Raw genomic sequence first — 118,869 nt, 5'->3', positions numbered from 1 at the left:
TTTTCATCTCTATTCAGACTTCTCCACAGCGGGCAGAAGAGAGCACAGGGACACAAAGAAGCAAAAGAGCGAGCACCATCATTCAGATCTTTTCCCATGAATACATGAATAAAAAAAGGGGTTTCTTTCAGTTTTTTCTGGCCTCCCGTTGACTTAATGTGTCTCCAGCAGTCGGGCCCACACAGCAGAGCTTCGCTCCTGGTTATTCAAGTGAAGCTCCGATCGCTTTGATCCGAGCGGCTAAGCAGGAATTCGTGGGTAGCGGCTCTTAAGAGCAATTAATTAACGGCCAAAAGATTAGACATGTTTTCCACCTGTTCTCCATTCCCTTTTGATCAGGTCATCGTTTTTAATTTTAAATGGCACCTTAGCACGGGTGTCAGCACCTCGCACCACCAATTGACAACTGGGGGCTGCAGTATGTGGACAGGGCTCAGGTGCAGATCGTTCAGACTCAGATTTAATTAAAACAGCCAAAGAAAAAAGGAGTCTGGACTGAGATGAAGGATGCAGTGCAAGGTAATTTACATTTCATGCTTTGGTGTTTTTCTTTAATGATTGGGAGATGATTTGTTAAACCCTCCAATCTGCATTCAGCAACATGGGTAGGGAACTTGTTCCCTACACCCACAACCCTTTGGGTAAATTCTTGTCTCCTTTTCTCAGATTTATTTAAAATGCACTTTCATAACAATAAATAATTGCATTTTTCTTTTGTACACTTAGATATTATTGTTTGTTGCTGTTTATATTATTTATTATGTTTTCTTAATTGCCACAAATGTTCTGCAAATGATTGCCATGCCAGGGAAGCATGTTGCTCAGTCTTGCTGGGCAGCCTCTAACCCCAAAAGGTGAGAGGTCACCTGGGCAGCCAGCAGAGGGAGTGAGAAATTAACACGCACAGCGCAAGAACACAGAGGGACGGGAGGGAGGAGAGGAGGCGAGAGGGAGAGCAAAGAGGAGGAATGAAGGGGGCAGAGGGGAGAGGAGCGACAGAGCAAGGAAGGAGAGGGGATTATGTCTGGAACAAAGCCAGCAAGAGAAGAGAGGGATGGGATAACATTGGGCACAGCAGGAGCAGTGAAAGGGTGTGTCGTGTCCTGGGGAAAGAGCTTTGTCTTTAAGGTAAGTGGATGCCTCTTCTGCTGATGGATGCAGTAAGACAGCCTCCTTTTGCAGACCTTCAAAAAACATAACTCATACAGATGAAGCTGCACCTGCCCCTCCCCCTGTACACAATCACGCCAGGGAAGGCACAGGTGCTCTTTGATGGAGTTAATTAACAAGCGGCACTCTGATCAAAATTCAGAACCAGACTCTGATGAGGTTCCAGGCCAGCCCCCCTCCCTCCTCACCCTCTCTCATCAACAACTGCCTCTTCACAAGGAGAGCGACAACAAACTAATGCACAAGTAGGAGAGAAAGAAGAAAGACACACAGGATGAATGGTCAGGCAATTCTCTTGCCCCTGGGTCCTGGGTTTGATACCAACCTCAGCTGCCTGTCTATGTGGAGCCTGCATGTTCTGTCACTGTTCATGTGGGGTTTTAACCAGGTGCTCTAGTCCGCACACGGAACACAAGCTACATCATCACTCCCTAGTCACACCCTCCCTCCTCAGAGCCACACCCCTCTTCCCTGAGCCACGCCCAAATTTACCTGAGCCACGCCCTCCCCCTATGGGCATAACACACACTCTCGATAGCCACACCCTCCCTCCTCAGAGCCACACCCTCTCTTCCCTGGGCCACACCCTCCCTCCTATGGGCATAACACACACTCTTGATGGCCACACCTTCCCATCTCAGAGCCACACCTTCCTAAACCCCAACAATCCTAAAATTGCAGTTGTTTGCAGTTTGTGTTCCAGGGTCGTATATAATGGAAAACATCGGCTTCCTTCAACCACCGGCACAACAAGGGCCCCCAGGAGCCCTCTGGGGTCACTGCAGCATGTCCAGGGGCACTCCCTACATTTGGCAACCCTTACTTTCATCCCAGAGATGCAAACAGGCTTAAAGATGCTCAAGTTGGCTGAAAACAGGACTGCATGCCCCAGATATATCTGCAAAACACTTACTGCTTTTTTACAAATAAACATATTGTCATTAATAAGAATATTATGACTACATCTACAGAGAGTAAATCCAAAATTTATTTCACATATTAAAATCTGTTATAAAGTGTATTTTAAACACACACACAAATTATTCAGCAAACACAACTCCTAGAAACACAACATTCCTGCCAATCACTAGGGACATCTGAACATCACCTGGTGAGCTCTGCTTTGCATAGTATTTCAGTAAGCTCAATCAGTCTAAGCTGAGCAACTGTTCCCTGCATTTCTCAAGTCTCAGAGCAGCATGAAACATCCTGTACAGATTTTGTTAAATTCAGTGTTACAGAAAAACAACTTGCAACTAAAATCTAATTCTCTCCTATTAGGAAACTAATAAGTTCAGTTAACAGTCACATGTGACAGAATAGGAGCCTGCAGTTCTAGTCCTCAACAACCAGAGAACCTTCATTGTAGTGCAAGGTCCAGGCTGTCTCCAGCGAGGCTGAGGGCACACTCCGAGGAGTGCTAAGACACTGCTGTCCTCATCCTGTCTCAGTCCTGGAGCTCCTGCTAGTGAGGGGTGTCTCCTTGAGGTACAGAGGGGTGGGCTGACATGCAGACAGAACTGATCTCCTGCGTCTCTAAGTGGACTCTTGGGGCCGACTGTGCAGCTGCAGTGTAGAGCTGTCAGTCCAATTTGCCCATCATCTCAGGGGAAGGTGCTCCTTGCTGCTCTGAAGTCCATTTCCATGCACCTGTGTGGGAGATGGCACAGGTCCTTCCTGCGCAGCCTGGGGCTTTCTCTGTGCAGCTTGAGGCTACCTGCGCAACCACAGCCAACCATTGACCATACAGGCGGAGAGCAGCAGGGAGAAGAGCAGCAGTTCGGTGCGTCTGTGCTCCACATTCTGCCTCTCCAGGCCAGCCAGACGGTGGCTTATCTTACTGATCTGCAAAACATAAAGAGACAGGACTACTGCCCACTGCCCCACAATACAGAGACAAGACTACAGCACACTGCTCCCACACACACTGCCCCACAATACAGAGACAGGACTGCACCACACTGCCCCACAATACAGAGACAGGACTACAACACACTGCTCACCCACATACAGTATAGACACAGCCCTACATCGCAGACATAGACACCAAGAATGTTCCCTGCTTCTGCTCACTTGTCTCCGCAGCACAATGACTTCTACCGCCACGCCCTCCTCTGCGTCAGGGCTGAGCCAGGACTCCGGGACCCCACTGAGACAGAGAGAGCCTGAGGTCAGACCACAGCAATGCCCACACACAGACACCACGGGCACCAGCCAGTGAGTACAGAAAGGCCCCGCCTGGTGCAAGGGCTGCGTCCGGAGTTTCCCTCCTGCTTTTAAAAACGGCAGACCCAGGCAAGGCTGATGAAACAGTCCTTTTCCACAGAATAACAAGCGCAATGAGACTGGGCAGCTATCCAAATCATGTTTCCATCAATACTGATGGTGCAGAGACCTCGTGGCTCTGTGTATACATACACAAGCTCCAAAAGGTTTTGTTTTTAACACCATACTCAACATACAGCTGAATTATCACATCATCCAGTTAGGCTTTTACATTTTAACTACTTTGGAAACACTACTGATCAAATCTGCATGCATGAGAAATCAGTGTTTGTTTTTATAGATAGATGCATCTATACGTATAGATGGATCACAGGTGTACAGCACAGGCTCTTTGTTCTTGTGAAACATTCATTCACTCATTCATGAAAATATAACCAAACTTAAAAAAGAGCATTACCTTCTATGGTCGCCCACAGGATTAAAACTGGCGCTGTTGGTCGGAGAGCTATCCAGGCAACTGTAACTGCAGAAAGAAGAAAAGAAAAAGAGTTCCACTTCCAAAACACAGATGGATAGAGATTGCTGGTCCAAAAAAACTAGAATTAATCATTGTCAGTTCCACTGCAAAAAAAAACCATCAAATCAGAAAGGGATCAAAGGAAAAAATGGAACTGTTTTGTTTTGCTTCACATGCGATCGATCAAGCAGGACCCCGGAAGGGAGAAGCTGATCCAGATGTTGCACACATTTCCTCCAGCTGCGGAGACAGTGCCACCCGTGCCGGTACTGTACAGCAGGGCTGCCCAGTTCTGCACCTGGAGGGCTGAGACAAGCTGTTAAACTGGTCTAATTAAGCCAGTAACAGGTTCAGGTCATTAAGACCTAGGTTGAAATGACAACCTGCAGACACACCAGCCCTCTAGGATTAGGAACGGACAGCTCAGAGTTAGAGAACTCACCCCCTATGTGCTGTGCACAGCCACACACAGACAGACTGGGAAGACAGAGTGCAGATCTGGCTTTTTTTGCCCTGGATACGTTGGCATTTCAAGTCCATTAAGAAAAAGGACAGAGCGTATTTATAATTGAAATTTTCACAGAATCCCGGGAAGGAATAATCGTGTTTTTCTGCTGATCACAATTGAAATGTTTTAAATGCAATAATGTTTTGCATTTGTGGGGTGGCAAGATACTGCACACCACTGCACGTTGTTCAGCACGCACTGACTTCTGGGAAGGTGCCTGCCAGCGTATCTGGGGAGGGGTGTGAACACTCAAGCCCGTGGATCATAAGCAGAGGGCAGGACGAGAGGGGCAGCTCTGTCACCTGGGGCTGTATTTCTGAGTGATTGTCTGCAGGAGCTGCTGAGTGGCCTGCTGTCCCAGCTCCCGCGCAGTCCTCAGCATGTTTTGAGGGGACAGCAGGCTGGGGAGAGGCTCCAGGGGTGAGGAGGGTGAATCGGGGTGCTGGGGGTGTCCCACACTCTGGCTAAGGGGGGGGGTGTTCACAGACAGGCACATAGACAGGTTACAAACACACAGATAGCGTCTGCATGAACGAGCATAAGGGCAGTCCGATACAGTAGGTGGAGTATATTGAGAAATAAACTGAATGGGATCTAGATGCTCTATTAACTTAATTGTTATTTGTCTGTATTTTACCTTAAAGTTGGGTGTTCACACAATGGGGTAACAGGAACACTCACCTTCCTCCACATCTACTGAACACCTTCCTAGGTTCTGAAAAGTACTGGAATATATTTAAGCTTCCTAGCTGGAGCACAGGAGGATTTGAGAGACTTAGCTAAAACTCCACCTGGGGCACTACAAACAGCACAAGGCAATTCCACTGTTGCAGGCAAGACAGTGCGGGGCTACCAAACTAGCTGAGGACTTGGGTGCCTCTGCATTGTCGATGAAACTTCAAGTGACACAGAGACCCTGAAAATCATGGGCCAAGGTCATTGTGGGAATGCAGCTGAAGGCTGATGGGAATTGTAGTTGGAGAAGCTAGGGAGGACAGTACTCACAGAGGCTGCAGGGGCTGCTGGGGTCGTGAGCCACTGGAGGGTGCCGCAGAGCTCCTGATGAACGTGCAGTCACTGAATGACCTGCGGAGGGAGGCCTTTCACAAGGAGGAGAGGAGGAAGAATAGGAAGCAGAAAAAGTAGAACACAGTGATAACAAGAAGCAGTCATCAGTGTTCCTTTAACAACAACAACCACCTGCTCACAACCTCTAGCTCAGTTCTGCTGAACTCGTGTTCTCCTCCATTTTGTGTGCCAGAGGCAAGTTAAAAGACGTACTAGGGGTTACAATTACGCCCAGAATGAAGTCCACATTCTCTACCCAAAAAGACCAATCACGCTAACTGGCCTCAACACATGCATTATCTGCTCAGTGAACCCGTTGAGACCCCCTCCCACCCCAATCAAGCAGCATCCTGCGTTGGGGTGTAGAGTAAGCACTGCCACACAGAAGAAACCGGGTGCACTTGATGCCACCCTGCCATTATTTATATTGCCGAAACTGAAACTCTGACAGCAGGTGTGAGATCACTTTCAGTGCTCACACTCACTTTCTCACAAAGAAAACCTGCATAGGTGGGGCGCCAGCGATGCAGGCTTGTGTGGAAGCAGGGTACGGCCTCTCACGTTGGGGCGCTCTTTATGGGCCCCTTTATGAGCCCAGACCTGAAGGAACGTACCTGCTCCTCTTGACGATGTGTCCCCCTGTCCCACCCTGCTGCCAGAGACTCAGAGAGCACCCCTGAGTAGCCAGCACGGCGCAGAGCAGCTGGGGGCTGGGGGGTCCACCCCTGGCTCAGCCGAGGGAAGAATGGGGGCCGGGGACTCACATCTGGAACATCTGCACCATCAAAGACAAAAGGCACAGATGACACCAGGACACGCCAGGCCAGTGCCGGTCAACTCATGGTTTGTGTTCCAACCCCAGCTGTTAGTGACTTCGTTGAAACAGTTGCTGTCTTAAACACCATCGTCTCACTGCTTTATCCAAAACAGGGTCGTGGGGGGTCAGAGCAACAGATCCCAGGCAAGCAACAGGCGCAAAGCACATACCCCTGGACAGGACACTAGTCCATCTCAGGGCACACAGACACAGACACACACACGCTCACACCAGGGCCGGTTTTACCCAGAAGCCAATTATTACCTACCAGTTTGTCTTTGGACTGTCAGAGCACCCAGGGGATACCACACGAACATGGAGAGAACATACAAGCTCCACACAGACAGCACCCCAGGGCTGGAATTCAACCCAGGACCCCCAGCAACGCGAGGAAGCAAGGCTCAGCCCTGAGCCTCCTGGCTTAAATATTACAAACCAAATCGGATTTCCGGGCTCTGCCCAGATGCTAATCTCCAAAGACCTGAACATCCCCTGCTGGTGGACTTTCCAACACACTCTTCCCCAGACCTTGAGATTCCCGCTGGATCTGGGCCCAGGTTACTCCCCTCTTCTCATCCCATCAGCACCCTTCCCCCTGGCTGGGCTGTGCTACCCCAGGGAGCTCCAGGAAGAGCCCCTTGACTTTGCCCCGCCAGGCCTGTGTGGTTCCGGCCTGCTTGCGCAGGAGGTCCACACCCACCCGCCAGCGATATCCGGTCAGGGACGTGCATGCTGAAGGAAGGCGGCGGCTCCCGGCCCGGCCCCTCCTGCTCCTCCGAGGGCATGGCGGCCACCCTCAGGTGCTCGGGGACGCACATCCGCTGGCTGATGACCTCCGTGAAGCCCAGGTCGGGGCAGCGCCCCCCGGACTGCTCCTCGTCCAGGAAACCCCGAGACGCCATCACAGCTGGAACACAGGGGGCGGTCAGCACGTCCTGCCGGGAGATCACTTCGCCGGTTCTTTTATTCTCAGCTTGGCACCTGACTCACTCTTATCTTATCTCCTGTTCCGCCTTGCCAGCTGTGTATTTCTGCCCTCCTCAGATCTAAAAAAGATCTCCAGTCGTTAACTGAACTGAATCAGTCTCTTAGCTGGTCCAAATTGTTCTCATCCCAGCACTTCACTCACTGAGGAGTTGATCTGGCCTTCAGCAGCTGCAGCCCTGAATCTCGACTACTTGAAGTAGATCAGATCACTTTATTGGCCCTATGCAATTTCTTGCATTAGGAATTCGTCTTTTCGCAGACCCCAGCTTGCTCTCCATGAGACACACAGACAGGGAGAGAGAAGCTGGGGGTCGGAGCGCAGGGTCAGCCACTTATACGACACTCCTGGAGCAGTTGGGGTCAAGGGCCCAACGGAGTAGGATTCCTCTGCCGGCTGTGGGATTTGAACCGGCAACCTTCCAGTCACAGGCGCAGATCCTGAGCCACAGAGCCACCACTCCGCCTGTACTAGAAGCCCTTGTGAGCTGTAGCCCCTGTGATCACAGCAGTTTTGCACCTGGGATCTCACATGCTGGGGCATGAAGTATAACATAAATGTAACAGGTCAGTGCTAACAAAATGTTGCTATATATACGATCAACCGCTTCTAAACATTTAATTCAAGCTTCACTGTCCCACTGAGGAAATGTGCTGTCCTGTCATTTCACTTGTTTAATCTGTCTATCAAAACTGATCCAGCACAGGTGCGTAAGCAGTTTAAGAAAATCAATGTGAGAAAGAGGGCAGGTCCAGATAATGAGCGCAGAAGAGGTTTTTCCAAATGTCTTTAAATCTACAAATCATCCCTTCTCTGTGGAAGAAATCCATCATTGCCCCTATTCCCAAAACCAGATCTTAACAGCTACAGGCCAGTTGCCTTTTCATCTCTCCCAGTGAAAAGCCTGAGAGAATCTTAAAACATTACATTACAAAGAGCATACAGGGCCTTACTGACCCCCTGCAGTTTGCATATAGAGAAAGGAGGGTTGTAGACGACGCAGTGCTCACATTGTTAAATCTGCTCTATCAACATCTTGATCAAGCAAGGTCATTCATAAGGATATTATTTGTTTCTCAAAGAAATGAATAAGAAAAGACAGCTGGACTGCAAATAGTGTTTTAAAACCCGTGCGACCAATGTAGCCACACCCCACGTTATGGGACAGACACGGAATAGTTTAAAAAAAATACATTTCAGGTCCTGCAAGTTGAAGACCTGGGAATTTAAATCGATATAAAAGAACCGAATTCGCCAAACTACCAAACTCAGTTTTGTACCCATATGCGTTAGCCACGCGATCTCTGTCACATCACAGCATCACAACTTTAATCTGGTTTTCCGTTCCGTCAATAGACCAACTTCCAGATCGGAAACTCTGAAATCGATCAGACTGCCGAGCACTGGGAGTCACAATCTTAATCTTTAAACCGCGACAGACTGCGGCCCGACACGACCTGCTCCCTGCTCGAGTCAAAAACCAGATGACGAGACCGTTTAAGGGGATTAAAAACTAATGCATGTTGGGTACTGTGAGAAAACAGCCCCTTCACACAAGAAACAAATTTTTTATACAAATAAAAATGTTATAAGAATTAATTGAAATTGTTTTTTTACCCATATGACTCGTACTTGTAATTACAAAACAGCATACCGGCTGCTAAAAGGAGGTAATTCTGTATTTCTGTATTTAACAAACCGAGGGTTTTGTATGTTAATCTAAGAACTAGATTGAAATACCGAAGTATTGTGCAGCGCAGTTGTGTCCCAATCAACACACTCAGGGATCACCCGGTAAATTCGCATTTCAGCTTTAATGACAGTAGCTGCAAAAGTCCGAATACGTTACAAAGTTTAATAGGCGTTAGCCTGACTAGTTGGACTTTGCGCAAAAGTATCTAAATCCGCTGAAGCTCAAGTCTCGCAATAGAAAAGCAGTTTTTCACTAACCTGTTGCAAAACCTCTTCTCGACTCCTGTTTATGACGTAACCGGTGCAAAAACCTCCCCCTCTGCCTTGCGTCACGGCTCCGTACCCATATGGCCTATAGAATCGACCGGCGGCAGGTTTAGTCCCGCCTCCAGGAGTCAGGTGTAAACACCGAGAGACTCAGTCACATGGTGAGGTTGTGTATTCCCGACGCAAATTGTTGTAACATTAAATAAAAAAAAATAGACAGGAAGTGTAACTCTTTAAACATAAATAATCAATTAACATTAAAGGAATCAACGAGCAACTGAACTCTTCAGTTTTGATCCCAGTCTAGATGCAGATGAAGTGGAGACCAAGAAATTACTTCACCAATTGAATCAAGGGGACAGAGGGGGCTACAGGCAGGCCAGACTGCAAGAGGAACCTACCAGAACAGCAGAGGTGTGACCAAACTCGATGAGTTGAAAAGGAGCCTTAATGAGCTCGTAGTCACGTCCCTTGCCGAAGGTCTCCTCTGGAGAATGACACTTGCTGTAGCCCAGTGTCTCTCACCGTCACGGCTTATTCACCAGAACAAAGGAGAAGGAGCCCAGGAAAGTTTGTATAAAAAAACACTGTTTAATATGTGCACAGAGTAGTTGGTGCGTCACACACACACAGAGAGAGAGATTTGGCACTTAGCGTGGCTGAAGGGAAACCAGGGTGAGGCCAGCAGTGTGTCTGTCTCGCGGCACAGACTAATACTACCTTAAGAAACACAAGAGAGACCCGCCCCGTACCACTGTTCCCAACTCTGCTACCCGGAATGACTTGCCCCGTATTTTCTATGAATGTCGCAAAGCGCTGGCCCTGCAACCTCAGATGTATTTACGGTAGTCTGGAGAGGTTTCGCCTAATTCTTAAAAATGGACATAAAGCCAAATTCGGAAACACTGATGCCCACGTGACGACGTAGTGTGTCATATTATTTGTGTCCTATACATCATACAAAAACAGCTCAGGTACACATACTCGAAAAAGCAATTTGGTGAAGGAGAAAGATATTTTCTCTTATTCGGATATCGGAGGAAATCAACCCGTGTCCTGGTAGTGCAGCGAGTTCACATTCTCTGGCCGCAGGACGGTCCCGGTCAGAGACGACAGAAAAAAGGACCACGTCACGCGTTTGATTAGAAGGGTTCAAGTCAACTCCACGCTGAGACCCAGACACAAGCCTTCACCCCGAAATCACCATCATGAGAACGAAATACTAACACGTACACAAAATTTCCCCCAATGCCCCCTCCCCAGCTACATTTCAATTTGGTTAACAACACTTAAAAAGAGAGTGAAACGCTGCCGATAAAGCACTTTACATCAGAGGAGAGGGAGTTCTGTACATTGTTTTTAATGCACGTCACTTGCATTACCACGGAAAGGCCGGTAGATGTCAGTGTTGTACTCACATACTGACTACACATCGAGAGTACAAGTTCGTTCTGAAAGGTGTGCTGTATACAAGGCGAATATTTTCTATAAATTGTGCCTTTAGAAATTCAACAACGTCACGATTTGTTGCAGAGGACTCCAGTCCTTTGTGTCATCCATGCAGTGAAGTTCTGTAAACCGTGAAGGAGACACTTCTCTCCTTAATCTGCTAGTACTGGAAGCTCATTTGTACAAAAAGGGGAGCGAACATCTGGAAATAAATACTAGACAATTAACTGCAGGGGCAGGCAGCCTGGACTCCACCACTCCTTCCCTTTACAAATAATTGTGTTTAAACGAGAGAGGGGCAAAAGGCGAGTGCAGTTATTCAGGACAAATTAAGTCCTAGACCAAACCCCAGCACAGATTGGAGAAGCCTCAGCTGTCTACCCCTGATCTACTGGCAATACACTTTAGTACAAATCTATCAACTTGAGCTAGAGAAAGAAAACAAAATTATAATAATATAAAAATATGCATCCATGCAATAATCAATTATAAAAATGTACCATATTATTTATCATACAGATATAAATATAAAAGGAGGTGGCCCACTTTGGCTAAATGGGACAAATACGAGACTATGACAGGGAAAACAAGGCCAGATCCCTAGGCAGTTGTGAAAGTGTGTGTATACATATTTACATAAAAACGTGGGTGAACTCAGAAGTGAATTTATAAGGAAAATATCGCCAAACAATGGGAAACCTAAATGTGGTGATACAGAGCAGTTTGAAATGGGATGAAAAGGTTTTTCAGCAATACAAAAGCATTACACGTACGTACGGTATGTTTACCAATGTGCTTTTTGACGTTTAGTGACTAAACTCTCCTGCTGTTGTTTGCACGCAGACTGTAAAGACACACTATTCCCCACTCAAGAGATACTGATGTACTGATGTCTTCTTCAGTATTACAAGCAACTCGCAGTACCCAGGAGGGTGAACAGCAGGGGACACCCTTTGCTTTCTTTCTCAATATTTTTTCAGTTTGCAATATTTATTTATCCAACAGCAGGGAAAGATGATACCGTGCCAAGTGACAGAAAGTGGAAGCACTTTTTTTGGACAGCTCTGACACACTGGTCTGAGCAGGCTGGCTCCTGGGCCAGCAAACGCAGAACAAAGCAAAAACGCCCTCCTTCCAAAGAGCAAAGAGCACTGGAAATCGTACAGTTTCCACAAAATCAAACCTTACCGAGCTGTGAAAAGGGCTGATGAGCTCTGAGGGAGTGTGGTCAATTTTAACTCATTAGGAAGGCAAAAAAAGGAGAACATGAAAGAGGACAAGACACTACAGCTGGGCAGTTAATGATTAAAAATTCCTATTAATTGGGGTATAAATAGTCAAATATGATTCAAGTAACAGGGAGCTCTTCTGAAACTGAAGACAGTGAAGCTACGACTTCCAGAGTTGGAAATCTCTATGTTAGAGGTTGTCTATTTCAGGGTCGACTATGTCTATGATGATGAGACATTATATATGCTATACACTATACTGCAGGCATTTCCTATGACAGAGTGAGGGAAAAAGCTATACGTTCATCAGGAGCAAATATGTGCATTCTATTTTGCAAAGAAAAAAAGTGTCTCCTTTGTTTAGAATTTGCAAACTACACAGGGTTTCAATACTAGAACAATCTGAGTTATTGTCCCCTCCATAACACCAGCCACCAGCACAGATTCTCAACTAGGCCAGAACAATGGCATTGCAACACTCTCCCAGTGCAGACGACGACTTCCACACCGAGGGAGACCTCCTGTCACAGAGCACAGTAGAGGCACGAGCATTTACGTGTGACGATAAGGCGCAGATGGATGAAAATCCACGTTGATAAGCAAGAATAGGGAAAAGGAGAAAATGGGTTTGTCTCTGAAGCTCAGCCGCGCCCTGTACAGGAGAATGGTGCAACCCAGCAGGAAACGGAGCGCTTTGTGTGCTGTAACATCAAAGCAAGCAGGAACACAACCCCGAGGGGGACCCAGCACAGTACACTAGGAGCTTGTCAGCATGCCTCTGGCTCTTCCACACTTTCCCATTTTCATTCGGATACAAACAGGATGAACAGAATCAGAAAATGAAGGGATCTCTCCTTCCGATTTTCCCAGAAAGGGATTCAACTGAGCTACTGACAAGTCTTCTTTTTTTAACTCAGAATTAAATAATAAAAATAACTATAAGAAAATGTAGGAATGGAACGGCGCCACCATTTCTGATTAAGCCTGGGCAGAGAAGAATGCCCTCCCTCACGAGACACTGGTGTCTGAGAAAGGGGGTACACCTCCGCTAGCCTGCTTAAGGGGACCTTCCGCCAGTAGCCCTAAGTGTAGGCCTCATAGCCAATAAAAACAACAGCTTCTTCATAGCGTTGACAGCTCTGTAATACTTGTGCAGCGCCCTCTAGTGGACAGCTGCACAGAAAGCTTCAAATGTATGGACACAGTGGACATGAACAAATAGCAACACTGCAGACAGCACACAGCTAGGTGCTGTAAATTGCATCAACCACCACATTTAGGGGCAAAAAGGGGGTTTATGGAGCTCAATGTACTCAGTCCATTTGGAGTGCAATGGAGTCTGAGTGAAGAATAGTGTTGTCGTAAGTGGACACCGCACGACTGCAGTAAGAGGCCAACCCACTATGCTATGGGACCCACAGAAAGACACCGTCACCCCCTGAATCAGGGGCGCACAGCTCCAGGCCTGCAGGGCTACAGGCCACATCTTACAGGTTTCTTTCGCTCTTCGGGACCTGAAGTACTTGCAAACGGTTTTGAACTGGGATAATTAACTGGAGCAATAATTTGATGGAAACTGGGTGGTACGGAGACCCGCAGGCAGCAGGACTGGAGTTGGGCTCCACTACTCTAACACAACTGACAGGGCTGGAAGTTTGTTAGGAACAGCAGGCTCTCCGTCTGTACAATTTAAAATTAAACTCCAGCTTGTAAAAACCTCCAATTTGATCAAATGACAGGAAAAGGAAGCCTTCCTACCCTGCAGCAGCAGCAGAGCGAGGATCTCCCACCCGGCTTCTGGAGAGCCCCAATTAAAACACCAATTTCTGAAAGCCTGGGACAATTCGGTTGTAACGTTATAATGTAGAATTCATTTTGTAATTTTGCCACCTTCAGCCAGTGACCAGAACTCATAACTGGAAATAAGCTGCCCAGTCATGCTGGCTGTTGATACCCTGGCGTCTTTCGGGAAACAGCTGGACGAGATCCTCAGGTCAATTAACTACCCGCTACCAAAAGGGCTCAATTGGCCAAATTGCCTCCTCTTTGTTCATATCCTTTCTTTTGTACAGATCACTTTTTCATACTTAATAGCTTAACAAGTGTCTCTTTAGACACAGGTGACCTGCAAGACTAAGTGGATCAGGGCTCTCCAGGGTTGCATGCATGGAGCCCCCATGATTACATGATCACATATATTCAGCAGAGGGTGCACCCACCTCGGGGTCTCTTTTTACTAATTCTCAGGATGGCAGGTATCTGACAAAGGCATTGAAGGCTGGCAGTGCGGAGGGACCAGCCCCTTTGGGCCCACATGAGGTTCCCCTCCTCCTGGCCCTGCGTGGTGACCCACCACAGCAAAGCTCCATCACCTGCCGCTATCGCCACGACAGCGGTCGCAGTTGGCACAGCAGCGGCCCAGGCCGCGTTAGACATTCGACGCTGGGGAAACAAAAAGGCAACGCCAATGGGAATTCGCACCACACACCCCGGAGCATCCAGTCCCCTTTCCCCCCAGGGAGTTACAGCGCCCCCCGCAGGACCGGGTGCTGAACTGGCCCAACGCCACTGAGCGGTCTCCCCAGGGGCGACCTGCCGCCTGTTTCCAGGACAGAGTTTTAGGGCTTTATCTTCAGTGATCCAACTCTTGGGGCCACAGCCAAGCCCCGAGCCCTCCCAGCGCAGCAGGAGAGAGCTGCACGAGGTCTGGGGTGACCAGCTGGCACCATCCCTCATGTTCTGGAATCTGATTAAACTCGTTTGGCACTTTGATCCCAGTCAGCCTCCCTCCCTTCTCCCATCAGTCCCTCTCTGCCGAGGACGGGAAGGAGCCAGGAGCTTGTGTCCCTTGTGACTGGCGGTGTAAACCTGTCGATGCCTTTGCGTTGCCGTCTTTCACCTGGGGGGGAGCCTGGGGAAGGTATAGCTATGAGGTCAACGGCTGGGGATGAAACCCCTGACTCCTTCCCAACGCCCAGCGATTTCATCCATTTCGGGCTCTGCAGACGCTGGCTTCTGCGGAAACTCGTATCAGTGTAAAAAAGTGCAAAACAAACTTGTAACGCGCGGTCACTTTTCGAATACTGTCGTGTGTCAATGCAAATTCCCTTCGGGTAAGGCGCCCACGCATTAGAAACGTGTGCTTCCGAACAAGAGCTGGCAACTGGTAAAACCTGAAATGGCTCACACTGCTGGGGCTGGTCCCTGCCGAGCCTCGCATGTCTGGCTGCTGGGGAGCATCACTTCTGCTTGATGATCTCTTCGTACTTGGGTGGCGGGTCGCTGTAGGGGGCGCTGTTCTCATCGCTGCTGCTCTCCACGTGGCCCGTCACCTCCTCGTAGGAGGGCGGCGGGGTGGCGCTGGAGAGCCGCGATGCCACGGACACGGAGGAGTCCTGCACGTACAGAGCCCGGCCGGAGTGGGGGTGGCAGGGCCCGCCGTCGCTGACCGCCAACGCCGCCGGGCCGGTGCAGCGGGGGGCGGGCTCGGCGCTGGCGGCGGCCTCGCTGGGCGCGTGCGCGGGCTCCCGGTGGACCAGGATGCGCGGCAGGCTGCGGGAGGTCCGGTTGGCCAGGTAGCGGTTCTGGGAGTAGGCGGGCCGGCGCCGCGTGGCCTTCTGCAGCTGACACCTCCAGATGATGAAGAGCGCGATGATGATGAGCAGCGCCACGCCCAGCAGCGGCACCACCATGAAGACGGCGTCCGAGCGCTCAGTCCGAGCCTCCGAGTTGCTGCTCACGGTGTAGATGTAGTTCTTCCAGAACTCCATCTGAGAGGCCCACACGGACAGAGAGACAGAGAGACAAGGAGACAGAGCTGTGACAGGAGTTTGCACACTTTCATGCGCTGTGCAGATCCCCCCAAATCTTCTTGCTCAAGTGCAAAATTCTCTCCCAGTTTTACAAAAATCGCAGCAAAAAACTAAAAGCAATCGCTTACTAAGATACAATGCTGTTATGAAGCAGAGACACTGCTCTACTTTTTTTGGCCTCAAAAAACAAATCCCTCTGTAACATGACCTGCTGGGATGCACAACATTAAGAAAAACTTGAGCAAATTCTGCAGTGGAGGATAACATCTTGACCATTTTGTGCATATGAGTGCACCAGCCATAAAAATATTGTGTGTGCGCATTTTTTTTAGGGAGCAAGTCTCAGTAGTGTGTGTCTCACTACAACATATCAGTGCAGAGTGCATCACTGCCCTCAGATGTAGGTCTATACGTGTGAGTGACGTGTGCGCATCAATGCAAAGTGCCTGTCTGGAGTGTGAAAGCAGTGTGTGTCTCTGGGTGTCTCTGGGTGTCTCTGGGTGCAGCCTCAGTGTGATGACACAGCTCTGTTCGAGTGAAGCAGTAAATTGCTCCTGGGTACCGTGCGCTCCTTGTTCTCAAACACCTCCTTGGCCTCCTCGAAGCTGCAGCTCTCCTCCACACACTCCCGCTCGATGCTGCCCTGCCGGAACTCCTCGAGAAACCCGTTGGCTCGCCGCAGTCGCCGGAGGAGAGAGTGAGCATCCTTCTCCCCTAGGAACGCTGGCGGAGGGGGACAGAAAGGGGGAAAGTCCCTCAGACAGTCTGCCAGGCCGAGACAGGCTCGCTGCTGCACATACCGAGCTAAAAAACCTGTGTTTCAACAAGAGCCAGTTCAGTCACAGAGACAAGGAATGCGGACATTTGGCTTGAAAAAAAAAACCTGTTCTAGAAAACTAATAGAAACTTCACGGGTGTGAGAACAAGCCGAGCACGTTTAGAGATGCTTTAAGCTTCCACGTCCATCGAGTTTTCCCGTAAGGAGATCATAGATTCTGCAGAAAACCAGGGACGGATAGCTTTGGCCAGGAATTCCCTGGGGGTGAACGATACCGGAGGGCTGCACCTCTGGGACAGCTGACATCCTAAAGCAGATCCCCTGAAGCTGCCTGGATAGGTTCCTTAAAAAGAGTAATGATACTCTCATGTCTCAGTGCTCCCCACTACAGTCTCTGCAGATTTCCCAGCACTCGGAGGCAAAAAGGACAGACAGAGGTATTCTTAGTGCCTGTTTTCTGCTTCTTCTTTACTCCAACCCTGCACACAACACAGGACTCACTCTCGCAGCTCTCAGATCGCTCCTGTGCGAACAGCAACAGCCTGCCGGTGAGAGCAAGCAGGCACCAGGGGACCTCATTAGTGTGAAAGTACTTGCCTGCATTTTTTTACATTAAAAATGAAGAACGAACTTGAAGCCGTCTCCGACAGTGAGGTGTAGCTGCCGTTCGGTTCCAACTCTGTCCTGGAGGAGTTGAGTCACAGGCAGAAAGGCTGCGTTTTAATTTTTTTTTCTAAGCCTTTGTTTGCTATTGGTGTTCCAGCTTCCAGTTGAACAACCCCCTCCCCTCTCTCTATGTATCTCTCCAGATGCCCTGTTGGTGTAACATGCGGTGTGTCAGGGTAATACTCCACTACCTCTGATTAATAATTGTATAACAATCATTCTTACAATTCTATAGTGCTTTTCTGGACACTCCACTCACAGTGCTTTACAGGTAATGGGGATCCCCTCCACCACCACCAGTGTGCAGCCCCACCTGGATGATGTGACAGTAGCCATAGTGCACCAGTACACTTATCACACACCAGCTCTCAGTGGGGAGGAGAGCAGAGTGATGAAGCCAGTTCAGAGATGGGGATTATTAGGAGGCCATGATGGGTAAAGGCCAGGGGGAGATTTGGCCAGGACACTGGGGTAACACCTCTACTCTTTTAGAGAAACATCCTGGGGTTTTTAATAACCACAGAGAGTCAGGGCCTCGGTTTTATGTCTCCTCTGAAGGATGGGGCCTTTTTTACAGTATAGTGTCCCCATCACTATACTGGGGCATTAAGACTCACACAGTTTTCAGGTTGAGCGCCCCTACTGGTCCCACTAAAACCTCTTCCAGCAGCGTCCTTAGTTTTCCCCAGGAGGTCTCCCATCCAGGTACTGACCAGGCTCACACCTGCTGAGCTTCAGACTGGCAGTCCAGTTGTGAGTTGCAGAGTGACATAGCTGCTAGATGATTGTGTGGTTAACTCACACATGATCCCTGCAATGTGCTTTGGATAAGATAAGATAGATAAAATAAGATCACTATTGGCCATATACAATTTCTTGTATTAGGAATTCGTCTTTTCACATACCCCAGCTTGCTCTCCATGAGACACACAGACAGGGAGAGAAGCTTGGGGTCAGAGCACAGGGTCAGCTATTGTACGGTGCCTCTGGAGCAGTTGGGGTCAAGGGCCTCGCTCAGGGGCCCAACAGAGTAGGATTCCTCTGCTGGCCGGGGGATACGAACCGGCAACCTTCCAGCCACAGGCGCAGATCCTGAGCCACAGAGCCACCACACCTCACTTTGAATGAGCAACCCCTGCGCCAGTGGTTCTCAGTGCTGGGCCCGGTGACCCACACACACACACCTGCTGGTTTCTGCTCCAGCCGAGCCCTCAGTGGCACAATCAAACCCTCCCCTGACTTAATAATAATAATCAGATCAATTGGAACTCCTTGTTCCCAGCTCTTGAACATGTTGGAGCTTTAACCACTGTGTTTTGCAATTGAAATAAACCCCAAACTGGGGACTAGAAAGAAACAAACGTAAATCTTCCAAAGACGCAGCCTCTTAGATCGAGAAAGGCTTTGTTGATCTAATGAAGGTGGGTCAGAATGGAACCACACAGACGTGGGGATCATCAGGACCAGGATTGGGAACCCCTGCCTGGGAACACCCCCAGAAATGGGAAGGCCAAACTGCCCCCCCCCCGGGGTAACACTTATCAGTAACGGCCAACTCAGTTGGCACACAAGGCACCCTCCGCCGGAACACAGGGGCAGATAGCCACCCTCGTCTGCTCCACCTTGGGTGCTACCAGGATGCTTTCAGGAGATCCGGGAAGAGCCGGAGATATCTCCAGGCTTCGCCCCCACCCCACCCCCGCCATGCCGCTCGTACGGAGGACTTGCCTTCGGCCATGCTGCCGGTCCGCAGCGGAGAGTGGAACAGCACGACCTGCGAACGCAGAGGAAGACTGTGAAAGGAGGAAGGTTGTGAAGATGGAGGAGAACAGGAAACGGGGAACAAACGCTTGTTGGGCTGCCAGGAACTAACGGACCCCCCAGCCCGGCTATCAGCTTCAACAGCCCGCTCCAGACCCCCACTGCTCTTGGTGTAAGGGCACTGCCTGAAAGCCCTCCCCACTCCCAGTGAAACAGCTCACCCCGTAGACGTCAGATGGATTTGCTTTGTCAATATCTTCGCGAGGGGAAAACATCCTCTTTCTCCCCTTACGGACTAAAACGAAGGATTTTTAAATTGAATCAAAACGCAAGACGAATTCTAAAAAGAATTCCCTCGGAAATCGACGGGGCATTACTGTGGAGCAACGCAAGAGGTGACGCTAGTGCTCAGCCCGAGAGCGGCGGGAGACGGAGCAGCCGGGAGTCAATGGACACAGGGAGACACCGCTACTGGCTGTACTACGAGCTGTTCTGACGGCGATCCCGGCAACAGCATCCCTCCCTCCTGCTTTCCTGACGGCCGGTTCATTGAGCCGGTCTGTGGGCAATCCCCGCGCGGTGGCACTGCGGTGCGCGGGCCGGCGCGTCCCACCCGCGTTCACGCGGCGGCCGTCTCCCCGGAGGAGGGCAGGGATCGCCATGGCAACAGCAAGGAGGGCGAGAGCGAGCGAAAGGGAGACACGCCGTCAGCTGCGGGGGTCCCCCCCCACGCACCGCGTTGACACAATTAAACCGCAACAACAGCACGCATCTCGGCGAGAATAGGTAGAACAGGAACGGCGCTGTCTGGAGCCGCGGAGCCGGGAGAAGGGGGGTTTTGTTTTCGGTTGTGGCGTACCCTACACATCAACACTGGGCTACAGCTGGTATCCATCAGGTGCTATTTACAGAAAGGGCGCTAGTTACTCTGTGGCGCGGCGGTGCTGCCTGCCTACTACTTTGTAATTGACACATTCTGACAACCACATCTTCCTGCCTGAAGGGATGCCGAGAAGATTAAACCGTGGAAAATTAGCTGCTACGCGCTGTTCTTGGATAGCTAAATCTTACTTAACGTGACTAATAAATTACATACGCATGCATTTTAACCACTGGCAAAAAAAAAAGGCAACACGTTTGTTTTTTTTTCCATTTGTGTGAAACGTGGATGATAATGAATATCAGGCTCGTTTTCTACTAACACGAACCAACCAGGGGAGGTCGAGAAACGGTTTCTGTATGAATCAAATATTTATTAACAGTCGTGCTGAGTTTTTTTTTTCATTGAGGTTTTTGAAAGCACTACCCTGATGAGGTACTTGCGATAAAACGAAGATTATAACCGAACATTTCACGCACCCTTTTCGATCACGCCATTACAACGTCCCCCGAATAAACAATGGGTGCTTTTTATCTTTCTGATTTATAAACTTGCAACTCTGAAATAGAGCAATAATACAAGCCTACCTTCCCCCGTTAGAGTCGAATCCCTTCCATTCCATTGCTATTTCCAGCAACAGAGCGTCTACACACGAATTACTCTCGAAGTGTGAATGAAAAGCGTCTTAGCCAATCGGAAACGTGGAATCCCAGTTTCAACCAATCAGAGCCCTCACGGTCCGGGTTTGATACACTAAGCCTCTGCCTTTGTTTTGACGGTGCATGCTGGTAGTTGGAGTTCCTTCGCAGAGCCTCGCGCCTTTAATTAACTAGCACTTAAATCGCCACTGAACGCAGGGGGAGAAAGCAAAACTCTTCCTTGGAATGAGCACGTCAGCCGTGTACCCATCCCGAAGCTGTAGCTCTTGAGGAAGGATCTCAATCCCAAAGCTGAGAAGACCATCCCGTTTTTACTTGCCACACCTTTTGCTAAAAGACTACATTTCCCGGATTTCTAGAGCCACATGGTCGATTACTATTGAGGTGTGCGTTGGGAAGAAAATACACACGAGAGAGCCCGTCCAGCTGACGAAAGGGGTCTCGATCAAAGGGAGGGGGTTGTTTTCTTCTGCGGGATTAATAACGAGGGGGGAAATCTATTCAAGTAAAACACAGTACGTTTCGCGAGCTGTCTCAGTTCATTAGATATTCTGTATTATCCGGCGGTGAAACACCGTTATCATTTCGCGGAATTGCAAGGGTAGATTTACGCCTGTGCGACCCGTCACTGGCATTTGTAGGCTGGCGTGCTCGCAGAAATGCGTGGGTGTAAGAAACGAGGACCGGGGGGGGGGGGAGGCGGAGTGGGCTTATTCACGACTGGCTGACGCCCCCGCAGTTTTGTGCAGTTGTGATTTATTCACGCATGTGGGAAAAAAAAATAATAAACGCCTTTTGCGTTTGTCACGACAAGGCAGCGTGGGGGCTGCAGTCACGCAAGGCGTGCTACCCCAGCTGTCGTGGCCTCCGAGTGATGTTGGGCGAGGGACTGTAGCTACAGATACAGCTCCGCCGAGCACACCGCCCCGCCTTCCCCCGATGCTGGAGTTGTGACACAAAACAAACAGCGCGTCGTGAGGGACCTGAAATCTGAAGCAAACTTAGCGGGGGTAGTGGAATCGCTGCTCCCACCTCGCAAGCGAACGCATCACGTAGCGTTGTGTTACCGTCTGCCGTCATACCGTGCAGTATGACTGTCGTGTTCAGGCGAAAAGCCCCGGCGCGGACGTCATTGTGTCCCTCGAGCATCATTGCTTAGTTCAGTGCGCCAGTTACAATGAGAGAACAAGTGGCTGGAAAGTCGGGAATTTTGCTCTTTTAATGTGTTTGTGTGCGTTGTTTCCCTCACCCCCCCCCCCCTCTGGATTTTAAATTACCTAAAAGAAATCTCCTCTGTTAACAATGGCCCTCAGGGGCAGATGGGTATTGTGTGACACGGAGTTCAACGCTTCAAGTCCCACAACTGACAGTGACAGGAGTGCTCAGTGACCTCTGACCCGACAGAGCCCAACCTTTGACTCTGCCTGCAAGCGTATTCCCAGACCGGATGACTCAGGACAGGCAGTGCCTTGAAACGGGGAGTCAGGCAGCTGTGGGTTTGTTTGTGTGTGTGCGTGTGGAGGGGGTATTCTTGACCCAGCAAGGAGTCACAATGGGACAGGAAAGATCAAAGGAGGGGGGGGGTCTTGGCTCTGAGGCATCAGCTTTCTGTGCGGGGAAGATGGAGAGACTGCTCTCTGATGACACATTAACCTACAAAGAGATCATGGCCTGCACTACCATGTGGCCCCGGTGTAGAGCGGGCATTTAAAACTGGGAACAGGAGACGCTTCTTTACGCAAAGGGAGGTGGGGGTGTGGAACAAGCTGCCGGTTTCTTTTGAGAAACTGCTGGATGAAATCCTGGGATTAGTTAAACTACCAACTAGCAAACCGGCCATTTGGATGGCTGGATGGCTCCTCTCATTTGTGACTGGTCTGGTTTCCCTGGAATGGACACACCGGATTGAGCCGGGAAAAGGAGACTTCTGTAACAAACAACTGAACCTCATCGCTTTGTCGTACACACATTCAAACTGGAGATGGTCTTTTTCACGGTATAAGCTTTATTTCCATGAATTCCTTATATTAAAGAATTTAATAAAATAGTAAAAAAAAACATATAAAAATACAAAAATAGCGCTTTTCAAATTTGACTTTGTACAATATAAGTTAAATTTACAAATATTATTAGAAATCTGAATAGTTTTACACCCAAAATACAAAGTTTCGACCCGGGATAAGAGGAGTCTCTTAGCAAAGCCTCTGTCCCAATATGGGACAATATTCCACATCTTCAGTCTCGGACTCTCTAGCCTGCAATGAGCTCAGAGTTTCTGTCTGTTGTGTCAAATAAAATGGCCACTGACAGCTCTGGCACAGGACACCGAGAGGTGAGAATGGAGGGACAGGAGATAACCTGGGCCCAGCCCATGTCAATGCACGAGGGGGCTAAGAGCACCTTTCCTTAAAAGGGTAATAAATACAATCTAAACTTACTGATAGGAATCTCCCCCCCCACCTCGTCACTGCAACTCCCCGCTCAGCTTAAAACCTGACAAGTGTCGGTCTTCCATATTGAAATGCCCCCTCCCACATTTCCAGTTCCCCCTGGAGTCTTTCCCGGGATTCATCACAGGAGTTGATGTTCCATCAGCGCAGAGGCACCAGCTCCAGAGCTCCTGCCAGCCGGGACAGCCTGGAGCCCGACTGGGATAGACGCGGCATGACCCGCTCTCTGCAGACGTTGCACAACCGGCGCTGTGTTTCGGATCAGTGCCGGGGCTCAGTTGTAGCAGGAGATGCCGGACGGAGGTTGGCGCGGGCTCGTCCGAGATGGGTGGCACCCCGACTCGCTTTCCTCCTCCTCCTCCGTCTCACACCCCTCGTCGTCGTCGTCATCCTCCTCCTCCTCCTCCTCCTCGCTGTCAGACTCTTCATAGAAGTTGATGGTAGCCTGGGCTGGAAAGTTCTTCAGGAGAGCCTGTCCGTCACTGTACAGGTAGTCATAGGACTTGGACTTCGGCCAGAACAGTCTGGAAGGGGGAAATGAGAAGGACAGGTGAGCTCAGACTCGGTAGGAAAAGTGTTTTTGTCAATGGACCTCAAATACTGTGTAGTGTGATATCAATTTTTCACCTCTCATAAAATAATCATCGTTCTGTATCCCCTAATGGATGACGTGTGAAGCCATGACACCACATACAGTTTGGGTTCCCAGAGTTTTGCTGTAATCTTACTGCGCGAAAACGGAAACAGAACGTTTTCAGTCTCTAGCGGCACTCTGAATGCAATCGACTGGAGCTGCACTGGAATCATCTTCGGCATAATGGCTGCGGTAATGAAGACTGATGCCACCACAGATGGTGAGGACAGTGTCAAACTGTCAGGCCTGAATGAGGAACAGAGCTTGCCACTCTCCAAGAACAAATAATCTACAGAGTCTCCGGGTATCTTTTGAATTAAAAAAAACCCATCAGGCCCTTTAGTACTTGAAAACTTGTGTTTAAAAACATGTATTCTACAGCTCACACGTGCACCCGCACTGGAGCACACTGTCGGAGCACTGGCCAGCCATGTGGTCGCCCACACACTGCTAACTCAGAGGTCGGGACAGGGTGAAGGCCGTAGCGAGTTCAGTGGAGCAGCAGCTCACCTGACAGGGTGCTGGAAGAAGGACTGCGTCTTTCCATCGCTCACACAGCTGTGCGATTCTGCCGCTCTGGAGTAGGGCTGCACAGGAGAGAACAGGTCGTCAGGTCAGAAACCGCCCGGATCAGACCGCTGCTAAAACCGAGCAGCCTTGCCAGTCAAACCACTGTGCTCATCTAGTTGCCCGCTGACCCAGAATCCTGACACTCCAGACTCTTCCTGAGCTCCCCTGCTCACTCAGAATTCAGCATGTGATCATTAGCCCCAGCTCTTGGTGGAAAGGAGCCTTTCTTGATGGCCACCTCCTGAGTTTAGTCGGACTGTGTTTTCAGATCTCTGCCCCTGGGGCTGGATCCCGCACAGCGATTGTTTTCCTTTTAAAGTAAGGAATAAAGGAGCGAACGCCATCCTGCCACGGGCGGCTCTGTGAGTGCGGGAAGCCCGACAGGCTTCAGAGCAGTGCCAATGGGAAACAGGCCCCAGGTCTGCCCCGGTCTGGCGCCCCCAAACGCACAGGGGCTGTGGGACTGACAGCAAGAGGGGCTGTGTTTGCACATCTCACCTCAGGCGTCAGCTCCGGGCTCAGTGCCTGAGCCTCTCTGCCCATATGGCATCGTGTCTCGGTGCTAAAATCCCTTTCTCTCCTTTCCCCACTCCGCCCTCTCTCAGGCCTGTCTGTCCAGGTGTCAGAAATCTGCCACACTTCTCCGGCACACCCCAGACACCCCCCCCCTCCTTGTTAACCCTGCCCCCTCTCCCCCTTCCTCCTCCTGCCATGCCTGGACAAGCCAGTGCAAAACGGCACTGGATGAGTTGTTTCACCTCTTAAAAAAAAAAATCTCATCTTCATATTGCAACGACAGATCGGGCAAACTAGGCCCGCCGATGTTTTCTTACAGTTCCTGCACAGGCAGAAACAACGAACAGCGTGCACGGGAAACGTGCTGTAGCTGCTGGGGAGGACTACAGATGGGAATGTGTACAATACGAATTGTGCAGAAAGGGGGAGTTACGTCTGTCCCGTGTATTGTAAAAGGTTTGCGGCTGGACTGCACAGACAGTTACGAAGAGAGAATAGAGACCGTGCGTGTAAATGCCTCTCACACATTGCACAACAAAGGCACAGACCGACGGGAACTTACACAGGTCAGCTGCCGTCTCCGAGCTGCTCTCCGCGCATCCTCGGCCGTCGCGAGCCAGGGTCTCCACAGGGCTGCCGGGCTGCGGGCAGGGCACGAGCGCACGGGGTTAGCGTCAATCAGCGCTGAGCGCGCGCGCACTTCATTCTAAACACCATCCGCGCGGCTGTAGGAGTCACCGTCGTGCAACTGTGATTCTGATCTTAGCCGTGTCGGCATGCAGCAGCAGAGCGAGGATTTGGTTTAAACTGCACGGATCCTCCAAAACCTTCCCATATCACGCGTATTTTTTTAAACAACAGACATGACATTATTTTTGCAACGCACACGGTGCTCCATGCCGTTTTATTATTATTTCTTAATCTTAAGCACCGGTTAACTTCCCCCATTGCTCTAATGCTGTCGCGCAAAGAAGAGTACCTCTTGCAAATCCACAGCAGAATGTCCTAAACCGGGAAGGCATTCGCCACTGATCGCGAGCGGGCACGAAGTCTATCGTCACCAGCCTCTCGGCGACAGGGGGAGATGCTGACTGCTGGCCTGGCGTGCGAGGGCTCACCTGCAGCCGAGGGGGGGCCCGCTGGTGCTCAGGGCACACCGGAACGACACCGGAGGCGTCCCGAGAGACGCCTGTTTGCTGGCGACGCAGGCGGCTTCCATTGTCTGTGGTCGCGGGGTCTTCTCCTGCAGCGCAGCGCGAGCCGTGTCTCCCTCTCTTCCTGCTCTGGACGCGTCTGCTCTCGCCCTGTCTCTCTCGTGGCCCCGGGACGGTCAGCTTCGCCTCGACAGAGAGGAGTCTGCTCTCGGTGCGTGTGATGGCTGCGGTTGTGCCTCTGTCCCGGCTTTTTAAAGACCTCGGCAAAGGTGGGGGGGGTGGTTGGGTAGAGGGAAGTGGGGGGGAGGGCGCACCGCTACCAAACGATGTGCATTTTGGTGTTAAAGTGTCCCACTTGGATAAACAGAGACACCCGCAGCGAGGGGGTGAGAAATGCGGTACCAGAGAGGCGGCAAGAGAAAACAAGAAGGCGGAAAGTCAGACACCATCTGTGAGAAAGTCCGCGGGGGGCGCGGGAGCAGGGGGGCGGGGGGCTAATTAAGACTGAAAATTACTTTCCAGCCCAGAGCTGATGATAAAGAGCGCTGTAGCTGCTCGGCCCGTGAGAAGCGAGGGCAGTTATTTTAAGATAAGAATATCGAGGGCGAAATCCCGATATGAGTTTGCCCTTATTAAAACCTTACTGTGGCACATACCTTGATGTGTCACACACAATTTGTATATGAAAGCCCGTTGCGTATTAAGCTTGTTAAAAGAGTATGTTAAAAGGGCCATTTTTAACAGATCATACTGTTCAGTTACAAAATTATTGTAAGATATCTTATCACTGTTTTTGATCTATGTAATTAGTGTTGCAAGACCTAAGCCCACGAACTTTGCTTATTTAGGAGTTTTCGGGGTTCAGTCTAAACCCCCTGTCCTGGACTACTTGCGCTCGCGAAAGAAGGCCCAACATTCTGACCACATTATCCGAGAACACCAAAAACTTCTGACGATTAAAGAGATTAATAAACCCATTTATGACTCAAAGATGAATAAACTACGTATTTTTACCTGGTTAAATGTTAATGACCGAACACTAGGGAGAAAGTCTTACGTCTTGCTTGATGTAAGGTGCGTCTTTATCTAAGTATACGAGTCTTGGGAGAGAGAAAACTGTGGAAATTGATTGGCTTTCAAGAATGAATGCAAGCAGTCCATTCTTTTTTTCTAACAACAAACAGAACATCATCAGATTCGTGCGACTATCCGAGAAAAGAATACTCTCCTTTCTCGCTGTCTCTCGAAACATTTTTCTTCAGTGAAAACCGTGAAAGCCTTCACGAAAGCCACCCGTCCTACAATTAAAAAAAGCCTAGCGTGTTGAAATCTGCTGGCTGCCCTTGGAAACCCGGAGCGCAAGCCGCACGCGCCTGCAGCCCGTGTGTGGCGAGGTGTGAGGTGGGAGAGGCGACTGTGTCTCTGGGTAATGACCCTCTAATGGGCTCTGAGGGCTTCGGGCTGATATCCCCCCCCCCCACACACACACACACAGCCCCCCCGCCAGGGCAGCAAACTGACACAAACGGCACAAATGGACGAGGTTCGAGCGATAGGAATCCCCATTATTTCTTAACAGTGCACAGATGCGATATGAGGTTCACTGAAAGCGAATAAACATACCCTCCACACACATACATAGAACAAGCTGCACAATTCTCATTCTTCATTGCATTTAGAATTCAAATATCATATATACTTTAATAACCCCCATAAATACTCCAGATGACCCATATCTACTTATATAACCCATATGTACTTCAAATAACTCGTATATTCTCCAGATAACCTATATTAAAAGTAGATATGACCAGGTTTAAAGACGAGAAAGATATACCCTATCTGATTTTTTTTTCTTGTTTGATGGGCTAGACGCGATACTGGTAAGGACCTTTTTCACGTACAGTGTAGATAAACGAGACCCGCAGTCTGCAGTAAACCTCCACTTTATTTTAAGGCTCGCCCCTTCGGAGTCTTTGAAAACGGACGTTTTGGGACCGGCTCCCTCCCGGGTCAGTCCTCCCCGCCCCGCGGTAGAGCGCCGCGACAAAAGTTCACCCCGCGGATCCAGATGTCCTCTCCCCCAGCCCGGGCCCCGACGCGGTTTGTTTGCTCCGCCAACTGGTCGCGGAGCGGGCGCTTCTGTTTTCACATTTGCCACCCGTTGGACAGCAGAGCTCTGCAATAACATCGTCCCCGGCCCCCGCTGAGACAGGAATGTCGACCATCTACCCCCTAAAATCAAGCAATTGACAACTAAATATACTGTATATATGTCAGCCGAAATTGTACTGTCCCTTCGACAGCTCAGTAAAACTATTAGTTGTAATATTTATTAATCATTACTATTCTTGCGCTGTTCCCCGAATTACCCTGCACTGTTTCTGTCCTGTTGTATTATTTTCTCTGCGGATTTTGCACAGTTTTTATTACATGTTATGTTATTACACTGTTATTGTTATTGTGTTACTGTCTATTGTCCTATCTTCTGTTCTATTTATATACTGCACCTGAGCAACTAATGAGAAACACAATAAAGTTGAATTGAACATATATTGCAACATATATATATATATGTGTTCGTGATAATGCGGAGTACTGTAATGCTTATTTCACAGTGTGCACATAAATGGCTCGTCAGAGTATAACGGCAGTGCAGTTTGTCGAGTATTGGCAGCAGTTTGGAGTACTGGTTTGGGTTCTGGGCTCCTAACTGCAAGGACAGTGGGATTAGCAGTGCATCGGGCAGGTCAGCCCAATAACACGCCCAGCTGTGTGAATGAGCACCAGCGCTTGCTGCCTCGCATGAAAGTGTCAGCAAAGCAAGTTCACAATTAGACACACAGATGTACTTAATATGTATAGAACTAGGTCCACATTGATAAAGAGAAAGCATGTACAGTATGGAGTCAGCATATGGCCTCAATAAATACATTAACATGTACAGGATGCTAATACTTAGTCAAAGGCTGTAGTAAAGAAGTGCACTATGAGCACTGAAATTTGAAGCTCTCATCCACACTAAGTTCTAGTGGACAATGGCAGCACGCACCACACGGCACTGTGGTCACTGTTGTCCACACTGGGAGTGTGCTGTGTTCCCCGGGTACAGATCCAAGGGAGTCCCCTTGTTTTAAGAGCCCATAAATCTGCACTGTTGCTGTCCATGAGATACTGTTCTCCTACAGCTGTAGCTTAGGGCAGCAGCGCGGAGCAAGGAACAGGTCCCAGGGGCACTGCGGCTGTCCACCAGAGACGCTCTGGGACAGGGACAGGGACAGGAGCCAGCAAGCTGCATTTCCAGAGGGCTTTCCTTCCAGTTGAGCTCTTCACCAGCCCCGTCAGCTCATTATTGGATTAATGGGACCAATTAATCAACAGCTTCCTGCAGCTCTTCAGGGGCTGCTTCCCCCCAGATCAGAGGGTTCTTGACCTGCTACACTGGGACATGAACAGGAGACCAGAGTCAGACAAGTGAAGACTGCGAGGTGGAGTGAAGATGGTAAATCAGACAGGTACCGAGGTGCCAAGCCAAGGAGAGCCTTATAGGTGAGCATGAGGGTTCTGAAGTGGACACAAAACCTGATGGAAGCCAGTGCAATGACTCCAGGACAGGAGTAACGTGAGCACCTGCACTAATAGGAGCTGATGAGAAATGTACTTGAAGTGACGATGTGATCATGGGGTACTCATCCATCTTCCCCTGGTTCCTTGTAGATTAATCCCTTATTGAGAAGGGTTAGCAAAAAGATCACAAGTATTCCAGACCAACCTACATCAGATCATTATCGGATTAACGGGACCAATTATTCAACAGCTTCCCGGAGCTCTTCAGGTGCTGCTGCTTTGGAGAGACCTGGCAAACCTGCAGACACAGCCCCCCCTGCCCCCCCCATGTATGAGTAAGGGTCTCAGGTTGTCATTGTAAATGAGCCTTCCTTTCTAACTGGGTCTATGAACAAAGGAGCACCTCTAACAGAATGTAATTGCTCCCCAGGACAGCAGCCTAAACAGGTCAACCCGTTTTTAAAAACACCCTGTACGGTATGCAGAGTAAGATGTGTCCATGCATAGAAATGCAGTTGAATCTGTCAGTAATCCGTTTCAAAACTAAAATATTATCTTTAATTTAGATGAAATATTGCTCGGGCTTCAGTAGGTTTCCTACTGGAGCACAAGAGGGTGAGTATCAGTTATGTTTATGAGTCACTGTATTCACACAACCCCCTACCTCAATTGTACAATCAAACCTGTGCTAGAATTAAGTGGAAAGTGCCTGACTGATGCACCAAAATCCTTGTTGATCTTTCAAACAAATACCAAGATGGCTTCTCAGGACCCCCCTTTGGGAGATTTGCCACACACAGGGCAATACTGTACAATGTGAGGAAAACTGTTTTCTCCGACTCTCACACTGATGATCCAGCCAAGCACACAATAAGCAGCCTGAACCTCTTCATGGACGTCTTACTCAACTCTTCATAAACGACATCTAAAGTGAGTTTTCACTTTAAACGGCTCCGCTTGACAAGAGCAATTTCCTTCATGGCCTATAGTCTACAACACGACAAAGCAAGACACCAGTTACACCCGAAGAAGACTCCGTAGCCGAAACGTCGTGTTTCTTTTCTTCTCTTTTCAGCCTGGAATAAACCTTTACCAATGGAAGATGCAGCGGAGGGGGGTGATTTCTGTGCAATGAAGCCGAGTCAGACCGTTCCCTGGATCAGGTCAGACCGTTCCCACCCCAGATCGCAGCTCGCACCTCCAGGCCTGGCAGCAGACTCACACCTCTGCAGGCACACTTCGGGGAGAGGCTGGGCCCCCCGCCCTCCCCGACGCCCCGGCACCTCCGCCTCACACCTTGTTGAGCTCGCGCCCGGAGGAGACACTCTCGGCACCTCCGGGATAGCTCTGGGATGGCCCCGGGATTGCTCCGCGATTCCCAGGCCAGCACTGATCCACGCAGCGCAGCCCTGGCACGGCTCCAGGTGGATTGTGGGTGAAAACCACACAAGGCACTGACCCACCTGACCTTGGACAGCAGCTGTTCTCTGCAAGCCGCAGCCCAGCACCTCACTGGCCGTACAGTGGAGCCCAGATCTGGCCCCCAGGACCCTTGTTATTAATGCTTGAATAGCACTAAGGTTAGATTTAGGCCCATGATTACAATTATGGTTAACGGTAGGATTGGGTTTATGCTTAAGGCTCAGCTTGACAGTTTAAGAGCAACCATCTACACATGTCTGAAGACTTGTACCGCTGCCCCGGCTTGGGTTAATTTAACGTGTAAGTTATCCGGATAATTCAGGGGAGAGAGCGTCTCCGATCCCGGGACGTGGCTGGAACATTCCTGTGTTTCCAATCCAGGGGATCTCTGTGTTTCTCCATTGTTCATTTTCATTGCATAAACATGACTGATATTTTATCGCAGTTCGAGCAGGGAGCTGTGCCGAGGCTGCAGAGGAACGGGTAAAAGGTTTATCTGTGCTGAAAGGTAAAGAAAAGAGACTCAACATTTCGGCTGTGGAGCCTTCTGCGAGTGTCATCAATATGTATTTATACATCTCTCCTTCAATGGTAATTCAGTGCAATAACACGCAAGGGTGACTATATTTTACAGGACCCCTGTGCCACCAAAATAGACCAAGTCACTGCTGCTGGGAACCATCTGCATGAAATTACAGTACATAAAAAAGCCATTAAACGTGAAAACAACACACAGTTCTGTACCCAAAGGGTAGAGGGGGTGTGAAACAAGCTACCCAGCCACGTTGTTGAAGCCACTACCCTATTTTTTTTTTTTGTTGTTTTCAAGAGATAGATGGATGAGCTTCAATTTGGATCAATCGACTACCAGCCACCAAATAAACAAAATACGGGCCAAATGGTCCTCGCGACCTCGTGTCCTTTATGACTCTCGCTCTGTTCTCAATCCCCCGTCCGGCGGCCACAGCTGAAGCGCGCAGTAAAGGGCTCCCTCTAGTGGACGCAGACCGCATCGCAAGGTGATATTTTTTTTTTTCCGGACGGATAAAGGATCAAAACATTTCAAAGCAGGTGCAGCGAAGATTGGTTCTGGATGGCCACGTCGCTGCAGGTTTTAATTCCTCAGTTTGTGAGTACTTGGGGCACAATAATTCTGGTTCCAGAAGCAGGGGATTTATTCAAGGATGCAGTTTAGACACCCCCCCCCCCGACACGAAATAAAAATCGCAAAGCTACATGTCGGTCTCAAGGCCCATCGCTGACCCATTCCTGGGATAATCAAGTTACTACATCAACAAAAACGCACTTGTCTGCAGGGTTGCACACACCCGTGTTATGGCATCTCGCCTTTTGAAGAATACAATTGTAATTTAAACTCTTGCATGGTGAAGCATAATAAAAAAAATGTTTACATTTATGTTAAAAAATACATCACCCACACTGGAGAGACATTGGGCCGTTTTCGTCATGACCTGTCCGATCACAGAACGTCCTGTGCCTTATTTTTTTGAAAGGGAAAACAAGCTCAGCATTCCGAAATTAGACAAGACTCCTGCTCCTCCTAACCTGGCCTTCTGAATGGTTCGTGTGACACTTTATCTCTCCAAGGCAAACAGCACTAACTGTGGTGGTAAATGTTTTATGAATAAAGAACACATGTAAATACTGTGGAGTGGCAGGGTCACGGTTTCTATAAGGCACCTGTGTCAAACTATATATACAATAATATGTATATAGCCCGCAGCCTGGCCAGTACCTGGAGGGGAGACCTCCTGGAAAAACTAAGGTTGCTGCTGGAAGAGGTGTTAGTGGGGCCAGCAGAGGGCGCTCACCCTGCGGTCCATGTGGGTCCTATTGCCCCAGTATAGTGACAGGGACACTATACTGTAAACAGGCGCCGTCCTTCGGATGAGACGTAAAACCGAGGTCCTGACTCTCTGTGGTCATTAAAAATCCCAGGGCGTTTCTCGAAAAGAGTAGGGGTGTAACCCCGGCATCCTGGCCAAATTTCCCATTGGCCCTTACCAATCATGGCCTCCAAATAATCCCCCTCTCTGAACTGGCTTCATCACTCTGCTCTCCTCCCCACTGAGAGCTGGTGTGTGGGGAGTGTACTGGTGTCGCATCATCCAGGTGGGGCTGCACACTGGTGATGGTGGAGGGGAGTCCCCATTATCTGTAAAGCGCTTTGAGTGGAGTGTCCAGAAAAGCGCTATAGAAGTGTAAGATAATTAATTAATTAAACTCAATCTGTTTTAATCTGGCTCTTGGAAGACTTTTCCCGGTATATTGCATGAGTTCTGCGACAGAAGGAACTCCATTTCCCATGAGCCCTCGGCTCCAATCACATCACGCGACAACTGAGTATTGGCGTCCTCCCTTCCCCTCTGGAGTAAAACTAATTAGATTGGCTTCCTTTACGCAGATATCACCTCGAGTCTAGTAGTAGAAAAACACTATCATCTTGCTATTCAACGTGTAACTGTCGTGAAGGCAAGTTTTATCTTGGCTGAGGAAATAGCTAAATCAGGGAGACCATTCTGTGAGGGCGATTTTCTGAAGTAGTGTGTCCAGAGACAGGGCCTGCTTTTGCAAACATCAGTCGTCTCACTAGACGTACGATGGCTACTCGAGTGGACGAGATTGCTAACGATCTACAAGAGCAGCTTTCAGAGAAAGCGACCGAATTTATTGCACATTCCTTTGCCGTTCAGGATTTTATGCCCAGATTAGACTTTCTTGCCTCAAAGAAAAGAGCTCAGGTTGCTGGCCTGGCAAAGCAACAGTAGGCTTACAGTTTGTGATGCAGACCTATCCTTATCTGGGTTTGTTTGTTTTTATTTATTTCAATTCATGTATTTATTTCCATTCATTTTGTGCAATATAGTTACATTGCCAAACATTACCTAAAATGCTTGATCTTATTTTTATCTTGAATGCATTTTCTTTTATGAAATGCTCAACCATATTCTTAAATAGAGGAATACTGAAGCAATGTTTTGTTTGTAGAGGCTACATTCACTTGATTATGTGGAAAAATTTATAAGTTATAAAACTCTAATCAGTATGTATCTGCATGTGTGGCCCACGGCATGATTAAATGTTTTTAGTTTGGCCCCCCTTAAAAAGTAGTTTGACACCCCTGCTATAAGGCAATAAAGTGACTCAGAACATCATGTGCTCTGTTTATAGCACTGTAACAACTCATTAGCTCCTCCATCACAGTTTTCCATAGCAGGTTCACAACATAATCTTTGCTCTTTGTGCCCATGTGTTCATCACACATTTACCCTGTTCCAGTGCATTTGCTTCTGTCTTTGACCATGATTTGCCCCGCTGGGTTTCTGTAAAAGCTGTGGAGTGTCTGTGCTGTGTCTGGTGTGGGGTGTGTGTGTGATGTGTTGTGTCTGGTGTGGGGTGTGTGTGGTGTGTTGTGTCTGGTGCGGGGTGTCTGTGGTGTGTTGTGTCTGGTGTGGAGTGTCTGTGGTGTGTTGTGTCTGGTGTGGGGTGTGGGGTGTGTGTGGTGTGGGGTTCTGTGCTTTGTCTGGTGTGCGGTGTCTGTGCTGAGCCCTGTCTAGTTTTGCTGTACACAGTGCTGCCTGCCCAGTGCTCTTTGACCACTTCACTCAGACAGGAGCTGGATCGGGAGCTAATCTGATTACCTTGCCCCCGAACATGTGACACGGAATTAGGGGAGAGGTGAAGGATCTGATCCAGGAGGGAGGGGGCTGGAACAGCCAGGAAACAGGAAAACGGTAAGTCTGCTTCTCTCCTTCGTGCCCAGCCCCCAGAAGTACAATACCACCCCCTACTGGAGGGGCAGGCCTGGGGGTTACTGTCCTGCAGTTTCTGCACTGGAAAGATCCAGCCTGTCAGCTTCCCTGCCCATCCTGCAGCCTGCGATGTGGACGCCACACACGCATCACGGTAAGTGCCTGTGTTTAGGTGTCCTGCCAGGGGCTGTTCTGAATGCTAACCTGCTAGAAATCCCCCGGTCTTTCCATCTTCTCAGAAAACCCTGCGGACAAAAGCCTGTCTTTCCCTTTTCTCCCCTTTCTTTCCTTCTGCCCTTGTCCTTCCTTCTTTAAATTATTTCAGCTCCCTTTGTGAGAGATGTTTTTTTTCCGCAATGTTTTGTTTCGTGTGCCTTATAATCGGTATCACCATGAAGCTGTTCTGAGAGGCATTAAAAACAAAACAAATGTGTGTTGGTAACAGTATGTTTTTTGCATTGTTAATCCCTCTCACTATACACACTATGTTTATTCCAGAGAAGCCTAATCTGGGTGTTTTTCGTGTCTTTGTTGGAAAAGCAAAATCAGATGCTCATCTAGGAGTGAGATCATTGTCTTTCGGTGAAAGCCCTCTGATAATCCTATCATTTGACTGCAGCATCTGCACAATACTGGTAAGGCATCAGGAAAACCCCATAGGATTGTGCAAATCCTATTAAATGCCTATAGTAGTAAAAAGGGGGCTTACCTGTGGCTTTTCCTTGGAGATACGCTGATTCAGAGAGGAAGGAAACTCCTTTTTTGTCATGTACCCGCATTGCGATGGAGATCCATGAAAATGCAGCTGTCTGAGCATCAAACTGGGTTAATTTCTTTTTGCTTCATAATAATGAGACACACTGAAACAAAGCATCCATGACCTGGCTTTACAAAGGGGCTGTGCCAGTCCAGTCTGTATGTGGGGAAGAAACCTTCTTCTGTGCTTTCTTGTGCTGACCAGTAATCTGATTAACTCATGACTGACCCTAACATTTTTTCAGTAGTTCTCTATGACAGCTGTGTGCCTAGTCTACAGACTAAGAACAGGTACAGGATAATGGCTAAGGTTAAGGTTGTGGTTAAGACTTTGGCTATTGTGGAGTGAAGCTAAATCCAGCATTAGGACCAGGAATAGTATTAAGGTTAGATTTAGGGCTATGATTACAATTGTGGTTAATGTTAGGATTGGGTTCATGCTTAATGCTAGGGTTAGGGTTAGCACTAAGGCTAGGACTAGACCTAGGGTCTGAAACTGCCTGTCATTGTGATAGAGGCAATGAAATCCAGGACAACAGATTTAAATTAGAACTAGATACTGATTCGACGGTGAAGGACATTCAATAAAGATTAGTTTCATTTTAAGGTTCCGGCAATCGCTGACTCTGAGGCTGAGCCAGTCTGGTGAGCTGAAACTCCCTTAAACAAAACAGTATCCCTGCTGAGCACTTGTGTTTCTCTCCCTGTGTCCCTGATGGATCGGAACACCTCAATACAGACGGGCTGTTCTCCAGCAGGAAAGCCTGCCCAATGTGGCCTGGAGTACATACAGACACTTACCTGACTCACACACCTGCAGAATGAGTGACTGCTCCTGCTTCATGGTCAGGGATGGTGAAAATCAAACAGTTCTAAGACCGAAACTGTGGAATAACCAGGCAATAAAATAATTACCCGATTTCCAGGTGTCTAAGTCTTAAAAGAAGTCGACTTGTTATCTCTGTGCGTGTGAACAGAGGTATGCTGTGCTGTCCTATCAATATGACAGAGCCATTTCCCAGGCCAGCTTCTGGGAAACCACCCAAGACTCAAAGTCTTGCGCACTTCCTGCAAAAACTCCCTCAGGATATGTGCCAGATTCATGCAGGATATTTTGAGCAAAAGTTTCCAAAAACCCCTCAAGGAATCCTTTATCTTTTCTGCCAAAGACATCCTGAATTGATTTCTGAGGGAGTTCTGCAGGATAAAAATATGCAAAACGTTTGGCTACAAACGCCAGTATTTTTTATGTTTGTTTCGGGAAAAGGGGAACAGATGTAAGAACCTTGGGATTATTTTTTTAATTCTCTGGAAACAACATTGGAAAAAACCCATCTATCCATCCATCCATTTTCTTATCACTTTATCCGATTCAGGGTCACAGAGGAGCCCCAAGCCTGTCCCGCCAAGCAACCGGCACACGGCAGGACACACCCTGGGTGGGACGCTAGTCCATCGCGGGGGACACACAGATACAAGCTCACACACACTCCCACAGGGCCGATTTTCCCAGAAGCAACCTCACCCACCAGCATGTCTTTGGACTGTGGGAGGAAACAGGATCACCTGGAGGAAACCCATGCGAACACAGGCAGGACATATAAACTCCACACAGACAGCTACCCAGAAACTGATACCAGGGCCGCCTAGCTTTGGAAAACCTATAGACCATTCACTGTCAGTTTTGGGTCCTACCCAGAACATATATTTTATTCTTAACTAATTAAAATAAATGACTATAATACAGATGAAAGGAAGGAAAGCAGCCGGAAATATTTATAGACGATAGAAGTGCTGCCACCCTTCATTTGAAACAGTATTGCTACCTGCAAAGCAGCTGCAGGATGAATCGGTGTTCAACAAGAATTTGTAAAAGAGATAGTCAAAGAATCACAACTACGTTAATACTATTTCGTATGGCTGGATGGATTAATGGATAGCAATGCTTCTGAAGGTGACGCAAGCATTTTGCTGCTGGTGTTAGCGACTCACTGGGATGGGAGGTGGCAAAGAGAGTTTGTTCGGGGCACCTGTAGAGAGCTCCACCACAGGTTAAAGATTTACAATTCGGTCTGATTATTGATTAACTGTCTGGGTCAAACAACAGATAAAACCTTGGAGGATAGCCAGCAGGGACAGAGGAGTAGGGAAGATTGTTTAGCTTCAGGAACATTAAAGAATTTGTTTCCGAAACAGGGTATTAATAATATTAGTAAGAGGGTTTTAGGTCCTAGTTTTATTTTTTCCAGTCAAGCTGCAGTCTGACCAGTGAGGGGAAGGGGGAGGGGGGGGCATTACATATTTACTGCAGTTCCAATAAAAGCTGTTATCCTATATTTTGGTCAAACCAAAGGTCTGTTTGAATGGATTTATCTGGGATCAGTGAATGTTTAACTAGCTGTAAATATATGTGTGTGTTTTTCTCGTGTGTTCCTGTATTGATACTGTAGATGTTGAGACAACAGAGAGATGAGAGAGCTGAACTTGAGCTTTCTCTCACAAACACACAGAGGCTCACCGGACACAGCCATCCCACCGACATGATCTGACCTGAGGAAGAGAAATACCAGAGAAACTGACTGGGGATCATAAAAGTCAGGAGAGGAGGATATAGAGCTTCAGCGCTTCCCCACGCTGCGGACGGAGGAAGAGAAGATTGGATTTGGGAAGACAGGAGACGGGCAGGACACGGCAGCACAGCGACCAGGAGCCGGGTAGCACAGGGAGGAAGGCAGACGAGCACGGGTACCTGCCCGACAGATGGGCTCGGCAGGGCTGGAGCTGGTGGGGTTCCTGCTGGCGCTGCTGGGGCTGCTGGGAACGCTGGTGTCCACCGTCCTGCCCTACTGGCGCACCACGGCCTTCATCGGCTCCAACATCATCACGGCCGTGGGCTACGTGAAGGGGCTGTGGATGGAGTGCGCCTACTACAGCACGGGCAGCTTCCAGTGCGAGACCTACAACTCCCTGCTGGCGCTGCCCGCTGACCTGCAGGCCGCCCGCGCCATGATGGTGATGTCCTGCGTGCTGTCGGTGCTGGGCCTGGCCGTCTCCTGCCTGGGCATGCAGTGCACCACCTGCCTGCAGGGGCAGCCGGTGAAGCCGCGGGCGGCGGGGGCCGGGGGCTGCTGTCTGCTCCTAGCGGGGCTCCTGTGCCTCGTGCCCATTGCCTGGACCACCAACGAGGTGGTGAAGCTGTTCCACAATCCCATCGTGCCCTCCAGTTACAAGTCTGAGATCGGGGAGTGTCTGTATGTGGGCATGGCGGCGGCGCTCCTGTCCCTGATGGGCGGGGGGGTGCTGTGCCTGTCGTGTTGTGGGGAGGAGCCGCTGAGAGGGAGCCGAGGGGGCCGCCCCCGGGGTGGCAGGGGCATGGCGGGGTACCCTTACCCCGGGTCCTCCGCCCCCCACCCGCGCGCCCACGCCAACGCCATGACCTTCCGCAACCCGCTGGCGCACGCCGGGGTCCACGCCGCCAGCAAGAGCCCCCCCCACAGCAGCCACAGCGAGCAGAGCAGGAGCAGCGCCCCCACGCCCTCCCCCGGGCAGCGCGGCGCCAGTGGCTACGACCTCACGGGGTACGTCTGACCTCTGGGTGACCCCAGCCCACAGGGTGCCTGCCTTAGACCGGACAAGACCGCCACGGCCACTCCAGGGGGACGAAAAGTAAGGAGCCAGGGAGCAGCCTGCAGGACTGTCTAACTGCACAGTGCCCTAACATAGTAGTAATTCAGTGGTGATACAGCCTGCAGCACTGGACTGTGCAGTTATTCAGCAGTGATACAGCCTGTAGCACTGGACAGTGCAGTAATTCAGTGGTGATACAGCCTGTAGCACTGGACAGTGCATTAATTCAGTGGTGATACAGCCTGCAGGACTGGACAGTGCAGTAATTCAGTGGGTAACACACTGTGAAACCCCTGGACACATGGGACAGAGCAATGTCATAATGGAGAACTGTTAGCAGTTTTTAGAATGAATTTATTACAACGGTATTCTGCTAAAGAGTCTGTTTTGATACAGCTGCTCATTTTTTTTTAGCTTTCACTTGACATCTTTGGCAGTCTACACAATTCCAAACACAAAACTAACATAAATCATCTTGAAATTACAAATTACATAAAAAAGTATATGAAGAAAATGATTCTCTATGGTGTACATAGCTCTTTTGATCTATGTACACCACTGTATATAGCGGTGATATCGCTATAGTCAGTCACTATATCACTAATAAAAGCACTGGAGCTCAAGGTCTGATCTTGATGGTTACGAACTGACTGGATGTTTCATTTTCACCAGAGTGAGTAAACACTCGAGTTCCTCTTGAGCTCGTCACCCAGTGCAGCGCCTGGTTGTGACAGCACGGAGCCCAGCTGAAGCTCAGCCCGTCTGCCGCCCAGTAACTCTCAATGCGGCCGGTGGACGGAATATCCCACGAGCAGCACTGTTTAAGCCGAGGCTGCTACGGCGCACGCGAGGCTCTCTTTTAAATAAAGTCGGTAGGTTCTTCCGGTAGCGTCCCCTGTGGGAGAGCTTAGCCACAGCCCCTCCCAGAGGCTCAGGCAGCGGAAACGCCGAGCGCAGCAGCAGAAGGTGACTCCTAACGCCTGGTTCATCAGCTGCACCGCAAGGTTCTCCAGCATGCGCTATTATTATTCCGATGATAAGTATTGCCGCAAAACTTGAATGAACTCCAAAATACCTCCTTACACTTGTTTTCTTGTGTCAGCAGGATTGTTTTGCGGTTGCGCTTTTTTTTTTCAAACGAATTTGAAAAAAAAAAAGTGACAACCTTCCCAAAATCGCATTTACGGTTTAGGGTGACTTCGGCACGTGCGTGAGACCCCCCGCGGCTTCACGCGCCAGTCACAGCTCGTCTCGGGACCCGGGGTCGGACAGTCGATACGCCCGGGTTGCAAAACCTGATTCTCGGAACTGAGTCTTGTGAGAATTGTTACCAGAGGTGTACATGAGCTCTGTAATAACAGTGCATCCTGACTGCACTTCCGTGGCTTATGTAAGTGTATAAATATATCTGAATAAAGGGGAAAAGTCGTTTTTTTTTTTACCATAGTCTCAATGTTTGCCGTTTTGTTACACGCAGAACAACACACAGTTGCAGACGAGGACCTTAGCTTTTGTTGAATCACATCTTTTCTAAATTTATTCTAAATTAGCTCATCTTGGCAAAGGTTAATTAAGGAACCAGTAATAGGTTTATTCCATGCTGGGGGGAAAAGGAAGAAAGAAAACACGTTCATTAAGTCCCGATGAAGTAATTAAGTTCAAGAAAACGACAATGCCGATTCCAATTCCGAGTCTGCAACCATGATTTGTTCGGAAAGTCTATTGATCTGCCAGCACGCACGAACGTGAACGAAGCTGTCAATAAGCATCGCGCGCCCTCTCGACAGCGGGGCGGGTGGAGACCATTAGCTGGCTCGCGCTGCCACTACACTGCCGCCGTGCTCGCAGCGGAGGTCTTCCTACAGGTGGGTTCTGCTCCGAGAGGCACGAAATCCCTCACGTGCAAATGATAAGGGTGAGATAAGGCCCGCGGGGGCGCGTTTACGGAGGGCTTGCGAGAAGTTACATCAGACACACTCTCTCTCCTCGCGCTTCGCACGCTGTCGCTGCGAGACACCGCCTCGGTCCAGTGACAACCCCCAGCACTGCGCGCAGGGATGTTCCTTCACTGTGTTACTGCACCGAAAAGTTTGACGGCCCTTCATTCTTCAGGCGTACCGCTGGCCGGAGCTCCTTATCGATCTTCCTCACGGGTGCAGGTGTTCTGGGGTTATCCCACCACCCACCAGAAACGGGCTGCACAGAAATGATCACTTTCACTTAAAAGAAAAAAGAGATCACACGGTGATCATTTTTACTGTGCCTTTACACGTGTTTACAGTGGTACTGTGACATTGGCGCATTTCTAGACTGCAGTTTGGAATGAGCTGCGCATCCGCGTAGCGCCGACTCTCCGTCCCGAGCGTTCCGTGTCTCCACAGCAACGCCCGAGGGCGAGGGCGAGGGGTGGGGTGTCAAGAGAGCACGGAACGTCTTGAGCTCTCGGCCTCTTCCTTTCCAGCGCTTACCCGTTTGATGCACCGCGGTAGGAAGAGCGTTTGTAAAAAGCTCTTTTGCCAGGAGGGAAGTGAAGGCGCCGAAACCGTGCAGCTGAGTGACGATCGTTAACGGCCCGCCCGCCTCTGTCTTACAGGAAGAACAGGCTGCTATCTCGTTCCTGTAACTGGAGATAAGGCCAAGCTCACCAGGGCCCGTTTCCAACCGTTGGGCTGTAGCTTTCAGCAGCTGTAAACCAAGTGCTGCAGGCTGCTGTAACGCTGAGTATTACAGACAGAAGTTCAAAATCACAATATATAGTAACATAACAACATAACAAACCAGAGGAAGTCAAGGGGATAGAACTAGCCCACATGGTTGTTAGTATCCACGTGGATTAGTAGTCCATTGGGCAAACTGAAAATGAAACTGAAAGTATCAAAGCTGGTTCACTGTATGGGTCTAAGGTTTACCGACGTTGAAGGATCATTCCTCCAAACACGTGCGAGCAGGTCTGAGACCGAGCAGGGCAGCACACAGGCACAGATCTCAAATTAGAGCTGTCCGAGGCTCCCAGCTGAAAGAGCTGTTGAATTGAGCTTTGTGTCTTCAAGGAGGCTCTGCCAGGTGCCCTGCTGTGGCCGGTCCACTCCCTTCTCCGGTCAGCTGCCAGGGAGGTCCAGGGCGCGCTGGCATGGTTTTCCTTCAGGACAGGACACGGACTCGGGGCAGCGCGAGCTGCTGCAGCTGTGTCCAGGGCTACATCCTCCAGCAGCAATCCAGCCGATCTGCTCCTCTGTTGATTTATTTTGCCGTTTTATTCTAACCTGGGCCGCCCAACCGCTGCACCGATTTTTAAAACAACCGGGGGGTTCCGGGACCAAAGTCAAACGCGCACCCCTCCGAGCACCGAAATGATCTTTGTCGCAAATTAAAAACTTGGAAAAAGAAAAAAACCCGCCGTCACCGATGAAACCGTCAGGGAGGGCAGGCCGAGCTCTTACCCTGCGCTCTCGTCATTGTAATTCTGCTCAACTTGACGATTTCACAGTTAGTGTGCAGCACAAGGCGGCTCAGTTACTCTGGGGCTCCTGCGGGGCTGGGGGTTCGTCACGCCTTGACGCATGCAAGGCACGAACCAAGCCTGCGAAGTCCGTTCTTCTGCCCCAGTATCGGGAAGTTCTGTTACCCCCAGCAGCTTTCCAACACTAAGGGTACTGCCATACTCCTGTGTTGGAATGGGCCGGCACGGTCACCGGGCCGGCCCGCCTGTGAGCTGCACGCAGCCATCTGCCTCACATGCTGCAACACAGCAGCGTCCCCAGAACTGAAGAAGTCATCGGTCTCGGCTCATTTCTTTTCAGTATTCATAACCCAACAAATCCTCCTGTAGTTCAGGTGAAAGCAGGAAGCTCGGGTCACTAAGATGGGCCCCGACACTTGTTCAAAGAAGCGACAGCACGTTGACTGCCCGTCTCCTCCAGCAGGCAGCTTCTGAGAGAAGATAATAATAATAATAATAATAATTGCTTACACTTATATAGCGCTTTTCTGGACACTCCACTCAAAGCGCTTTACAGGTCATGGGGATCCCCTCCACCACCACCAGTGTGCAGCCCCACCTGGATGATGCGACAGCAGCCATAGTGCGCCAGAACGCTCCCCACACACCAGCTCTCAGTGGGGAGGAGAGCAGAGTGATGAAGCCAATTTATAGAGGGGGATTATTAGGAGGCCATGATTGATAAAGGCCGATGGGGAAATTTGGCCAGGACGCTGGGGTTACACCCCTACTCTTTTCGAGAGACGCCCTGGGATTTTTAATGACCACAGAGTCAGGACCTCGGTTTTTTCAGGTCCTGGCAACAGGGCGGCACGTTCTATTTCCCTGCTAGTTCCTCCGAGAAGTGATGGCTGGGGATGACCTTGGCAAACCGCACGCTGGCTTTGCTCCGCGAGACCTTGCGACCGAAGGTTTGCCTTGGATTTGGACAGGAAGCCGGAGTGGGGGAGCGTCATTTCCTCCTCCTCGGGTTAGCAGCACATGTGGTTTAATTATTTCTAAAAGCAGACCTCAGATGTGACACTGGGTCAGAGCTCATGAGATTGCCCAAGCAGATGTGCGCCCTGTTTACACTGAACTGCTAATGCTTCTTCGAAGGCAACGTTTGTGAACTCTTTGACCGCGGAACAGAAAGACCACAAACACACACGCAGCAGGGGGAGTACAGTTCAGGTCCTCCTCTCTCGGTTAATATTTACAGCCACGGCTCCCTGTTACCACGTTATCTGCTGCACCTCAAGGACTGGATGTGGGCTCTCGCCCAAAGCGCGCACACAGACAGCCGCAGCGCTGCGTGTGACCCGAGCCAACGCAGGGCGCGCAGCCATGGCAGTCTCCACCAGGGGGCGACGGAGAGCCAGACCGCCAAGCCGAAAGCGGGCAAAGCAAGACGCCACTCCGTGTTGGACAGAAGAAGAAAGAATTAAGCTGACGGACACGTGTGGGTTATGGCGGTGCATTGCTCCCACGACACAACCCAACACTCACGGACAGGACAGACACGACAACAGCTTGTAACATGTTCCCTGTTTTATATGTATCGTTAAAAAAGGAAACTTCCCTTACAGTAACAATACATATTTTTTTTCCCCCACACACAGTAGTACAAATGACATATCTAGTATAAAAAAATGACAATAAATAAAACACGTAAGAATCGGTATTCTACAGTGAAATCCAGAATTTTGTCAGAGTTTACTTGGCGCGTGGGGTGTATCACTCTATACTCTGAGCCCAGATGTTGGGTCACGGATACTTCATAAAAGGTTAGATTCGCGATCTTACATTTACCTGCATCTTACGAATGTCTCTTGATGGCCCATAACAGGCTGCTGGAGATTGAAATCCTACATAAAATCGAATTACTCATATATATACACATATAGAAAAAAAATACGTCTGCGATGTGTGAGAAAATTAAAACGCGAGGAGACGTAATAGACAAACTACCGGCTAAACTCAAAACGCAATTTCCACCCAACTACTTTTTTTTTACCAAAAAAAAAGAAGAAGAAGAAAAGAAAAACGTGACAAAAATCACAAAGACCTTTTCGAGGAAAAACCCGCCTTCCAGGTATTAAGGACTGTTATAGTTCTGGTTCTTCGAAAAACTCAATAGTTTAGACAGTCTTAGAGTTAGTTATTTGCTTTTGCGTATGTCTTTTTCATGAATGCCAGAGGTACTCGAAATGTTGTTAAAAGAAAAACGTTTTTTTTTGTTTTGTAAAAAACTGTGTGCTGAGTTTTATTTTTTACAGGAAACGCATGCCTGTTGAAACTAAATTTTATAAATAATTGAGAAATATTAAAGCAAGGAAAATATGATACGTGTAAAATATACAATTTGATCACATAATTGCTTAATTACCTCCGGTAGTTAAATGCTTTTTTCTGCTACGTTTTTTTTTTCAATTGTACATGATTCTGATCCTCTTGTTGTATTTGTATCTGTAAATCCTATATGTTTAATAAAAATAAAAAAACCCCGGTGTGAGGGCCGCCCCCTGCTGGCCGGAGGCGGTATACAAGTAAAGGCACAGACCGCAAACCTGCCGAGAGAGGGAATCTGCTCTCAGAGCGCCTCCCAAACAGGGGAGTGTCACTTATCCTATCTCATCTCCAGAGGCACGCACAGAGGAGCCACAGCTAATGACTCCGGTTAACCTTTAGAAATTGGCTTTTTTTTTGAGAAAGCCACTGGACGCCGCCTTCTGATGTGTTTGGGCCGAAGACCTGTTCCAACTGAATCCAAGAGCAAAAAGAGACAAACACAAGTCACAAACTCAACGACAGGAGGAAGAGACAGCTAAGCAAACCAACTGCATCCTTGCTCTAGTTGCACCCGAGGCACACAGGCGGCTAACGAGTTTCTGCAGAGTCTCTCGAGTGTGTGTGTGTGCGTGTGTTGGGGGGGGGGGGGACTTGGGGAGAATCAGATCTTGTTGGCCTCGATGACCTGCTCCAGGATGTTGTCCACGTCCCCAGTGTCCAGGCTGATGCCCTGCAGGTCCAGGTGGGGCAGCACGGAGGTCAGCAGGTTGACCACGTTCTGCCGGAGGTCGCGCAGGCGCACCATGGCGACGCTGGGGGGGGGCACAGACAGAGGGAGAGGGGTGAAGAGGGGCAGTACGAGAACGGTACCTGCAGCACCTCGGGCAGGGCAGGGAGGGGTTTACCTGTCTGTAGGCTGGACTGTGAGGGGGTCACCTGTCTCTGGGAGTGGTAGTGCGGGGGCAGTAAGGTGGGACAACTGTCTCTGGGCAGGGCAGTAAGGTGGGACAACTGTCTCTGGGCAGGGCAGTAAGGTGGGTCACCTGTTACTGGGCGGGGCAGAGAGGGAGTTACCTGTCTCTGGGGCAGGGAGGTGGATCAGCTGTTACTGGGCAGGGCAGTGAGGGAGTTACCTGTCTCTGGGGCAGGGAGGTGGATCAGCTGTTACTGGGCAGGGCAGTGAGGGAGTTACCTGTCTCTGGGCAGGGCAGTAAGGTGGGTCAGCTGTTACTGGGCAGAGCAGTGAGGGAGTTACCTGTCTCTGGGCGGGGCAGGGAGGTGGGTCACCTGTTACTGGGCAGAGCAGTGAGGGAGTTACCTGTCTCTGGGCGGGGCAGGGAGGTGGGTCACCTGTTACTGGGCAGGGCAGTGAGGGAGTTACCTGTCTCTGGGCGGGGCAGGGAGGTGGGTCAGCTGTTACTGGGCAGAGCAGGGAGGGGCTTACCTGTTTCTAGGCAGGTAAGGGAGGTGGGATCAGCTGTTACTGGGCAGGGCAGTGAGGGAGTTACCTGTCTCTGGGCGGGGCAGGGAGGTGGGTCACCTGTTACTGGGCAGAGCAGGGAGGGGGTTACCTGTCTCTGGGCAGGGCGAGGGCTCCCTCTCTCTAGGTGTTGTAGAGGGGAAGTACCTGTCTGATGCAGTCTGGGCCGTGCTGGTGCTCTGTTCCCTTGTCTCCCTGCACCTCTGGAGGCGCAGCTCGGCTTGCCTCAGCCGGTTCTCCAGTTCTCTCTTCTCTAGCTGCAAGCGATCCACACTGGCCCGCAGTTGTTCCAGCTCGTGGTACTGGTAGCTCGTGTACTTTTTGCCCCAGTAGATGTCCTCACCAGCCCGTGAGGGGGGGCTGCGTAGCAAAACGACTTCCTGTTGGCTCTTCTCAATCTCCTCCTGCAGCCGGGCCCGTTCCTGCTCCAGCTCCATCACCTGAAGGACGCGGTATGTTGTCAAGACTCCCGTAACAACAGACCACTAACACAGACAGCAGTGTGCGCCGCCGACGACTGCCCCACCGGGTGCGCCACTAACTTCCTGATCGTGTGCGCTGTTGACGACTGCCCCACCGTGTGCGCCACTAACTTCCTGATCGTGTGCGCCGTTGACGACTGCCCCACCGTGTGTGGCACTAACTTCCTGACCGTGTGCGCTGTTGATGACTGCCCAACCATGTGTGGCACTAACTTCCTGATCGTGTGCGCCATTGACGACAGCCCCACCGTGTGCGCCACTAACTTCCTGATCGTGTGCGCTGTTGACGACTGCCCCACCGTGTGTGGCACTAACTTCCTGACCGTGTGCGCTGTTGATGACTGCCCAACCATGTGTGGCACTAACTTCCTGATCGTGTGCGCTGTTGACGACTGCCCAACCATGTGAGCCACTAACTTCCTGATCGTGTGCGCCATTGACGACAGCCCCACCGTGTGCGCCACTAACTTCCTGATCGTGTGCGCCGCAGAAGACTGCCCAACCATGTGTGGCCCTAACTTCCTGACCGTGTGTGGCCCTAACTTCCTGACCGTGTGTGGCACTAACTTCCTGACCGTGTGTGGCCCTAACTTCCTGACCGTGTGTGCCGCTGACGACACCCATCCGTGTGCGTCGTTGAGGACAGCCAGTCTTACGAGTTTCAGTAATCGTGGCTTATTCCTTTAGAATGAAAAGGAGGGTGAAGCTGTCAACTGTGCCAACGCTGCTGCTGTCCGCGGTGCTGAGCCGACTCTCACCTTGAATTTGTACTTGTCCCTCTCCGTGGATATTCTTACAAGCTTCTCCGCTGCCTCCGAGAGCCCCTGGCTCAGCAGCTCTCGTTCCTGGCTGAGCTGTTGGCACAGCTCTGCTGTCTGATCCGTACTGGGGTGACCCTCTTCCCTTAAGGGGCTTCGGGGCAGAGGGGGCGTCCCCAGGATCCTACGCAGCCTGTCGGCCTCCTTCTCAAGCTGCGCCACCCTCTGGCAGAGAGTCACCCTATCCATGGACTCCGGGTTTTCCTCTGGGATCAGGGCAGCCTTACAGGCCTCCTTCTTTCTCAGAGGGAGCGCCATGCCCGTTGGCGAGGACTGCGGTTCCAGGGACCTCCCTCCAGAGGGCGCCTTGCCGTGCTCCTGTTTGACCGCGACTGTGTTGGGAGAGGTGCCCCGCTCCTCCACAGGCACGGTCTCTTCCTCCCTGCTCTCCCGGGACCCCCCTCTCTTCCTCCCCCCGTCCTCCTCGCTCTCCTGCTTGGCTCCGCCGCGGGGGGGCCGGACCTCGCCCTCCAGCCCGGAACACAGCTTCTTCTCCGGGCTGTTTTCCTTCCACCCCGGCCCCGGCTTCCTCTTGTTGCTGCGCACAGACAGGAACAGGCAGGACAACGGCGATGAGGCGGCTGGCTATGACACAGGAAGACACAGCTACAGCGCAGAGCGCTCGGAAAGACTAGCTGATAAACTGGCCAGGAGGTGTCCTATGATTCTGTGCACCGGGATGGATTCCACCAGATTTTTCTAAAAGATGTTACCAAAGTGTTTACCGCCTGAAAAAAAACAAAAATCAAACTGTAAAAGAAAAATGACAAAAACCACCATTTTCCCAAAGGTACATTGCTGAAATCTGCACTCGTAGAGCAGAGCTGAAGAGTGCAAGTGGGGGGAGTTTAAGCTGTGGGTGTCTCGTGTTCTAGTAGCAACATCGGCTGCGTTTGTGCAGTCGGGCGATAATGGCCGTTTTAATTGAAAACAATGTTGCAGGTGTGAGGGGATCAATCCAGTACACCAGGGCAGGCTTGAAATATTCCTCCCGTCTCTAGCTGGGAAGGGCGCCCCTGTTGGGCAGTGCCGCTCAGACCTGCAGGCTGCCATGTGGTCCTCCTCGCCACTGCGGGTGCTATAGTCAAGCGCCACCTCGTCCTCCAGCTCCATTTCCTCCTGCTTGCCCAAGGAGTGATTGGCTGGCTCAGACAGGCCCCTGGCCAGGCCTGGCCGGTTCTTCCCCTCCTGAAACGGCAAACAAACGCGCGCTTCAGTGCTCAGCTCCTCGGCCCCCCCCCAACCCCCCCCAGCCGTCCAGCAGTCCGATGACCTGGTCTGTGTTTGAAACGCTCAGGTGTTAAACAAACACCAAGAACAGTGGGACGCATTCACGGAAAATACAGTAAAAGCAGTATAAATATAAAGCTTCTCTCCCTGTCTGTGTGTCTGTGTCTCCATGGAGAAAAGCTGGGGTATGCGAAAAGACGAATTCCTAATGCAAGAAATTGTATAGGGCTAATAAAGAAACATTATCATTATTATTATTATTATTATTATTATTAATAATAATATTCCAAAGTCTTACTTCTATTGAATGCAGTTCTAGTATACGGTAAATGTTAAAGAATCAGCATAAAACCAGATGTTATTTTATATTAGTACCATGAGACAGTGGATAGAAAGCACATATTCTTTAACTGAGGTCAACGATAGGGTAAGTGTTACTTGTTAGAATGTAGTTGATTAAATTCTACAACTAAAGAGGAATTCTCAAGATGAGAACTGTAGGGATACAAGGTTATGTATGCTTGAGAATGATGAACTTGATGATAGCTATGATCGGGGAAGGGCTGACTGGGGTGAAATAATTAGTGGTGTGCCACAGGGCCCTGAACTAGGACCACCGATCTTCCTCATTTCTGCTCAGTCTATGTGCAAAAACAAAACCAAGAGTAGAGTAGTTATTTCTTAAACTTGTTACACTTGGAATAATAATTCCTTGCTATGCAGTGCTTAGTTGTGTCAGACCGTGCAAGCCCAAAGTGGAATTTTACCATAACATTAGGAGTTGACAAACTTTTGCATCCTAGCAGGCTAAAGCACCACTTCCTAAAACGTGCTTTCTACAATGTGAATACCATAGGTGTTCAGAGAAAACATTTCATGCCAGACATATTTCTCCTAAAATATTTAATACGTGTGTATCAAAAATACTAAGGTTGTCTGAAAAGCAGTTAAACTGCAGGCATAACAATATTGCATTCATAATAGCATAGTTAATATATGACTCATGCTGAGTCTTAGATTCATGAGGCACAAGCTGTGTCCAGAGAACTCATGTGGTTATACATTGGAGGGGTAAGGTGTGGACTGGGGGTTAATTTTATGGGTGGACAATCTTTTTTAACAAAATTATCCTTCCTATATTTATATACTAGAAGGACACTAATCATCCTTATTTGGACTATTACACTGATACTTTGTTGTGGGTTAGTACTTTAATTTTTACACTTAATTAGGGGGTTGCTGATCATCCTGCTGCTAGAAGGAAAGTTGCTCATTCAGATGATTAGCTGTTCGTCCCTCTATATTGTTTTTGTCCTTTGGACAATAGTTTCAGTTTCAGTGGTCAGTCCCAGGATAGGAACACCCAGCTTATTCTGCAGTTTGGCACATGGTCAAGTTCTTGTTTTATTTTAGCCCAGAACTCTGTTAACAGCGAGCACGTCCAAAATCTGTGCAAGTGTTCCAGGGTCATTTCTGTGTTTCAAACTGGTAGGAGAGATCCAATCAATGCAGAGAGTCTGTGTGTGGATGACTTTCGAGTATCTACCCACCTCCAGTGATCTGCTGCGCTTGCGATCCCAGGCGGGGTCTCTGTAAATAGACACACGGGGATCACCCACAGGCCTGCACATGTTCCCTCCCCCCAGTTGACACATACCGTCCCTGCCCTCCTCCGCCAGTCGTGGCTGCAGAAATAACCCCACTGCAACTGAATTCACACTTCCCACAGTGCACAATCACCACAATGTGAAACCGCAGCTCACAGGAACCAGCAGGTGCACAGGCGAGCTCACACATACACTGGGTAAGGCTTGGGAGAAGTGCTTTAAGAGATGGCCAGGCAGACAGACAGACAGACAGACAGAGAGAGAGAGAGAAACTGTACTGTTTTTTGTAGGTTTTCTCGTAGCTGGGCATCAGCTCATCCTCACTCTCTTCGGGGTCCTCTGGGACAGAGCAGCTCCTGCACGGCAACACACATCTGTTTATCTCCTCTCATTCGCCGGTCAGGATACAGCTGCATCGCACTGATGAGCCCTAATGAGGGCAGCACAGCTATCCCCAGCTGCACATCTTGATTTCATGTCCACACAGCATAATTAGAAGTCTCTTTAGACAAGCTACTGTGTGTGACACAGTCATAGCGAATTAATATCATCTTCTCTATCCATCTATTCCTTTTCTCTTTTTTTCCCCCCTTAATCAGCTTCTCCTAACTTAAATCAAGTCTCAGGTTAAGCCTTAAAGGGGGTCAACAGCAGTGCTGGTGACAGTTAACAGTTCAAGCCTATACAATCCCATGCACTTCTGTAATATCCTGCGTCTCCCAGCAGCAAACCTGTACCACACCCCAGACTGGGGCACTGGGTCTGGCACCCTCTTCCAGCAGCGGGCAGCCAGTCCAGACACCTCACCCACCGTCACACCTGCGTGTTCCCGGCCAGCACACTCACCGTGACCTGGGGTCAGGGTGCAGGGCACAGTGCCACTTCTCGGGTAACGTCTCCGGCTGCACCCAGGAGGGTAGCTTCCTCCACTTCAGACACTCTTCACATTGCACCCAGGGCTCTTCCGGGTAACACCTGTGTGCAGGCACACGCGTGTGGTTAGACACGGATGTGTTCGCATCAGGCACCTGCCTCGAGTCACAATAACGCACGCACGCACGGCAAGACCAGTACATACTCTCCCACAGGCAGACGCACAACCCACAACCACCCTGAACCTCCCGTCCAGCTCGGAAGTCCCACATGCCCCCCCCCCACCAACCTGCACGGCTTCCTGCTGCTGAGGTTTCTGCACAGCATGCCTGCCCCCTCCCCCCCACCCCCACCGTTTACTGTAGCTGGCTGTTTGAGAGCCTCTCAAGGCTGCTGGTCACCACAACCACAACACTCTGAATACAACCCCTCCGCCCAACCTGTCCACAATGCTCTGCACAGGGCGCGAGAGAGCCACACTGCACAATGTTGTTCCGCTCCAACAGCACCGTCCCACACGCAGAGAAAAACCCCTAGGACGTGCCATATCATGTCTTTTAACCACGTTCTAACTAACCTTCCATTTTGCGAGCCTCCATCGAGGCCTAATGAGGTCACACGATATTAAATATATGCTGCATAGTGTCTGTCCTTTTGTTGGTCCTGGATGCATGGCGAGCAGAGCAGGCCCTATTCTCCCGACATGTTGACATGTTTTCCACTTCGTCTCCAAGGTTCTGTGAAGGCTGGCATTATCAACAGAACGGTACAAAGGCAATCAGAACTTCAAGGCCAGTCTGACGGAGCCGGCGCCTGGAGCTCTGATGGTACTCTCCTCTGACTGTCTCCCTCTCTCAGCCACTCACTCGCTTTCATCCTGCTCTCCTTCCACCTCCTCCTCCTCCTCCTCCTCCTCCTCTTCCTCTCTCTCCTGCTGCTCCTTCTCTCGCTGCGCTCGGGCCAACGCCTTCTGCTTGGCTTTCTTCTCTTTCTTCTCTCTCCAGTAGTCATTCAGCTTCAGGCCCAGAGCAGCCAGAGTCAGCCTGCAGGGGGAAGCAGAGAGCGCTCACTGGGGGGGCCAGAGTCAGCCTGCAGGGGGAAGCAGAGAGCGCTCACTGGGGGGGCCAGAGTCAGCCTGCAGGGGGAAGCAGAGAGCGCTCACTGGGGGGGCCAGAGTCAGCCTGCAGGAGGAAGCAGAGAGCGCTCACTGGGGAGGCCAGAGTCAGCCTGCAGGGGGAAGCAGAGAGCGATCACTGGGGGGGCCAGAGTCAGCCTGCAGGGGGAAGCAGAGAGCGCTCACTGGGGGGGGGGAGGCCAGAGTCAGCCTGCAGGGGGAAGCAGAGAGCGCTCACTGGGGGAGGCCAGAGTCAGCCTGCAGGGGGAAGCAGAGAGCGCTCACTGGGGGGGGGGGCAGAGTCAGCCTGCAGGGGGAAGCAGAGAGCGCTCACTGGGGAGGCCAGAGTCAGCCTGCAGGGGGAAGCAGAGAGCGCTCACTGGGGGGAGGGGCCAGAGTCAGCCTGCAGGGGGAAGCAGAGAGCGCTCACTGGGGGGAGGGGCCAGAGTCAGCCTGCAGGGGGAAGCAGAGAGCGCTCACTGGGGGGGCCAGAGTCAGCCTGCAGGGGGAAGCAGAGAGCGCTCACTGGGGGGGGGGGGGCAGAGTCAGCCTGCAGGAGGAAGCAGAGAGCGCTCACTGGGGAGGCCAGAGTCAGGCTGCAGGGGGAAGCAGAGAGCGCTCACTGGGGAGGCCAGAGTCAGACTGACCCACACTCATCACATTTTACTTTGTCAACTGCACGACAGCTTTAAATTGACAAGCTTTAAAAGAGGTAACCGTTAAAAAAATCTACGCTTTGGCATAAATTGAAAAGGAGAGGATTCCTCAGAAAAAAAATTGTCCACTCCTTGTGAAGATCATGTTATCATTACTACGTGACTGAATAATCCAAGGAGTTCTACTACGTTTAGAAAAGTCCAATATCTTATATCGTGCACGCTTGGAAATCCCTGTGCTTCACAGAACTGCTGTATTGCAAAGAGTAAGACCAAGACCAGTGGCTGGCACTGTCAAGTGCAGTTGCTTACTTGGAACGAACTGCATCACACACACACTGACAGCCATGCTGGGCTGCCCCCACGCTACCTGTACTCCTTGGTGTACTCAAAGTCCTGCTTGTTGTGCGCTGGCTTCAGGAAGTTGCACTCAATGACCCCGATGACCCCGACCCCTGACCCTCGGCTGGTGGACTGCAGGGGACAGACAGGGGACAGGCAGAGCCAGGATCAGAACGGAAAAGAGCACAGCGCCCCCCTACTGATGGGTGAAAGGGGGAAGCGGACTCCAGAGGCACTTATTTCTCTGGAGAAAATAAAACTGATTTAATCTGAACTGAAGGATCATTGTCAGATTTCTTCAGCAATCCTAACTTGAAACAGTAAGACTAAAGATGAACTCTTAAGGTGGCATAGTGGCACAGTGGTGCCTTGCAGAAAGAACTAGGGCCCTGGGCCATAGGTGTGGAGTTTGTATGTTCTCCTTGTGCTCATGTGGGTTCCTTCCCCCAGTCCAAGGACATGCTGGTAGGTTAACTGGCTTCTGGTAATATTGGTCCTAGTGTGTAATGGACTGGTGTCCCATCCAGGGTGTACCCTGCCTTGTGCACTTGGCTTGCCAGTATCGATTCTGGCTCCCCCCCCCCACCGCCCAACACTGTAATGGAAGAAGAGGTTAAAAAATGGATGGATGGATTGATGGATGAATTCTTTACACCAGGGGTTCCCCAAACCTGTACCCAGGAATTCACGAACCCACTGAGCTCCTTACTGACATGAATCCTTAGCTGAACCAACAAACAGGCCGGTAAGAACCTCTGCCGTTTTTTTTTTAATCGAGTGCATATTAGTGGGGGTCCCCATGCCCAGGATTTTGGACCCCTGCATTGCACGGAGGGGAAAGAACGGGGTACCTTAATCTGACACCCCACTTTCTCGTAGGACTTGATGAGCCGGTTCTTGTGGTACATCATGATGCCGTAGTGGTCCTTGTTCTTGTAGTTGAACCCGAAGGTGATCTTCACTCTCTTGTTCTGGAGGCACTTGTTAAGGCAAACGGGTCCCAGGTAGAGTACTGGACACTGACAGGCAGGGCTCACTCAAGACAGATACGCCATTGAAACTGTGGCAAGAGGCTGGGTCGCGCTCTCAGACATGGGTACTGTGCATGCTCTAGTACCCCAATATTTCTGACCCCACTATTCTTAAAGCAGGGGTGAGTGCGGTATTACTCTGTTCACGTCCGCCATGTTCCATTCCCCTTATCTCCAATGCACTTTCCGAAACTCAGCAAACGGGGAAATCAAGAAAAAGAGGAAAGCAAAGAAGCTCAGAAAAGGGGAACGGCAGGAGAAGAGAAAAAAGCAAAAAAAGCTAAAGAAAAAGGAAAAAAAAACACAAAGCAGGTTAATAATAATAATAATATTACTTACACTTATATAGCGCATTTTCTGGACACTCCACTCAAAGCGCTTTACAGGTAATGGGGATCCCCTCCACCACCACCAGTGTCCAGCCCCACCTGGATGATGTGACGGCAGCCATAGTGCGCCAGAACGCTCCCCACACACCAGCTCTCAGTGGGGAGGAGAGCAGGGTAATGAAGCCAATTCATAGACGGGGATTATTAGGAGGCCATGACTGGTAAGGGCCAATGGGAAATTTGGCCAGGGCGCCGAGAGAGAGTTCAACCTCTCTCTGCCCCGGTTCTCTTGGGCTTCCGTCTGTCACGACCAGCTTATCAGAACTCGCGGCCCAGTCGCTGTCAGCCTCTCTCCATGCCGGTTATCCCAGTTCTCTCCCCTAGTCCCAGTCGGAGCACACACTCTCCTGCTCCCCGCGACATAATTTGACTCAGGTTTGATTCCCAACAGCTGTGCCAAGAGCTACAGCACACAGTCCCATTCTCACTTCCAGCCCTGCCCCCCGCTGGCATGCAAATCGCCCTGCTTTTACAACACTCAGCCTAGCACTGGAAAAGCAGAAGATGCAAATAAGAGCATTAAAGCAACGCAGCCGGAGAAGGGGAGACCAGGAAGAAGGGAGACAGCTGGAATGGGAAAGAGGGAAGGAGGAGGCCAGGCAGAGTGAGACAGGGGCAGCTGTTTGTGGAGGAAACAGAAACACTGGCGGTTCCAGCTTTTTGCCTGGACTGGCCTTCCCTGTGCTCGGATAAGGCCCTCTTGATCTGTCTCTGGAGGCCTTCTGGGATAAGTCACCTCTCCTCTCCCGTTTCCGAGAGAGCAGGACGTGTCTGCCAAGAGCCTTCAGCTTTCCCGTTCTTCGCAAGGCGCTACCGGTAAGGAATTCAGTTTTGGGATTACCTGGAAGCCCTGTTCCTGACAGGGAAAAGATGCAAACAGCTGAGCAGGCCTGCTGAGACACGCAGCTTTCTATTCCGATTGACAAAACTCACCCATGCGACAGCATTCCTTCAACGAAGACTTGGAAAAAAAATGGACAGGGAAACTGCAGATCCTCCTTCCTAATATGGCTTTTATATGTCCTTTGCAAGCACCACAGCAGCTGGCAGGAGAGCTAGAACTGACTGGAGGAGAGGCACGTCTCTCAGTGACATCACCACAAGCCTGCCGAAGCTCAGCCAATCGCCAGAAAGCAGAGAGAGCACCCGGGCAGACCCCAGCCCTATGCTGGCTGCGCAGCTGTCCTGGAGAAATCCTGGTCATAGTCAGCTACTCAAACTACCAGCCTCCATCCCATAATGCCTGAGTCAAAGATGAACAAGAAAGAGTTGTTCCTGTTTGAGCCACTCACTCTCACTCTCAGTCTCAGCTTTAGGCCACTTTGGTCTCTGGGTGAGGTCTCTCTGTCTTGGAGCAGGATATTGTTCTGCTGGTTATAGGGGACAATGGGTACAATGACCGTCTGTGTGAACAGGTCTTTGTGAAGATCAGCATGGCCCTGCTGATTCCCTGCCTCGCAGGGGCCACCACAGGCCAGAAAGCAGAGATCTAAACCCCATCAAAACCCAACCCCAGCTGCTCTCTGCCAATCGCATAGTGCTGCTGGTGGTACCCTGGTCCCAGACGAGATGTGCCCAGGGCTGAAAAATATTTTGCAACACTTCCAGGATCTACCAAAAAACACACGAGTTAAAGCACAGCAGCTCCACAAGCTTTATCTCCGAATGCAGTAACACCCCAATCCCCCCACCCCTCCAAAGAACGCTTGTTCTTGACTTGTGGATACGATAAAGCTGGGCTTGTAGACATCGTTCTCGATGTTGGCCAGGCTCTTGGCGATCAGCTTGGTCTGAACCTTCCTCGAACGCAGGATGATCTGGGTCCGTGGCTTCAGGTAGAGGATACTGCAGTAGGCCTGCAGAGACAGAGAGGGGGCGCTAATGTGCACGTCACGGGGAAAGCCACAAGGAGACACATAGGCTGCATCCACACTGGGCTTGAAGGAATTTCGAGAGAGAACTGAGCTGTCTACAGCAGACCAGAACGAGTTCTTCTGTTTGTTGATCATAATATTGGCTTGCTGTCATTGTTTACTTAATAAAAATTAATGGAAAGCAAAGCCTTGCAATATCGTATTCGTCACTGGCCTGGCTCATCGCCTTCCAAATACATGTTCACACTTGTTGTCCCAGAATGCAGCAGAGCAGTTCTCAGCTCAGTGTTGTCCTGCACACTGAGTAAACTACTTCATCTGCCTTCACAGCCTTCCTCTTGGACACATAATTCATTCTGAGCCAGTTTTCAATGTGCACACCCCCATCTCCCCCATCTTCTGCTCACTACAAGGTAAACCATAAGGAACAATGAACCACCACTGCAGCAGACTCTTCACATGCACTCACTAGATGCACCAGCAATGCCTGCGTCAGTTTTAGCCATATGTACCGTAATTGTATACCCACTGCGCCCTGTATCCAAGCATTTCCTTATCTGCAATGCCTCGTGGGCCTTCAATCCGTGTCAGAGGGATAGACGTGGGCAGCTACCAGTGTTGTGATCTTAAGGCCAAAAACCATTGCTATTTTGTTCACAGTGCCCAGTGCAGGCGTTAAGCTTATGTATTGGGAACAGTCAAATAATTTGCTGTAATTGTTGCGTCTAATTAACAGCTAATTAAATAATTAATGAGCAGCATTTAGTGATTGTCTTGCTATATATGGTATAGGCCACCTAAGCCAAATACAACATTCTAATCTTGATGTGTTAGAAAACATTTCTTCTATTCCTTCTGTAGTTTGTCAGGCCCTGTTTTTCTGAATCTTAGACAGACTTAAAGGAATGCTTTCCTCATTGACGAAGGCTTGCAGTTCCCTGCAACCCCCACCCTGCAACACAGACTTGTGCATCTGCAAACAGGCCGATGAAGAAACATCAAACGTTATTTAGGGAGTAACTGTCTGTCTCAAGGGCACAGCACTGTAGCCACTCAACAAACCACGAACGCTTCAGAGCACGGAGAAAGATCACAGACAAAAACAGGGACTGGGAAAGATCAGGGATGTTGAAGGCAGTGGCCGTCTTCCAAGAACATATCAGTTGTTGGCTGGAAAAAGTGAAAACCTCCCATATCACAACGACTTTCTGTAAGATGCACGAAGACGTCCCTCAGGATCTAAGAAGATAACAGTGTTTCTAGATTCCTGCAAGCAGTCCTTTACTTCCTTCCCCAAGAAAGGCATCATGCCTGTCAGAGAACCTCGATGGGATTTCCTGTGTTTCCATCTGTGTGTGTACGGCATGTATTACTATTGATGAGGGACAAATTTCCCAGCAGACTCCTAATACACATCACTCTGGTTTTTAAAACATAGGGGCAAGTTGTTTAAACACAAAAGTCACTAAATATTTGTTTTGTATCTGCCACTATCCCCAAAGAGCAGTTTGGGATACTAATTAAAATCGCATGATAGGCAGCAGGTAGTTCCCATACAATTGTTGCCACATGTTTGTATGTGGACATTACAGACCGTGTATGCATGATCAGGACTCTGAAGGACTCACTCACCTATCTCCACAGCACTGTTATGCTTCTAACAAGGACTTGATTCATAAAGAGATAAGTGGCCTCTTAATATCTGCCACCTATCCTATCCTGATGGTCACTACAGGCCGGGGAAGTGACTGGAGTCCCAGGTATTGGCAGGGGCCATTCTGGTGAGTGAGAACGAGCAACTCTAAACGATGCCTTTGCACTCACTCACGCTAACACGTCGAGAGAGAGAGAGAGCGAGTGTCCAGTCGCACGCTGTCTGCACCACAGAGCAAAACACCTCCTCACTATCGGGAGAGCAGCCAGTGTTAAATGGTGAGAAGCCTGAAGGGTGGGAATGCTGTAGCAGCTGTCCTTCTGGTAGCTGGGACTGGTAGGTATAGGAGGAACCCAGTTTGTGCTGGATGTTCTTCACAATGTGAGCAGCCCTCGTTGCTTCGCCAGCTTTGTACCTCCCTTCCTCCCTTCTGCCACCTTCCTCCATTTCTCATCTGCCCCCATTTCTGCAATTTGCCCCCCCCCCATCCCCCAACTCACCCACCCCAACCTCCTCACTGACCCTCAGGGAGTAGTCCATTTCGGGCACGGATTGATCAGTCCTCTCTGGTCCTGGAAATCTCTTCTTCCCTCCTGTCCTCATCTCCTCCGGACGGATATCGGGCATCCGGATATCGTACTTATCCGTCTCGAAGTCGAGCTCTGGCTTCCCATCCTTGTTCCTGGAAGAGAGATTTCGGGAAGATGGGAGATGGGCTCTGAGCAGCTGATGTGCGGTCTGAGTGTGAGTAATAACAGACTGCACAGGCTGCACTGGAGGGCCAACACTGCTGGCCCGGAGCTGTGTGCTGTCAGCAGATCAAGCCAGATACCTTGCGGCACCGCCTTCCTTTAACTGGCAGCCGCCCAGTAAGTTTCTGTTGGAGGGCTTTCAGGAAATCATTTGGAAGGCCACTGACAGCCTTGTTGGACCCAGGCAGGGGTCAAAGTGCAGAACACAGAGAGTAACAGAAACCTCTGTGCTGCCTAAGTGCACAGCCCCTGCCCTTGAACCTGCTGACCCGCAGATTATTTACGTCACCGAGGAACAGCGCATCCAGATCGCAAAGCAGGAAGTAGCCAGAAAAAATCCGCAGCCCAAAACAGGAAAGACCTGAACCTGAATTGCATAAATACTGGTGCAAACTGCCCTGCACGCAATATAATCCTTTGCAACTTAATGGCTCAAGAACACTGGATATGCAGGCTGGATTCTTTTCTACACTTTTCAAGGCATACATTTCAAGACTACATGGGGCATTTTAGCAAAACCAGCTCTGCTTTTCAAATGGTTGAGAGATATAATGTTACTATAATATTTTCACTCTTTATACATTTTCTTCTTCAGTGCACTCAAACGGTTCTATGCAGCAACCCTGTCTTCTGGCAGTGTTTGGCAAAGCTGTCCCTCAAGAGACATGTGCGGTACACTGCAATTCCAACTGGGCTATTTTTATTATCTATTATACGAGCTTGCGAGTGTGACCACATATGGGGAGGTGCCAGGCTGACCGCTAGCATGGCATGCCCACCTGCGGATGTTCCAGATGATGATCTTGGTGCCCTTCTTGCTGGGAATGGTGTCAAACTGCTCCAGCAGCTCCTCCTGGGTGCTGAACAGGGAGTGGGTGAGGATGGCGTTCAGACTGGCGGCCGAGTCCTCCGTCACAATCAGGTTCTGTGAGAAACCGGGTCAAGGAGAACACTGGGACACTGCGGCGGGGGAGTCTGCTCTGTGCACCAGCATCCTTTGCCCAGAGACTGGATTCGGGGTTCTGACCCAGAAACGCCTTACAATGTGCATGAGTGAGCTGAGAGAGAGACCAACTGGAGTGCACAAGGGACAGATACTCTCCCCTCTCCTGTCCACTCCAGTTCGCACATGTAGCAAAAGGGACCCAGGCTGAGCAGTAGACATTTCATACTGACTCTCCTGTACTGGGAAAAGCCATTTTCTAACGTACTGAGTGTTGAATATGACCGCTAACCTGTATTCATCTGTAACCACTTCTAGGTCTTTCTAACTCTTGCTGGGTCCCCCAAGCATCAGGATCTCCCTAGTCCCAGGCAGCTACTTGAACTACCAGCCTTCCCTGCCTACACCTCTCAGCAGCCCCTGGCACCTCGTGGTCTTCCCTGTCTCCGCTGTCTCGTACAGCCAGATCCCTCGCTCTCGCCCTCATCTTCAGGCGGCCAGGCCTCTCATCCTTGGGGCAGGATATTGTTCTGCTGGTTAAAGGGGACGATGGGCACGATGACGGCCTGCGCCCGGATCTTCTCCAGGTAGGTCTGGGAAAGCAAACCCACGCTCAGACATCCCCCGTTCTTCGTGAAGATCAGCGCGTCCTTGCCCAGCCGCATGGAGCCCGACTTGAACCCGTTGCCATAAACCCCAATGGGCTGGTGGCTCTTGCTGGAGCTCTTGTCCGTGAAGCCGAAACTGCAGAGGTGGAGAGAGAGCAAGATGCAGAAGTAAAACAATGCAGGAGCCCACCCATGACACAACCTCTGACAAAGACAACAGTCTTTATAGTATAGAACACCGTGCATGACATCATCTCAAGGCCCCTTGCAGAGAAACATGAAGAAAGCACAGACAACCGAGATGCATGGATACAGCTGAAGGAATTGCACCTGAAAATCCTAACCTCCCAGAGCTGAAATGGACACAGATCAAGGTGTGCCACCAGCAATGAGTCAGTTCAACAAAAAACGTTTTAGTTTTAACATGAAAATACCCAAGCATGATCAGAATAATAGATATATTTGAGACCAAAAACAAGTGCCCAGCTGATAAAGTAAATGAAAAAGTATCTGTACAGAATTACAGTATGTAGTATATACTCATTCACTATCATAATGCTGTACATGCGCACACAGGGACAATTCAGAGACACTTATTATTAATGCAGCCCGCATTTCTATGAGAAATAACACAAACTTTACACAGAAGGACTTCTAGTCTGGAGTGCAACTCAAAACCTGCGAAACACAACTGCAATGCCAAAATGTCACTGTATACATTTATCAAAATGTATTTATATATGTGTATATAAGTATATCTTTGGGACACACTATAATATAATCCGCCATTATATTGGTTCAGACAATGACAAGATTCTTATCCAACCAACAGCACTGAACCATGTTCCCTGCTTACTTAGCAGATTCTCTGTGCTGTGTTAATGAATGGAATTAAAACCTCTCAGTAAAGAGAGATTCATTGTCTGGCTTTACAGTGTGAAAAGTGTGATGACACCTTCTAATCTAAACTAATCTCTTACATTCCTGTTACATCACTAATGTCCCATCACAGGACAAAATCTAAAAAAAACTATGCAACATTTGCAATGACTTCACTTGCAACCCCCAGCAATGAAGACACCTAGAGCAATTTTCAGAACATCAGAGAAAACATAACACTTTACTAAAATCACAGGAATCAATAGAAGAGAAGCTGAATTGCCTTAACACACAACATAGAGCATTACCAAGCCTCTTCCGAGACATGCACGTTTTTGCACACAAGAATGGGCCCTTGAGGAACACCTCCATATGGGAATAGGCCATGGGGAACACCTGCACACAGGAATTGGCACATAAGGAACACCTGCATGTGAAAATAGGCCCATGAGGAACACCTCCACACAAGAATGGGCCCATGAGGAACACCTCCACACGAAAATCGGACCATGAGGAACAGCAACACGTGAGAATGGGCCCGTGAGGAACACCTGCATACATGAATGGGCTCATGACAAACACCTCTGCACAAGAGTGGGCCCACGAGGAACACCTACACCTGACCAACCAGAAAAACCCCGGACTGTTACCAAGTATTCAAATCTCGTATAACACCTAATACAAGAGAGATAAACCTATATAAATAAATCCAAATGCAATAAAGTGAAGGGGACCCTATGCCTATTCTAAAAAAATCCACTAACCAGAAAAGACTGTTTTTGACCTCGGGATTCTCTATACAGGAAATCAGAGTTTCCTAAAAACTCAGAGCAGCCAGCTCTCTTAAAAAGGTTCAGATACTTAACTTGAATCTGGCCTTAAAGGCTGACTGGAACAAGGTACTCCCTCTTGGCATTGTCCTTCGCGTCCTCTTATGCCATCTTTCCTATTTTTCTCTCTTCTTTCGCTCCCATTCTTTTTTATCCTGTTTTCCCGGACTGTTGATGACTCTTCATAATTTACCAAGAACTTAACTGAGGTAAACCAGACAAGTTCTTCGATCACTGTGTCTCTAACCCCCTACACCTCAGCAAACGTCTCAGTTTCTTTCTAGCTTTGAAGCTCCTCAGTACTGCAAAACTTGACATTACCCTTGTCTCCAGATTCTTAGGAGACCTCAATAGTTGAAAAACCATTGATAGTCACCTTCAAAACAAACTAAATACTGAGATTCATGGTGCAATTAGTTTAATTTATTTCCAAAAAACGCAGATCTGATGGATACAAACATACTCTAACACCAGCTCTTCCACCTGAAGTGTTAAACACCTCATTTAGTGTCGTTGCTACACATGACAGAATCTGATTTACTGAACAATCACTGTGGAATGTGGACGACAGAACACAGAACTGTAAGGGAAACAGTTACACACACAGGCACATACACACTCTCTTGTGCGTGCTCTCCCAGGCACTGATACACTCACACCCCACCACAAACTCACACCTCGCGTACACAAAAATAGCAACAACTGATCCTCTGTCACACACCTTGAACTTCCTCGGCCTGGATCAGATAAGCGTGGCACCCCAGGATATGAGAAACTGTCACATGCTGAAATATCTACACATCAGATCACAGGGCTTTTTTTACTGTTGTTGTTTTTTTTTTTTGGTGACGAATGTCATCTGTTTACCACGTCTGTGAGAGAGTGACACACAGCCAGAGAACCACACTCTAAGAAGAAGCAGCACCCTTAGGGAGAACCCAAACTCCTTATTAGCAGTAGTCTCCAAGCCTGCAGGACAGCACCCCCTGCTCATCCATCTCCGACGTGGGGCGCACAGCCCAGAAACCCCCCGCCTGTGAAGAGGCTGTGCAAATGCTCTGCACCGCGCTGAGCATTAAACAGAGCAGGAACAAACACGGCCGTCACAGGACTGGCTGTGTGAGTCACACAGGACCAATGCAAAGAGCTGGTATCCATACCACCAGCGGTGCAGACTGTAGACCCACGTCTGTTCTCCGTCTGGGGCACACAGGAACTCCAACTCTACCGGTCATTGCTGGGTGTCTGTCTCTGCACTTTGCTGTTTCTCTCTGCAGTCGAGTACTATTAATAGCATCCTGGCTGCAGCTCAGCTCTGACTCACCCTTCCTCTATCAAACATTCCTTTATTTTCTGAAGACCTTACAGTCTCATCGGTCAGGCGGCTTCGCAGAGAGGATGTACAAAAAAAAAACCCAGAAAAACTGCCCATCCGTCTCTCTATCTGCATGTCTAACCACATATCCAAGTATATGCCCCTAGAAGTGTTGATCAATGCTTAAGAGGGTCTGCAAGTGGTCTAATCATACGGCCTCTGACCCCGAAGAGACTCATCTGACACGAGACCTCTGTTGCGAGAAGAGTGCTGGGAGTCTTTAACGAGCTGACCAGTCGTGGTGTGGGAGCCCAGACCCTGGCTCTGTCGAGGAAGCAGCTGGAGGGGATCCTGGGGTCAATTTCCTACTAGAAATCAAAGCACACAAACAGCCTCCCCGTCTGTAACCTCCCTTATGTATCTTATATGGCCAGCAGCCATATCACCCTGCAACTCACCACTGGCAGCCCACTGAAGCTCAGCAGGTGTGAGCCTGGCCAGTACCTGGATGGGAGACTCCTGGGAAAGCTCAGGTTGCTGCTGGAAGAGGTGTTAGTGGGGCCAGCAGGGGGCGCTCACCACCATGTGGGTCCTAATGCCCCAGTGTAGTGACAGGGACACTATACTGTAAACAGGCGCCGTCCTTCGGATGAGACGTAAAACCGAGGTCCTGACTCTCTGTGGTCATTAAAAATCCCAGGGTGTTTCTCGAAAAGAGTAGGGGTGTAACCCCGGCATCCTGGCCAAATTTCCCATTGGCCCTTACCAATCATGGCCTCCTAATAATCCCCCTCTATGAATTGGCTACATTACTCTGCTCTCCTCCCCACTGACAGCTGGTGTGTGGTGAGCGTTCTGGCGCACTATGGCTGCCGTCGCATCATCCAGGTGGAGCTGCACACTGGTGGTGGTGGAGGAGAGTCCCCATTACCTGTAAAGCGCTTTGAGTGGAGTGTCCAGAAAAGCGCTATATAAGTGTAAGCAATTATTATTATTATTATTATTATTATTATTATTATTATATGGGAGGGTGTTAACGGAGGTCTAATCTTCTAGAGAATGAAAGTAAAAGAGCCTAACCCTACAGCGGTCTTCCTGTCCAGCTGACGGATCTTACTGGAGTGTAGCGGTGCAGCCGGGTTCTGCGAGTCTTGGGCCGCTAAGGGAGAGGTGTGCTGCAGACCACATGGGCTCTGGCTGGCAGGGTAACAGTGGAAGAACACAAGACGGGTCACAAACGAGAGCAGGCGAGTCGGCCCACCTGGTCCTTTTGGCTGCTAGTAGCTAACCAATCCAAGGGGCTCGTCCAGCTGTCTCTGGACAGAAGCCTGGGTGCTGTGCTCCAGACTCTCACAGCCAGGTGCACCCGACTGGAGGAATCTGGTTCCCCCGTGCTGGAATCCAGCCCGGCTCTCACGGTGACGAAACTCTGCTCACAGACCTGCTGTGCCCTCAGTCACCGGCTCTCTCTCTCTCCGTCTCCTGTTTGCTCGCTGTCTTGCGATCTCTGTCCCTCTCCCCCGTGGAGCCCCTTGGGCCTCCCTGCTGTCACGCAGCACACAACACACCCAGCCCTCAGCCCATTCCTGTGGCTGTTTCTGCGAAGCCACAGGTAGCACCTGACTTCAGCCCACAAGCATTTCAAACACGCGGCGCTCCAACGGCATTGGAAGAAGGGGAGAAACCCAGCCAAGGGGGGGGCGACTGAAAAGAAACCCAGGGTAGCATTTACCTCCAGTTTCTGCAGAAACACAGGTTTTATGAGCTTGCCGGACAGCATTCCTGTCTCAGCGGGGTCTTGGCTCAGCCGGGGACGATGTTTTTGCCAAGCTCTGCCGCCCAACAGGTGGCAAATGTGAAAAGGGAGGCAGGCCCTGCAGCACACTGGCAGGGCAAACTGGTCTGTGGCCGCGGCGCTGTTTTCACAAGGCCGGGGCGTCTAGATCTGGACCAAGGGGCTGTTATGCTGGGCAGGGAGGACTGAGCCCGAGGCAGAGGACAAACGTGGATTCAACGGAACGCATCGCATTCCACAGTTCCCAAACTTAAGACTCCGAGAAGAAAGAAAAACCTTCACATTCTACTGTTTCTACTGCTTTCTACTGTTTCTACTACTAAAATTTCTACTGTTTGTTTGTATTCTACTCTTTGTTTGTATTCTACTCTTTGTTTGTATATTGTCTTGATGCACTGTCTGCACTTTGTGTTTTTACACTTCTTTTAACAATCGAGAGACTTTCTGTAAGTCAGAATTCCATGGTACCAGTACGTGTACCGGTTACATATGGCAATAAAGTTCAAGTTCAGTGGAACTTTTTTTTATACCTCATCTGATAGAATCCACCCCCCCGCCCCCCCCACACCCCAACTCCGGCCGCCTTAGCGGCTGCTTGCCCTCAAAATACAGCTCAATCTTGAAAGCTGTTCCCTGCAAGGCCGGTCTCACTGGTCAAGCTCCGTCAAGGCCTTGCAGGGGAAAACAGCTAACCAAGGCTGCAGACCTTGACGTTATAGATGGTAAACGCCAAATTAGGAGTCTATTTAGATGCTCAGTGTTGTGAAAAAGCAAGATCTCGTTAAAATAATTCCCATAGTTCACTGTGCTTAGTCTTAAAAGAAGAAGTAGTACATGAAAATTTAGAAATCTAACAGGGGTGACTGGTTAGATAGACAGAAGGATAGATAAGCAGTTTGCTAATAGAAAGCCATTTTTGTCCTTGACAAATTAATAAAACAACTTAAAAATATAAACCAAAGCGCCATGCAGCTGTGTAAGACACAGCCGGGACAGTTGGGTTGCATTTTCTGTCGAAGTGGTGCTGGTCAGAGGGCTGTTTCCTCTTCTCAGTGTTGACGGGTTGGCTGGGCCACAGAGCGCTGAGAGGAAGTGTGTGCGTGTGTGAAAGAGACCCCCCCCCCATGCATGTTCCTCAGCTCGTACAGCTGGAGAGCGTGTGGCTGTTCCTGCGTCAGAGGCGAGTGTTGTCGAGAGAGAGAGAGACGTGCACAAAAAAAAGTGCAGAGCTCAAAACACAGCTTCTCGCGCACGCCGAGTGCATCTCTCGGGCTATAAAAAGGTTTCCAGCTTTTATGTTGCTTGAAGGCGGACCGAGACAAGCCCTGCTGCTGGTACGGCTCTTAATCATCATAAAGAAAGCCTGGCGTTCGCAGAGAAGGGTCAGGACTTGACATGTGCTCAGCGTGTGTAAGGCTGTGGGAGTGCGTCACTGTGTGCACAAACACGGAGCACTACCTGACCGGGGCTGTACAAGAACGAAGGCAAAATCACAACAAGCCCCTCGTGCATTTAATTAAACTAGTGGGCAAAATCGTACAAATCAAATTAAATCGCAAACACGAATGTGTAATTAATTCAGAATACTCATCCTATCCTATCATCCTATCTCCACCTTAAAGGGAATACCAAAGAGTTTCCTAGAAAGCAGTAGAGAGAGAAAGCTGACTGTGCATGTGAGCTTTCAGATACACTGTAGTGTTGTTTTTCTAAAGGCCCTGTGAGGGGCCTTATCACCCTGTTTTTAGTTACCGTCAACAACCTTTTAGTTTGAAAGCCCAAGGGCGATGTGGGCATCAGAGTTCATCTTTGATGGATCTCCACATAACTTAAAATACTCATAACCACACAGTATAAAAAACTCCTTGCTTCACAGAGTCACACAAACACCCCTTGATGTGTTACGAGGGAGACTAAACAGACTAGACCGGCCTGGCAGCTTGAGGCTACATGGTGTTGTTTTCATGGGCAATACAAACAGTCTGTGGACTCTGCACGATGATCGAGATGAGATTATAGATCACACACCACAGTCCGCTGTGTCTGTCCTGAACGGCTGCCAGTTTCCTATTCCCAAATGCCATGCGGGGATCCCACTAACATCCCAGGTCGGAGATTCATCAAGCACATGATTAAACATCCCTGCTGCTTCACAACACTATCAAGAGACTCACGTGTCCAGGACTCATAGTCACACCTGGGGAAATATCCAACTGTACAAAGTGCAGGAATTTTAAAACCATGTAAAACCATGGCCAGCCAGTGGTGTCCCAGGGGATCAGAGTCAGGAATCAGGGGAGACAGGGACTGGAGGAGACATCTGACCTGTGCTGATGCACAGTGTTGAAGGTCACAACATCGGAAGGCCAGGGTCTATCCCAAGCCCTGTTCCTGCACGCTCACGCACAGTTCTTCCTGCGTGCGTGGACACTCGTGGGGTTTTATGGTTGAAATGCACACTCATTACACACACAGAAAACCTCCACCTACCAGTCAAACCCATCTGTGCCTGACAGAGCACACTGCTCTGCACCTGGACGGGCCACAACACCTGCTGTTCCAGCTCTGAGTTACACAGCTGAACCTTGAACCGACTTCATCGGGACCTTAGTTCAAAATGTTTGACTGTTTTCAGTCAAACAAAACTGTTTCTAACGATTGCATTTCATGCATAATTAATGTGCTTTTGAGAGAAAAAACAAACTTGCAGATATTCCAATCAAGTTACTTGTTAGGTCAATTAAGACTTCAATTAAGCAATTAAGCCGGGACGGAAAGCAGGAGCTGTGTGTTCCTCCGGGACCAGGATTGCGAGCCCCTGTGCCTACAGTGGGAAAAGTCTTCTGTCCCGGATCTGGAGCCCAGTGGCACACGGGCGATTGGAGCGCGGCAGGACATGGAGGCGCCACAGGCGGAAGTTGGGGTGCCATAGATCAGCTCACCTCAGCATCTTGTGCAGCTTGCTGGGCGTCATGCCACTGCCGTTGTCCGTGAAGGTGAGGCACAGCTCGTCCTTCACGTTGGCCACGTCGATCCAGATCTGCTTGGCCGTGACGCCCGGGTCACAGGCATTGTCTGCCAGGAGAGAGGGAGACTGTTGGGAGAGAGAGAGGGCGAGCCGGCAGCACCTGCAGTCCCATCTCACGGTCAATAACATGCCACCCTTCCTCGCTGTCTCTGGTCTCTAACCTTCTCCCTTCCTCTCTGCCTCAGAGCCCCTCAGCATCATCCCACACTGCACTGCCTCTCCTAAGAGCTCCTCAGCATTATCCCACACTGCACTGCCTCTCCTCAGAGCCCCTCAGCATCATCCCACACTGCACTGCCTCTCCTCAGAGCCCCTCAGCATCATCCCACACTGCACTGCTTCACTCTGAGCTCCTCAGCATCATCCCACACTGCACTGCTTCACTCTGAGCTCCTCAGCATTATCCCACACTGCACTGCCTCTCCTCAGAGCCCCTCAGCATCATCCCACACTGCACTGCTTCACTCTGAGCTCCTCAGCATCATCCCACACTGCACCGCCCCTCCTCAGAGCCCCTCAGCATCATCCCACACTGCACCGCCTCTCCTCCGAGCCCCTCAGCATCATCCCACGCTGCACTGCCTCTCCTCAGAGCCCCTCAGCATTATCCCACTGCACCGCCCCTCCTCAGAGCCCCTCAGCATCATCCCACACTGCACTCCTTCACTCTGAGCTCCTCAGCATCATCCCACACTGCACTGCCTCTCCTCGGAGCCCCTCAGCATCATCCCACACTGCACTGCTTCACTCTGAGCTCCTCAGCATCATCCCACACTGCACTGCTTCACTCTGAGCTCCTCAGCATTATCCCACACTGCACTGCCTCTCCTCAGAGCCCCTCAGCATCATCCCACACTGCACTGCTTCACTCTGAGCTCCTCAGCATCATCCCACACTGCACTGCCTCTCCTCGGAGCCCCTCAGCATCATCCCACACTGCACTGCTTCCCTCTGAGCTCCTCAGCATCATCCCACACTGCACTGCCTCTCCTCAGAGCCCCTCAGCATCATCCCACACTGCACTGCTTCACTCTGAGCTCCTCAGCATCATCCCACACTGCACTGCTTCACTCTGAGCTCCTCAGCATTATCCCACACTGCACTGCCTCTCCTCAGAGCCCCTCAGCATCATCCCACACTGCACTGCTTCACTCTGAGCTCCTCAGCATCATCCCACACTGCACCGCCCCTCCTCAGAGCCCCTCAGCATCATCCCACACTGCACTGCTTCACTCTGAGCTCCTCACCATCATCCCACACTGCACTGCTTCACTCTGAGCTACTCAGCACTATCCCACACTGCACCGCCTCTCCTCCGAGCCCCTCAGCATCATCCCACACTGCACTGCTTCACTCTGAGCTCCTCAGCATCATCCCACACTGCACTGCCTCTCCTAAGAGCCCCTCAGCATTATCCCACACTGCACTGCTTCACTCTGAGCTCCCCAATAGAGGAGGTACACACATTCCTGTTCCGAGGCATTAAGCAAACACAAAGTGGAAGGTCTGCTTTGTCTTGATTTGTTTCGTTCCAGTGTTGTCACGCTGCTCCGGGCTGTCGTGCAGGGGTGTGCGGAGCTCACACACATTCTTCCGCACACGATCACGTGCCGCAAACACAACGTCTCCCAACCTCTCCCCATCCCGCGATTCCGCTCTGCTCCGGAGTAATGACAGGAATCTCGGGCAGACAATGACTATGTACACACAGAAGCGAAGGCATGCATAAGAAAATACATGCCGTGCCGATACACACGTGTAATCAAACCCCAAAACGATGCTAACGTTTTGTTACAGTAATGCTACATTCGGCTGCCTATCAGCTGGGTATCAACCGTATCAATCGATTGGGTATCAATCTACAGCGTGTATTGACTGTTTTCTAACAACGTGTGAATAACTGAGGGGTGAGAGAAGCTTGTTGTCACTGTAAAGAAAAACCCGCCCTGTTCTCTGCTCATTTTCACGTGGCCTTTAGCTGGCCGGTGAACGATGAGCAATACCCTCGTCACCGTCACGCAAAACCTTCGCGCACAGGGGCGGCGAGCGGCCGTCCGCAGCGCTGACAGAAAGGCGGCGAGAGAGAGGGAGGCCGGCGCAAACAAATTCTCAGCGAAAGGGGAAGTTAGATGCATCCGGTGAGCTTCAGACTACTGCGCAATAAAAGGAAGAAAAATAAAATATCGGAGATCTCGAATGTACCTCGGAGGAACAGAAAACCCCCGCAGCTCTCGGCTCTGTTATGATGACCTAGTATAGTGCGATTGGACCGACGCCGACTGCACAGTTGTTCGGGTGTTAAAACGCACCGTGTCCGAGCCGCAGCTCCAGAAATGAAACTCGCGCAGCTGGACCGCGGCTCGGCCCCGCAGCCCCGCGCGCTTCGAGTCGGCTGGGGCGCGCGCGGAGGGCCGCTCGCGTGGCCACAGCTCGCCCCCACCCGGCTCTCGAGCGCCAATGACGGCGCGCGGAGTGGAGCAGGCCGACCGCTGATTCGCCCGCAGAATGCGGAACTCGGCAAAGGTGTTGATCAGGAAACCAAGCGCTGAGCAGCACAGGAGCCAAAAAAAAAAACACGTCACGTTAATGATAACGTGTTCCGAGTTTTTAAATACTATTTTTACTCGTGCAAAAATGAAGGAAATGTTACAAGGGGCATAGATCACCAATCCAGTCGCATCGACACCTCCCAGATCTTCACATTTGCGGAGAAACAGTCATGTAAAACTGAAGCAGACCGTTCTTTAAATGCATTCTGCATTCTCTGTCCTCGTCTATCACAGAGGTGGTAACAACCCCACCCCCTTCTCAATAAGTCTTATTTTTGTTCATCTTTTCAGGCGAGGTTTTGTAAATGGTACAGAGGAGAAAGGACGACGTGTTACACGAAATCTAAAACTTAAAATAAAACCCCACACCCTCAGAAGTACTCTATATCACACCTACATGCTCATGCCTGTTCTGCATTATCAGCGACCTGCGAGCGTGAGCTCAGCTCGTGGTTCCCTGCAGACACGAGCTCCCCGGTTCTCCAGGCGCGCGGCGGCGGCTTGGCAACAGGTGCGTCTCCAGCAGGTCCGCACGTTGTAAACAGAACGAAAACACGGAGACACGGCGACCCGGCGTGCAACCCGGGGCGCCGAGCTCTGCACCTGTCCCGCAGACCTGACCTCACAGAGCTCTCTAATAACGCGGATCGCACGAATGCGTCGTTATCAAAGCGGGGAGTTAAAAAAAAACCCCGAACTGTCGGCGCAGTGTTATTCCGAGGTTTCGTGCGCAGCTCGGTGTTGCCGGTATTTAAAAACCCCAACTGCAACAAACCTGCTAAAGGAAATAATCGCACTAACGGATATTTCAAATACCGTATCGAAATTGTAACATTTATTTCGCCTTACCTATAAGTTCCGCAACTGCACTGAAAGGCCAGGTGTGACTTGTTGAATTGCTGTGCAGGTATGAAGGGCTCATCTAAATTAAGAAAAAGGCATTGAAATATTAATATTTCTGTTGAGTTACAGGCATGCTCATCGAGAAATCAGCAACGCATTTCATAATTGACTGCGCTATCATGTTTTCATCCGTGTCATGCTTAAAGCTCAGCGGATAGCTCGGTCTACTCACACAGCTCAGCCGAATCCCGTGCTCGCTCAGCTTCGCCATTTTTACGAACTGTCAGAAAAACATAAATAAGACCAGAGAGCGAGAGAGACAAACGCACAGACGGCGAGACCTGCGGCGACTAGCTGTAAATGCAGCGCGTCGGAGGCACGCGATTTCGTGATCTCGTGCCTTCAGGCCCTCCCCAGGCCCTGTACCTATGAAGTGCCGTACAGCATGGCGCTGCACAGGAAGTAACCCTGCAGGGAAACGCCCTGTTGTACGGCTAGAAGCCGTTATCCGCCATGTTGGTAAGGGTAACGCTCCACAGAACGGCGTTACTGTTCGATGAGAGCGTTTTCTGTTCGGCGAACGCACAAATGAACTGCTCGTGTCAAGAGAGTTTAAACTAACACCCTCTAGGAGATCTTATAGTATCCCTTGAAGAGAACTCTTCGTTCATAATGCAGTGATATTTACTCCATAACCACCTAATTATACCTTACAGTAGAACAATAATGCATTCATCCATTATTAGAAAGCTGCTCTTTCCTGGCAAGGTTGGACAGGGTGCAAGGTGGGATTAGATCCTAAATGGAACACAAGCCCATCATAGAGCTGAAACTCTGGACCAGAGAGAAAAAGCAGAGACACATAACATCTATATTATGTAATCCATAACCAATCAACTAACCAGCATGTTTTGGGAAGAAATTTGGAAACCTAGTGTCTGAAGAAAATCCTCACAAAGCCACGGAGAACATGCACACTCCACACAGAAGGATCCCTAGTCAGAAATCAAATCCACCCCGTTATCCAATAAGCCTATTTTCTAAAGCACTTTCTTTTGTAAAAGTGCTTTCATCTCAAGTGATTGTACAAAAAAGTGAGAAAAAGGTATGTAAAAAAAACACACACAGATGTAAGAAGGGTTACAAAACAAGGGGGAAACCTAGGTCTTTCTCACAGGTAGGACATTTAAGGTCAGCTTTTCCCATTTTGAATAAAGTTTGCCTTTGCTGCTCCTCACCTCCACATTAAATCCCTGCTACCTGTTTGCCCAGTCTTACATTTTATGAATGTTTAGCTTTTTTCTTCTGCGGTTTCTATTCACTGTTGGCTCATCCTCCTGTTTCGGTGTCATCACCCAAATGCCACCAGTTTACGAACTATTCTGAAGTCATGCATTAGGAATCATAAATTGGGAAGACCAGTGGTCCTCACAGACAGCCCTGTGATACTCCACTGATTACCTGGCCTCACTTTAGCTATTTTCTCTTACCTGTTCTCAGTTTTCTACCCATTAATTAGTCCCCCTTCCAAAGACATGCATCACTGAGACTGCTTACTGCCAGCAATTAATTATAAGAATTAATATTTTATGAGACACTTTAGTGAAATCCTAATACACCATATCGAGTGCACTGTGTCCATTACTGTTGCTAGTACGCGTTACTTATGGAACACCTTCATTTCTTTAAGTATTTTAAAAAGTGGAAAATGTTGACAAGACTAGCAAAACAAAGAAACAAAAAAAATATAGAAACACGTAAAAAGCGAAACAAAACACAACACAGAGGCAAAGAAAAAACAGCTCAAACTTGCTTTTGCCTTTTCTTGTTGAAGCTGGAGAAGAGACAGGATCCACGATAAAAGTGACTGCAGACTGTTTAGATGTGTGAAGTAATCAGTCCTTTTCAAAACATTCAAAAAAGGCACCCCAGATCTACCGTGGCCCCGATTTCCACAGCACACTCGATCATGAATATACTGTTCTGCTAGTGTACCCTGAGAACACCCCAGACACTCCGATCAGTTCCAACGGAAGGAGAATTTCTCACTCCGATACAGAGTGAGAAATATACAGGCTTCCGCCTTGACAACTTCAAACCCTTCACTGGTGAGATGGTTTCTTCCCCTAATTGCCAGGGGTTCTAAGGCAACATCAAAAAGACAACTTTCTTTGGCCCCGGTGCAACGAGAGGTGATCAGAACTGTCACAATTAGTTACAATTGTGGCTTCCAGCCTGCATACAAAATTTCAACACGCTTTCCAGACGAGGCTCCTAGACTGAAATGTTAAAGTACTACCGAGCGCATTCCAGCATCTGGCGATATGAGGTGCTGGTGTTCTTCTCACGATCAGTATGTAAAATATTCAGCAGCTGTCGCGCCTGAGACCAGGAAAATGGGCAGGGGCGAGGAGAGTCCTGACTGGTCGGGGTGTAAAGGGCCGACACATGTTTAGCTGTTCTGATGAAGACGTACCTTTTTCGAAATCCTTGCTGATAATCCCCTCGCATCCTGTTTCCATATCGTTGATCCTCTAGTTTAGTTCTAATTAACATTTCCAGAACTCTCCATGTAATAGAAGATGTATTGTCCTGTAATTAATCTTGTTCAGTTCCGCCAACCTGTTGGACCCGAGGCCCAGTGCCTATCAGTGTCTGGAGTGCCCCTGCAGGGGGAGGGGCGTTCTGATAATAGTGTTAATGTACCGTCTCATTTCCTTAAGAGCAGGTAAGAATCACCTGACAAGGCAATGGGAAATCGATCTATTTGTAAACCTAAAGTGAATAAAAATCTATCTGTGATAAGGGCATAAGGGTGTTCCGCCTGTTCCAGTAAAAAAAGAAGAGAAGCAGAGCTACTGAAGATTGCTGCTTGTCCTACTGTTTTGAAAGCAGGTGCTCCAGTGTCTAGCTTCAGCTGCTTTTATGCGGTATATTTAACTCTGCTGCTCTGCTGGTCTCAGATGGACGGATGTTTCAGTTTTCAGCACGCACGTACAATCATTCTAACTGCTTTAAAACAGGACTTCCTCTCCTTGTTCCTGGAGAGCAACAGCACTTTCTAGAGCTTGAGAAATATTTCATTGAATCAGTCGTTTGAAAAGTCTGGTCAAAAGCCAGTACGCCTACCTTCTGTATAAAACCAGCCAGTGGATCTTCAGGGACAGGGGTTGAACACCTGTTTAAAACTAAGCTTTGCACACCACACAAAGACACTACTGCACTAAGTAAATCATATATCAGGGCTCATGCTATTAGGTGACCTCTGTGCAGGAATATGGGTTTTGTGCAACAGCAATAGAATTCATGCATGTTTTGCACATCAACTTTAAGATATATACACAGCGGTTTGTTTTTGCTATATTTATGTTGATGTTTGGAGAACCATAAACAGAAATATTCTATTTGCAAAAACGCCAATGATATGTTGATCATCCATATTGAGAAGTGATTAAGCAAAAACGGCTAAGCTCACCTGGCCCTCTTTCCAAGATACTGGCAGTGCTCTGGATCCCACTGCCCAGAAAACAGCGTGGGGTTGTGCAGGAACCATTGCATTGCATTTGGCGCCCTCTTCTGTTTGCGTTGCAACTTTTAAAAAAAAATCAATTCAGACGAGCACTGCCCCCTGGTGGGCTGCGACAGTTATAGCACAAAAGTCCCTTTCCATTTTTTTTTAATTAAAAATGACAGTAATTTTAAAACAAAAAAAAAACATACGTACAACACATTTCGGTCATCACTATATTAGTCATTTACAACTCCAAGGAAATGGGACATTCTGTGCACTCGTACAGAACATTCACCAAGTCTCCTGGCATCACAAACATAGTTCAGGTCCAGCTCTCGCCGACAGACAGGAGCTTTCTTCTCCTGTGGGAATGCGCGTCAGGGCATTCCTCTCGCCTTCCCAGGACTGACGACGGCAGAACCAGTCTCTCGGCTCAGGCCAGCTCTTTCTCGGCACGTGGCGGACATGAGCAAGGCCCTTACAGCTTCCCAGGAGCCTCCCAGGGCAGGGATCAAGCCGGTATTCCGCGCCGCCGGCTCTTCCCTGCTCTCTCTCTCTCTTCCGAACCCGGAGGTCAGGGGAGGACACGAAGGCAAGGCTGCTCCTCCTCTTCCTCCGCCCCCTCTCAGCCGCTCCCAGCACCAAGCTCTGCCGGGGCGCCGGCTCCCCTCTCTTCCTCTCGCTCCCTCCCGAACTCGATCACCAGGGGCCTGTCCAGCAGCCGGAATCCGTTCGCCAGCTCCAGCGCCTCCCGGGCCGTCGCCGCGTCTGGAACGGAGAATCGGATCTGAGCCGCCGGAGGCAGGGGCCGGACCTGGAGGGTCAGCCTCACCCGCCATCGCCGGCGCGCCCCGAGTTTGACTGACTTTTTAAAAACAAATATTTCATTTCGCACGAAATCAACACCCAGAACTGCGGGTTATCAGTCCATGCTTACACCATCGCTCACGTCAGGTGATCTTTTGAATTGAGCTTTTTCGTTCAATTAGTTCTTTGTTTTTTGGCTTGGCGAGACCCACCAGGGAATGTGATGAAGGCCTGGCCCTTGAGTCGGCCAGTCAGCAGACGGTACCGGAGAGCCGGGGCGCGGGGGGGCTGGAACCGGGAGAACACCGAGACCAGCTGGGCCAGTGAAGCTCGGGGACTGAGGTTCCTCACAAACAGCACCTGACAGAGCGACAGAGAGAGGGACAGGCAGCACAGGCTGGTTAGTGCCTTCTGCATGCGCAATCATGAATACGCCCCCCCCCGCGCAGTGCTTTTCATCTCTGACTCCAATCGGCATTGCTCGTCGAGTGTCACAGGCAGACAGGTGCTCAGCTGAACAACGTGTTGCAGAAAGCCCTACCTTGGAGGGCTCCCCCTGTTGGTAGTTGCGAAAACGTGGAATCTGCTGGATCTCCTGCACAGTGGCCCGGTTGGCACGGATCTCCTCCTCCAAAATGGGCTGCACTGGTCCGGTCACGGTCACTGGGGGGCCCCCGCCCACACCACACAACTTGCCGATTGGCTGGCTCACACTCAGACTCCTTGACACGGGCAACCCCCTGCTGCCCTGGGGTCCTGACTGGTCAGAGGTGGTGCTCTCCCTCTGGGATTGGCCAGAGCCTGCGCTGCCGCTCTGTGATTGGTCAGAGCTGTGGATATCCCCCTGTGATTGGTCGAAGTGGCTGTTCTCCCTCTGGGATTGGCCAGAGCCTGCGCCGCCGCTCTGTGATTGGTCAGAGCTGTGGATATCCCCCTGTGATTGGTCGAAGTGGCTGTTCTCCCTCTGGGATTGGCCAGAGCCTGCGCCGCCGCCGCTCTGTGATTGGTCAGAGCTGTGGATATCCCCCTGCGATTGGTCGAAATGGCCGTCTTCCCACGGTGGCTGGCCGGCTTGCGCGCTCTCACTCTGGGATTGTCTGGGCTGCGGCGAGCTCTGGTCCGAAGGCCCCCCCCGGACCTTTGCAGAGAGGGCCTGCTGCCCGGCATCTCTCAGGACAGCCCTGTACACGGAGTCCAGCGAGTCAGAGCACAGCGTCTGGCCATCGTCAGACTGCGGCTCCTCTTCTGTCAACGAGAACAGGGAGTTCAGGGACAGGAGGGGAAGACTGTTTACAGGTCAGAGTTTGGGGAGCCCAGAGGGCAGGAAAGTGGCGAGAGGCCCCTCACCTCGGTGGTAGAGCGCCGTGAGGAAGCGCTGCCGGTCGGCGCCGCGGAACAGCGCCTTCTCGATCTCCATCTCCCGGCGGCTCAGGGCCCGGCTGGCCGAGAGCCGCTGGGGCCGCGCCAGCAGGGCCTGCCGCGCGGCCAGCTTCTCCTCCACCTGCTGCAGGCGCTCCTCCCGCGCCCCTGGGGCTGCGGACACCCCCCTGCGCTGCAGAGACAGAGGGGGGGGTGTCACACTCCTCCCCCGCACCTGGGGCTGCGGACACCCCCCTGCGCTGCAGAGACACAGAACACAGGCACGCCTCCAAAGGCCGCTTCACGGATCGGAAGCACTAATGCAGACACCGTTCATGCAAAACACAGACTCACAGCCCTCACAGAAATGTTCCAAGCTGCAGGGCTTCACAAATAGGGTGGAGCGGTGGCTCTGTGGCTCAGGATCTGCGCCTGTGGCCGGAAGGTTGCCGGTTCAAATCCCGCGGCCGGCAGAGAAATCCTACTCCATTGGGCTCCTGTGCGAGGCCCTTCACCCCAACTGCTCCAGGGGCGCCGTACAATGGCTGACCCTGCGCTCTGACCCCAGGCTCACTCCCTGTCTGTGTCTCATGGAGAGCAAGCTGGGGTATGCGAAAAGATGCATTCCTAATGCAAGAAATTGTATATGGCCAATAAAGTGATCTTATCTTATCTTATCAAATGCAAACCGCTTACGACTTTTCAGACAGACTTATGTATTTGCCAGCCGCCGTATCACCCTGCAACTCACAACTGGCAGCCCCACTGGAGCTCAGCGGGTGTGAGCCTGGTCAGCACCTGGATGGGAGACTCCTGGGAAAGCTCAGGTTGCTGCTGGAAGAGGTGTTAGTGGGGCCAGCAGGGGGCGCTCACCCTGCGGTCTGTGTGGGTCCTAATGCCCCAGTATAGCGACTGAGACACTATACTGTAAAAAGGCGCCGTCCTTCGGATGAGATGTAAAACTGAGGTCCTGAGTCTATGGTCATGAAAAATCCCAAGGAGTTTCTCGAGACGAGTAGGGGTGTAACCCCGGCATCCTGGCTAAATTTCCCATTGGCCTTTACCAGTCATGGCCTCCTAATAATCCCCATCTCTGAACTGGCTTCATCACTCTGTTCTCCTCCCCACTGAGAGCTGGTGTGTGGGGAGAGTACTGGTGCATCATCCAGGTGGGGCTGCACACTGGTGGTGGTGGAGGGGATCCCCATTACCTGTGAAGCGCTTTGAGAGTGTCCAGAAAAGCACTTTAGAAGTGTAAGGAATTATTAAACAGAGATTTGTCCGGAAATGAGAGAGAGGTGAGAACAGGCTTAAAAGTTCTACCTTAAACAAAACAGGTAATGAGATATTAACCCAGATCTCTACCTTCTCTGCGTTTCTCAGTGCATCCCTGCTCAGCCACAGCTCGATCTCGGCATCGGTGAGGCCTAGCTCCCTCAGGCTCGCCAGCTCCTGCTCCCCGTCCTGCAAAGCCTGAAACTCGGACAGGCTTCTCACTCCGGCTGCCTGCTCCCCAAAGGGCTTGTACAGGGCCGCCGGAGCAAAACACTTCCTCTTTGCCACGCACCTAGAAGAGGAGACAGCCACGGAGAAGTAAGATTTTTTCTCCCTGCGTCTCCCCCCCACCTTCGTCCTACTCTGAGGGGCTGAAAGAATCCTCTGAAGGGACCTGGTACCAATATCGAAAATGCTCAAAGGCACTCGGAAGGTCAACCCAGCGGTCATCTTCACAGTGAACCAGGGGAGACGACACTGGAAACTACATGGAACGGCCTTTACAACAGCTGGGGCTTTTCCATGCAAAGGACTGTGGGAGCACGGACCAAGCTGGCCAATGCTGACTCTCGCCACCCCACAGCCCGGGTTCGATTTCCCCATCAGGCTACGCTATCTTGGTGAAAGTACGTGGAAGTGCAATGAAAACCGAGAACAGCAGGCGCCGCTTTGCACAGAGGGGGGCGGGAGAGTGGAGCGTGCAGTCGCTGGCCTGGTCTCTCTTTCAGGAGGCAGCGGGGTGAAGCGGGTCGCACGCCCACCCGCGGGGGGGCCTCCTCACCTGTCCAGGTCCACCGCGGTGTCCAGCTGCTGCAGCAGGAGGCCGCGGAGCTGGCGCTGGCCCTCGGTCTCCTGCTCCTCCGGGGCCGGGGCGTCCTCGCAGGAGCGCCGGCTCACGCTGCAGGGCGGGGGGAGGGGGAGGGAGAGGAGAGTGTGACACAGGGTGTCAGAGCACCAGTTACTACCAGCTGCTATCCGAGACCTCCTCCTGACCGAGCTCCTCCGAGTGGCCCCACAGTCCAGGACACCCTGTACTGCGTCTTGGCCAACATGCTGTCTGTCGCGAACGCACTGCTGCCTTCCATCTCCAGGCGCCATAGCCACGTAGAGCGTTATTAAACGCCGTCGGCTGCAGGCGGCACGCTGGCGCAGCGGTGAGCATCGCTGCCTCAGACCGCTGGGGCCCTGGGTTCAATTCCGTGAGAGCTGGCTGTGTGGAGTTTGCATGTTCTCCCATGTTCACGTGGGTTTCCTCCAGGTGCACCAGTTTCTTCCACAGTGGTCCAAAGACATACTGGTAGGTTACTTCTGGGAAAACCGGCCGTGTGTGTGTGTGTGTGTGTGCGTGCGCGTGTGTGTGTGCCCTGCGATTACTGATACAACGACAACGACCTGTGGAACACCAAGGGGAACCAAAATCCGTTATTTTAACCTTGTTTTATTTTGGATTGTAAATGTTATGTTATTGTACTATAAATGTTAACCTCTGATCACTACAGATGAACGAGCAGTTGAACAGGAGAGATTTCACAGCCCAATGAGTAGTATTGAACTCTGTTACACTGAGGACACACTGTAGCACAATTTGCCCACAGCTACTTCACGTATGAACACTGCTTCGCGTTAACACACGGACAGGGGTACATATTCGCGCTGGGCAACTTCCCGCTCACTTTCTCATTAATCTCAGGATTAATACTAATATGGATACTTTGTCAGAGTTGAAAGAACGACTCTTCCCCTGTCAGTCCTATTCCGGCTTCAGTTTTACATAAAAAGTGAAAGATCAACGCGTTCCTTCCCGACAAGCCTGCCCTGAGCTGTTGGGTCCCAAGAGAGAGCAGCAGCACTGCGGGTAACTGCGTCCGAAACACAACTCACACTACCGATTCACGGACTACGACAACAGCCAGTGTCAAAACAAGAGCTATTGCACCATATCCCAACCAATTATTTAAGACTTTTAAATAAAACAGATCCTTCCATTACTACCGATACACCATTCAAAACGTGCACGTAATGTCGGTGCCTGTAACGAGGCACCGAGATTGTAATCCAAATGCAAATACCGAGATTCCCGATTATTAAAAAAAACAACGTATTTTCACTTTAAGTTCGAAGGAAACGAATGTAGAGTTTAACGAGATTTACCGGCGCATTTTCAGTTCTGCGGAAAAGCAAAACGACTCCCTTTTGTTGACAGCAAAGCACTGTGGGAGAATCAAACAAACCGAAGGGAATTCTGGGAAATGTAGTTCGGAAGAGCGGAATGAATAACACAAAAGGGTAATGATTATTTGAAGCGAGTGAATGGGCCAGGTTAAATTGTATTTATAAACTGAAAACGGCGCTGTTAATATTGTATGAATAGCATATGTCCCTACCCTGTGATTAAATCAGGCTCTCTGTTGCATCTCTTTAAACCACGCCTTGCGGACACCACCCTCACCTGTGACCATTTTTTACCAGGGATTTTACACATCAACAACACATGCTGTGCCGCTCTATCTGTCCTCTTCCTTTCCTCAAGGGAACTGCAGCAGCGTCTGCAACAGGGACTCGAACCCACGACCGACCCGTGGGCTACAGGTGCCGAGTCTGCCGCGCTACTCTGTGCTGTGCAGGCTGTCTGTCTTATCGTTATACCCTCACACTATATTACCAAGGTTTTCAAACTAAACGCACACCTAGAGTCGGACACATCGCACTGCGTCACCTGGGACCCGATAGCGCACACGTGATCCGCCCCCGCGCCTTCAGGCTCAAACGCGGGGGCAGCGTGGCCGGCGCTCGGTCAGCCTCATTTCTCATTCCATTTACATCGGGAAGACTGGGGAGAAAAGGCTGCCTCACCGTTTCAGAAAAGTGAGGATCACAGACCTCGTCTGGACGCTAGCCCCACGATGTTTGTCATACACCCCCCGATTAGGTCTTTTCAATTCTGCACAGCATGAATTACTTAAATGGCAAAAAAAAGACCAATCAGTATGTTCTTAGGTGAAAATTAAATTAACCACAGTTTTACTCGTGAAACGTGGAATTGGTAAACGTCTTTTCGGGGAGGTCGAATGAATAGTTTGATTGTTTCCTTTCGAAAATCTTTACAATACGCTGCAGCGGCTTTTTAAAGCCGTCACTAGGTGGAGTCTGAACATACCTCCATCTACTGACAGCAAAGGCCACGCCCCCGGCAGGCCTGCCGGCGTCACACGGTGACGTCACTCCGCTCAACGCCCTGCTCCCACCCCAACACTCCACAGCGAGCAGAAGTTCCAGCACCTGCCTCTCAGCGTGTCGGTAACTGTTTCGCTGTTTCGCAGTATGTAAATAATACTTTATCAATAAAAATAAACTGAATAGAGAATATAGCTTACTTCTTTGTTTACACTGCTGATATCTTGCTCAAATCCTGAATGTTTTCCTTCTGTCAGATGTCATCAACCTTGCAATACCCAAGAGCAGTGCATACCAATAAGATCTGAGACATCACCATCATTGATAATTACATCCTCATTTAGTGTTCCCAGCTCTGTGTCTCCCCACAGTCTCCAACACTGTGTCTTCTGTTTTTTTACTTCAGTCATGTTTGTAATCACAGCCACAGACTTCAGGTTGTTTTTTTTTATTTGAGGCCTTTATAATTAGGAACTTTCAGACCAGCTGAAATGAAGAAGGAAAAATACGCACATGCCCATAGCAGGCTGGGTAGCTATTAAGATCTTTTAAGTTAAAAATAAGTTCCTAAGAGACTGTATAAAGTTCTTTGTCTGGGAGTTGCTTGAATTAACTGGGGTGTTCCTGAAACCAAGGCCTTACTGTAAAAAAATCTAACAAGGAAACAGATCAGCTACAGGTACCAATTAACACTTGTGACTAAGGGCTCAGCTGGAATGAAAACCAGCGAATTCAGGCACAACGTGCAGTTGTGTTACATTCAGGTATAAAAACAAACTCCACGTACAAAATGATAAACCCAGTTCTGAAGATGTTACATATGAATCTATAGTAAAAAGAGTACAATTTAAATCAAGGGATGTGATGTTAAAATGTTACTATGCACTGGGAAGATCTCATTTAGAACACAATACCTTCCTGAGTTTAAGGGAATATCCTGCACCAACAGGCTGGTAGGACTGAGGCTGTGAGTGGACCTGATTCAGCACAGTGGACCTCTTCAGGATGAACCGTGAAACAAACACCAATGGACACAAGTGCAAATGACACAGAAGTGCATTTAAAACCAAGACCCGGAGGCACCCTTTACCCACAGAGTAGTAGGAGCATGGAACAGGCTGCCCAGCCACGTTGCTGAAGCCCATCGCCTACCTGGCTTCTTTCACAAAATGGCGGGGTGAGACCCTGGGGTTAATTTAATAGAGGGAGTAGATTTTACAGATTAATAAATGTTGCAAAGACCAAAGAGGACGCAAGAAGAAGAATGTGGTTTGGAGAGCGTCTGTGTCCTGTAGGATGTCCTCAGTGAAATAATTCCTGACTGTGAGAAATCTACACACGAGGAATGGGTTTACAGTACAGGAAGGGAACAAACCGAATGAAATCAGTTGGAGACTTCAGACAGACAGACAAACTCCACTGCTCCTCCGAGGTGTGAATGTGTCACACCCCGCTGTGAATTCCTCTCTGTGGGTGGAAACTTCTTTTCAGAACGGGTATTTGAAAAATAATTGTCTCAACCGGGAGAGACCAGTTCTGCTCCTCACAAAGGCCGGAGTCCTGCTGGTTTACAGCTTAACCTTTCAATTAGCAACTGAATAAGTCCATCCTTAAAAAAAAACAAAAAAAAAAACAGGTGATCTGACTTCCTCTTCAAAGAATTGGCCCAAAGACGTTAACGGGGATCAGGAGTTGAATGGCAACCAAGATATCCTGTACCCCTACAGGCCTGGGGGCTCCGTTTTTAACTTTTACCTGCTTAGGACTGCGACTGATGCTCCAGTTAGGCGAGATAATCGCTTCGGTTGATTAGTTATGTGCTCACCGCTGGAACAGAAAAATGGAAGGACCTACAGCCAGTGATGTCTGAAGCTGCACTGAGCTGGTCCTAGTGGTCGATTTAGCAACACGAGATCTTCAGTCAGTGCAGGGAAGCTGTTTTAAAACTGCGTGGCGGTACTGGACAAGGGAATAGCCAGGCACATTGTTTTTACTGAAGCACACTCGGGGGGGGGTGCCCACTTAGACCTTTCCATATCCCAGTGTGGGGGGGAGGAGTATCTCCCTTGGAACCTTCCATTACCCATGGTGGGGGGGAGGGGGGATCTCACAGCTCCACATGTCTTGGGGGTGGGAGTAGGAGCAATCTTGAAGTTGGGGGGGGGATTGTTTTCGCATAATGCTTTTTGTGCTGGTGAGAGGTGGAGAAAACAATTCACCTTGGTTTACACCCTCTACTCCTTCGATGTGTGCTAGGGACTAATGCCATTATTGTACATGCCTTGTGTTGGGTATCCCCACTCCTGTCACGGTCCAGTGGAATCACATGGGCCAACAATCTAGCCCTTTAGTACTAAATTGAACCCTGAGCAGAAGAACATAAGGACGATTGCAGTTTGTCTCTAAAACAATGCCGATGTTTTGTTGCCTGCGCCAATAGTGGACTTACCTAGAATTACACACATGACTTATCTCAGGGTTGCTTATCCTTGACTGATGTACCTCCCAATCTGCTCCATTCAGGAACCTGGAGACAACCAGCTATTTAATTCACATATCGCCTCTGCTGAATCTCGCCTCTCTGTTTATCAATAAACTGCTCAGGGGTTGGTGGTCTGAAATGGAGCAGAATGGAAGGGCTGCAGATTGAGAAGCCCCTGAATGATGAATATAGTAACAATCAACAACAGCCCTTCATCCAATCAGATGAGAGCAAATTCTCATTGACGCTGGCAGCCTTGCCTATAGGCCCATGAGCTGCATCCAATTCTATTGCACTTCAGTTGCTGACATGCAATACTGTATCTTATGGAAGCATTTACACATTAGGCCCTTGGAGTATTACCTCTGATACTGTTGCCGTTTAAATCCATAAGCCTGTGTCCGGACGGGCAGTTTCCATTCCTGGTCGGCTCATCGTTGGCGTAGCTTGACCACACTAACAGCGCTGCCGCTTCAAAGAGGCGCTGAAACCCTGCAGAGACACTGTCCACCCCCAGGACGGTCAGGAGCAGGACCGCCCACCCCCGACCTACATCCAACAATCCATTTCTGACTGCTTTATCCACTTCAGGGCCGCAGGGAAGCCACAGGCACAGAGCGGGATGCTCCCTGGACAGGATACCCGTCCCGTCACGGACCACTCACAGCAGGGCCCAATTTTCCCAGCAGATAATTCACCTTCCAGTATGTTTTGGGGCACCCTGAGAAAATCCCACACAAACCCGAGGAGACCACGCAGACTCCACGCAGACAGCGCCCCAGGAGTTGAACCCAGGGCCTCCAGCACTGCAAGGCAGCGACACTCAGCCACTGCCCCCTGACTGAGATCCACCCTTGCATTTTCAAACTGCTTCTTGCCATGCAGGCTCGGGGGGGGGGGACCAGAGCCTGCCCCAGCTGTCCCACCCTGGACAGGACACTAGTCCATCTCAGGGCACACAGCCACAAACACACACGCTCACGCCAGCGTGTCTCTGGGGCCCCCAGAGGACCCCACGCGAATACAGGGAGACCATACGAACTCCACACAGATGGCACCCCAGGAATGGAACGCAGGGCCCCAGCGCCTGACTTATATACAGTATGCCAAACAAGATCCGGCATCATATGCTTCATGGTTAGCATTTTATTTTTATTTTCAGTCATGCGCGGACGGACATAAACGTCTAGTGCTGCTGTCCCTTCCTGAGCCGCAGCTGGCATACTGGTTTCAAATGGGAACGGATACGTACACATGGCCGCTACCAGTGCTCACACGACTCATGATCAGACACCGTTGAACACGCACTGGGATCCAGCGGCTATGGAGGAGCCGCCGGTTTGCGCGGTGAGGTCGTACAGAGCAAACGTCCCGGGCTTCGCGGGAGACGGGACGGCGAGACAAACTCCAGCCGCTTTGTTGTCGCGCCCAGTGCGGGGCGCCCGTGGGGTCAGTCAAAACCACGTGTGTCCGAGGAAAGCAAGCCAATCGCCCCCCCCCCCCAAAAAAAAAGCCGTCGGGATTTACCAGTGTGGTAATTTTTTTTTTTAAAAGCTGTACAAAAGTCGATCTTTTTTTTTTTTTAAATGCACGTCCAGCGATGCGCCCGTCTCTTTGTGATGCAGCCCCGGCAGCTTTCGCGAGGTGTGGCGATAGGGCGGGTGCGGGGGGGTTAATGTGCGCGACAGCCGTGGGTATTAAAATACACACACTCGAGTCTACACGCCGCACAGCAACAAAATTAGGAAACTGCCCGAGCCCGGCGCTCGCACGCCCCAGCACGGCTCGCGGCTGGCTGGCTGGCTGGCTGCGTGCGTTACCTCTGATTGACACCGTGAGCCGCGAGCGGGGTGGAGACGCAGGGTGGGGTCAGAGGCAGGGGAGAGGCGGACGAGAGAGAGAGAGAGCCCAACCCGAGCACAGCAACAACGGACGCGGCAGAGAGAGGCACACACGCACCAGAGCGAGAGGGGAGGCAGAGAAAAGAGGATTTTCGACGGCTGTAAGGGATGATCTAAAAGAGGCGGCGATCCGGGGAAGCGACACGGGGAGGAGAAGGCAGAAATTTCGCCGAGAGAAGAGGGACAAGGGGAAGGAAAAAAAAAAACTGCTCGCCAAGATTACCGTACCCCCTCCTCCTTTCCTCCACCCCCTCCTCACCACCGCGCCCCGCCGCCCATCGAGATGCACACGGAGACCCGTAGCAAGAAAGTAAGTCAGTTTCGTTTGCCTTGTTTTAACCCACTACCAGCCCCCCCCGCCCCCAGAAAAAAAGATCCCGGACGCCTCCTTATTCCCAGATTGGCCCGTGTCCGCGGCCGCGGGCAGTGCGGACTGGCACTGGGCTGGGGAGCCGGGCGTGGGGCTCGTCCTGCTGCCGGCTGGGGCGGCTGTGGGCACCAGCCCGGCAGCATCCGAGCGGGGGAGCGCGCAAGCTTGCAGCTCCGCGGGACGGACAGGCGAGAGCGTGTGTTGTGTTCTGTTGTGTTGTGTGTTGTGTGGGGGTGTGGGGGCGCGCACAGCCGCGCGTCTCGCCCGGTCCCCCCCACCCCAGGTTCACGGCGAAGCCGCCGCGCCTGGCAAAAAGAAAAGTAGGTCGCTCTTGCGGGCTGGCGCAAGCCGGTTCGCCAGGAGAGGTATATACGGACGGGCGGGCAGACCTGAGAGCTGCTGCGCCTCTCTCTCTCTCTCTCGCTCCCCCTCCCTCGCTCGCTCGCTCGCTCCCTCGCGCTGCCGCTGCGGGTTGGGTTCAGGTTTAAAGTGCGGGCAGCGCGAGGCAAGGCAGGAAGGAAGCACGAGACGCTGCAGCGCGAGAGAGACACCATCTTAGCTGCCTTAAAGCGACAGCATCGCCACGCCACCCCCCGCCTGCAGGGATGGGGGACACGCACGGAGGATGCCGGGGCGTGAAAAGCTGTAAATGAAGATGATGATGATGATGATGATTATAATAAAGAAACAAAAGCGCAGCTCTCCCAGGAGCACGGCCGAGTCTCGGGAGCTCGAGTCTTTGAATAATCGCTGTACCACTTTGAAAGGTTTTGCCATCTGTATCAGCCGGTGTCTTAATTCACAACGTATATAACCTGGCTTTTAGCCGTCCCTTGCACATCCAAATGTGAAAGCGGACAGGAACACGTTTTTTTTGGGGAGGGGGCGTGTGTCGTGTGGGAGTTGTTACAGTAAGGGCAGGTGTTTCGTGGTTAATGGCTCGGTCTGTCTTTTTGCTTGTCTTGGCATTTCAGAGAGCAGATAATTCCTGTATCAAAATGCAGAAATGCGTGTGTGTGTGTGTAGAAAGTCCCCTTCTGACGCCTGAATGCGGTAATACTTCGCATTTTGGAGTAAACTGGAAGGAAAACACCGCATAACTCGCCGGAAGGACACAGGGGGGGCGGAGGGGGGAGGGGGCTGAGATAGGCGTGACCAGGGCGCGCTCAGGTGAGGCGGCCTCGCGTGGCTGTGGGCTGAAATCCCGAGTGGGAACCCTCCTGTTGTTTGCCGGAGCGGCATATTTCACCGCTGTTGCTCGCCATAAAAAAAACACACAGGCAAGAATGTAAGTCGCTGGGAAAAAAAAGGCGTCAGGGCAATGGAATAACGTTCGTTACTCAAGGAAAGACCAAGCCCCGTGAAAGGCTCTTGTAGCGGTGTCAGCTCGAGGTGCCGGGGGGAGGGTGGTGTGAATGAAGAACACATTCCAGTCTCTGGCCGGGCCTGTGGCCTGTCTCCTCCGGATCCACCGTGGCACAGCGGGGTGCGAGCTGCCACGCCTGGGCTGCTGTTTCCCAGACCTTTCCCGTGTGGGTTAGCGTGTTAATCACCAGCAGTGTCTGCTCTCTCCTGGGCCAGTCCTGTCCTGGGTCCGGGGGGGGCACTATGTCTGCAGGTGTGCTCCGTGGCTTCTAAACCTCCAGCGCCTCCAGTCATACTGGCCGCGTTCAGTCAATAATGAGCTGAAAGCCTTGTTTTAGCCTGACCGTGGTGGGGGGGGTTGGATGACAGGAAAAGCTAGAGAGGACCAACTTTGGTTGCTCCTGTCAGTGGTGTAAGGAGACCAGTAGGTGGCGCTCCTCCATCCAGACCAACGCCCCCAGTCTGGTGACGGGGGACTGTGCTATGGGATGTTCTGTGCTTTGATGAGTCGTTTCCCAGAGGTCCTGACCTCTTGATCTCGGGGGGGGGGGCGATCTCGATTAGATTAACCTGCCGTCTTGGTTGAATCCTCCCCTGGGCTCGGCGCAGTCTGGCCCCCCTGAAGCCCCTCCTGATTCGAGCTGGCGAAGGGGTTGCTCACCCCGCCCCCTGGTCAGCAGTGCGGAGCCCCACTGGGAGCTTGTGTGTGCTGTGGTCGTAGATGTGGGTTCCCACCTGTAGGCCGAGTACTTTGGGATCCTTTGGACTGCAGAGCGCTATAGAAACGCGATTGAGACTGACAATGCCCTAGTGTTATTTGTGCCACTTGATTGTAATGTGGGGAAGGTCATACATGTCTGAGGTTGGGAGCCCCAGGAGATTAAGCCCCCGTCTTCCCGTTCGAGTCTGTGATGGTGCAGCAGCAGGTCCAGCAGTTTATTTTGCCAGAAGGGAAGAAACGAGGTGTCCCCTGCAGTACTGAGCAGCGCAGCGCGGTCTGGGGCGAGATGGGCTGTCGGGGCGCGCAGCCGGGCGTGTGCACGCACTGATACGGCACGGGCAGAGCTCTGGGTGTGTGCAGTCCCAGAAAGTCGCAGGGAAGTGTTGACACGCCCTCCTGCTTTTCCAGCGCTCCTGCGTGTGTGCAGCTCAATGACCTGCATGTGCACGCGAGTCCCAAGACCCCATGGTTCAGCAGACGGAGGCTGGGGGGATACATTGAGGACTTTGGGGGATCCAGGCTAGAGACTTGCAAGTCTCGGGGGACACCAGAGCAAAGATCTGCTCAGTGACACTCACTTATCAGAGGGCGGGGGGCGAGACAGCAGATGACGCGCGGCGTGTGTTAGTGTGCCTTTGTGGCATTTTGACAGAGTGATACGCAGAGAAGGCAAAGCCTCTTGCATAGCAGTCTGGTCCATTCCAGGTTTTGCGAGACTCATGCATATCAACAGGTACCAGGCTCTTCCCTGTCCAGGCGTGCCTGAGGGGCCGATTGACAGGGCGCTGGGGAGCGGTTCTGTTCAATAGGTTCTTTTTTTTTTTCCCTTCCCTTCATCGCCATCAGCGCAGTTTGCAGCAGACCACGAAAAAGCCCGCCAGCTGTCTTGCTCGGTGTCTCTGGCTCCATAAAATGAAACTTTGGCTCTGGTCCTCCAGAAACCCGCGGGCCTGGGGGCTGGCGGCCTGCTCGGTGAGCGAGCCCCGCGGAGAAGCCCAGGGGGGGGGTGTGATCCTGCGGTCAGCAGCCTGGGGCGAGGCCTGTGTGCTCAGGCTCACCTGAAGCGATCAGCCGAGCGCACAGCTTCGCCATCGGCGGCCCTTAGAAGCCAGAACACCTCCTATTCCGACGCAGGGGCAGCGGGGAGGGGGCGGGGGGTTCTCCCCAGCAGATTTCGAGTGGGGCTCCAGGCAGCTGTGCAGATGTTGGGTCTGAGCGGCTGAATTATGAGCCGCTCCACTTGTGGCGCCGCGCAAACAAAATTTCCTGGAGACGTGACGTCAGGGCTGTAGGCAGGCTGGCCCCCAGTGGCCTTTAGCCCCTCTGGCGGAGTTTCACAGACCCGTCTGCGTGCGGCTCGGGGGGGGTGTGGGGACTGGTCGGCCGCACTGGGAGGAGGGAGGGAGGGTGGGGAGGAAGAGGGAGGGGAGGGGCTGTGGGATCCACAGGGGTGGGGAGGCCATAGGGGGGTCTCAGTGGGGGTGAAGACCAAGGAGGGGTTATAGAAGCCACAGCATTGTCCAATACCCCCCTCCCCCCCCCCCTCCCCACCGCCCCCACTGGCATCTCCCAGAATAAAGCTGATTGGCGACCTAGCAGAATGACCCCCCACAATCTCTGCACAATCATTAACCGGAGAAGGAATCCCGTCCCCATGGCAACCTCAGCAGCCCTGCCAAGGCTGGCTGTGGAGTCCGGAGAGGGAGGGAGAGAGTCGCTAGCAGGGCTGGGGCCGAGGCTGGGGCAGGAAGGGTGTGGCCGCGCGCTGGCCTCCACTCCTCACTGGTGTTCCAGAAAAAATCTGTCCTGCCCTGCCCCCACGACAACCCCCCCTCTCCCCGGTTTAGGATTGCTTCAGTCGCTCGGCACCTGATCGCGTCCATGGTGACGCCCCCGGACTGTGTCTGACGTGCTGACATCTCTCCAAGAGGAAGGCCTGTGTGCCGAGTGCCAAGTGCTGTGTGGCCTACAGCCAGAGCTAGCCTGGAGAGGTGGATTCTGGGACAGGCGCGGGGGGCAGACATGTGGGCCTGACCAGACCAGACTAGACCAGGGCAGGTGTGGGAAGCAGTGCTGTAGTGTGGGGGAAAACTGGGAACACTGGGAGAGCGTCCGAGATGCTTGAGTGTCTTTCCGGAGCTGCGAGCTGGTTCTGCCCTCCTCTGTCGGTTCCTGCTCTTGTGTCGGAAACCAGCAGCATCTCGTTGCCACGGGAAACGGGAGATGTTGTCGAAGGGGGTGCTTGCTGGGTGTAAAAACACCACAGTACGTGTTCTTTCTTCATCCAGGTTTTGTGAAATTGGCTGTAACGTGGAGCTCCACTCTAGTGGCGCAAAACACAGCTCCTGTGCATTTTCTTTGCAAAAAAAACCCCCAGTTTTTTCTTCTTCTTTGTTTGCTTTCCTTTGGCCCGTCGTGACAGGATGGGGTGTTCTGGTTCCTGGGAGGAGTTGGGAAAGAGTTCTTGACTGCATGTGTGTCACGCCCTCTTCGGGGGTCGACCTTTTTGAGGTGCGGGATCGTCGCCAAGAACAAAACCCCGCTTTGTACTGTATGTACTGCGGAGTCACTTGTACGAGCAATTCAAGTGAAGCGCCTTTAAGGGCTACAGCCCTGTACTGGATCTGAACCCGCAACCTCCCCTCTCCACTGCTTGATTCGGGCGATGGTTGTCACCTTGTTTCTGGGTGTCGTTGTGGCTGGATCGTCGGCCTCTGCTCTAGAATCGGCGAAGCAGTTTTGTTTCCTGTTTGTTGTGGAGCGAACACGAGTCACAGTCGGTCTTGGTGTAGCCGCTTTTTCAATTAAAGGGTGTGGAGGGGTACCTGTATTGACTCGGGGGCTTCTGGGCATTACTGGGGATGCTTGGGATAGGGATGGGGGGTCCCCACGGCCTGTTCTGGTATCAAGTAAACAGCCTTGCCAGTCAGACTAGAGTAAAGGTTTTTGTAACCCTCATTCTGACCTTTGAATTGCTTAATTGAAATCTTAATTGGACTAATATGTGTGGGGTTTTTTTTTAGCTGTTTTTTTCAGTATCCAAATGGAGCTCATTAATAACATAGATTCCGATGCCCTGCAATCTTCCAGCTGATTAATGAGCTGAAAAAAGAAATGCATAGCAGAGATCTTTTTTTTTTTAATCCAGCAGCTGGTTTTGGTTTAATTAAGTCCCTTCATTCTGGAAGGTAAACAAAGGCCGTCTCTCCAGGATGAGTGCCGAGCGGCCCTGACGCAGGACGGGCATGTGGAGGATTATGGGACAGGCCTAGCAGAGCTGTAGCAACAGCTGTGTGGGGTCACAGAGCGACACACCCAGGCGTTTCCTTGCTAGTGTGTGTGTGTGTGTGTGTGCGCGCGCTTGTGCAGGAATGAGAGCAAGACTCCCATTACACCATCTGAGACCTGAGCCAGCATTTCTAGGGTTTTACGAGCAGTAAGCGCCCGTCCACAAGCCGGCATCAGGTTTGCCGAATGTTTCCTGCCGGTTCCCTCGTATTGCGTGAATACCTGCAGGGAGATACGCCCTCGTCTTGAGCGCGCTTGCCTTTTCTGGGGCGCAGAAGCCGTACGAGACCCCGCGACCGGGGAAAGACTTTGAGATGAGAAGCTGATCCCTTCCCAGTGACACTAGATGTGTGAGTGTGTGTGTGTGCGCAGCTTGTCTCGGCTGCCCCTGGCACCCTGACAGTCCGGTGGCAGTGTTCGCTGAGGCTGACCGCCCTGTGGCATTAACCAGGGGTAGTTAAACTTCAGCTCCCGGCGTGACAAACCCTCCTCCCGTCTGCCAGAGCACGCTGTGCCCGTGTGCATCGATTTGTGCCCTGGATGGCGCAGGGACGGGACCAACACCTTGCATGGAGCTTCAGCCAAGGTTCAGCCATGCTGGTGCTATGCCACGGGTTTTGGGTGGGGGTGGGTGGAGTTGAGGGGGGCGCTGCCCCCTCGTGAGGCTTGACGTCTGTCTGCTGCGGGCGGGCGCAGAGGAAATCCAGCAGCTTCGGTGACTGCTCTGAGGTCCCTGCGCTCGCCTCGCAGAACGATAACCGTGGCTGCTGTTCGCCGCCGACACTGCAGCTGGTGCTGGAAGACAGAGGGGAAGAGAGAGGGAGAGGCCCAGGGAGATGGGGGGGAGGCCGCACTGGTCCGGCCCTGCGCCTTTAAGGCCGAGTGGACTGAGCGAGCGAGGGAGGAGGAGGAGGAGGAGGAGGAGGAGGATACACATGGAAGGTCACAGCCACCAGGGGTGGGGTGACAGAGGGGGGGTTAGTGACACACGGAGCGCAGTGACGCACAGGCAGCGACAGCAGTGCCAGGCACCCTGTCCAACACGCCCTCTGGGACAAGGCACTGAGCACCACAATTATCATCGGCTTTAAGCACTAATGATAATAAATGGGCGTTCACCTCCCTGCTGCGCAGTTTCCTCATGCTGCCCCACGCCCCAAACGGCAGCAGACACCCTTCGGACACCCCGGCTCTTCTGGAAGTTAGGAGCTGACCGCTTCGAGGGTCTCGTCTCCAGGGGGGTCTCGGCTTCGGCCACCCGGGCCAGGCTGGGTTGCTTGTTCCACGCTCCCGCTACCCTTTGCGCGCAGAAGCGTTTCCTGTCCTGGGTTTTAAATGCGCTCCCCCTTCGCCCGCCGCTTGTGTCCCCCGGTGCGGGTTTGGCTGTTGCGTCTGGAGAAGCAGAGGGAGCCGTTTCTGTCTTAATGCGGGGGGGGGGAGGGTGCCGGTGTGCTGCCCGTCTGCAGCGTCCAGCCCCTCGCGGCAGGGTGCAAGAGAGGCGCGCTGTGACCGGTGCCCAGGCGGTACAGCAGCGCCCTGGGGTGGGATCCGGCTGTAGTTTTGACTTTGTCGCAGGGAGGGCGCAGGCAGGGGCAGGGCGTGTCTGGTGGGGGGCTGTCGCAGACGGCATGCGACCGCGCTCAGCCCCCCCCTCGACCGCAACGCCGCTGTCCGTGATCTGGCCCCCGCGGGGCCCCAGGAGCCCCATTTCTCGACGCCCTGGCTCAGCCTGTTCTGAAGCAGAGGATTCTTAAAGGGAGGCGCAACTTTGAGACTTTGAGGGAGTGAAAGTAATTGAATCGTGAGCTGATTCTGTTTTCTCCAAGACTTCCACAACACGGTGCAGAGGCCAGCTTACTGCAAAGACTGGGGGGTTTATTTTTCTGAGAATAGAAACTTGTTTTCGCTGTGACAGCAGAGAAACCCCCCCCACCTCCGCCGCCTCCTCCGTTATAAAAGGAATAGTCCGTTTCCTCTTCTTGAGCGCGACCCCGGTTTTGGGAAACCTTCTCTTGACCCTGCTGGTGCTGGTGGTCGGGGGAGGGTGGGGGCGGGGGGGAGGTCGAAGTGGAGGCCAGAGCTTCGGAGGCGTTTCGAAATCGCCGCCTGCAGACACTGAGAACAGAGAACTGACGGTCGGGCTGGAGACAGAAAGGCTGCCTCCTTCCTCCCTGTCGCCTCGGCTCTGGGCGAGAGCTCCCTGCCTGGGCGGCTCTCTCTGCAGACGGCGCTGTCATCTCGGCTTGTCGCCCTTCCGCGAGAACGCCGGGCATCGCGCAGCCCTCTGCCCGCGCACACGGCGGAGGCGCCGAACAGAAAACCCGGTGGGGTTCTGTTAAAAATGGAGTCGCGCTTTTAGGTGGAATTTTTTTTTAAAAAGAAGACAATTTAAGGCATTTAAACGCTGAACCCAGGGACCTGGTCCGGGACACGTGCCACAGGCTGTCATCTGCCTGCCCGCGGGGTTCAGAGTGCAGAGCGTTCCCTTCCAGGGGGGTGGAGAGGTGAGATCTGACCCAGATTGAGTGCAGTGCATTGCACCGCGAGCATCCCTAATCCCACCCCCCCCCCCACCACAACTTCTCCTCATCCTCTTGCTGACTTAGCTAATGAGCCCCCCCTCGTGAGACAGAGAGAGAGAGGGCGGAGGGGGGGCATGCTGGGAGAGAAGGAGGGGTGGGGTCACGCCCACTCAACCCCACCCCCTTTTTCCTGGAAGTCCCCACAGCAGGGGATTTGAGAGCAGCCAGCACAGCCTTTGCATGCACACACACACATATACACACCTCTCTCTGTCCTTCCCAGAGACCCCCCTCCTCCCCACCCGCGCTGAGGGATCAGCCGCCAGGACCCAGCTGGCTGTGTGGGGAGCTGTCTCCAGCCAAGAGCCGAGCTCGGCTCAGGCGTTCTCCCCGGCCCTGGCTGCAGCTGCAGACGGCACTCGGGCTCGGCTCGCAGGCATGGCCTTGCCGGAGCTCGGGATGAGAAGGCAGTGCGTTTAAAAAAACAAACAAAAATCTGTTACGTGCAAAGGCAGACACAGCACACACAAAATATGCATGCAAAAGCAAAAAAAATGCTAGCAGTGACCTGCAGTAATATGTGTCATCAGCAGGAACATTTAAGGTTCGCTGTCAACCCCAGAAGTGGCTCTGTCATGAGTCCTCATTTTGTGTCCCTTCATGCTGTGACAGGGTGAACCCCAGGGGTACCTCTGTGCAGAGCCCTAACTATGTTTCCCCCCCAGGCTGTGACAGGGTGAACCCCAGGGGTACCTCTGTGCAGAGACCTAACGGTTTCCCCCCCAGGCTGTGACAGGGTGAACCCCAGGGGTACCTCTGTGCAGAGCCCTAACTATGTTTACCCCCAGGCTGTGACAGGGTGAACCCCAGGGGTACCTCTGTGCAGAGCCCTTGCTGTGGGTCCTATAGTGAGTGGAGCTGTATGATTCCTCCCCCAGGGGGACAGCTAGGTATTGTGGGGCTGTCTGAAGTTGTGCTGATCTGGGTGCCCCTCAGGACATTCCAGGAGACAGTGAATGGCCCGCTGTCTGGGCAGCTGTCTGGGACCGGAGCAGCACTGGAGGGCAGCTGTGTCTCCTCTGTGCTGGGCTGTGCTGTCGGGGGCAGTGTGTGCGTGTCAGAGGCAGGGTGTGTCAGAACAGTGTGGGGGCGCGCTAATGAGAGCCGTGTGTGAGGCTAGGGTGGAGGAGGGCCACACCCAGCCTGCCTGGGGGGCCACACCCTGTCCAGGAATCTGCTGGTGGACCTTACGAGCTCATTCTTTCACACTGCACGGTCTCGGCCACGGGGCAAACAGCACAGTGGGAGCAGCAGGAAGCTGAGCACGTCGCGTGACACGACACGACAGGCGCTCTGCGTCGAAAACCGTGCGGACTGCGTCGCGGCCCTTCCTCCGATGCCACCGGCCGAAGAGTCGTGCGTTTCTAGTGTCTCGCTCGCGCCCGTGCAGGGCGAGGAGCATGGTGGCTGTCGCACAGCCCTACCTCACTGGATGAGCGACAGTAAAGCGCAGGGCTCAAACGAGAGGAGGCCGTTCAGCCCCACCCAGCAGATAGCCGGTCACCGGAGCTCGCCCTGTCGTTCCCTGGAGGACACCAGGGAGCTCGACAGGCTTCAGCAACGTGGCTGGGTGGCCTGTTCCATACTCCCACCACCCTTTGGGTAAAGAGGTTTTTAAGTGCTCAGCCCTGTCCCCGAGTAGGAATCGAACCCGGGCTGCAGCCGTGACAGTGTGAATCCTAGCCACTAGACTATCAGGGAGCCTTAAGGGTTAACCCTGAGGACAGGGTGTGCTCTGGGTCGCTGGGGGGGTGGGGGTAGGGACCTCTCTCTCTCCACTGAGTCAGAGAACTCTCACCCTCTCGGGGACAAGGCTACGTCTCTCCCTCCCTCTCTCTCTCTCTCCTTTCGTTTTCTCTTTGATTGGTTTCGGAAACGGTTTTGCACCTGCATGTTCTTGTGGGGGTGTGCAGTGAGTCAGTGGCGTACAAGCGGTGAGTGGTGTTTGTGATGATTAAAATCTGTACGCTTATCGCGCACAAAACATTTCTGGTTGTTTTATAAACTGAAAGTTTTGTATCCATCTGAAATTCCTTCACCCCCCCGCCCCTAAATTCCTTGGCCCCTCCTCTTTGTCCTGTGCCACCCCCCTCTTCTGCTGTTGACTCTTTTCTCATCCTTTCAGTTTCATCTGCTTTATTGACTGGACTGACGGATTACAGTATTGCTGAAGCAATAACATTTAGCTAGACATTTGCAACAATAAAATGTTATTATTTGAGAGGCTCACTGTCTGTTCCTCAGGCTAGGACAAGTACTGGACTGCAGCTCTATTGAGTTTCCTCCCCCAGCAGGATTGGAAACTGTTCTGGTTCTAGCAGGAATGGGAAGCCTGGGAAATCTGGGATTAGATTAGTTAGTTTAGAGGGGAGTGTTTGTCTCATGCTGGAGAGTTGTCTGCAGTGTAGCAGAAAGTGTATCTCAGTAACTGTCTCTGCTTCTCCTGGCTGGCAATGGGACCACAGCCAGTCCTCTCTGGGTAGACGGGTCTGCTTGTGTCCAGTTTCTATGGCCAGGCTGTGGTCACTGAGCCTGTCCTCTCTGGGCAGCCAGGTCTGCCTGTGTCCAGTTTCTATGGCCAGGCTGTGGTCACTGAGCCTGTCCTCTCTGGGCAGCCAGGTCTGCCTGTGTCCCCAGTTTCTATGGCCAGGCTGTGGTCACTGAGCCTGTCCTCTCTGGGCAGCCAGGTCTGCCTGTGTCCAGTTTCTATGGCCAGGCTGTGGTCACTGAGCCTGTCCTCTCTGGGCAGCCAGGTCTGCCTGTGTTGCCCAGTATCTATGGCCAGGCTGTGGTCACTGAGCCTCTCCTCTCTGATCAGCCAGGTCTGCCTTTGTCCAGTTTCTATGGCCAGGCTGTGGTCACTGAGCCTGTCCTCTCAGGGCAGCCAGGTCTGCCTGTGTCCCCAGTTTCTATGGCCAGGCTGTGGTCACTGAGCCTGTCCTCTCAGGACAGCCAGGTCTGCCTGTGTTGCCCAGTATCTATGGCCAGGCTGTGGTCACTGAGCCTCTCCTCTCTGATCAGCCAGGTCTGCCTTTGTCCAGTTTCTATGGCCAGGCTGTGGTCACTGAGGCTGTCCTCTCAGGACAGCCAGGTCTGCCTGTGTTTCCCAGTATCTATGGCCAGGCTTTGGTCACTGAGCCTGTCCTCTCAGGACAGCCAGGTCTGCCTGTGTTGCCCAGTATCTGTGACCCATGGTATGTATGTATGGTTTGTGATGGCCCATACAGGGATTGAACCCATGAGCTTGGCGTTATCCACACCAGGCTCACTCATCTCGTTCCTCCGCTCCTCCCTTCTTCACTCTCTCCGTCTGTCCGGTCTTGTCGCTTTGCTGTCCCCGTCTCTTTCTCTCGCCCCCTCTCGCGCCCCTGCTCCATCTGTCCTGCTCTGCCATCACGGGGATCACAGGCCACCATGGGGAAAGGACAGAAACAACACAGGTGGGACGGAACAGGAGGGGCGGCGCTGAATGAGCAGACCCACCCCCCTCTCTCCCTCGCTCACTGTCCCCCCCCTCCCTCTGTGTCTCCCCCAGCTAGCTGCCAGCCGCAAGAGCCCTGGCGCCGGCGGCGTCGCCCGAGCCGAGCGCCTGCCAGCTGTCCAGATCAAACCTGAGCCGCTGGAGAAGGAGTGCACGGTGAGTTTGAGATCTCCACGCGGTACACTTTTTGTCCGGGGCGGGGATGGGCAACTCCAACCTCTTAACGTCGGAGCTCTGCAAATCCAGTGAATTCCCTTGCTGTTCCTTATTGCCAGATACTTAGCGGAATTGATTACTGTGATAAGAGGTCCAACCACCTGGGCGGTTTTATAGATCTGGGGGACTGGACCCGCCCCTGTCTGGTGTGTGTAATTAGGGTGCCAGAATACCTGCGTGTCCTCATTCCAGCTCTGCGCTTAACGACTTAACGACCTGAATCAGCTCGTTATTGGCTTAATTGGACTGGTTGGCCGGCTTGACCCAGCTCTACCGGTGCCGGTGCTTTAGAGAGACCTGGTAGAGCTGCAGACATCAGCGCTGGTGCGGATCGCTGGGCTGAGGAGGCCTGGATCCCTGAATTTGGGGGTGGGGTGGGGTGGTGAGGTCAGGCCGCAGAGAGGACTGGTGGCGTTAGGATCAGAGAGAGAGAGAGAGACTAGGGGGAGGGAGGGGTAAAGAAGGAGGAAGAGAGCAGGAGAGGGGTGGGGGGGAGTCAGGAGAGGAAGAGGAGCGTAGTTAAGTCAGGGTGTCATGGCTGCTTGTGGGGGGGTGGGGCAAGCCCTGGGGGACAGCCAGGGGCGTGTGTGTGTGTGTGTGTGTGTGTGGGGAGAGAGTCAGTGTAGGTCCAGACCCTGCGTGTGCGTGTCTGTGTGACTCATCCTGCAGCTCCTCCAGCCAATTCCTGACCTGCTGCTGCGCCACAGGGCTTGCTGAAGCCCCGAGTCTTTACCCAGAGTGCATTATTACATTCACGATGGCCGTGGTGACGGCGGGGGTGGTGATGGGCTGTACCTAGCACAGCGACATACGGAACGGGGAACATGTTGCCCAGCTCAGACCCTGGGGTGCTACTGATCAGTGCTGGTTTGAGGTGTGTGAAGGCATGTTCTGGTGCCTCAGCGAGCAGCGAGCAGCAGGAGTCTCCCAACAGCAGACGACAAAGGGTGTTCTTGTCGTCCGCTACCCTTTTTGGGATGGAAAAAAGTTCAAGAGCCTGAAGACGGCACACACACACAGAGACACACACACACAAAAGGGGAGAAATCACGGCGACCCCTGACGAGCCGGGAGTCTGTGCAGGATGTGGTTTGCAGCAGTCAGCCTGTCCCCCTCCTCTGCCTGCCCGCCTCGCCCCGGTCTCTTCCAGGCCTGCTGGAATGGAGGGGAGGCTTCGTTCCCGCCGTTGCCATGGCGACCGGGCTCTGGCGGGAGTTCCAGCGATTGTGATGTCGTGCGTTCCACACCCCTTCCTCTCCCTCCCGCCCCCCCCCCCCCCCCCCCGCCCAAGATAGTCTCTCTCAGACACACGCAGAGACGCAGAATTCTCCCTGATACACACACACACATACTTACACACACACACAGATGGGCAGGGAACACGCACACAGCTCACGCACGTATGCACACACACCCTGACACGTCCTCGAGCGCATGCCGAGATGGAAGCAGTCGTGCGCACATCCATCCAGACACGCTTAAACACACACACGCTTACACACACGCGCGCGCACACACACAGAGGGAACGTGGGAACAAGTAGTGTGTTCTGTAGATGCACAGCACCTGAGACAAATCAAGAAAATGACAAATATAGAAATCCGACTTTGTTTCTAGACGTGACGCAGCATGCACGTCTCAGACAGGGTCTGGTCTGATCACCGGACATCGAAGACTGAAACCCCTTTAAAGGGATCTCGGTTTTCGGCACACCCCGCCCCTCCCAGCAGGCAGTGCAGACGCAGAGTCTGTCTGGAGCGGCTGCTCCCGAGGCGTGGTTTGGTCTCTAAACGTTCAAAATGAAAATCGCCCTCCGGAAGGAAGGCTTCTGCAAAAGCGCGAGACGGCTACAACCCCAGGCGCGGTGAGGGTTTGGCTTTATGTCGGCCGCGCATGGAGGGGACTAATGTGTGCAGAACAATGAAACGTGCAGAAATCCAGCCGTCACCACGGCCCCCCCCAGTTTACCACCTGCGGGGCTCTAGCTGTGCTGCGCCAACAACTGACACGGGGCCCAGCCGTACCGGACCTTGACCCATGCAAAGTGTGACACAATTCTGAGCACAAAACGGAGCCTACTCAAACATACACTGTAGTCCGGCTGACAGCTTGGTATCAGGCATCATGCACACTAGAGGACAGCACTGCCCCCACACACAGACTTCGCAGTGCTAAACACACACACACACACCACACAAAGACACACACACCTCTCCTGTACAGGGCAGTGCTACACACACACACACACAGACACCCCCCCCCCTGTACAGGGCAGTGCTACATGCACACACACACACACACACACACACAGACAACCCCCCCCCGGACAGGGCAGTGCTACATGCACACACACACACACACAGACACCCCCCCCCCTGTACAGGGCAGTGCTACATGCACACACACACACACACAGACACACACACACACACAGACAACCCCCCCCCCGGACAGGGCAATGCTACATGCACACACACACACACACACACACACACACACAGACAACCCCCCCCGGACAGGGCAGTGCTACACGCACACACAGATGACACCCCCCCCCTCCTGTACAGGGCAGTGTCACACACACACACAGACACACACACACACACACAGACACACACCCCCCCTCCTGTACAGGGCAGTGCTACACGCACACACAGACACACACACCCCCTCCTGTACAGGGTAGTTCTACACATGCACACAGACACACACCCACACCCACACCCACAATATCCTAGCTCCCCCTCCCTCCCCTGTGCAGTAATATCGTTTGCAGCTGTTGTTTTTCTGCTTTTCTCCCCTTCTTCTGTTTTTTTAAGAGATGTCTTCTGGTTCGCACCAGAGGCCTGTGTCTGCTCTGCTGTCAGCCGTGCTGCCACAGTAAAAAAATCACCTTTTAAAATAGAGCATGAGGAGCCGTTCTGGGGGGGCGGGGATTTGTCTAGGAACTCCCTTGGCAGGGCTGGGACGGTCTACAGCAGTGCAGCACAGAGATGGGGGACAGAGCGAGGGGACAGCAGAGCTGTGTTCTCACACAGCGATTTTTTTGTTTGTTTTTGCTGTGGCTCCTCCGGCGAGCAGCCTGTGCAGACAGCGGGGCAGAGCTGTGCCGCAGCCGATCGCGATAAGGCCGGGACCGCTGGGCGTTCTCCGCTCGCGGCGTCTTTTCGGATCGGATTCCAAGCCGCAGGGAACAGTTTCCCAGCGGAGTGCCGCGCTGCACCGCCGATGCTGCCGGACTAGTGAGCGGAGGAGGCCGAGGGGGTTGTTGATTTCAGATGAAGGGGTTGGAACTCGGACGTTCCTGCCAGTGAGGGGCTTTCCCAGGAAAACAAGGCTCCGAGTCTTCCTGTCGCATCAGGCCACACTGCTCCCGTTACCCTCCCGTTACCCTCCCACAGCTCCCTCTCCTCCCGTTACCCTCCCACAGCTCCCTCTCCTCCCGTTACCCTCCCACAGCTCCCTCTCCTCCCGTTACCCTCCCACAGCTCCCTCTCCTCCCGTTACTCTCCGCTCTCCTCCCGTTACCCTCCCACAGCTCCCTCTCCTCCCGTTACCCTCCCACAGCTCCCTCTCCTCCCGTTACCCTCCGCACTGCTCCCGTCCCTCCCGTTACCCTCCGCACTGCTCCCGTCCCTCCCGTTACCCTCCCACAGCTCCCTCTCCTCCCGTTACTCTCCGCTCTCCTCCCGTTACCCTCCCACAGCTCCCTCTCCTCCCGTTACTCTCCGCTCTCCTCCCGTTACCCTCCGCACTGCTCCCGTCCCTCCCGTTACCCTCCACTCTGCTCCCTCTCCTCCCGTTACCCTCCTGTCTCCTCCCGTTACCCTCCACTCTGCTCCCTCTCCTCCCGTTACCCTCCTGTCTCCTCCCGTTACCCTCCGCACTGCTCCCTCTCCTCCCATTACCCTCCGCCTGGGCCTGCAGGGGGTCGCGGGGGCAGAGTGGCCGGGTGGTGGGGATGCTGCAGGAGTGAACTGGGAGACGGAGTGGGAGAGGGTGGGGGGAGCCCAGGAGAGAGAGCAGGCAGGGGGAGGATGAGAGTCGCACGGCGCTGTCAGCTGACACTTCCCAGTAGCCATGGAAACTGTAGGCCCTTCCCGCCCACTCCGCACCCCCCTTTCCTCCTTATCCCCTTATCCCTTCCTCCCTGCGCACGTCTGTGCTCTCTCCCGACTTCCTGTGAACTCCCTTCTTTCTCCATTCGCTTATCTCTCCCCCTGCCTGGCAGTGAGTGCTGCCTCGCCTCCTCTCTCCCTGTGTCCCCCCCATACCCCCCTGTACCCCCACACTGTCTCTCACTGTCTCCCTTCCTGTACCCCCACACTGTCTCTCCCTGTCTCCCCACACTGTCTCTCCCTGTCTCCCTTCCTGTCCCCCCACACTGTCTCTCCCTGTCTCTCCCTGTCTCTCCCTGTCTCTCCCTGTCTCCCCACACTGTCTCCCCCTGTCTCCCTTTTTGTCCCCCCACACTGTCTCTCCCTGTCTCCCTTCCTGTCCCCCCACACTGTCTCTCCCTGTCTCCCTTCCTGTCCCCCCACACTGTCTCTCACTGTCTCCCCCCCGTACCCCCACACTGTCTCTCCCTGTCTCCCCCCCATACCCCCACACTGTCTCTCCCTGTCTCCCTGCCTGTCCCCCCACACTGTCTCTCACTGTCTCTCCCTGTCTCCCTTCCTGTCTCCCCACACTGTCTGTCCCCCTACACTATCTCTCACTATCTCTCCCTGTCTCTCTCCCTGTCTCCCCACACTGTCTCTCCCTGTCTCCCTTCCTGTCTCCCCACACTGTCTCCCCCTGTCTCCCCCCACACTCTGCCCTCTGCCTCGCTCTGGTCTCTCTGCGCGCCGCTCTGTCAGGCTCAGGCAGGAAGTGGCCCGTGAGTGTCAGGGAGGGAGGGCTGCAGGCCCAGTGATGGCGTTTGTCTGTGTGGTCGGAGGCAGCTGCAGTCCAGAAGCCTGCCGAGTTCTCATCAGAAGGGCACGCGGCACCACCTTCAGGAACGCGGGGGTCTTGGAGCAGGCCGCCTGGCCTCTGGCGCTCTGCAGGGCCCGATGCAGAAGCTCAGTCCCCCCCACGCTGTGGGGTGCTCAATGTGAGGTGGCAGGGCTGTGTCCCAGCCGCGAGTGCTGCAGTGCGCGCCAACTGCACAGGCACATAAATAGGCGGCAGGGAGCTATAGATAGCCCCACTGCAATGCTGCTGTCAGCCTGGCCCACAGCTTGCTCAGTGCAGCCTCGCGGGGCGGCTTGTCGGTCAGGGAAGCGCATTCCCACTGCGGCCAGAAAACCCTGTTCACACAGGAGCGCAGAGGACGCACACACCGGCTCTCAGCTCCACTTCCTCCACCCTGAGCTCTTTGTCAATCCCTCCCTCTCCTCTCTTTCCTTCTCTCGGCCTTTTGCTGCCTCCCTCCCTCTCCTCCCCCCCCCCTGCCCACTCTGTTTCCCTCTCTCTCTCTCATGGAGTGGGCTGGTCCTGGGTGGGTATTAATCCACAGCATGCGCCTGTCAGGGAGGCCGCCCCCACAGTGCTGCTGTGCAGTGGAAGTGGAGAGTGACGGGGGAGTGGAGTGGTGCAGTGCAGTGCCACTTCAGCTGGCGAGAGGCCAGGGCCAGGCCAGAGGGTCCGGGCTGCGACTCCACGTTTTGGCCCTGACCTTCCTGTGGGTGGGTCCTGATCAGGCCTTGTGCACACAGCCCTGCCCTGAACCGGCCCTGCCTTCCTGTCTGCCTGCCTGCGTGACCGTTGCCCTGAATTGCAGGGGGCTGTTTTTCCGTTTTCAATGGCATGAGATTGAGATCGAGTGTGAGACGCGAACGCTGAATTTGAAAAACGATTAGAAACGAAGGGAGGCCATTTGGCCCGTGTAGCTCATTGGGTAGTTATTAGTTAATTGATCCGAGGATGTTGTCCAGCTTTTTCCTGAAAGAAGGCCAGGTTCAACAGCACGGCTGGGTTATTCTACACTTTCTACTTGTTCACTGTTGATTCTGAAGTGTTCTCGATTGACTTTGTCAGACCCTTTGAGGGTTTTGAAGACTAGGCTGGGTCCAGTTGTGGTGTTCTCTGCGCTGTGCTTCAGTTCTTTTAGCCTGTCAGTGTGGGGTGTAACACAGTCTCGGCTGATTTGCTTTCTGCACTTTTAAGGATGTCATGACGTTGTGTGCCTCTGTAAAAAGACGCGTGTCAATATGAACGCTCAAGGTTTTCTGGTAGGCATGTTTTCCGAGCGCAGTGTCCCATGCACACATGGCTGGTTAAGAATGTGCTTGGTTCTGTACAGAAAGAACGGACTGTATTTCAAAACGAGCACGTCGCACTTTCTTCTGTAGGTTGTCATTTCTTCTCTAGAAGCCCTTACTGGACGCTGGAAGGAAGTTGCTGGGACTGCATTTTCCCTTTTTCTCAGACCCGTTATTAAATCTCGGTCACAGAATAATTTCATTGAGGGTATAGGAAAAAAATGAACAAATTCCGGATGGAGCACAGAATCGTGAATTTGTGAAGGTCCCATGTGCTCGCCATGTTGTCACAAACCACGGGCGAGAGCGAGAGTTCGCCAAAAGTGTGACGAGGTGCGGCCCTTCCTGCTCGCTAGTCACCATGACGCCTCATTTGACGTACCAGCGAATACGTACAGGCCGTGCAGCAGACATTTCACTGCAGCAATGTTCCAAGGTGATCGGCATGCAGAGTTAACAAGTTGTATTTGTCAGCAAAACCACCTCAAAGTTGGGAGCAATGTTTGTATTGGGTTGATAGAGATGTACTCGCAAGCCTGCTTCTTTACAGTGTCAGAGAGCCGCATCATGTCACCGGCAGGTTTGCCTTGTTCCGAATAGCAGACGATGAAGGCGCTGTGCTTACGTGGAAATGGAGTCCATTTTATTACATAAATTGGAGGTTTGACACGTTACGGTGTACATCTTACTTTCACTGTGGTTTGAAATGCACTCATCGATGCCGATTCTTTCTGACCCTGAAATATAAAAAGAGTGCTGCAGTTCCCCTGTAAGCATCCCGTACGCAGGAACAGTTTCATGAATCTGATCTCTCCTCCTGTCCTTGCCCCACTACAGCAGTTGGAGCATGAGGAGCAGCCCCTGCAGCCTGCTGTGGTGAAGTCAGAAGTGACCCCCTCGCCGCCCCCACTGTGCCAGGTGAAGCAGGAGCCCCCCGAAGACCTCCTGTCTGCCGACCAGACCGAGCCCGTCGACCTGTCACTCAACAAGTCCCGCCCCAGCCCGCCGGTTACCAGGGCGACCGGCCCCGCCCTCTCCGCGCTGGCCCCGCCCATCGCCCCGACCCTTCCGTCCTCGGCCACGCCCATCCCCGCCGTCCTGTCCCCCGGGTCGATCCTGGCGTCCACGCAGGGGGTCGGAGGGCAGCAGATCCTGCACGTCATCCACACCATCCCCTCCGTCAACCTCCCGAGCAAGATGGGCGCGCTGCAGACCATCCCCGTGGTGGTCCAGTCGCTGCCCGTGGTCTACACCACGCTGCCAGCCGACGGCATGGCCACGGCCGCCATCACCGTCCCCCTCATCGGCAGCGACGGGCGCTCTGAGGGCTCCGGTAAGGACCGGGGGGTTAGGGGTCCGAAACTCGCTGCTCTGGTGCTGTCTGCCCTCCTGCGCGCCTCTCATTTCTGGTTAACAGAATGGTCCCGTACTGAAGAGACCATACTGAAGCAGAGGCTTGTGTCCGTTGAGGAGGAGATTTCCTTTTTAAAACCACTCATTCCTTTGCCTTCTGGTTTCTAAAGCCAGCCTACAGAAAACCTACAGCCGAGAGCAGGCCCTTTGTTTGCTGGTAGTTCATGGATCCTAGAATCTCATCTAGCTCATCTCACATTTAAGACACCAGGGTATCTGGTTCAGTGATATGTCTGGGCAGCTTGTTAAACGCCCCCACCACTCTCTGTGGACAGTAGTGCCTCCTGTCCGGACTTGGAGGATCTCCTCCAGCTGTGTCTTGAGAGACGCCAGGGTATTGGCTGGGCAGCTTGTTAAACGCCCCCACCACCCATTAGCATGCACAAGTGCCTCCTGTTCCTGGGTGTAAAGTTAATCTTTTCACTGTTCACTTTGAAGACGTCTGCTCAGTCGTTTTAATGCCTGACGGTTTTGAATGCCTGTATCAGGTTGCCTTACAATTGTCTCTGTTCAGGATTCAAAAGGTTAATTTCCTTCAGCCCGTCAGTGTAGAACATTCCCTTAACCACCAGAATATAACATAGTTGTTCTTCTCTGGAGGGATACCAGAGCAGCACTAGCTGTTCTCGAACATGGTGACCACAATCGTACACAATATTCTAATGAGGCCTTCCTAGTACAGTATACAGTTTTAACATCAGATCCTCGATTTAAATTCTCTTTTAATTGTAGACCCTGCCATCGGGTTTTCCTTTCCTAATGCTCGCCCACATTGTCCAGAAGACCTGAATGACCGAAGTCTTCTTCGGCAGTAAGGCGCCTGCCAGCGCAGTCCTTCAGTCTGTGAGCGAGCCACGAGATGTCTGGGTCACTCTGGACAGTCGTGCAGACACTCCCCATTTGCCACTGTCGTTAGAGTCCGCGTGTTTTACACCTGCCAGCTGTAACCTGAGCTCTGACTCTTTATTAGCCCTATACAATTTCTTGCATTAGGAATGCGTCTTTTCGCATACCCCAGCTTTTCTCCAGGGAGACACAGACACAGAGACAGGGAGAGAAGCTTGGGGTCAGAGCGCAGGGTCTGCCATTGTACGGCGCCCCTGGAGCAGTTAGGGTTAAGGGCCTTGCTCAGGGGCCCAACGGAGTAGGATTCCTCTGCCGGCCGCGGGATTTGAACCGGCAATCTTCCGGTCACAGGCGCAGATCCTGAGCCACAGAGCCACCGCTCCGCCCAAATCTGAGTGTGTAAACGGCGCCCCCTGTCTCTCCCGCCCCCGCAGTGCAGATCAAGCCTGGCTCGACCTCTCCGGTGGAGATGCACAGCGACAGCGACGCCGAGAGCGGCACGGAGTCCGGGTCCGCGTCCTTCAGCGCCCTGACCCAGGACCTGGGGTGAGTGGCAGGCCGGGGCACCCCGCCGGGCCGGTCGGGGGCGCTGGCTGCAGCCGGTTCCTTCCAGAATCGTACATGTTCTGGTGCTTGCGTTCCTACCAGGGAAATGTTGTGCGTGTGTTTTCTTCTGGCTCTGTGTACAGGTGTGTTGTCAGTGTATAGAGATGTGTACAGGTGTGTTGTCAGTGTATACAGATCGAAGTAGGAACAGGTAGAAGTTTATTTCCATGCTGAAAGGAAAAGAAAAGAGACGCATGGTCTCGCCTGTGTGCGCCTTCTTCTGCGCACCTGAAGAAACCGAAATGTTGTCTCTTTTCTTTTCCCTTCAGCATAGAATAAAACTTTACTTGTTCCTTTGCAGCCTACACATGCCGATGCAGCTCCCTACTTCAATGTCTTTTATAAATCTAAGAGTACAGGTGTGTTGTAAGTGTACATAGATCTGAGTGTACAGAGGTGTGCTCTAAGTGTACATAGGTCTACGTGTCTACAGGTGTGTTGTAAGTGTATATAGATCTAAGTGTGTACAGGTTTGTTTAAGTGTACATAGATCTAAGTGTGTATGGGTGTGCTGTAAGTGTACACAGATCTAAGTGGACGCAGGTGTGTTGTAAGTGTACATAGATCTAAGTGTGTACGGGTGTGCTGTAAGTGTACACAGATCTAAGTGTGTACAGGTGTGCTGTAAGTGTCCACAGATCTAAGTGTGTACAGGTGTGCTGTAAGTGTACACAGATCTAAGTGTGTATGGGTGTGCTGTAAGTGTACACAGATCTAAGTGGACGCAGGTGTGCTGTAAGTGTACACAGATCTAAGTGTGTATGGGTGTGTTGTAAGTGTACACAGATCTAAGTGTGTATGGGTGTGCTGTAAGTGTACACAGATCTAAGTGTGTATGGATGTTCTGTAAGTGTACACAGATCTAAGTGGACGCAGGTGTGTTGTAAGTGTACACAGATCTAAGTGGACGCAGGTGTGTTGTAAGTGTACACAGATCTAAGTGTGTACAGGTGTGTTGTAAGTGTACACAGATCTAAGTGGACGCAGGTGTGTTGTAAGTGTACACAGATCTAAGTGGACGCGGGTGTGTTGTAAGTGTATATAGATCTAAGTGGATGCGGGTGTGTTGTAAGTGTATATAGATCTAAGTGTGTACGGGTGTGCTGTAAGTGTACACAGATCTAAGTGTGTACGGGTGTGCTGTAAGTGTCCACAGATCTAAGTGTGTATGGGTGTGCTGTAAGTGTACACAGATCTAAGTGGACGCAGGTGTGTTGTAAGTGTACACAGATCTAAGTGTGTACAGGTGTGTTGTAAGTGTACACAGATCTAAGTGTGTACAGGTGTGTTGTAAGTGTACACAGATCTAAGTGGACGCAGGTGTGTTGTAAGTGTACACAGATCTAAGTGGACGCAGGTGTGTTGTAAGTGTATATAGATCTAAGTGTGTACGGGTGTGCTGTAAGTGTCCACAGATCTAAGTGTGTATGGGTGTGCTGTAAGTGTACACAGATCTAAGTGTGTACAGGTGTGCTGTAAGTGTATATACATACAATGGAAGTGTATATAGATACATTCTAAGAGTGCGTAGCAATTTTCTGAAGAGCTCTTCAGGAGTCATGTTCTGTGTGACTCGGGGGTGTGGGGAGCTTCTCTGGAATGATGTCTACCCAGTGTGTCTGTGTGTGTTTGTGCGTTAGTTGCTGGGCAGGGCTGTGTCGGAGCTGGGTGTAAACAAGCTTATATAACCGTCTGCCTGCTCTCCCACACCCCTTCCACACAGCGGGAGGGAGGGAGGGAGGGATGGCGGAGTGCAGCTTTCTCACCCTGTTGCCATAGCGCGCTCCGGAGACGTGGCTGGGGAATGGGACGAGTGTGCAATGGAGAGAGAGGAGAGAGGGGAGCGAACGCGCTGGCAGACAGGGTAGAAGAGAGGCATTTAGGAAGGGAGGAAAAGAGGGAGTGAGGCAATGGAGGAAGGAAGGGAGGAGGAGAGAGAAAGAGGGAGGGGAGGAGTAAGAGAGTGAGGCAACCATGGGCTGGAAATGAGAAAGCAAGGACGGGCTCAGACAGGGCGGCTGGCTCCCTCTGGTGGCTGCTTTATAGTACTGCACCCTGATGCTGAAATTGGAGAAGGGAAAGAGCAAGTCAGTGTGAACGTACAGGGCAGTGTGTAGAAGACGAGCCCCTTCAGAAACTGAATGCCTGCTCTCGTTAATATGATCTGCCTTTTTCAGCAGCAGATTCGTGGCTGATCTTGGGATTTAATCTGTTGGTTTGTGATATTGACAAATTCAGAGATTTGCACAATTGTTTTTACACTTTAATTGGCTATGTGGAGGCTCTGTGCACTCCCAGAGAGTGAAAAACAGTGACTCGTGGTAAGGTGTCTCCCAAATCTACCTGAACGTGATGCTTTGGGCTGTTAAGGACACGTACTGGACCTCAGACTGGTTCTGTAAAAAGAGTTGAAGTTCCAGTGCCGAGATGGACAGCTGTTAGTTGACAGGGCGGATGTTTAACTAGAAATGTCTGGCCATGTTCTGGTGTTTGATTGGTGCTGCCTGTCCAGTTGTTAACAGCTGTTTTTTTTCTCGTCTTAGCTCTGCCCCTCACTCACAAACACAGTCCCCTGATTCGCCGGATATGAAGAGGAGGCGTGTCCACAGATGTGACTATGATGGCTGTAACAAGGTGTACACTAAGAGCTCCCACCTGAAGGCACATCGCAGGATACACACAGGTATTCTACTGCACAGCACACACAGTGTACAAGCCAAATAATAATAATAATAAAAATTAATAATAATAATAATTGCTTACACTTATACAGCGCTTTTCTGGACACTCCTCTCAAAGCGCTTTACAGGTAATGGGGATCCCCCTCCACCACCACCAGTGTGCAGCCCCACCTGGATGATGCGACGGCAGCCATAGTGCGCCAGAACGCTCCCCACACACCAGCTCTCAGTGGGGAGGAGAGCAGAGGAATGAAGCCAATTCATAGAGCGGGATTATTAGGAGGCCATGATTGATAAGGGCCAATGGGAAATGTGGCCAGGACGCCGGGGTTACACCCCTACTCTTTTCGAGAGACGCCCTGGGATTTTTAACGACCACAGAGAGTTAGGACCTCGGTTTTATGTCTCATCCGAAGGACGGCGTCAGTTTACAGTACAGTGTCCCTGTCACTACACTGGGGCATTAGGACCCACATGGACCGCAGGGTGAGCACCCCCTGCTGGCCCCACTAACACCTCTTCCAGCAGCAACCTTAGTTTTTCCCAGGAGGTCTCCCCTCCAGGTACTGACCAGCCTCACACCTGCTGAGCTCCAGTGGGGCTGCCAGTTGTGGGTTGCAGGGTGATATGGCTGCTAGCCAAAATACCCAAAGAACAGCCCAGAACAGTGCAAAAAAGTTATAATACCTTACACACTGGGAGCTTTATCTTTATGAGTAACATATGTTTCATGCACAAAAAAAAGGTTGCAAACAGAGTGGCTCTCCTGAAATCTCAGATTAGCGTGGAGGCTTAGAGATGGAGGAATTGTGGGTTTACACTGCTCTTAAGGAAAGAAGTAAAAGTAAGGGAGACCACGGAGGTAACCGACAGGGCACAGAGCGAACATGAGCACGCGTCGCCAGTTAAGGAACTGCGAGCTCGGGACTCATCGGCGCCCCCTGCTGTCCGGTTGTGTGTATTGCAGGGGAGAAGCCGTACTGCTGCACCTGGGAGGGCTGCGCGTGGCGGTTCGCGCGTTCGGACGAGCTGACCCGGCACTTCCGCAAGCACACGGGCATCAAGCCGTTCCGCTGCACGGACTGCGACCGCAGCTTCTCGCGCTCCGACCACCTGGCCCTGCACCGGAGACGCCACGTGATGATGTGATCGGCACCGCGTGAGGGGGCGCGGTTTGCAGACTGAAATGGCGAAATGGGGGGGGATGAGGGGGCGGGGGGCGAGGTGTGGGGGTGCGACTGTGAACCCACGACCTCCTTCGCCCGTCTCCCCTCCCTCCCTCCTGCGGCTCGGCCGGCAGTGGGTGTGTCCAGCAGGGGAGGGGGCGGGGACGGCAACGGCTCAAGCACTTGGACACGCCCCCCGCCTGCACAGGCCCCTCCCCCTCTCCCTGCCTGTGATTTTACTGTGAATTAGCCAGCCCACACACCCAGGCCGCATGAGGCCAGAAGAGACTAGAAAGCACAGGAGGCTCCTCCAATCCGCCAGTGCCATCTAAATATATCGTCATATAAATAGTGCCGAGCTCGAAATTCCAGAGCTGGGAATGGATGGGCGGGGGCTCGGTTTTTTCCCAGGTTGGAGAACACGCGCGGCTGGATGGGGGGAGAGGGAAGTGCTCGGATTAGGGATGGCGGGGGTGTGGACTCCGCGGTCTGCCGCAGTCCTCTTGCTCGTATTGACGTGCCGCCTGAGTTCGTTGCCGCCTGGTGGGCGAGCGGGCCTGTGATTTTGACGTGTGTGTGTGTGTGTGTGTGTGTCGCGAGGGAGGTCTTGCCTTTTCCAGACGATTCGGGGGTCCCCCTATCCCTGCTGTGACCCCACAGAATCTCCCCTGTCAGGGGAGTGCTGTGTGTGGTTCAGTGTGTTGACCCACCGCCCTGCCCAGCCCCTCGGAGGTCAACGAGACTGTGAATCTTCTCCTCGCTGGTTTTTTTTTGCCCCTTTTCCTTTGGTTTTGCAATCCACCCATCGCCCCACGAGACTTTATTTCCCAAGAACAGTATTGAACTCTTTCTTATTTTTTTTAAGGGCTGTTTTTGGACTGTTTGCCAAAAGTAGTTTGTTGTTTTTTTTAAATTGGGAGCGAACAGCACGGAGGCTTGGAGATGAGGCTGTGGGAAGACACAACGGGAGCAGGGTTTTTTTTCAGACTGTGGGGTTTTGCATGCTCTCTAAAAAAAAAAAAAGGCTGCATTGTCAATGGATGTTCCTGGTTTCGTGGTACTTGTTACACCTTAAAGCAAGCTGGCAGCAAAACCTTTGGCTGCAATCTGTGTTGATGTGGCGCCTCCAGTAATAATGTAGTATATGTCCTGCAAACTGAGGAAGAGTTAATACAGAAGCAACTATTATACATCTGTTAAAGCAGATTAGAGTGGATTTATAGCTTCCCTTTTCCTCCACTCCACTTCTCCCTCGTTCCTGTGTCCCTCCCTCCCCGTACACCGTGTGGGGTGGAGGGCCCAGACCAGGAGGGGGCGCTGCACGGCGTGAGCTGGCAGGTGAAGAATGCAGCTCCCCCTGCACAGCTGCGCAGGCTCCGGGCCCAGCCTTGGCGCAGAGGCAGCTTCGCTAAAAGGGATCGAGACACGAACGCGCCTCTGTCCGCCAGCCGGGCCACGCGTGTCAAGCAGGGCCTGACGCAGAAGCTGTGATCCTGCTCCCGTGTGTGTTGACACAGTGGACTAACGTCCACTGCTTCTCGCTGGCTGAGGGATGCTCCTTTTTCCAATGGCGGGAGATCGGTATTTGCACACGCGATGGAGAGTCAGTGCAAATAGTTAGGATGATTTCTTTCTTTGTTTTCTTCTTTTTTTTTTTATTCACTCACTAAGAAGGCTGTGAAAAAACATAACCCCAGAATGTGTTTACAGGACAGTAGTAATGATCAAGTTGTGTACATGTGTTGAACCCGTGTTGTGCAGTGTGTGCGCCCTGGACGCACACGGATCCTCGTACTCCGATTTAGTCAGGGATCGAGAGGATGCGGGCAGGAGATCTGTTCTGCCCTGTGCTGGGCAGGAGCTCAAAGCACTGAAGGAAAGAGCCCCATGTGCAGACCCATAGCGCAGTGCACGATGCACAGGGCGGAGAACACCCTGGTTTTGCCCCAAGCCCCCCGAGCCTCCAGGGGGCGCTCAGGCCTGGAAGGTGGAGAGTCCTGCCTTTTAATTTCAGCACGCCAGTTCAGCGAGGGGTGATGCCAACTCCGACGCAGCCAGCTCTGCGTTTGGGGCCCTTGAACAAAACCGAAATCGGCTTGTCCCTTTGAAAACAAAGGCGGGATTCAGGTCTCGGGGCTCTCCAGGGGCAAAATCTCTTTGCCGGAGGAAGCAAAAATCGAACTGGCCTCTGGTTTATTAAATGGGTCAGCATTTATGGTTTCTGTTTTCTTTCTCATCCAGCTCATGGTGTGGTGTTAACCAAGCACATCCTTTTTAAAAGGACAGTACAGATTATGTAGAGTTTTGTAAAGTAAAATCTTATCAGTCCTAACCACAGGGAGGAACAATACACAAGATGTACATACTGTATATAATCCAAAATCCAGATTAAATGTAACGGGTGGATTTCTATTTTTAACACTGACTAGATAATGTGAAAAATGGCTTTTTCTGTTGTCGTTCTGCTCCTGGTTTTGTTTCTGTAGTGGCCGAGGTGAACTGAGCGCGTCTCGCTGGTGTCCAGTGAGGGTCTCGTTTCGGGTCGGTGGCCCGGTGCCACTGGGCCCGATTCGGTGTCCTCCACAGCACAGCACACGGGGACGGCTGTCAAACTCCCGTTGCTCTGCGGCTGGAGCCATTCCAGGTTTTACCTGCTGGAGGCCTTTTCAAAAATTTGCACCGATTTCCCCCCCCCCTTCCCCCCCACACCTCTTGCGTTCATGCTTTTTACAGTGTTTTGCGTCGCTTTGCAGAGGTAGACAAGGGACTAAGATTAAACTGGGGAATAGAAAGGCCGTTTTTACAGCTCTTCAGTGTATCAACCCGCCGAGCAGCTGGAGTTTCACTCGTACCTGTGACTGACAGCTGACGCAACACTACGAGCATAGGAGGGGAGAGGGGTGGGGCGGGCGGGGGGGGTGTTTTGGAAGAGTGAGAAAAGCGATGAAGAGATCATTGGAACCAGACTGGAGCCCCGCCCTGTGAATGCAGCAGGCTGCTATGGATTTAGAGGCAGAGGAAACGGGACAGGTCCTGGAGCAGGAATGAAATGGCGGAAGACGATGAGATGACAGTGGGGCCCCTCAGTCCCACGCTGAATCCCTCGCAGTGGGGCATGTGTGCAGTCTGAGTCGCCAGTCTTCTGCCATCGGCAGAAACCGCCTTCAATTAAGAAAGAAATTATTTCTGGATGGCAGAGTTGTGATCCGAGGAAAACTAGTCCCTCAACCCCCAAGGTCCCTCCCTCTCCCCTCGTCAGGTCCTTTACAGATCCTTCTGTTGAACCCAGACTGAATGATCTTAAGAATCAAGACCATCCTCCTGTCCATGTCCTTGTGCAAAGGCATAACCACACCGGAGTGGCCAGCTGAACATTTCCCTATGGATACAGCGCCACCTAGTGTAAGCAAGATGTAAAAGCCTTTTGGAGGGGGGTGTATTTTGGGGGGGTTTCTTTGTGTGTATGTGTGTGCGTGCTTTTAATCTCAAGTACCTAATTCTATTTCTTAAAGCAAACAAATCATAGGTATTTTATATTGAATGCAGTAACTTATGGGCCAGTAATGTAATACTCAGTGCAATGCAGTTATTATTATTATTAATATTTTTTTGTATTTGTATAGAACAAATGTTTAAAGAGCAGTGAGGAAAATGCAAGGTTTTTGATACTGTGAGAAATGGTGTGAACAGACCAGTTTCCCTGTATATTCATGATTACACCCCTCCTTTTATAGAATAAAATGTTTTTTGGTGGAACACTTTCCGTTTCCGTCTCCCTTTATCTTGCTTTTTGGAAGATGATCCGCAGTGCCGTGGTGGAATGAAGTGAGCACTCATGTGGCCTTGCTGTTCGGCTCGGTGTGCGTTAGCCACAAAGGAACGAGTAACCGGTCACTTCGATGCTGTAGAGCCTCCTTCACACCTGAAGTTCACACATGCAGCCATATCACCCTGCAACTCACAACTGGCAGCCCACTGAAGCTCAGCAGGTGGGAGCCTGGTCAGTACCTGGATGGGAGACCTCCTGGGAAAAACTAAGGTTGCTGCTGGAAGAGGTGTTAGTGGGGCCAGCAGGGGGCGCTCACCCTGCGGTTCATGTGGGTCCTAATGCCCCAGTGTAGTGACGGGGACACTATACTGTAAACAGGCGCTGTCCTTCGGATGAGACGTAAAACTGAGGTCCTGACTCTCTGTGGTCATTAAAAATCCCGGGGTGTTTCTCGAAAAGAGTAGGGGTGTAACTCTTTACACGGTGTCCTGGCCAAATTTCCCATTGGCCCTTACCAATCATGGCCTCCTAATAATCCCCCTCTATGAATTGGCTTCATTACTCTGCTGTACGTGCCCAGTATATGCCCGTCACACATTTCACCCAGTCATTAAAATTCACGGTGGCACAGCTGGCTCGCTGCATGTCTGCCTGTGCTCAGTCAAGGAACAAGTAATAGGTTTATTCCACGCTGAAAAAAGGAAGAAAGAGAACACAAGGTTTCGGCCGTGGACATGAAGCCCGCATATCGCGATATGACGTACCCCGGCAAAAATGCCCCGCCCTCATGTCGCAACACGAAAGGCTTTATATCGCGATATGACATGCCCAGCCAAAACGCCCACCCCCCGATGTCGCGACATGGAGTTCATATATCGCGATATGACAAAAACTGCCACGCCCATGTCGCGACATCAAGTCCCTATATCACAATATGCCATACCCCTCGACAAGAAAGAAAGGAAGAAAGAGAACACAAGGTTTCGGCCGTGGAGCCTCACCTGAAGTTGTGTTCTCTTTCTACTTGTTCCTTTGCAGCCTGCGCATGCTGACGCAGCTCCCCACCTGAACTACTGTGCTCAGTTAATGCTGCCAAGGCAGTGCGGATTGTCCTGAGATTCCAGATCTAGCTCTTAACGTCAACTGTGATGATGACAGACTTACGACAGACGTCCCGATTAAAAACTTCCAGATGTTGCTCTGCAGCTCCAACATCTCAAGGAATCGGAGAACATGTCCGACCGGCCCAGCTCTACCAAGAATTAAACCAGGCAAGTGGATGAGACTAGTAAAGTGCTCAGGCGAGACGCAAATATATCAAAGTTCTGGTTGGGGCTGCATTTCATCCTACATCATTATTTAGGGATGAAAAACCCTTAATACGTGTGATTAATTACTGAAGGGGGAAAAGACAAGCCATTTTAATGCAATTCTATACATTGTCTACTGTCTTTCACGCCAACACCTTTGATACACGATTATATGGTAGAAAATTTACTGGAGCAATTTGAGTGACGTCTTACTGAAGTCCCAGGTACGGTAACGCACTGCTAGCATAGCAAAAACACGCATTTTCTTACGTGCTAATCATCTAAGACGCGGCATCACTACTGTTATACCAATGATCCTTTTGAAATATTTAAAACGGCAATAAAAAACAAACAAAACTGAAAAGTTAAACAAGACCTTAATTGGGAAAAAAAAACTAACATGGCTGATGTATTTCTGGGAGTTTCAGTTTTGGACATGCAGTACTGACCTGTTACCAGAGGGTGGCGATGTCTGGCAGGGAATTCCTACACCTCCAGTCAGTCCTTTTCTGACGGATGACTGTTGATGTCGGGCTCTACGCCCGAGCGGTTTAAAATGACTAAAGAGGACTAAAAGGTGAGATAATCGATAACAAGCAGTGCCCTCGTCAAGGATCTTCTCGAGTCAATATTTGCTGTCTACTGTGTGACGATAAGCCCAGCCTTTCAAAAACGACTTTTCTCGAGGACCGAAGGAGAGCTCCTCCGAAACGCCTTGTAGCGTTGCACCGAGTCGATTGTATAAATAATGGATCAGCCTTTTGTAAAATGCATCGAGCGCAATACGTGCCAATTCTGAGATCCTGCTCAGGCACTGCTTCACCAATTTAGACCTGAAGCAGGCAACTTAAGGATGCCTCGTCGTTATTTTTTGCAAGAATGAAATAACGAGAACTTCCATTTAAACTCCAGTCGTCATCCTCCTGAGTCAACAACAGGGTTCATCCATCTCTCCTGCCATCTGTCAGTCAGTCCTACGTCCACGCTCCCACGTTCTCTCGATACCAGCGGCTTGGCCATCTCTCCCTGCCCCCGGTGCCAGAGCTCCGTGAAGTTGCCCCCTCTACAGACAGCACAAACGATGAAACCCACCTCATTCGTTAGTGCTACGTTTGTGCTACTTTCGTTTCCGAGATATAGCGCCTTGTTTTTCCGGTGATCACGTGATCATGCACTGGAGGACTTTGACCTCCAGTGACCCCGTCTGCCGAGTTCAAGCGCTCTGCTACAGTTTAGCTCGTACCCTTCACATTTTAAAGATAATCAATATCCATAAACATATGAGCCTCCTTAGATGTGAATAATAAGATGCATTACAACAATTTAACCATCTATGACATAAACATGTGGTTGTAATGTATGTAAAATCACAGTGATTGTAAGATCTATGGTTTTTATATTCTAAGGCACGTTTTCCTTTTTTCTGTTGTTGCCAGATGCGTAACTGTGGGACACCATCGAGACAAGACCTCCGCAGCAGGTCATGATAGGGACCCCATGTATATCGCGGCAGTGTATATCACGACTGGCGCCTTGCTACCATGCCACTCTGACACCGCTGTCGCAACAAAGGTCTCATATCAGACATGATACACCCAGATAGGACGTGTCGCGATATAGACATGGGGTCAGCATATCCTGTCAGGGTCCTATTGCAATATATGGACTCCATGTCGTGACATGAGGGCGGGGCATTTTGTCGAGGGGTATGGCATATTGTGATATAGGGACTTGATGTCGCGACATGGGCGTGGCAGTTTTTGTCATATCGCGATATATGAACTCCATGTCGCGACATCGGGGGGGTGGGCGTTTTGGCTGGGCATGTCATATCGCGATATAAAGCCTTTCGTGTCGCGACATGGGGGCGGGGCATTTTTGCCGGGGTACGTCATATCGCGATATGCGGGCTTCATGTCGCGACATGGGGGAGAGGGTGTTTTGTCGGAGTATGTCATATCGCGATATATGGACTTGATGTCGCGACATGGGCGTGGCAGTTTTTGTCATATCGCGATATATGAACTCCATGTCGCGACATCGGGGGGGTGGGCGTTTTGGCTGGGCATGTCATATCGCGATATAAAGCCTTTCGTGTCGCGACATGGGGGCGGGGCATTTTTGCCGGGGTACGTCATATCGCGATATGCGGGCTTCATGTCGCGACATGGGGGAGAGGGTGTTTTGTCGGAGTATGTCATATCGCGATATATGGACTTGATGTCGCGACAGTGGCGCCATGACAGTCGACAGACTGTGCCAGTCGCAATGGGTATCGCGATGTGATCGTGATGCGCGCACTCCTATCGTGACGTGCTATCGGAGTCGTGAATGCGCTGTGGATGCCATGACATTCTTTGTCTGCTATTAAGTTTTGACCTCTGTGCGGTAATTGGAAACGAATGGATGTGTTACTGTATATCCAGCGTGCTCATACAGCACACACGGTTACCCAGGGCTACAGTATTTGGACCAAGAAGAACATC

At 51.5% G+C, this 118,869-nt stretch overlaps 7 protein-coding genes across 15 annotated transcripts; 2 read left to right on the top strand and 5 right to left on the bottom strand.

Annotated features, from left to right (window-relative positions):
- Positions 1 to 2,136: 2,136 nt before the first annotated feature.
- On the bottom strand, positions 2,137 to 9,528 carry LOC102690000 (mitochondrial fission factor homolog B-like). 4 transcript variants are annotated; one of them, XM_069193640.1, is made up of 9 exons: positions 9,242 to 9,528; positions 7,297 to 7,352; positions 7,007 to 7,213; positions 6,104 to 6,264; positions 5,427 to 5,521; positions 4,724 to 4,885; positions 3,854 to 3,919; positions 3,244 to 3,319; positions 2,137 to 3,015 (listed from the first exon to the last, which is right to left on the bottom strand). In XM_069193640.1, exons 3-9 carry the CDS (start codon positions 7,206 to 7,208, stop codon positions 2,884 to 2,886), a joined length of 894 nt encoding a protein of 297 aa, XP_069049741.1. In that variant the 5' UTR covers positions 7,209 to 7,213; positions 7,297 to 7,352; positions 9,242 to 9,528; the 3' UTR covers positions 2,137 to 2,883. The 4 variants fall into 4 exon arrangements, with proteins under 4 accessions (XP_069049741.1, XP_069049742.1, XP_069049740.1 ...); XM_069193641.1 differs by lacking the exon at positions 9,242 to 9,528 and adding an exon at positions 9,032 to 9,216; XM_069193639.1 differs by lacking the exon at positions 7,297 to 7,352 and having other exon boundaries at positions 9,242 to 9,523.
- A 293-nt stretch (positions 9,529 to 9,821) lies between these two features.
- On the bottom strand, positions 9,822 to 21,045 carry LOC102689802 (transmembrane gamma-carboxyglutamic acid protein 3). The gene is made up of 4 exons (XM_069193643.1): positions 20,413 to 21,045; positions 18,913 to 18,958; positions 16,303 to 16,463; positions 9,822 to 15,698 (listed from the first exon to the last, which is right to left on the bottom strand). The coding sequence occupies exons 2-4, from the start codon at positions 18,920 to 18,922 to the stop codon at positions 15,168 to 15,170; spliced, it is 702 nt and encodes a 233-aa protein (XP_069049744.1). The 5' UTR covers positions 18,923 to 18,958; positions 20,413 to 21,045; the 3' UTR covers positions 9,822 to 15,167.
- Positions 21,046 to 23,110: 2,065 nt separating this feature from the next.
- ripply1 (ripply transcriptional repressor 1) lies at positions 23,111 to 34,303 on the bottom strand. Its single transcript, XM_069193638.1, has 4 exons — positions 25,773 to 34,303; positions 25,217 to 25,295; positions 24,079 to 24,155; positions 23,111 to 23,458 (listed from the first exon to the last, which is right to left on the bottom strand). Exons 1-4 carry the CDS (start codon positions 25,871 to 25,873, stop codon positions 23,209 to 23,211), a joined length of 507 nt encoding a protein of 168 aa, XP_069049739.1. The 5' UTR covers positions 25,874 to 34,303; the 3' UTR covers positions 23,111 to 23,208.
- Positions 34,304 to 34,589: 286 nt separating this feature from the next.
- cldn2 (claudin 2) lies at positions 34,590 to 40,394 on the top strand. The gene is made up of 2 exons (XM_015351642.2): positions 34,590 to 34,724; positions 37,777 to 40,394. Exon 2 carries the CDS (start codon positions 38,087 to 38,089, stop codon positions 38,912 to 38,914), a length of 828 nt encoding a protein of 275 aa, XP_015207128.2. The 5' UTR covers positions 34,590 to 34,724; positions 37,777 to 38,086; the 3' UTR covers positions 38,915 to 40,394.
- A 3,570-nt stretch (positions 40,395 to 43,964) lies between these two features.
- Positions 43,965 to 72,151, bottom strand: zgc:152774 (MORC family CW-type zinc finger protein 4). Of its 3 annotated transcripts, XM_069193635.1 has the most exons (17): positions 72,048 to 72,151; positions 71,822 to 71,894; positions 68,338 to 68,470; positions 60,490 to 60,712; positions 59,805 to 59,947; positions 58,796 to 58,955; positions 56,473 to 56,601; positions 54,177 to 54,296; positions 53,354 to 53,457; positions 52,080 to 52,256; positions 51,187 to 51,315; positions 50,619 to 50,696; positions 50,284 to 50,323; positions 48,543 to 48,691; positions 47,444 to 48,041; positions 46,351 to 46,643; positions 43,965 to 45,535 (listed from the first exon to the last, which is right to left on the bottom strand). In XM_069193635.1, the coding sequence occupies exons 1-17, from the start codon at positions 72,084 to 72,086 to the stop codon at positions 45,385 to 45,387; spliced, it is 2,739 nt and encodes a 912-aa protein (XP_069049736.1). In that variant the 5' UTR covers positions 72,087 to 72,151; the 3' UTR covers positions 43,965 to 45,384. The 3 variants fall into 3 exon arrangements, with proteins under 3 accessions (XP_069049736.1, XP_069049737.1, XP_069049738.1); XM_069193636.1 differs by lacking the exons at positions 71,822 to 71,894; positions 72,048 to 72,151 and adding an exon at positions 70,626 to 70,855; XM_069193637.1 differs by lacking the exons at positions 68,338 to 68,470; positions 71,822 to 71,894; positions 72,048 to 72,151 and adding an exon at positions 63,446 to 63,622.
- A 3,323-nt stretch (positions 72,152 to 75,474) lies between these two features.
- On the bottom strand, positions 75,475 to 81,007 carry rbm41 (RNA binding motif protein 41). Of its 2 annotated transcripts, XM_069193633.1 has the most exons (7): positions 80,919 to 81,007; positions 79,549 to 79,665; positions 78,858 to 79,059; positions 77,481 to 77,685; positions 76,675 to 77,378; positions 76,346 to 76,493; positions 75,475 to 76,094 (listed from the first exon to the last, which is right to left on the bottom strand). In XM_069193633.1, the coding sequence occupies exons 1-7, from the start codon at positions 80,924 to 80,926 to the stop codon at positions 75,952 to 75,954; spliced, it is 1,527 nt and encodes a 508-aa protein (XP_069049734.1). In that variant the 5' UTR covers positions 80,927 to 81,007; the 3' UTR covers positions 75,475 to 75,951. The 2 variants fall into 2 exon arrangements, with proteins under 2 accessions (XP_069049734.1, XP_069049735.1); XM_069193634.1 differs by lacking the exon at positions 76,346 to 76,493.
- Positions 81,008 to 86,162: 5,155 nt separating this feature from the next.
- On the top strand, positions 86,163 to 115,062 carry klf8 (Kruppel like factor 8). 3 transcript variants are annotated; one of them, XM_069193631.1, is made up of 6 exons: positions 86,163 to 86,634; positions 98,186 to 98,287; positions 105,433 to 105,925; positions 107,286 to 107,397; positions 110,001 to 110,140; positions 111,106 to 115,062. In XM_069193631.1, the coding sequence occupies exons 1-6, from the start codon at positions 86,608 to 86,610 to the stop codon at positions 111,285 to 111,287; spliced, it is 1,056 nt and encodes a 351-aa protein (XP_069049732.1). In that variant the 5' UTR covers positions 86,163 to 86,607; the 3' UTR covers positions 111,288 to 115,062. The 3 variants fall into 3 exon arrangements, with proteins under 3 accessions (XP_069049732.1, XP_069049733.1, XP_069049731.1); XM_069193630.1 differs by having other exon boundaries at positions 86,166 to 86,634; positions 105,430 to 105,925; XM_069193632.1 differs by lacking the exon at positions 98,186 to 98,287 and having other exon boundaries at positions 86,164 to 86,634; positions 105,430 to 105,925.
- The last annotated feature ends 3,807 nt before the right edge of the window (positions 115,063 to 118,869 follow it).

This window comes from Lepisosteus oculatus, chromosome 8, assembly GCF_040954835.1.
Source record: "Lepisosteus oculatus isolate fLepOcu1 chromosome 8, fLepOcu1.hap2, whole genome shotgun sequence".
Lineage (NCBI taxonomy): Eukaryota > Metazoa > Chordata > Actinopteri > Semionotiformes > Lepisosteidae > Lepisosteus > Lepisosteus oculatus.
Note: the sequence above shows the minus strand (reverse complement) of the source record. Positions and strands in the feature narration are given on the sequence as shown.

Excerpts from the sequence above, each read along its gene's own strand:
- LOC102690000 (XM_069193640.1), bottom strand. The coding sequence starts at position 7,208 with ATGGCGTCTCGGGGTTTCCTGGACGAGGAGCAGTCCGGGGGGCGCTGC. Across the intron at positions 5,522-6,103 it reads CACATCGTCAAGAGGAGCAG|GCCTCCCTCCGCAGGTCATT; the intron begins GTACGTTCCTTC and ends TCCTTGTGAAAG. Across the intron at positions 3,016-3,243 it reads TCATTGTGCTGCGGAGACAA|ATCAGTAAGATAAGCCACCG; the intron begins GTGAGCAGAAGC and ends TATGTTTTGCAG.
- LOC102689802 (XM_069193643.1), bottom strand. Across the intron at positions 15,699-16,302 it reads TTGAGAACAAGGAGCGCACG|ATGGAGTTCTGGAAGAACTA; the intron begins GTACCCAGGAGC and ends TGGGCCTCTCAG.
- ripply1 (XM_069193638.1), bottom strand. The coding sequence starts at position 25,873 with ATGGAAGCCGCCTGCGTCGCCAGCAAACAGGCGTCTCTCGGGACGCCT. Across the intron at positions 25,296-25,772 it reads GGGCCCCCCCTCGGCTGCAG|CCCGGCAGCCCTGTGGAGAC; the intron begins GTGAGCCCTCGC and ends CCCTGCCCGCAG. Across the intron at positions 24,156-25,216 it reads GGAGACGGCAGCTGACCTGT|CCCTACTCCAGAGCGGCAGA; the intron begins GTAAGTTCCCGT and ends TCTCCTGTGCAG.
- cldn2 (XM_015351642.2), top strand. The coding sequence starts at position 38,087 with ATGGGCTCGGCAGGGCTGGAGCTGGTGGGGTTCCTGCTGGCGCTGCTG.
- zgc:152774 (XM_069193635.1), bottom strand. The coding sequence starts at position 72,086 with ATGGCGAAGCTGAGCGAGCACGGGATTCGGCTGAGCTGT. Across the intron at positions 54,297-56,472 it reads TCTACAAGCCCAGCTTTATC|AACAAGAGAGTGAAGATCAC; the intron begins GTATCCACAAGT and ends AAGTGCCTCCAG. Across the intron at positions 48,692-50,283 it reads AGCGCAGCAGATCACTGGAG|GAGGGGAAGAACCGGCCAGG; the intron begins GTGGGTAGATAC and ends TTGCCGTTTCAG.
- rbm41 (XM_069193633.1), bottom strand. Across the intron at positions 79,060-79,548 it reads ACCGCGGTGGACCTGGACAG|GTGCGTGGCAAAGAGGAAGT; the intron begins GTGAGGAGGCCC and ends CTCCTCTTCTAG. Across the intron at positions 76,494-76,674 it reads AACAGGGGGAGCCCTCCAAG|GTGCTGTTTGTGAGGAACCT; the intron begins GTAGGGCTTTCT and ends TCGCTCTGTCAG.
- klf8 (XM_069193630.1), top strand. The coding sequence starts at position 86,608 with ATGCACACGGAGACCCGTAGCAAGAAA. Across the intron at positions 86,635-98,185 it reads CGGAGACCCGTAGCAAGAAA|CTAGCTGCCAGCCGCAAGAG; the intron begins GTAAGTCAGTTT and ends TGTCTCCCCCAG. Across the intron at positions 98,288-105,429 it reads CGCTGGAGAAGGAGTGCACG|CAGTTGGAGCATGAGGAGCA; the intron begins GTGAGTTTGAGA and ends GCCCCACTACAG.